The sequence below is a fragment of the Helianthus annuus genome, chromosome 11, assembly GCF_002127325.2.
Source record: "Helianthus annuus cultivar XRQ/B chromosome 11, HanXRQr2.0-SUNRISE, whole genome shotgun sequence".
Taxonomy (NCBI): Eukaryota; Viridiplantae; Streptophyta; class Magnoliopsida; order Asterales; family Asteraceae; genus Helianthus; species Helianthus annuus.
The window spans coordinates 166,920,713-167,064,891 of record NC_035443.2 but is presented as its reverse complement, the minus strand read 5'-3'; the positions used below and the strand labels follow the sequence as shown (position 1 = coordinate 167,064,891).

The following is a 144,179-nucleotide window of genomic DNA, read 5'->3' as shown; positions in this document are numbered from 1 at the left end:
TTCGTCGTATTTCCAGGAAAGTTGTTCCCCCATTTCCCTGATCCTATTCCCTGTACCCATCAGCTCTTCTCCGAACTGTCGAAGTTCGGCCAAGTTTTCATTGCTCATGGGAGGATTGGGGTTAGGTTCTGGGTCAAATTGAGGAAGGAAGGTATAAGGATTATTGATCATGTTTTGAAATTGCCAGTCATTTGTCCACCACTCTTCCATTTCGCCTAAAGGTCGAATGTGGATTAGAGGGTCTGGAATAGCTGGTTCTAAGTTTAAGGGAAATTGGACTGGGCCCGGTGGGGGAGTATCGTGACGTAGTTGATATCATCATTTGTCAGACAACACAAATTATAATGCACAGCGGAAGCAAATGAAAATAGATTTATTTCAACCATTAAGTGTAATATCAAGTATCACAATTTAGTCGAAATAGATCCACAGGCGGATCGAAAATAAAGAGAAAGAAATTGTTCAACAGATATATGCATCCCAAAGTTTGCGAGACTCTATGATGCTAAGGAGAAACCAGCCTATTGCGTATAGCACCTGCACTTAATCTTTTTGGGGAAAATACGTCAGTTTGCACTGGTAAATACAATTTAACTGACTCATTTTGAAAACATTTGAAAAATTGGTTTTAAATGCACAAGGCACAAAACATTTTATAACTTGGGAATAATTAATCAAAGTTAAACTTGTAAAAGATTTACATGTTTGTTGTGCATTCAGTCGCCCGAGTCGTGTCGGGTTTAAGGTTAAATGACACACCACTAGTATAACTCCGCGGCAGGAAGCCAACGTTTATACCTTAATAATATGGACATAATACCGGGTGTACGCCTACACCCGGGTGTCAAGGTCGTGGCCAAAAATGATGCCAAGGATATCCGGGACATGGTCATTAAGCTCACAAAGGCGTAAAAACAAACAACACCAAGTTTTCAAACGGGTCACATTGATAATACCCAACTACTAATGAGTTGGGGTCAATTGCCCGACCAAGCGGTATTTTATATACCGTACCCCCAAGCCCGTATAAGGGAAAATAAGTTAAAAGTATTTACCTGAGCAAGTATAACCACAATTTCAAAAATGCACGTGTCTTTTACTGGGCTCCTATTCTGGAACGAAGGTTATAATAACCTATTAGAATCCTAACGGGTCTTTAATATAGCGTAAGCCTAGATCGGTTAGTTTCGAATAATAAATATGGTTTAATCGCGAGGAATGCGAAAACCGGGGAGGAATGTGATTTAGACCCTACAAGCTTGGATACTTGTATAGTATGGGTAACCTAAACACATTCTGAATTTAGAGACTAAGATGATATGGTTTGACCCGTTTCGGCTAATATGCATGAACTAGTCACATAAGCCGATCTGAACGCGAAAGTGCGTAACGAGTAACCATATAAGTCATATGCAAGTTTCCTGAGATTATATGCACCAAATGTATTGTAATATCAGTACGGTATGTCCAAATATGCCCCAAATGTTTTTAAACGCCAATTACGCCTCATAAGGGCATTTTGGTAATTTTACATAGGCTAAAAGGGTAAAAATGGGAAAACTGAGTTTCTAACTTTGGTTTACTATTATAACATAAATTTTTATTAAATACATCAGTAGGTATTAGGCCTTTTATATAAAAACTAGTTTCGACATATACTATGTCGTAAAAATGCCTAAAAAGGCGATTTGGAGCCATTTCCGGGTTTTAAAAGAAAAGATGATGTTTTTATATTTCCAGAAGGCTCAAAATATCATTTTTAACATAATAAATTAGTAGAAAAAGGTTTGGGGTCAAAAGGTTTTGTAAAACTCATTTGATGGCCGAAAAGGGTAAAACCGGCATAAGCCGAATTAAACTTAGAACCTCAAGTTATGCTCAGCCTAAAAATAAATAAAAATCTTTAAAATTCCCAAAATATTATTATATAACAGTGGGTATAAAGTTTTGGTATAAAATTAGGGTTTAGATAGGTTATGCGTTAAATACGCTAATTATTTACTAAGAAAGCTTCTAATTACGCTAATGAGCATAACTCTTAATCTAGACCTCAAACTGATGTCAAATTTTGGGGACAAGTTTATGTTTCAGTAACTAAGGTGTCTACCCTTTTATATTTCCAAAATTCATGATTTTTGGACATTTGGGCATAATGGTCAATATATGGGCATTTAACGGAAACATGCATATGATCAAGATATCTAATGAACCGTGTTGTATAATCATAGGAGGATATACTAACATGCTATTAGGTCTAAAAGAAGCTCTAAGGCAATCTTGATCTTGACTAAAACGGGTCAGAACTGAAAGTCAAAGCGAAAGTCAAACTATGCGACTTTCGGTTCCGAACCGGGTCTAAACAGAAAATTGTCGAGTTGAACATGTTGGAACATGTTCTTATACTTATTACCAAGTTATATTAATGTTCAAACAGGTTACATGCAACCTAAATTGCTAATTATGCATTAGTTTGAAATTAAGCATCCTGATGACTTTTTATGATTAGCTTTGACTCGACAATTGACATGCTTAGAGTGGGAATCTGGAAACACCCTTTTAAGGGTTTGTTACCCACTTAATTACCTTCCTAAAGGTATCTTTAATTCGTGATTTGACAGAGCACATTATGCTTGATCACGAAGTCAAACCTTAATTACGACGGTTTGACTTTTACTTAATTAGCTAAGCTAGAAAGGATTAAAAAAGGTTAAGGACACTTACAAGAGTCCTAAGATGGATTAGAGAGCCTAAGAAAATGAGTTGGTGACCAGAGAAGTTCCAGAGAGCCTTGAGCCAAATGTTCCAAATGAGCAAGAACAAATGAACATACTTGACCCTTTATATAGTGAACTAGGAGCTCCAAGATCTTGACAAACAAGTCTAGGGTAGTAAAGGGATGATCCCAAGTGTCCCTAAGGAGCTATTTACTGCCTAGCAAGCCCATAGAATCGAAAATTTACGTTTTAAGTCGGTTAAACTTGTTGGACAGGCAGCTGTCCAAAACTCACTGCCAGCGACGGTCTTACGGACCGTAAGCTTGAGGCCTTACGGTCCGTAAGGACCTCTTGCGGACCGTATGCTACAGGGGTTACGGTCCGTAACCGACTTTACTGAAACATGGTTCAGGTGCCTTCCTTATGGACCGTAAGCCTAAGGCTTTGCGGTCCGTAACCAATCCTTGCGGAACATGCTCATGCACCCTGCTTACGGACCGTAAGCCAGGGACCTTGCGGTCCGTAAGCGATGGCCAGAAGACAAAAGTTTGAAAACTTTTAAGTCTTGACCATGCAACCATCAATTGTTCCGAATTCAGGCTTTGCTTTGCAGATGTGGGCCATCCTAGCCAGCCATTGCATGCCCTACTTCTTCTTACATGTTCCCCATTCATCTTAACTCATTAAGGGTCTTGTAATTGACGGAGATTTCATAAATTGAGTCTTGGACTTTCATAGGAGTTGGCCAAGTTTATAACAATTCTTATTTATCAGAATTTTATTTAAATTAGGAGTAGTAACAACCTATAATTCCATAGCCCTTGATAAAGATGAAACTTTATTTATTCGAGAGCAACCGGTTATCATGTGAGATGATCATCAATTGATTTAAGGATCTTGGGATTTATAAAAATTTCGGGTCGCTCAGAGGTGATTTAATAACGTGTCGCCCTTGGGTCGTTCAAAGGTGTTTTAAATAACATGACGCCCTAGAAATCGTACCACATATCTCTTTATTTAATCCGGTTTTTCTGACACGTCTATCACACATGACACGTGTCTTTATTCTAATGGACAGGAATTTTCGAGGTGTTACATCCTCACCCCCTTAAAAGAAATCTCGACCTCGAGATTTACTGAAATAACTGAGGGTATTTCTCCTTCATCGTGGATTCTAACTCCCACGTATAATCAGGACCTCTGCGGCCCTCCCATTTGACCTTGACAATGGGTACATGCTTCCTTCAAAGCTTCTTTACCTGCCGGTCCTCAATCGACACAGGTTTTTCTATGAACTTCAAGCTTTCGTCTATATGTACATCTGTATGCGGTATGACTAGCGATTCATCAGCTAGACATTTCTTCAGATTGCAGATGTGAAACACATTGTGAATACCACTAAGCTCTTCTGGTAAGTTCAACTTATAAGCCACTGATCCTACACATTCGATGATCTCGAATGGTCCAATGTATCTTGGGCTCAACTTACCTTTCTTGCCAAATCTCATTACCCCTTTCCAAGGTGATACCTTGAGCAAAACTTTATCGCCAACCTCGAACTTGAGGGGCTTTCGCCTATCATTGGCATAGCTCTTCTGCCTATCACGGGCAGCTTTTAGGTGCTCAGTAATTTGGGTAACTTTTTCAGTCGTCTCTAGGACTAATTCGGGTCCTGAAACTTGGACTTCTCCTACCTCTGCCCAACAAATGGGTGTTCTGCACTTCCTACCATATAGTGCCTCAAAAGGCGCAGCCTTAATGCTGGTGTGGTAGCTATTATTGTATGAGAACTCGATCAGAGGCAGGTGTCTATCCCAACTTCCTCCTAGGTCAATCACGCATGCACGAAGCATGTCCTCCAGGGTTTGAATAGTACGCTCGCTTTGCCCATCCGTCTGAGGATGATAAGCTGTACTAAAATTCAGCTGCGTACCCAGAGACTTTTGGAAACTTCTCCAGAAATGAGATGTATATCTGGTATCCCTATCAGAGATGATGGATACTGGTACGCCATGCAGGGATACTATCTTATCCACGTACAGTTGGGCTAGCATGTCAGAGCTGAAAGTCTCTCTAATGGGTAGGAAATGTGCTGACTTAGTCAGTCGATCAACTATCACCCAAATAGTGTCATTTCCTTTCGGCGTCTTAGGCAACTTGGTAATAAAATCCATCGTTATCATTTCCCATTTCCAGGTGGGAATCTCAGGCTGTTGTAGCAAACCTGACGGTTTCTGATGCTCAGCTTTAACTTGAGCGCACGTCAGACATTTAGCCACATGGGTGGCTATGGACTTTTTCAAGCCTATCCACCAGTAATTTGTCTTTACATCCTGGTACATCTTGTCCGCTCCAGGATGGACGGAATATTTGGAACTGTGGGCTTCCTTAAGGATGACGTCACGAAGACCTCCAAAAACAGGAACCCATATTCTTCCATTTAGCCTCAGGATTCCGTCTTTGCCATAGGATAACTGTTCTTCAGTCACTCCTAGCTTCTCATTAGGGTAGTTAGCTTCTAGCACTGCTTCCTTCTGCGCAGCTAACAACCTTTCATGCAGACTGTTCCTCACATCAATGCTTTTGGCATTGATTCTGATTGGCTTTATCCTTTCCTTCCTGCTCAGGGCATCTGCGACTACATTGGCCTTGCCTGGATGGTATCTTATTTCACAATCATAGTCATTTAGAGTTTCCATCCAACGTCACTGCCTCATGTTCAATTCTTTCTGATTGAACAGGTGTTGAAGGCTTTTATGATCAGAATAGATCACACATTTAGTGCCATACAAATAGTGCCTCCACAACTTTAGTGCAAATACAACGGCACCCAATTCTAAATCATGAGTGGTGTAATTCTTCTCATGCACCTTTAATTGTCGTGAAGCGTAAGCAATGACCTTGCCTTTCTGCATTAACACACAACCCATCCCGGTGTGTGATGCATCACAATAGACTACAAATTCATCAATTCCATCAGGTAACGTCAACACGGGAGCGTTACTTAATTTCTGCTTCAAAGTATCGAATGACTCTTGCTGCTTAGATCCCCAATTGAACTTGCTATTCTTGCGAGTCAGCAAAGTCAGGGGTGCTGCAATTCTTGAGAAATTTTCGATGAATCTTCTGTAGTATCCAGCTAAACCTAGGAAACTGCGGATTTCCGTAGGTGTCTTCGGCTCCTGCCAAATCATGACAGCTTCAACTTTAGCGGGATCCACTTGAATACCACGCTCACTGACCACATGTCCAAGAAATTGGACTTCTCTCAACCAAAACTCACATTTGGAAAACTTCGCATATAGCTTTTCTTGATGAAGCAGCTTCAGAATACAACGGAGGTGCTTCTCGTGATCAGCTTGACTCTTGGAATAAATGAGAATGTCATCGATGAAGACGATGACGAATTTATCCAAATAAGGCTTGCAAACGCGATTCATGAGATCCATGAATGCGGCAGGTGCGTTTGTGAGCCCGAAAGGCATCACTAGGAACTCATAGTGGCCATAACGAGTCCTAAACGCAGTCTTGTGCACATCTTCTTCCTTAACCTTCAACTGATGATATCCCGACCTCAGGTCAATCTTGGAGAAGTAGCTTGCCCCTTGAAGTTGATCGAAAAGGTCGTCGATCCTGGGTAGAGGATACCTATTCTTAATGGTAACCTTGTTAAGCTCTCGGTAATCGATACATAAACGCATCGAACCATCTTTCTTCTTGACAAATAAAATCGGTGCTCCCCAAGGAGACGAACTAGGTCTAATGAAACCTTTGGCTAGCAAATCGTCTAGCTGCGTTCTCAATTCCTTCATCTCCGTTGGCGCTAGCCTATAAGGCGCTCTAGCAATAGGTGCAGCTCCAGGAATGATATCGATTTTGAATTCCACTTGCCTGTCTGGTGGCAAACCAGGCAGTTCTTCTGGAAAGACTTCAGGGTATTCTGATATAACGGGAATGTCTTCAATTTTGGGCTTTTGCTCATCAATGGTTACCTGTGCCATATAGATGACACAACCATTCTTCAAACATTGGGACGCTTTGAGCATAGACATTTGCTTAGGCAATCCATGACGCGTATCTCCCTGAATGGTGAGAGATTCACCAGATGGAGTCTTGATTATTACTTGCCTTCTACTGCATACGATCTGGGCTTGGTTATGCGATAACCAATCCATGCCCAATACCACATCGAAACCAGCTAACTTAAAGGGTAGCAGGGATAGAGGAAAAGAGTGGTTCCTAATGGATATAGCACATCCATCTAATACAGTCGAGACTGTTTCTAAGGTACCATCTGCTAATTCTACCTCATACTTTGCACTAAGGGCTTTAACAGGCAATCCTAGCAGCTCACAGAATTTACTATCCACAAAAGATTTAACTGCTCCAGAATCAAATAATACTCTTGCGAAAACGTCATTAATGAGAAACGTACCAGTTATGACGTTATCGTTCTGGATGGCCTCTTGAACATTCATTTGAAAGACCCTGGCATTGGTCTTCTTCCCATCTTCAGTCTTTTTGGCATTCTTCGAGCAGTTGGTCTTGATGTGCCCCTTTTCGTTGCAACTGAAGCATGTTGCATCCTTCAACCTCTTGCACTCAAGAGTTCTGTGTTCAGAAGACTTACATATCCCACACATCTTAGACTGGGATTTATGTTCGAACCTGCACCTCCCAAAATGGTGCTTCCTACAGATCTTGCACTTGGGCCTATCGCCCGACTGGTGCTCGCTCTTCCTGGTCTCAAACCCTTTCTTGCCATCACGGTTTCCCCTATGTTTCTTGCTCGCTCGACGTGAACTATCATCTTCACGCTTTCTCTTGTCAGATTCCGCACTTCTCAAAACTCTCTGTCTCGCTGCATCCTGAGTGAGAGACAGAGATAAGTCAGTGACAGATCGGAATGTAACAGGTCGCGAGGCCTTTACACTGGCCTTGATTTATGGGGCCAAACCCCCAATAAAGCGCGCGATCCTTTTAGGTTCAGGGGTTACCAGGTAAGGAACCAATCTGGATAGGGTGTTAAAACTGGTGAGGTACGCCTGGCAGTCTAGGTTTTTCATAGTCAGAGATAGGAAATCGGACTCTATACGCTCAACCTCATGCTGAGGGCAGTAGTTTTCCTTGACAAGAGCAACAAACTGCTCCCAAGACATACTATACAGGGCAGCCTTTCCAGAAGCCTGGATCAATGCTCCCCACCAGGCTAGAGCCTCACCCTTGAAAGACTGGGATGCGAACTTAACCATATCCCTTTTAGTACATCCACTGATGTCTACCACTGTCTCAATCTCATCAAGCCATGTCATACAATCAACTGCCCCTTTCTCCCCAGTAAACTCTCGAGGTTTACATGACACGAAATACTTATACGTGCAACCCTTAGCACGTGGGGCTTCATCAACCACAAGTTTCTTGGGGTGAACACTGTTTTCATTTGAGGAATGACGATCCTCATCTTTCTTAGGTTTGGAAGGAGTAGGTGGCGGTTTGTTGCGAATCTCAGAATGATTCTTTGGTTTAGCATGCGGTGTAGACAGAGTTCTACTGCGGGTTTCACTGTACTCACTGTACTGCCGCTCTAAGGCTTTCGAAACCGCTTCATTCACAATTGCTTTCAACTCGGCACTAGTCACTAGGAACTTTGCATCATCACGGTTTTCAACCGGATGGCTATTGGCTTCTTCTGATCTGGTCATGTAGCTTCAACGCTACATATAATTGATAGACAAAGTTTTCACTTAAAGGCTCTTATAGTATTTTATGTTTTATTAACCAAGGTTTTAAATTGCCATTTTAGGTTAATTTATTAAAACATTAGGATGTTGTTATTATCCTATAATACTCTTATTATTAGTACATAAGGCCTAGTCACAAGGACAGTTAAGATATTTAGGGGCTGTTTGGCTAAGCTTATTTTAGTGACTTATTTACTTATTTATTTTTTGAAAAGTTAAAAGGTGTTTGGGTTAGCTTATTATGTGAGAGAAATAAGTAAATAAGTCATTCCAATAAGCTTAGCCAAACAGCCCCTTAATAACCAAGATTTTACAGTATCTAGGTGTTTTAGGTCGAATCATAGTTCTCTACAATTAATTAACAGGGAGTCATAAGCTACCACTGTCCTTAGTCATGGAGGACATTAAATTATTGCCCACAGGCACTTCACTTCAAAGAAATGGTTAAATAATTCAAGGGAATTTAAAATTAACCCTTTATGATATATAGCCTATGTGACTTTACTAATTCACAGTTTGCCAAAACCATTAACATACTAACAGATGTTAATAATTGAAATCTATTATGTGGGTTGTACCATCTTGGCCAGGTTGTAACAACACAAAGGCTAGGTTTTACCCCTAAGATTCTTTAATAATTAACGCAGAATAGTCCTAAATTGAGATGTTAATTATGGATCTTAACCTAATTATGGAACTACCATCTTGGCCTTGTTTTATAAACCATAAGGCTAGGTCTTGGTTCACTTTAGATTTTACCAATTATTATAATGGCAGATCCTTTTAAATATTTCATTTATCTTCATATTTTTATGCATGCAATAAAATGAAAACTTAATTAAAACATCCCACAAATAGTTTTAAGTCAGTACAATAACTACCCAAACGGGACTTCTACCAAAATAAATAAAAATGCCCACGCAGGGGCGGGAAACAAGAACAAACCCACGCAGGGGTTAACTAACCAAACTTGCTCACGCAGGAGCAGAATACAAACCACAAGCTCACGCAGGAGCTGAATACTGGAATAACAAGTCCACGCAGGGACTGAATGACAACATAATTAAAAAAATAACAAGGGTTTTCAATGACCCCTCCTCTTCGACTTCCCCTTAAGCAAATCTGATAGCCCTTTGAAGAAACCATGCCGCTCTCTGTGGTCTTCACGAACCTCTTGTTCGACTTGGTTCAGCCTTTCAAGAACTTCCTGCTGAATCTGTGGCTGCGGCGGCTGATACACCGGTGGAGGAGGTGGCTGATGCTGGTACCCATAAGTCGGGTAACCAGTAGTCCATGGCCCTCCATATGGTCCTTCAGGGTGAAGGGCATTGTAATCTCGAGCTACCTGATACGGATCTACCTCCGCATAACCGTAGTTGTAATTGTAGTTGTAGTGGGTGTGCGCCGGCTGCTCGAAGGGGTTGTATGCCGCTAACCCAGCATACGCAGGAATCGGGTTATCGAAACCCAAAGGTGGTACCACAGGTACTGAGTTGACATCTGTTATAGGGCTTGTTGGACCACCCATCTGCGGGTCCTCTTCCTCCTGAAGTGGCGGGTAATGGCTGCCACTCGATGGTTGGGGAGTACTGATCCGAACTCCACCTCGCACGGACATCCGTGCATTTGACCTTCTCCGCCTCGGTGGCTCCGGAGGCGGCTGCTGCTCCACTGGCGGTGGTGGCGGCGGCGTGACTGCCACAACTTGATGACCCACCGAAGGATCCTGTTGCTGCTCGTGATGCGAGTGCTCAGACGGGGTGAAATACCAATCATACTGGTTGAACTTCTCCATAAAACTGTCTGGTCCGCGGTATGGCGATCCGTGGAATGATGACCCATCTGAGATCTCAATGGGATGATTCGGCGTTCCTGATGCAGGCTCCACGGGGTCAGTATCCTCATCCATGTCGTTTTCCCCTGAAAAGTGGTCTTCCGGTCCAAGTGGGTTAAAACCCATGGGTTCTGGCAGAAGGTTAGCCGGGTTAAATCAGCTTTGGAAAACAGGTGTTGGGTCGCCAAAAGAATGATGAGAGTTGGATCTTTGTAGGGGTATGAAAGTTGGCGGCTGGTTGTTGGGCTCGTTTTCTGAATGGGGCCCAAAAGAGTGTTGGTACGAAGGTGAAGAGCTAAGGGATACAGATCGCCTTCCGGGTTCAACATAGAGCCTCCATGGCTCTTGCAGGCTTGTGCTCATAGTGATAGATGGAGTACGCCGGTGCGACGGCCCGGTTTCGTGATCATGGCCTGTCACGGGTCCTTTGCCTCTACCGCGAAGGAATCTGGGTGGCATGATGACCTGCATACAATATTTAGATAACAACAACAATATAATAAAAGACTCAAAATAAAACAAAGCAGAGTTTGTCCTATGTTCAATGTCTAGACTTGGAACTCGAAGAATGTGCAATTTGTGCACTGAGATTAAACACAAAAGGTTAGTGTTTAATTCACTCAGTGTTGGCTCTGATACCAAACTGTCACACCCCAAATTTCCATGTGTCACCGGTGGGCCCGGTGGGGGAGTATCGTGACGTAGTTGATATCATCATTTGTCAAACAACACAAATTATAATGCACAGCGGAAGCAAATGAAAATAGATTTATTTCAACCATTAAGTGTAATATCAAGTATCACAATTTAGTCGAAATAGATCCACAGGCGGATCGAAAATAAAGAGAAAGAAATTGTTCAACAGATATATGCATCCCAAAGTTTGCGAGACTCTATGATGCTAATGAGAAACCAGCCTATTGCGTATAGCACCTGCACTTAAATCTTTTTGGGGAAAATATGTCAGTTTGCACTGGTAAATACAATTTAACTGACTCATTTTGAAAACATTTGAAAATTTGGTTTTAAATGCACAAGGCACAAAACATTTTATAACTTGGGAATAATTAATCAAAGTTAAACTTGTAAAAGATTTACATGTTTGTTGTGCATTCAGTCGCCCGAGTCGTGTCGGGTTTAAGGTTAAATGACACACCACTAGTATAAGTCCGCGGCGGGAAGCCAACGTTTATACCTTAATAATATGGACATAATACCGGGTGTACGCCTACACCCGGGTGTCAAGGTCGTGACCAAAAATGATGCCAAGGATATCCGGGACATGGTCATTAAGCTCCCAAAGGCGTAAAAACAAACAACACCAAGTTTTCAAACGGGTCACATTGATAATACCCAACTACTAATGAGTTGGGGTCAATTGCCCGACCAAGCGGTATTTTATATACCGTACCCCCAAGCCCGTATAAGGGAAAATAAGTTAAAAGTATTTACCTGAGCAAGTATAACCACAATTTCAAAAATGCACGTGTCTTTTACTGGGCTCCTATTCTGGAACGAAGGTTATAATAACCTATTAGAATCCTAACGGGTCTTTAATATAGCCTAAGCCTAGACCGGTTAGTTTCGAATAATAAATATGGTTTAATCGCGAGGAATGCGAAAACCGGGGAGGAATGTGATTTAGACCCTACAAGCTTGGATACTTGTATAGTATGGGTAACCTAAACACATTCTGAATTTAGAGACTAAGATGATATGGTTTGACCCGTTTCGGCTAATATGCATGAACTAGTCACATAAGCCGATCCGAACGCGAAAGTGCGTAACGAGTAACCATATAAGTCATATGCAAGTTTCCTGAGATTATATGCACCAAATGTATTGTAATATCAGTACGGTATGTCCAAATATGCCCCAAATGTTTTTAAACGCCAATTACGCCTCATAAGGGCATTTTGGTAATTTTACATAGGCTAAAAGGGTAAAAATGGGAAAACTGAGTTTCTAACTTTGGTTTACTGTTATAACATAAATTTTTATTAAATACATCAGTAGGTATTAGGCCTTTTATATAAAAACTAGTTTCGACATATACTATGTCGTAAAAATGCCTAAAAAGGCGATTTGGAGCCATTTCCGGGTTTTAAAAGAAAAGCTGATGTTTTTATATTTCCAAAAGGCTCAAAATATCATTTTTAACATAATAAATCAGTAGAAAAAGGTTTGGGGTCAAAAGGTTTTGTAAAACTCATTTTATGGCCGAAAAGGGTAAAACCGACATAAGCCGAATTAAACTTAGAACCTCAAGTTATGCTCAGCCTAAAAATAAATAAAAATCTTTAAAATTCCCAAAATATTATTATATAACAGTGGGTATAAAGTTTTGGTATAAAATTCGGGTTTAGATAGGTCATGCGTTAAATACGCTAATTATTTACTAAGAAAGCTTCTAATTACGCTAATGAGCATAACTCTTAATCTAGACCTCAAACTGATGTCAAATTTTGGGGACAAGTTTATATTTTAGTAACTAAGGTGTCTACCCTTTTATATTTCCAAAATTCATGATTTTTGGACATTTGGGCATAATGGTCAATATATGGGCATTTAACGGAAACATGCATATGATCAAGATATCTAAGGAACCGTGTTGTATAATCACAGGAGGATATACTAACATGCTATTAGGTCTAAAAGAAGCTCTAAGGCAATCTTGATCTTTACTAAAACGGGCCAGAACTGAAAGTCAAAGCGAAAGTCAAACTATGCGACTTTCGGTTCCGAACCGGGTCTAAACAGAAAATTGTCGAGTTGAACATGTTGGAACATGTTCTTATACTTATTACCAAGTTATATTAATGTTCAAACAGGTTACATGCAACCTACATTGCTAATTATGCATTAGTTTGAAATTAAGCATCCTGATGACTTTTTATGATTAGCTTTGACTCGACAATTGACATGCTTAGAGTGGGAATCTGGAAACACCCTTTTAAGGGTTTGTTACCCACTTAATTACCTTCCTAAAGGTATCTTTAATTCGTGATTTGATAGAGCACATTATGCTTGATCACGAAGTCAAACCTTAATTACGACGGTTTGACTTTTACTTAATTAGCTAAGCTAGAAAGGATTAAAGAAGGTTAAGGACACTTACAAGAGTCCTAAGATGGATTAGAGAGCCTAAGAAAATGAGTTGGTGACCAGAGAAGTTCCAGAGAGCCTTGAGCCAAATGTTCCAAATGAGCAAGAACAAATGAACATACTTGACCCTTTATATAGTGAACTAGGAGCTCCAAGATCTTGACAAACAAGTCTAGGGTAGTAAAGGGATGATCCCAAGTGTCCCTAAGGAGCTATTTACTGCCTAGCAAGCCCATAGAATCGAAAATTTACGTTTTAAGTCGGTTAAACTTGTTGGACAGGCAGCTGTCCAAAACTCACTGCCAGCGACGGTCTTACGGACCGTAAGCTTGAGGCCTTACGGTCCGTAAGGACCTCTTGCGGACCGTATGCTACAGGGGTTACGGTCCGTAACCGACTTTACTGAAACATGGTTCACCTGCCTTCCTTACGGACCGTAAGCCTAAGGCTTTGCGGTCCGTAACCGATCCTTGCGGGACATGCTCATGCACCCTGCTTACGGACCGTAAGCCAGGGACCTTGCGGTCCGTAAGCGATGGCCAGAAGACAAAAGTTTGAAAACTTTTAAGTCTTGACCATGCAACCATCAATTGTTCCGAATTCAGGCTTTGCTTTGCAGATGTGGGCCATCCTAGCCAGCTATTGCATGCCCTACTTCTTCTTACATGTTCCCCATTCATCTTAACTCATTAAGGGTCTTGTAATTGACGGAGATTTCATAAATTGAGTCTTGGACTTTCATAGGAGTTGGCCAAGTTTATAACAATTCTTATTTATAAGAATTTTATTTAAATTAGGAGTAGTAACAACCTATAATTCCATAGCCCTTGATAAAGATGAAACTTTATTTATTCGAGAGCAACCGGTTATCATGTGAGATGATCATCAATTGATTTAAGGATCTTGGGATTTATAAAAATTTCGGGTCGCTCAGAGGTGATTTAATAACGTGTCGCCCTTGGGTCGTTCAGAGGTGTTTTAAATAACATGACGCCCTAGAAATCCTACCACATATCTCTTTATTTAATCCGGTTTTTCTGACACGTCTGTCACACATGACACGTGTCTTTATTCTAATGGACAGGAATTTTCGAGGTGTTACAGTTGGATAGTTATAATCGATCGGACGTTGAATCGTAATAGCGATCGAGTTATTACCCTGATTGCGGCAGCGTTTCGTGACCCGTGTGTGTTTTGATGATAAACAGAACGTAACTCAGTGCATGTAGCGATATTTTACGTCGTTTCAACTCCAGATTTCAAGTCCCAATGTCGGCTATTTATACTAATTTTTGGACCTGCTTACGGAACGTAAGCCTTATCCCTTACGGTCCGTAAGGGAAGCAGTCTATTTGTAGGGTGGCTAGGTTCGGGACTAGGCTTGCTGAGTTGACAAAATAGTTAAATTCAATTTTGACAACAAGTTATGTTGATAAGTGTTAGCTAGGTTTTACCCCCCCCCCCCCCCCCGAGTTTTAGGGGCCCTGATCCTGATTCCGATTGTTCCGGAAATTTTAGGGTTTATGCAAAATTACTTGGGTCTCTAAATTAGGGTTTCCTTGATAGACAATTACCATCCTAATTATTAATTTTAGTGAGAGTTGTTACAATATACAGTGAGACGGGTTGATTTGTGAACCAAGAACAAGTAACAACAATGAAAAGATAGATGGACAATAAGGAAAGTTTCATTGATAGTGATAAAGGATTACAAGATAATCATTCACCCCGCGTGAGCTCCCCCATGGTGGTGGCTCACAAATGCACCGCCTCCCAGTGAGGTGTAGTAATCTATATATAGTCCCTTGAGCCTTGTCCTCCAAGCAAGCCGCTTCTTGCTTGGAAAACATACTAAACCCACTAAAATATCCGACTATTACATATAAAACGCCATCCAATACAAAATAATAAATATGCTAAATAACATTGGCGTAATTGATAACATCATTCTCCATTTGACCCAGCAGAATGAGAACGCTGAGAATGAATGCCTTGTCTCTGGATTCTTCTCTTAGTTATACACACCAAACCCTAGACAACTACGAGCCATTTGTAATGAGCCCAACTTGAAGTAGCTACAAGCCCAGGACCAACTAAGAGATAAGCCCAGTCCATACCTCCCAAATATAACAGAACAAGGAAATAATTATAACAAATATAACACAGGAAATATAAATACAATTTATACTGGTATTTTAACATCCCCCTGAGTTTAAATGTGCAAAAAGGTTAATAAGCCCTAACGACTTACATATCTCAGAATGTGCCTTTGACAGCAAGCCTTTAGTGAATATGTCGGCTAGCTGATGCTCGGTTTTGACCCCATGAGTCATGATCAGGCCCGAAGCAATTTTCTCCCTTAAGAAAAACAAGCCAACTTCAAAATGTTTGGTTATGTCGTGAAAAACAGGATTGGCAGATAAGGCTGTTGTGTTATCACATTTCAACACAATAGGAATATCCACATCAACTTGTAGTTCCCTTAAAACGTTTATCAGCCACAACACTTCACATGTGGCACTTCACATAGACCTATACTCTGCCTCGGCAGATGATCTTGATACAACACTTTGTTTCTTGCTTTTCCAAGAAATCAAAGATTCACCAAGAAATATGCAAAAACCAGTGACCAACTTTCTGCTGTCAACACATTTTGCCCAGTCCGAATCTGGAAAAGCTATTAAATGAAATGTAAGGCCCTTTTTAAACAAAATCCCAGTGCCAGGAGCACCTTTTAAGTACCTCAACACCTTGAAGGCAATTTAAGTATGTGCCTCAGTTGGCTTATGCATGAACTGGGACAAGTAATGAACCGAATAAGCAATGTCCAGTCTGTTGTGTGATAGGTAAATTAGTTTACCTATCAGTTTTTGGTATTGAGTAACATCAGCGGTTTGCGAATCCTTCATTGTTAAACTTGTTAAAACATGATTTTGTTTAATGGGGCAACTAGAGGGTTTACTTCCACTCATCCCATATTCATTTAACAAATCCATACAATACTTTCTTTGAGATAGGCAAATACCATTATTAACTTTAGTCACTTCAATTCCAAGGAAGAACTTTAGTAAGGCAAGATCTTTAATTAAAAACTCATTTTTCAAAAGATTCTTAATCCTTTTTATCTCCCCTTCATTGTTCCTAGTCAACACACATCAACATAAACCAGAAGAACAATAAAGATAGATTTCTCAGAGTTAATAAACATGGAGTGATCACATTTTGACTCGACAAAACCAATTTTAACTAACACTTGAACAAGTCTTTCATTCTACATACGTGGAGCTTGTTTTAAGCCGTATAAAGACTTATTCAATTTACATACTTTATTTTGATTTTCAATATTCAAACCATCAGGTAATGTCATGTAAACTTCTTCCTTAAGATTAACATAAAGAAAAGCATTATCTACATCAAGTTGATATAGTGGCCAATTATTTTGAACATAAAGACTAATAACACACCTCACAGTTACAATTTTAACAACGGGGGAGAATGTTTCCACAAAATCAATGCCCTCGCGTTGATTAAACCCTTTTGCAACAAGCCTAGCCTTAAACCTATCAATTTCACCTGTAGATTTGTATTTTACTTTGAACACCCATTTGCACCCAATAGGTTTTTTTTCCACTAGGGAGATCAACAATATCCCAAGTATTGTTTTTATATAGAGCAGACAATTTATCATTCATAGCATCATTCATGGGCTTCAAAGGTCGATTTTTAACTGAATTGCTTTAGATTTGAGCTGAAATAAAGAAAGAGAGTAGGGAACCCATGGAAGGACGATTATGGAAGTACGGGTTGGGATCGATGAAAATTAGGAAACTCATGCGTTTTTTTAGTTTTGAGAAAACTTGTTGGAAAAATAAGTGAAAATAGCATTTTTCACAGATATAGGAAAATGATTTTTTCCTATTTTGGACTAGAAATAAACATAATAAAATGAGCGGGTTTTAAATATTAATTTGTGGGTTTGTGTTCTATGTTGGAAGAGCTTCGCAACGAACTAAACCACCTCCAAAACCGAGCTAAGATGAGATATCGATGCTCAAAGTTGGGTGTTTGAAACATTAAATGCTGAAACAAAAGGGAAAGTAGCACCTTGTCCCACATCGGAGGAGAGATGGAACTTAAATGGGTATTTAAGGTGGAACTCTCCATCCTTATTGTTTCATGGAAGCACACACTAGTGTCCTTGCGAAGGGTGCAGAGCACGCTAGCATCGCCGCGAGCAGCTTGAGAGCCGCCTTTGTATTTTTGACCGCGCGCGCGTGGTGGAGCACAAGGGTTGCAAGGACCAGGTGGTAGGTGATGCGGCGCATGACGTGGCAGTCATGTGCATGCGCGCGCGACTACACATGGCACGAAGGCGCGCGGTTGCGCATGGTGCTTGGGTCCTGCTGTGTCGTGCGCGGCGCACCAGAGTGAGCCAATACGGCGCGACTGTGTGGCGCGCTCGTATGGGTTCACAGGTGACGTGGCGCACGCGCGCACCGACTTGAGCCTGTGTGGTGCATGCACGCATGACAGTGAGCCAAGAGGACGCACCGCGCATGGGCGTGCAGACCTGGGCGTGCGCGCACCAGGGTAACTTGCGCGCGCACGCGCGCGCAGAAGCTTCTAGCATTGAATGACAGTGCAGTTTCAATCCAGCTTCGTAACTGACGAGTTAATAGGCTTTGACTGAGAATTAAATGACGTATTAAATTGCATTGAAGACGTTTAATGCAATTTAAACCTCTCATTTAATTCGTTTTTTGGTTGTTTCAAGCCGGGAGCTGTATAAATACAGCTCCATACCTTGCTGTAGAGTACACTACCAACACCAGCAATCACAATTTTCTCTCTAGAATTTCCTGATCCTTTTCTTGCAGTTTTCAAGGTAGACATCGGGTTGTAGGCGAACTCCGGCAGTACTACTGCTCCGGCTGTTGTACCCTGGGAAACAAAACGAGTACTTCTGGGAGACTCGGAATTTGTTTTAAGGGAAGCGTGTTAAACACGTGCCTCGGTCAATTCTGCTTCTACTCCTTTCTTGTATTTGTTTATTTCAGTCATAATAGTTGTTAGCTTTTCTAATTTCTGTATTGTAATCAGTTAATAAAATTTGTTTATTTTATTTAATTTACGCGAACGGTTCCTACAATCTTAAAACAAATTTTTAAAACCGTTCGTGTAATCAAAACCATTCTGTTTGTGATTCAAACTAGTTTTGTTTTCACTCAGTTTGTGTTTTAAAAAATAGATTTTTTTGTTTTCTTCTTCAGAGGAGCGACTTTGGCTGGAAACAATTGGTAACATCTCAGATTTTGTCCTAAATTTGCTAATAAACTTTCTGCGTTGTCTTCAAAGTTGGACTTAAAAGCTAGTCAGTAAGTTTTAAATATTAAGAATTTTCTATTTTTGGTCTTCAAAGTTGGACTTAGAAGCCTAAATAGTAAATTTATGGTAAAATTAAAATTTAATAGTTTACTTCTGGTTTTGCATAAATCAGATTTTTTACTAAACTTTAATTTTTTTATTTTTCAGCATGTCGAACGAAAACGTCAACGTTAACAACACGAATGTTGTGACGGGAACCCCCTTTAACGCCACCACTGTGGGAGCGTCCACAGTGGCCAATCACGCTGAACAACCCGAGAAGTTTGCGGGTCTACACTTCAAGCGATGGCAGCAGAAGATGTTCTTCTACCTGACCACCATGAACCTTGCGAGGTTCTTAACGGAAACCGCTCCCCAACCTGTTGAAGGGGAGACCGACGCACAAAGACAGTGCGCGGTAGATGCGTGGAAGCATTCGGATTTCATATGACGCGGCTATGTGTTAAACGGCATATCAGATGCGTTGTATAATGTGTACTACAACGTCAAGACTTCCAAAGAGCTTTGGGATGCCTTGGACAAGAAGTACAAAACGGTGGATGCTGGCATAAAGAAATTTGTGGTAGCCCGTTTTTTGGATTTCAAAATGGTTGATTCTAAAACAGTTATGAATGAAGTCCAAGAATTCCAAATTATACTTCATGACATCTCCGCGGAAGGCATGACACTTAGCGAGACATTCCAAGTGGCAGCAATGATTGAAAAGTTACCTCCTAGTTGGGTTGATTTTAAGAATTATCTTAAACACAAACGAAAGGAGATGACTATAGAGGACCTTATTGTTCGTCTTCGGACTGAAGAGGACAATATAATTGCCCTAAAAGGAAGCCTTGCGCAGACTAGTGCTAGCGCAAATTTGGTTGAGCATGGGCAATCCTCTAAGCACGCGAATGGCAAGGGGAAAAAGGAAAAAGGGAAAGCAAAGGCTAGAAACCTTGGACCGAAGAAAGGGGTTGTGAAAAAGTAACCTCAGACGTTCCAAGGGACTTGTTACAACTGTGACGAGCCGGGGCATCGGGCTAACCAATGCAAGAAACCAAAGCGTGAGCGTGCGCACATGGTGGATGAAGACGGAATGCCTTTGGTGGCAATGATTTCTGACAAAAGCGCAATGATGGATGAGGTCAATACTGTGACCAACACTCCAAAAGGATGGTGGGTTGATACGGGCGCGACCCGTCACGTGTGCACAGACAAAAGCCTCTTTACCACCTTCAAGGCGCTTTCTGGAGAAGAGAAGCTGTATATGGGAAATGCAGCCACCGCTGACATCATGGGTGAAGGAACGGTTATCTTGAAGTGGACTTCGGGGAAGGAGCTCACTCTAAGCAACGTGTTGTATGTCCCGGACTTGCGCAAGAATCTAGTCTCGGGATGGTTGCTTAACAAGTTTGGATTTCGTTTAGTTTTTTAGAGCGATCAATTTGTACTCACTAAACGAGGAATGTATGTAGGCAAGGGCTATGCCCAAAATGGTATGTTCAAATTGAATGTAATGGCTGTCAAGAACATGAATAAAATTGCTACTACTTCTACTTATATGCTTGAGTTTTCTGAATCAAATAAATGGCATGGTAGATTAGGTCACGTAAATTTTAATTCAATACGTCGTTTAATCAATTTAAATTGTATACCTACATTCCATATTGATTCACACTATAAATGTGAAACATGCGCTGAATCCAAACTTAAAAGATCATCATCGAAATCGGTTGAATGAATAACCGAACCCCTTGATTTAATTCACACTGATATTTGTGATTTAAAAGCGGTACCCACAAGAGGTGGAAATAAGTACGTCATCATGTTTATTGACGATAGTACTAAATATTGCTATGTATATTTACTAAAAAGTAAAGATGAAGCAATAAGTAAATTTATCTTGTACAAAAATGAAGTTGAGAATCAACTTCAATAGAAGATAAAAGCTTTGCGAAACGATCGAGGAGGCGAATATGTTGCACCTTTTGCCGATTTATGCGCAAAAAGTGACATTGTACATGAGTGTACACCTCCTTATTCTCCACAATCAAATGACGTGGCGAAACGAAAGAACCGCACATTGAAAGAAATGATGAACGCCATGTTGATAAGTTCAGGGGTGAGCCAGGAAATGTGGGGGGGAAGCCATTCTCTCGGCTAATTATCTTTTGAACAAGATACCACTCAAAAAGAGAGACGAAACTCCATATGAGTTATGGAAAATGAAGAAACCTTCTGATGACTGTCGTAAGGGTCAATCAAAAACCTAAATAAGCTACGTAGATAGCGTAAGTAGGGTATCGTATCCACGGGGAATTTGTGGTCAGTGTTAAAGAAATTAATTAAAACTAAACTATCTAAATCGGGGGTTTGTTTGTTTGATTATAAAGAAAACACGATTTGTCACTAAAAGTGTTATCAAGATGAGAAGAAGTAACCTCCACCCGGAATCCCGAATACCCGTTTTAATATAAAAATCCGTTTTCTGATTCAAAACACCACATAGACATGGCCTCGGAATTAATGAATTTGATTAGTTAATAGGGATAGTTTTTAAGATTCACTATGCAACCTAATAACCCGTTTGTTTGTATCAACTACCCACCAATTTACTAACCCGCTAACAACGCAAGGAACTTGCCAATACGCTTAATAAACGACAAGTAATTCAAACACAAGAAACGTTTACCAATAATCCAACACAAGTGGTCAAGCTGTACCAGTTTACAAGAATCAGAAAAACAAATAGTTATGTCAAACCGCGTAAATGTTCATCCGGGCGGAAGTCACTGAAAGATTTAGCCGCTCATGTTTGTCGTCACCGCATCAATTGTCATCTTGAATTGGTTAGACCGCATCAAAAGTACTACAACTCACGCGTCCGCGTTTGTACTTTCAGTCCAGGAGACTACGTCCTACGCGATAACGAAGCATCTAACGCTGAGCGCCCAGGAAAACTCGCCCCCAAGTGGGAAGGACCCTACCTCATCAAAGAGGTCTTGGGCAAAGGCGCGTATAAGTTACAAACGTTAGAAGGCGAAACTATCGCACGCACATGGAATGCACAACAGCTTAGACGCTGCTACATGTAAGCCATGTTTTTTACAGTTTCATGTAACCTGTCGGGCCGTAGGCCATTTGCAAATAAATAAACAAGCGATTCAATACAATATTGTTTGTTACTACTATTACAAATGCGTGTTCCACTTTGTGGTATCCGCAAAAACAGATTGGCAAAATCTTCATTCGCGATACCCACACAAAGTGCTAACCACACACAAATATTGTAATAGGCCAGCAAAAGGCAGAATATTAAGTGTCTACCCGGCCGGATAGACAAGTTTTTACAAAACTTACACAATTCCTGAACCCTAATAAGGCAAACAATGGAATTGACTCATACTCATACGACAAAGGTATCGAGTATACTCAACCCCATTCACAATGGGTAGAGTTCCGGACACAAGTTTTTACAAAACTTGCACAATTCTCAAACCCTAATAGGGCAAATAATGGAATTGACTCATACTCATACAAGGTATAGAATACTCAACCCCATTCACAATGGGTAGAATCCCGCATACACACGTTCAAACATGCAAGAAGTAAAAACACTTGTACAAATTGAGCAACAAACATTATATTCAAAAAATCCAGGCACCCACGCGGTGCACAATGGATTTACATAAAGTTTCGACATAGACAACGAGGAAAAAAGGGCACGCAGTCCAACCTAAGTCCTATTTTGTACCACTGGTACCCGCGCCATCTTGGCCGCCACCAGCAGCATTTTCCTCCTCCGCGTCGGCATATAGCATCCGCAACCGGTCTACATAATCCGCGGCCTCCAAGCATTCATCAAGCTTCTCCACACAAGAGAGAGACGTGTCATAAAAGGATGCAACGGCCGCCTCAAGAAGCGCTTTGGTGTCCACGTCATGAAACCCGGACCGTTCTTCAGTATAGCCGCCTTTAGACATGACGTTTATATGACCGATACAGCGGCTATAACCAGCTTTAAAACCAGTATCACGAGCACGCTGCTTGATCAACTCTATGCCAGTTGCGGTCTCATGCGCATCCATGATAGCTTGAACAATCTGCAACAAAAGAATGATAAGATTCACATGCTAATCCGGGTAAATACAAAGGCACGGGATACTTACATGTGCAATATCGTGACTCCGCATCCACTCACGGTCAGCCTAAAGCTGGTTAAACGAAGAGGTCAGGGCATCCCTGGCCTCGACAGCCTCATTAGCCCAGTCTTTAGCTACAGTCACGCGGGCAGTAATGTCTGCAAGCTTGGCCTCGCGAGTCTGCACCTCAACCATTCAAAAGCAAGAAGCAGTTTGCACAAAGTTAGTAAACAGTCTCGAAAGGCAGAAGGAAAGATAAAACAAGAAAAACAAACCATACCTGAACGCTGCCAACGACCTGATTCAAACTGGTGTGCTCAGCATTTTACCTCTTCAAGAGCCTTAGAAGCATGGCTCTCCCTCTCTTTGGCCTCTTCAAGGCCCTTTGCAGCACAGGCCCCCGCTTCTTTGGCCTCTTTAAGCGCCTTTATAGCCTGGGCCTCCGCCTGCTGGGCTTTAACCGCAATCACCTCAGCCGCAGCCTTCTCCTTGCCCAAAACAGCATTCGCTACCTTGGCATTCGTCAGCTCCTGACGAACACGAAACATTGTTTCATTCATCTTGGCCTAAGATTCTTTCCATGACTTACGCTCACTAGAAAGAGTTTCTTTCCAACTCTTGCGCTCCTCAGAAAGTAACTTGGCAAGAGTACAAACCTGTTTGACCTCAGCTCTCGCAGCCCACTCCTCAGTCTGTTTCTGCTTTTCAAAAGCAGCCTTATCCTTTTCAAGCTGCTCCGCACCCGCACGAGCAGCCCTCACCAACTTTTCCGCCTCGGCCCGTAAGCGTGTAGCTTCCTCCTCCCTGCGGCCTAACACCTTGTAATCTTCCAGAATGGCATTAGCCACTATGGAACTTCCCACAAGCATGGTGGAAAGTTGGTTGATTCGCAACTCACGGGGTGCAGAATGGGCACGTTCAGTTTCAAATGGGGTGCCCAGGCCACCCAGAATCTCCTTACCGGCAGAAGGATCATTGGAAATATCATCCCCCTGCATAACGCTCCAGGGGGTCGGTGATAGCTGGTGCTCCGATCCGGGGCGTAGGTGCGGTAGTAATACTCCAGCTCAGACTCTCCAGGCTGAATTGGAGGCCCTTCAAAACCCGCACCCCCAGATGCGGAACCAGAAACCTTTTCAGCAGCAGGGGACTTCTGCGATTCAGTCCCAGATTTTTGTTTTCCAGCATCAGAAAACCTGAAATCCAAATCATCAGCATCATTTGGAGTGATCAGGTTGTTGGAGGATTCAACAGTATCAAAAATCTGGGACGCAGTTTTCTCCACAGTCTTCTCCGCCTGCACGGTCGGATCAGGCACCACCTTGACAAAAGGTGCCGCAGAATCCTCCGGTACCCCCGCTTCCGCAGCCGTGGTATGCAGGGGGAGTCGAAGGAGCGTCAAAGATAGAAAAATCTTCATCTTGCGGTTCTACAAAACAAAGAAAACAACAACTATCAGAAAACAAGTGTGCATACAAAAACACTTGCAAAAGTTACACTTACCAGCAGTGACCGCAGGCTTCTTTTGTGTCGGACCAGCCCTCTTGGACTGCAACTTCCGACGTTTCAGTTCACCGGCACCAGCAGCCGTCTACTCCGGTTTTCTCTTCTCACCACCAAGGGTGACACCCGCAGCAGTTCCACCTACAGCCGCACCACCACCTAGAACACCCAAACCCTCAAGGGTGTCAGATACTACCACGTAATCGGTATATCTGCGATAACAAAAACGATAGGTACCTGCGGCCTGTGACACCAAAGGAGGAGCGGCAGAACCTTCAGTCTTCTCCTTACCGCGACCCCGCACGGTTTTTTTCACTTGCTTCTTCTCCACGTTTTTCTTGGGGATAGGTTTTTCAAATTTCCCTAGATCCCCAAGGGTACCTGCATTTAAGCAATCAAGCAAACAGATTACAAGGGTGAATTTTGAAAACAAGAGCAACTTAGAAAATACCTTTGCCTTCTGGCACAGGTGCATTCATCACATCACGTGTGGGAACACGGAAATTGCCAACAATCTCCAGGTTAAAACCTTCCCGTAACACACACACGGAATCAGCTCAACCTTGCCCTCAAAATCGGGCTCAAATATCCTCCACAGGCCGACCGCATCCTCTGATAAAACACATACACATTACTAAAAGGATAATGAAGCAAGGAAAACAATCAAGAATAACAGGCTTACCACCACTCTTTTCCCGCAGAACGGGCCTTGCCTTCCTATCTGGCCTACTGAGCATCATTCGCAACACCCACAGCTGATTGTTGTCTAAATTCTTAAGTTCAATAGGCCGCAGCCTAGAGAACCAATCCACAGTCTTCGCGGTGGCAACGGGAATATCTTCCCCGGTACAACCCACATTAACGTCCCGAAAAGTCATCTTAGCATACACCGCAAAGGCTTTAACGTAAAAGAATTTCCTCTTCCACTGGGTCACACCCATGGGAGGTGTCATCAACTTCAAACTCCCATGTCGTTGATTAAAAGAAAAAAATCCGGTGTTCACCATCAACTGGTAAAACCGCCGGAAATTCTCAACGGTGACGTCCAAACCATGAGCACGGAAAGTGTACTCGAAGTTCCTGATCCGGAACATCCCAAATGGACTCAGTTGGGAAATGTGAAGGTGATAGTATTCTAACACCTCGGCAACAAACACCGTCACCGGAAATCGGAGGTTGCCATCGTTAAAAAAGTCGGCCCACAGGGTGATATATCCGGCCGGAGCATCGGCACCGGTGTCCCCTTCTTGTGGGTAGATGGCACCCCAATCCGACGCCATGTGTACGGTGTTCATTGGGGTCTTAAAACCACCCTTCGACCACTTCAGTACCGGCAACCCACCACCGGGAGCACCACCGTCATCGTCTTCATCTTCATCAGTCGCTGCTACCGGCTGTTCAGGGTTTTCACCCTCCACATTGTGTGGATTTGATGGTTCAGCCATAAGAAATGTAGAAGAACAGGAAATAAGTACTAAAAACTCAAACCACCTCACCGGAATTTCAGAAAATCTTATCGGAGAAGACAGAGGAAACTTTTTCTCTCACCGGAATTTTTGAAATTTTGAACAAGTGAGGGGAAACCACGAACGGTTTCCCCTTATATACTGATCGCAATTAATGCAACATGGAAACTGAATCATCACGTTCAAAAAGAGCGAATTATGCGGCACCACGTGTCAAGCAACGCTTCCGCTAACGGTTATCACGCGCGCGTAGCCGCACACGCGCCTGACATAGGAGACGTTTACACTCCTGCTACAGTGCATTTAATGACCTCGGGCAGTGCAAATGTCCTTTCTTTTCGACACATGCCAGAAAATTTCACCAACTTCCACCAACTCACACGTGTGGTCAAGCCACATATGCAACAAAAAAGCGACTACATTATCCAATTATAAGCGGCATGCGGTTTCTCTGGTTTACCGCACCATAACCCATACCGCATGTCGTTTTTTTTACATACCACTCAAAAAAACAAAAATTATATATCTCTACATTATATTAGGGGGTATAAATATATCCGCACATACCCACGAGCACACGTGGAATATGCGGAAACAACACACACGAGCCCGTACAGGTGCATCAGACGCTCAGAACCAGCATTGTTCTTTGGACTGAACCGCATCTCAGGAACAGGTAAACTGCATTGCCTTCATTCTCTTCAAGCTTCAAATCCCTCCTGCCCGGTTCACAACCACAGAGGGTGCATAAGCAACCCTGACTCCTGATCCTTCAAGAGCCGCATCCGAGCAACATGCTCATTTCAAACAAGTATGAGGTTACAAAACCGCATACACTCATGAGTCGCTGCGGATACACCCATAGCTCCGCAAGTGGTTGCTACGGAAGAGCCACAACTAAGTCATCACATAGATGAACGAAACTACTTTAAGGAAAACTACTCGGTATTGGCGCGTGAAGGAAAGTGGCTAAATACGGACGAGATCCCTAATTATCACAAGAGATCTCGTCGAACAACAAGCGGCCGAACAGCGGTAAAAGTCTGCTTATGACTTTGCTGCCCCACTTGTGAGACGGATAGAATAAACAATGGTGGGCATAACCATACCTATGACCATGTTTATTTGACCATTATCCAGATTCACATTGTTCGACCAAACATGCCCAACAATGTCGCAAGTATCCAACATTGTTCACCCAACCGTGGCCAACAATGTCAAGCAACGAGGTAACCGCAAAGGACGTGCGGTTACTTGAGAGCTAATTGGAAGAACATGAACACCCCATGAAAGGGATCATCATTGGATGTCCAATTATTATAGAAGAACACTCTCTTCTTCATTCACCACCTCAAAGGTTGGTTCGAAGTTTGTGCACACCTTCAACCACCATCTCAGAGATTGGTTCGAAGTTTGTACACACCCCCGGCAAGGTCTCAAGGTTGGTTCGACACACCAACAGGTGGCACCCAACCCAAGGCTGAGAATTTCGCATCAAACGAAACACGCTCACCAGTACGGAAGAGGCATCACCTGACCCTTCCAGACCTCCAGCTTAATTTACAAAGAGCAAAGACCATCTACATGGCCTAGGATCTTCTCCAGACTCCAAACTACCTTCTAGACACCATAGTCCAGTACTCCTCCCACATGCAACTTGCATATGGCAGCAACACTAGACTGGGGGGACTTGAAGGGGTATGGTCCCAGATCTCGCGTCAGCATTGACCGCGAGTGACCATTACCCTTATCAAAACCCCCACTAGCTAACAACCTACCTGTGTCCATGCGAGGACGCGCCGAAACAATGGTTGAATCCAATCTGCCCAATGATGGAGGAGGACTTACCTGGAATGTGAGAACGATATAGCGATGCGGCTGGCACCGCATCTGGTGTATGAAAACGGAAGTATTCACAGTGATGCGGCCTAGCACCGCATCCAGTGAACACTTCTATCAATACAGAGAAGCTGGATAACAGCAACAGTCACCACAGACGACGATGCGGCCTGGCACCGCATCTCGCGTATTTCTTGATCAAAAAGTGAGACGCGGGAACATCTACAGTTACCGCAAACAGCGATGCGGCTTGCACCGCATCCTGTCTACTCATCAAGTGGGACTGACACCACAGAGCAAGTTGCACCAATGACAGCTGCCTGTCAGGCCTACATAAGCGACAGAATGACGTGGCGTCGCCTCCCCGGCCGACATGTTTGACACACCTGCAAAGGTGCAGCATGCCGTCAGTCTATCCATCCACCTCCTCCTTCACTCCTCGGCTATAAATACCAACCCCAAACCAGGTTTAAGGTATCTCTTCACAACTCTCTCACTACTACTACTATCATACTTTGCTTCCCAAGCAGACTACTGATTCTCACGCCGGAGAGTGGTAACAAGGAGCACCCCCAACCCCATCCTCCTTGTTACGAGTCACGGTTTGTTTCCTTGTGCAGGAGATCAACCCACCGGTGATCCAGCCAGCGATCCTCGAGAGGAAGGTATTAACCCTTCTTGACGAGACCAGTGAGTTAACCCTGCCCGGTTAACCGTTGTATCATCAACTATATTATACAAAAAGCAACTACAAGTTGCGTTTAAGAGAAATCGTAACCGTTCACATAAATGTGTGGGTGATTCATAAGCGTCGCAACAACACCGTCACATAACAAAAGTGAAACGAATAATGTCAAATCTCAACAATTGGGTATTTTTTTTACTAATTGATGTGTGTAAAATGCAACATATAATTACATCAAATGAGGCATAAAACTAACTCTTTTTAAGTACTAATGTTGGAAAAAGAGTGTTTTTGTCTTCCTTTTGTATTTTCAGGATGAAATGAGCTCAAATTCACAAAAGAAGCAAAAAGACAGCTAATTCTAACATAAACACAAGAAAAGGAACAAAAGTGGATTGCCCGAACCCTCAACGGCATCCTCCCAAGCAGAGAAGAGAAGTCAGAAGACTGAACACGCCCCGTGCTCAGCCAGCACGGGGTCGTGCCCAAGAAGCAGCAGAAAACACAAACCTATAGAAGCTTCCTTTGCCCACCACGGGGCCGTTTCCAGTGAGCACGGGGGCGTGGTGAAAGTACAGCAGGCTCATTAATTGTAATTGCGAATTACAATTAATGAAGAGAGAGTGTGTCAGACGGGCACGGGGGCGTGTCCAGCGGACACGGGGACGTGCCCAGCCTTCTGTTCAGCCTATAAATAGGAGTGCTTGGTTTCATTTCAACTCATCCCTTGCCACACCACCTCTCTCACACTTCATCCACCACCCACCACCACCATAACACCATCATCCACCATCATCATCCATTGTCCATCATAGAGTGTGTGAGTCGTCTCGGGATCCAAGATTGATCGTAAGAGTTCTTGACAATCAAGGCCATGTTTGCCTAAGTCTCTTACATCACTTGGTGAAGACAAGTGTTTAGTATAATACTTTTTATTTTTAATCTTTTGCACTTTTTATTTGATTTTGTATTAATGACTTTAATAACTAGTTGCTTATGTTGAAGGTGATCTTTCCTTATCGTTTGTCCGTGGTGTCTTGGCATTATTTTACTGTCTATATAAAATAAAAGATTTTCACCACTCATATCTCCACGGTCTATATGGAGGTATGTTGGCTACCTGGTCGGGGGTTAAGAGAACGGTTTGGTAAGGGTCTTGCCCTTGTTCAGCGTTTAGAGGTCCTGCAAGGGACCTGGGTCAAATTTAGTAGGATCTCCTTCAATGCCCATAGGTATTGGATGGCGGGGATCCAAACTCTTTGACCCCCTCATAAGTTAACTACTATTAATACTATAACCCGGCTATTTAGGACTGTATCCCTGCTGACTCAGACTACCTAGCCGAGGGTAACGTCACCGCCAAAAGCGGGGCCTACCACAATTTGCATTAATAACTTAATTCATTATCTCCCAATAATCCAACCCTTTAGGATTGTATCCTTGCTGGCTCTAACTACTGGGTTGAGGGTAACGTCGCCTTCAAAAGAGGGGCCTACTACAATAACTAAGATAATCTCTTAAACAAGTGCAAAAGTGCGAAAATAATCAAAGGTTATACTAATACACGAGTCGGATCATTCATCTTGTCTATATGTTTTTATTTTATTTTATTTTTCAGCATTTAGTTAGCTTTTATTTTCTTAGTTTAAAAACCTTTTCTAACTTTTTGATTTGATTAGACGTTGAGGATAAACCGGTACTAAAAGCTCTTGTGTCCTTGGACGACCTCGGTATCTTACCAACACTATACTACGTCCACGATGGGTGCACTTGCCCATATGTGTGTTTAGTGTTAGTAAATATCGTGTTTTATAAATTTAAAACTTGGCTAAAAGTGTAAAAAGGGCTTAAAATATATCTAAAAATATATAACACCTCACACACATCAAGTTTTTGGCGCCGTTGCCGGGGACACAAGGATTTTAAGAAAGTTAGGAATCAACGGCCTAATCATATTTTTATTTTTCTTTTTAATTTTTTAGGATTTTCTTAGTTTTTCAGCTTCTGCAGAGCTCATCACGGGCCGTGCCCGCTGAACACGCCCCCGTGCTCAATCATTGGAACTGGCAATCCTGTTTTAAGTCAGACAGTAAGCTGAACACGGCGCCGTGCTCACTCAACACGCCCCCGTGCCAAAAGATTCTCTTACTGAAAACAGAACTGTTAGATCCCGGCGGTTGGTAATTTCTGACATAAACATCAGTGATAGTAATTCTTTTTACTTCCGGCACTCTTGGTACGTGGTGTCAATTATGTGGAGGCGAACATGAAGAATTAAAAGGTTACTTTCTAAATTATAGGCTCCACTATATAGACCCACCAATTCCTTATAACCTTAAGAGGGGCGAAAGTAAAAATAAGCACTATCTCTCCCTCGAATGCGCCCAGCCAGATATTCTAGGGGAAATGCTCATTGACGAGTTATTTCAACTAGAAGAGCTAATTCTAAATTGGTCAAAAGAACTTAGGAAGGATTTTATTGATCCGCCCCAAGACGATGACCATGAAGAAATGTTGGAACCGCAATCCGACAACCTCGTTGCTCCCGAAAATACCTTCATACCTAGAAAAGACTTGGACGATAGTCGTCCCTTTGCCGATTGTGCCGTGAAGGACTCTCCATCGACTTCGTTCGGTGCATACATAGACCTGAGCGATTCAGCATACACCTTCTTTAACGAGAGCCCGGAAAAGGGTTGGACTTGTCCACCTAGAATGAAAATAGGAATTACCCTCACCGACAACCTCTTGCGTTCTCGCCTTAGTATAGGACAATTTAGGTATCTTAGGCACTTTGGGGTTGTTTCAACCAATCAAGAGCCGCCCGATATTGGTAGGTTCCTTAAAACTCGACAACTTCATAAAATAGTCCCTCGACACCGGGCCGTGTCCAGCCAACACGCCCCCGTGTCCACCAAAAAGATTCCCTTCTGATCGGTACGTCAGAATACGGACAAACTGTGTCAGAATTTCACCTGCACACGGGGCCGTGTCCAACGAACACGGGGCCGTGTCCAGGATGCTGTCGTTTTCTATAAATGCAGCCAAGAATTCTGCACATTTGGACCAACTTGGGACAGAGATTTGAAGGAGTCTTCTCTCAAACTATCCTAGGTAAGTCTAAAAGAAGGTTCCAACAACCCATCTTGTCCTTTCCTCTTCTAGCCATTTCCTTCTTCTCCATCTTTCTCCAAGAACTACCATTAAAAAGTTTGAATTCTTCAAACTTTGTGGTAGGGATTAATGAGTTTTGTTCAAGGAATCTTGGTAAAAATATGTTATGTAACATTGTTTTAAGCTATTAATGTTTAAAAAGACCCCACAAGTTCATAAAATAACTTAAAATTCCAAGTTTCCTTGCTTCAAAATTTGCAGAAAGATGAACACGTGGCCGTGCTCAATGAGCACGGGGCCGTGTCCAGATACTGTTTCCTCAAATAAACTATTTTTCAGTTTATTTTTCGTAGAATGTCGAGTGAAAACAGCGAAACATCATCCGTGCATTCATCAAACAACCGAAGAGGAAGGAGGCCCTCTGTTGAAGCTACGCTTGTGCACTATATGATAGCATTAAGGGAGGCTCTCGACGAAATGACGTCAGTAGAGGAGGTCCTAATCGACCGTATTAACGATCTTACGGTGGGACTCGAAAGCAGCTTCCAAGAAATTAACCTCTTGCACCAGAGGTTAAATATTCTTGTGGCACCCCCGATGGAACCAGTCCTTCCACAACAGGATTGGAACTTGGCACTCGAGATCAACAACCCTACTGGGTGGGAAGACTTTCCGGCAGAACCTCCAGTGGAACACCAACAAGAGATCCCGGTGGAAATCGAAACTCCTCAAACTAATGCCAATGAGCCTTCCTTTCTCCTTCCAAGGGAGGTGGAGGAGTGGCTCGCCGACATGTGAGGAAAGCCACACCCGGAAGAAGGAGTTCTAAAAGCCTTGTCTAACCAAGATTAGTAGCTTCTTGGAAATTTTGCTAATTAAAATAAAGTATAGGGCTAGAACTCCATGGATTAATATTTCCGTGTTTTCATATTTAGTTTAATGTAAGGTCTCTCTATGATTGCAATGAAATGATGGTTTTTAAAGTTTGATGGTTCATAATGAATAAAACACACTCATGGTGGTAAAGGATGAAAAAGGGAACGAGAAAAATGGCCCCATGCACAAGAACAAGGCAATCCGACACAAATTTCTCCATTACAGAAGGCTCAACACGGGCCGTGCCCAACCAACACGACCCCGTGTTGAACCCCCTGCAGAAAAATGCCCAGTTCAGGTAACTGGACACGGGCCGTGTTCACCAGACACGCCCCCGTGTCCAGGCTTCTGTCTCATTTTTTTAATTTTTGTTACTGGCACCTGAACACGGGGCCGAGTCCGGTCCCCACGGGGCCGTGTCCAGACTGCCAGTAACATAAATCTCTGCTTTTTAACACCACATTACACATCCAATCAACCTAAAAATTTATTTTTGGGACACATTGAGGACAATGTGTAATTTAAGTGTGGGGGGAAGCTAAAACCTTGAAATTTTGCAAGTCCTAACAACAAGCCTTACACAAAACTCTATTGGAACCGCTAAAGACCCCAATTTTTTTTTCATTTTTTTTACTTGTCTAAAGTTTAAGTTAGGAATCGTAAGATTAATAAGGTTATATTTTTACAATTTTACAACCGAGAGCGTCGTGATAACAAGAACCAACATAAGAAAATTATGAAACGGCATGACAAGCTTAGTTAAAATTTGATTATATATGCTCGATCACATAAAAACCCATTCCCACAAAAAGTGAGTTTTGAGCCTTTATTGAGCATACAAATTTACATCTTTAGACTAAATGCTTATTTTTCGTTTCTTGTGTGAATAGCCGCTTGGTTCTTACAACTCTAGAACTTGCCACGACGATTCATTCCTGGTCCTTACCAACTTAAACCCAAGTAAGTAAATGATGGAGGCATTAGGACTAACCATTTTTCTTTCTACACCATTATTTTTCAATTTTTTTTATCACCTACCCAAAATCCCCCTAGTTAACCCCTTTGAGCCTAAACCTTTCATTTCTTTACCCTAAAACCTTTTTACCCACCAAAAACCCTTTTTATTTTCACCCTTTATTTTAGTAACAAGCTCGGTTTTTCATGTGACTAAAAAAAATGATGAAGTTAGAAATAAACAAACAAAGCTATTATAAACAAAAGCTTGTTTGGAGAAATACTTCAAAATAAAAGTCACTAAAAACAAAGTGTTTTACGAAAACCGACGCTTTTTACGTTTTTTCGCCCTTTTACTAACCACTAACCCAACCACCCACCTTTAGCCCAAGCCTAACTCTTCACCCAAAAAGTCCTCTTGATATTTACAAAGGTATATAGTTAAAAAGGAGGAGGATTGATTGCTTGGCAAGCTTATGGTAGGAATAAGTTCCATGCCGCTCTTGAGTGATTCACTAAAAATACACTTTCGCTCGAGTGTTGAGTGATTTCTCCCGTGAGGTATGTGAACTTGTATATAAATGAAATTTACAAAAAGGCGTGCTATGCCCAAATAAGTAATTTCTCTTATGAAACGTTCTAGATAAATCATAACGAATAGGATTGTAAATAAATAAAAATAAAACCCAAAAAGATCTTGGATTCCCGACACTCTATGACAAACCAAAAACCTTCTCTTCTACTCATTCTATTTGGGAGTGTAAGCCACATATTTAAAGAGTTTTGCTTGAGGACAAGCAAAAGTTCAAGTGTGGGGGTATTTGATGTGTGTAAAATGCAACATATAAATTACATCAAATGAGGCATAAAACTAACCCTTTTTAAGTACTAATGTTGGAAAAAGAGTGTTTTTGTCTTCCTTTTGTATTTTCAGGATGAAATGAGCTCAAATTCACAAAAGAAGCAAAAAGACAGCTAATTCTAACATAAATACAAGAAAAGGAACAAAAGTGGATTGCCCGAACCCTCAACGGCATCCTCCCGAGCAGAGAAGAGAAGTCAGAAGACTGAATATGCCCAGTGCTCAGCCAGGACGGGGCCGTGCCCAAGAAGCAGCAGAAAAGACAAACCTATAGAAGCTTCCATTGCCCACCACGGGGCCGTGTCCAGTGAGCACGGGGGCGTGGCGAAAGTACAGCAGGCGCATTAATTGTAATTGTGAATTACAATTAATGAAGAGAGAGAGAGTGTCAGACGGGCACGGGGGTGTGTCCAGCGGACACGGGGCCGTGCCCAGCCTTCTGTTCAGCCTATAAATAGGAGTGCTTGGTTTCATTTCAACTCATCCCTTGGCACACCACCTCTCTCACACTTCATCCACCACCCACCACCAACATAACACCATCATCCACCACCATCATCCATTGTCCATCATAGAGTGTGTGAGTCGTCTCGGGATCCAAGATTGATCGTAAGAGTTCTTAACAATAAAGGCCATGTTTGCCTAAGTCTCCCATCACTTGGTGAAGACAAGTGTTTAGTATAATACTTTTTATTTTTAATCTTTTGCACTTTTTATTTGGTTTTGTATTAATGACTTTAATAACTAGTTGCTTATGTTGAAGGTGATCTTTCCTTATCGTTTGTCCGTGGTGTCTTGGCATTATTTTACTGTCTATATAAAATAAAAGATTTTCACCATTCATATCTCCACGGTCTATATGGAGGTATGTTGGCTACCTGGTCGGGGGTTAAGGGGACGGTTTGGTAAGGGTCTTGCCCTTGTTCAGCGTTTAGAGGTCCTGCAAGGGACCTGGGTCAAATTTAGTAGGATCTCCTTCAATGCCCATAGGTATTGGATGGCGGGGATCCAAACTCTTTGACCCCCTCATAAGTTAACTACTATTAATACTATAACCCGGCTATTTAGGACTGTATCCCTGCTGACTCAGACTACTTAGCCGAGGGTAACATCACCGCCAAAAGCGGGGCCTACCACAATTTGCATTAATAACTTAATTCATTATCTTCCAATAATCCAACCCTTTAGGATTGTATCCTTGCTGACTCAAACTACTGGGTTGAGGGTAACGTCGCCTTCAAAAGAGGGGCCTACTACAATAACTAAGATAATCTCTTAAACAAGTGCAAAAGTGCGAAAATAATCAAAGGTTATACTAATACACGAGTCGGATCTAAGTGATTTATCTTGTCTATCTGTTTTTATTTTATTTTATTTTTCAGCATTTAGTTAGCTTTTATTTTCTTAGTTTAACAACCTTTTCTAACTTTTTGATTTGATTAGACGTTGAGGATAAACCGATACTAAAAGCTCTTGTGTCCTTGGACGACCTCGGTATCTTACCAACACTATACTACGTCCACGATGGGTGCACTTGCCCATATGTGTGTTTAGTGTTAGTAAATATCGTGTTTTATAAATTTAAAACTTGGCTAAAAGTGTAAAAAGGGCTTAAAATATATCTAAAAATATATAACACCTCACACACATCACTGATGCACCGCTTCATCAAATGTCAAAAGTCACAACCCTTCGATAAATTCCAACAAGTATAATTACCGTATGAACCATTGTAACTGTTGAATTCATGAAGTTTTGGCTAACTTAAATAATTGTCATCATTGAAGCGATTGATGTGCGTGTAGTGTAATATATTTTTAATGTATATTTTAAACTCTTTTACACTTTTTAGTCAAGTTGTAAATTTATTAAACACGATATTTACTAACACTAAACACACATATGGGCAAGTGCACCCATCGTGAGCGTAGTATAGTGTTGGTAAGATACCGAGGTCGTCCAAGGACACAAGAGCTTTTAATACCGGTTTATCCTCAACATCTAATCAAATCAAAAAAGTTAGAAAAATGTTTTTTTAAACTAGAAAAATAAAACTAACTAAAATGTTGAAAAATAAAATAAAAGTAAAAACAGATAGACAAGATGAATCACTTGGATCCGACTCGGCTTTAGTGTAACCTTTGATTATTTCCGCACTTTTGCACTTTTTAAGAGATTATCTTAGTTATTGTAGTAGGCCCCTCTTTTGAAGGTGACGTTACCCTCAACCCAGTAGTTTGAGTCAGCAAGGATACAATCCTAAAGGGTCGGAATATTGAAAGATAATTAATTAAGTTATTAATGCATAATGTGGTAGGCCCCTCTTTTGAAGGTGACGTTACCCTCGGGTAAGTAGTCTGAGTCAGCAGGGATACAGTTCTAAATAGTCGGGTTAAAGTTTTAATAGTAGTTTATATATGAGGGGATCAAAGAGTTTGGACCCCCGCCATCCAATACCATTGGGTATTGAAGGAGGTCCTACTAAATTTGACCCAAATCCTTTGCAGGATCTATACACTGAACAATGACAAGACTCTTACCAAACCATTCCCTTAACCCCCACCAGGTAGCCTGTTAGTGCAGTGATGTCTATCGCCTGCGTCAATCAGAACCGTAGCTGAAACTGTAGTAAAATAGGCTTTATATTGTAATTAATAGAGAAATAGGCAAGGTGGCAAACTTGTAAATAAGAGGGAATCTCTTATTCCTTGTGCCTATAAATAGGAGCCTTAGGTTTAGAGTTGAGAACTTTTGCCACATTAGAGCTTGGAGAAGCTAGGTGCTTAGAGAGAGAAACTAGAGAGAGAAAGTGGCAAAACGTGATTCTCGGAGCTTGTACTTGTTAGATTATCAATAGAATCACGTCATTCGTACGATCTCGTGTGTTCGTTCACACACGTTCACGGATTCCGCACATTGAACGTGGCGTTACGCAATCGAATCGGAGCGAAACCGGACCTAACAAGTGGTATCAGAGCAGGTGCTCGATTGCGAAGATCAAACTCACAGATTCGTACAAGTTTTGAGCAGATTCAGAGCCAAAAACCTCCAGATTTGTCAAATTCTTCTTAACTTTCTTGTTCTTCACGTTTTTCTATGAATTTTACAAATTTGAACGGGTTTTTACGGTTCAAATTGGCTGAAATTTTGATATGTTGTGCGCATATATCTGATCTATAATCCTACAAATTTTCAGGTCAAAATTCCAAGCCGTTTGGGAGAAATCTGCGTTTTTGTGAACTTTTTGCTGAAACCGTTCGTCGAAGTGTTCATCAGTTCTTGTTCGATCGAACAGGCCACTCGTTCGAACAGGCCACTCGATCGAATAGGAAATTTTAATTCGTTCGAACAAGCCACTCGTTCGAACAAGCCGCTCGAACGACTAGCATTTGGATCGAATAGGATTTTGGTTCGAACAGGAACTTGAATCGAGTAGACCACTCGATCGGCCGGCTAAGTCGTTCGAACAGAAATTGGAAACAGCATATATTTGAATCGAACAGCATCAATCGATTGGCCTAGCCGAACGGCTAGGACCTCCAAACCGTTCGAACAGCAGCATTCATTAAAAGCCATTGACTTTTGACCCTGTTCGATCGAGTAGCAGCATAACATTCATTAAACACTTTGACTTTTTGACTCTGTTCGATCGAACGGCTAGCACCACCGCTACAATTAACCAATCGAACAGCATAAAAAGTTGAACCTTTGACCCTGACCGATCGAACAGAAGCCTCATCTGACATTCATTAAAAACGTTGACTTGTTGACCCTAGCCGAACGGCTAGGATCCACCGCCTTTTTCATCCAATCGATTAGCATAATCGTTCGGTTAAGCAAACCGAGTCACAACACATCACTTGTTCAGTCATTTAGTCAAACCTGGTCAGTATTTGTAAGTAAAGGATCATTAATTACAAACGGTGTATCACGTGAAAAATTAAAGTACTGTGAATACTGTGAGTCCATGTGATGATGATATTTTAGGTCCAATCACATTCATTTGAGGTGAAAATTGTCGGATCTTGCATGATATCTAATCAATAGTCACTAACAGTTTTTAAAACAAAAATTCTTAAATTTTGGACGGTCCAATCACTACTTTGCAGTTAAAGTTTTTGTCAGGCCATCAATTTCATTCATTAATAAACTTCTTGTGTGCATGTGATCTTGCCGCCCACCTTTTGTTTGGTTCAATCAAATTAGAGCTTTATATTGATTTGTCGGATATTTTTGATATCATTTCAGTCACCGCATGTGAGATATTGTTGGCCAAATAAAGCTTGTTCACCAATTTTTGAAGGTCCTATAGAAATAAAACTTAGTGAACTTTTGAGGTCCAATGGAAATGTGATTTAAATAACATTTGTCGGCCACTCTTGAAAAGATGCATGAGATTATTAATTGATGTCAAAAATCTCATAAGTGAGGTCTTATTTTTTATTTGCATTAAAAAATCATTCGACCACTTAGGGCATACGGGTGCCTTCGGGCAACCCCTTCGGTGACCAATTCTCCCGAGCGGTAAGACACCGCCAACAATTAGGTGACCAAGAGAGAGAGTGTGAGACCGGTGGCGGCTCACCGAGAGAGAGGGGGGAGAGAGAAGGCAGCGGTCCAATCACACCTTTTCTTTTTTTTTTTCTTTTTTTTTTTTTTTTAAAAAAAACCAATTAACCTAAGAGGGGAGTGGCGCCATCAAATTGGGGTGTTAGGGGAGTTTAAGAGGGGAGTTGACGTGGCACACGGGGATTGGTTTGGCGTAAGAGAGGGGACTCACCTATTAGGTGAGCACCCCCTTCACCCTTATAAAAGGATTGCATAAAATGAGTTGAGACTGTTTGCATGTGACATGATCATATGACCGGCCGGATATTCTCATTCTGATTCTGCCTATGACTGTTTACGGCCCAATAGAAATTAAAAAAAAAATCATCAATCAATATTGTCGGGATAGTGAATAGAGAGATCAAATAAGATGTTGATTGATTAGCGTGTTGTTGGCCGTGTATTTTGTTTGCTTTGATTAGAAAAGAAAGCCTTGTGTCAAGTATATCATGTGATTATGTTCAACACAATTTTTGTCGTGTAGTGTTTTGTTTGTGTAGTGTCCTCAATCGAGTAGCTCGCCCGATCGGCTGGAAAATCTCTTGATCGAGTAGCCTACTCGATCCGCTAGCAACAACTCTTGTTCGATCGGCCAGCAATTTATCTAGTTCAATCGGCTAGCAGGACATTTCACTCAATCGGATTAACATTATCTTGATTCGGCTAGCTCAATCGTTCGGCTAGTTTATCCGATTGGACAACGTTCAACCGTTCGGACAGTATCTCATCTCAACCGAACGGACAACATCTCATTCCATTCGTTCGATCAGTGCCCTATCCGTTCGATCAGCTCATTCGATCGAAGAGCATAAATACTTGTCATTTCACATTTTCATTAAGAGTTATCTCACAAGTTTAAACTGATCGATTGTTTGTGTGTTTGCAGGTGAATCAAGGGATTTTTACAATGTGGCAAACTCCAAGAAGTTGAAATTGTGTGAATTTTAAACGAAAAACTTTTTTTTTTTTTCACTAATATTCAAAACTTGACAAAAATGTTTGATGAACAAGAAAACACGAATCTTGAAAATCTAAATAACTGGAAAAAGGAAGCTTGGAATGAAACGAGATATGATAAAGAGGTATATATAAAACGATATGAAAATTTCTTGTGTATGAAAGATGAATCAATGGAGATGTTGAAAGAAAGATTTTGGGAATTAATCATCAAATTAGATAAACATAAGGTTTGGTATTCAAATGATGATAAAAAATTAAAATTTGTTGATGCGTTACCTTTGGAATGGAATAAATTTGTGAATAATGAACTAAAACGGGATTCTCGGTTATCACGCATTGATCTAAGAAGTCTGTTCAACACAATTACAAATCAGAGTGGTTATGATTATCGAAGAAAAAGAGAATTATTGGATGAAATAAAAGAAGAATCAAAAAATATTGATTTGAATGTAATCATCGAAATAAGAAAACGAATTGATGTGTGTCTTGCAGCAAAAAGGAATATGAGATACGATATTAAGAGGGGTTGTTATATTAATAAAGATTCGAATCCTCTTGATTTTGTTAAACTTTTTTGTGCAGATACATATGAAAAGATGATTGAAGATGGTTTGAAATGCGAAAAATCAGAAGCCGACAATATGAAACTCTTGAAGGATGTGGAGAGTTTGACATTGGAAAACAATACTCTGAAAAACGAAAAGAAAACTGATGACGAACAGATTCAGGGTTTGCGTTCAAGCTGTGAAAAATTGAGATCTGATAATAACAAACTCTTAAAGAGTCTTGAGAGTTTGTTATTGGAAAACAACAATTTTAAAAAATTGGAAAATGATTTCAAAAGTCAAATGAAGATTTTACAAGATGAGAGAGATATTTTTGGCAAGAATAATTTGGAAAAACAAAGCGAAATAAACTCTCATCTTGCTAAAATTATTCAACTTGAGCATGAAGCTGTAGATGCTCAAAAGAAAATTGCTGAGTTTGAAAAAGATTTTGAAAGCAAAAGAAAATCTTCAGAATCTGAAGATTTCTGGATTAAACTGGAAAATAAAAATCTGAAAGAAAATGAAACAAGATTTCAAGAACAGTTAAATGGTTTGGAAAATGAAAAATCTGTTCTTGAAAATCTTAAAATTGACAATGAAAAATCAATCAAGTCTTATCTTGAAAGAATATCTCAGCTTGAAAATGAAGCTGAAAATTCAAGGATCAAGATTGATGAACGTGAAACGAAATTGAAAGGTTTTGTGACTTCATCAGACAGGTTGAATTTTCCCTGTCCAAAACCGATCAATTCTGTTCCAATAAGTGACAATGTCACAAATTTTGACAAAGTCAAAATTGAAGATTGTGATGACAAATCTGATGATGAAAAAGAAAAGGAAGAAAAACGAAAAACATTTTTGAAATTAAATGAAATGTTTAAAAATACTGTTTTACATTCTACTGAGAAAGGTGAATGCTCAACGCAAAAACCTGTAAAGAAGAGTGTGGAACAGAAACAAAAAGATAAAAATTTAAAAAATCCTAAAAAAGAAAATAAAAGTTCATCAGATCAATCATCCAATCATTTTCAAAAATCACAAAAAGTTAAAAATGAAAACTCACAAAATGTTGTTAATAAGTGGTGCAGGTTTGACCACAGTTCTTCAAAGCCAAATCCAACATTGAGGAGGAGTACAGATTACTTCAAAGCCAGACAGTGTTATGATCTGAGCGTTTGGAGTGAAGATGATATATGGTATGATAACAGAGTGTGTTACTCTTGTGGAGTTAGAGGTCACATTGCTGTTAACTGCCAGAATTGGAGTTATGAAATGCGAAGATGCTTTAACTGCCAAATTCGAGGACACATTGCCAGAGATTGCCCAAGGAGATCAATGGGAAGATCGAGGGCTGAATCTCAAAGTAAGGCAAAGAAACCAGTCAAAGTCAAGCCAAAAGAACAGAAGGTTCAACAACCTAAAGTTCAGGAAACAAAAGTAAAACTTTCTCAGGGGCAGAAAGACAGACTGCGTAAGAAGAGGAAGAAGGCGAGAGAGTATCTCGAGAAGATTTTGTCCCCAGGTTCATCTGTTGGTAAGAATAAAAGTACTGATGAATCGCTTCAATCGACTGCAAAGTCAAACAAGCCGAGTTCATCAGTTACAAATTTGAGGACAATAGAGAAAAAGGAGAAAAAGAAACGCGTCGGCGATGAATCTGACAGGTCAAAGTCAGACAAGCCACACTCAGGCAATGATTCTGGTTCGTCAAAACCAGAAGAACCAAGTTTTGAGGTAAAATTGTCAAAACCACCCAAGGCTGGTCAGGCTTGGGTGAATCTGTTTAAATGAAAAACCCTGACTTGCCGGAGTTCCCAGGTTGGTAAGCGTGGAACATGAATCGGCACATTTCTTGAGAAATTTCACTATGGTGATTTTTCGTCTTTCAAAAGATAAATCAGGGACATTAAGTTGTACTTGATTCATCTTTCCTACAAGTGATAGTATGAAAAACAATGTGATGAAACCCCGAGTTTATGAAATGTCACATAAAACTAATTTTCCGGAAAAGCCATTTTGATTAAAACAAACTTAAGTGTTTTGAAATCACAATGGGAAAATAGTTTGTTGTGAGGGGGAGTTCTGATTGTTATGCCAAATGAATGGCGAATTGAAGTGATTCAATATCAGTTTGTCATTTTATTTGTACAGTTTTCAAATTTTCCTTGAAAATCAAAATTGAAACATATTTTGATTTTAGGGGGAGAAAAAAAAAATTTTTAAAAATTAGAAATTTGAAAATTCCAAAAACATTGAAAAAGCAAAAATGAGTATAAAAGAGGAAATGATAGTACATCAGTGGACTATCACAGCACGCTAAAGAAATGTATTGTTAAAAGTGATAAACGGTCTCACTAATGATGTGACGATAGGTTTTCGTACATTTAGTAGATTTATTCGGGATATAAACCTAAAATTTCAAAACTTGCGAAATTTGTGGGGAACACTACTTGGATATATAGGTAACCCCTGAAATCTCGTTTGAAAGGTCTCATATTCTGATATACTAGGTTTTTCTACTATTTGATGTCTGGGGTATTATTCCGGGACTTCTGCTGAACGGAAGTTCTGACCTAGTCCTTGGATAATGCTTTCACCAAAATGCTTGAAACATAGCATTATAGCCCTCAGATTGATTAGACAATAAAAATTGATAATCATCTGTTGTAGCTGAAAAGATTCTCTAAAGGGAACAAATTGCAAAAGTCGAAAACTGATATCTCTCTGCGTATACGGAAGTATCGACCTGAGATCCCTCAGTCTTCGCATACCCTAAATTATGTACAGACATCATTTTAGTACAATTACCTGTAGATCTTAATTCTGAGATTCTGGATACGGGAGTATATTCAAGAGGTGGGACACATGAATTGAGCTAAGTTCCTAAAACATCTAAATCGTATCCTGAATAGATTGAAAAGTGTGTGAAAATTTAAGAGGACAACTATATCGTCAATCGAGGTGAATCGTTTAGAACTTAAAATGATTAAAGCTTAACGGTGCTAGTGATTTGTCTCATGAACTGATATGATCCTCTTACACAAACTCACAAAAATATTATCTGTATATATTTGTTTACTGCATTTCTTTCAAAACAAAAATCCAAAAAGATTTTCGGAGTGTTTTAGCATAAATTTTTTTTAAAAGTCAAAAAGATTTTCGACAACTGATGTTGAAGAGCTGATATTCAAAATACGAGTGCTAAACATGATGAACAGGTTTGGGATAATATGTTGAAAAATTTTGAATGTCATATACAAATGTTTTGAAAGATTGTGTATATTGGTTAATCAAGGTCATTTATTTGAACTTGATGTAACTAACATGTTTGTTGTAAATGATATCTACCGATAAGTTTACGGGAATTAATTGGTTATAAATTTGTGAAACTTATTGTGAGGTAGAGGATATGCAGGTTAACCAGGTTTCAAGTCCTGAGCAGATGCAGATTAAAGCCAGGAATTGATCCTGAACTTGTTAAATGATGAAAGCCAGACTACGATCCCGACAGCCGAGTCTAAGGGGGAGTCTGAAGACGAGCTCAACGCAAACGAAAGCGTGGATTCAAAGAGCCAGGTATCGTTCCTGGAAGAGCTTGTAATCGGAAAGCAGGTGTCGATCCCAAAAGCACGGAAGCTTGACGAAAAGGGGGAGCCTGAAGAAAAAGAGTCTAAGCGAGAGGGGGAGCAACGGAAACTCAAAAACAAGATCCACGGGGATTTTGTTCGAGAAAGAGGGAGTCTATGGTTGCTGATACCGTCAAACCTTCAAGAAGACTCAGAGAGAGAGAGAAAGACTAGTCGCTACGAGTTTGACTACAGATTGACTGCGGCAATATCCATGGGGGAGTCTGTTAGTGCAGTGATGTCTATCGCCTGCGTCAATCAGAACCGTAGCTGAAACTGTAGTAAAATAGGCTTTTTATTGTAATTAATAGAGAAATAGGCAAGGTGGCAAACTTGTAAATAAGAGGGAATCTCTTATTCCTTGTGCCTATAAATAGGAGCCTTAGGTTTAGAGTTGAGAACTTTTGCCACATTAGAGCTTGGAGAAGCTAGGTGCTTAGAGAGAGAAACTAGAGAGAAAAAGTGGCAAAACGTGATTCTCGGAGCTTGTACTTGTTAGATTATCAATAGAATCACGTCATTCGTACGATCTCGTGTGTTCGTTCACACACGTTCACGGATTCCGCACATTGAACGTGGCGTTATGCAATCGAATCGGAGCGAAACCGGACCTAACATAGCCAACATATCTCCATATAGACCGTGGAGATATGAATGGTGAAAATCTTTTATTTTATATAGACAGTAAAATAATGCCAAGACACCACGGACAAATGATAATGAAGAATCACCTTCAACATATAAAACTAGTTATTAAAGTCATTAATACATAACCAAATAAAAAGTGCGAAAAGATTAAAAATAAAAAGTATTACACTAAATGCTTGTCTTCACCAAGTGATGTAAGAGACTTAGGCAAACATGGCCTTTGATTGTCAAGAACTCTTACAATCAATCTTGGATCCCGAGATGACTCACACACTCTATGATGGACAATGGATGATGGTGTTGTGATGGTGGTGGGTGGTGGGTGAAGTGTGAGAGAGGTGGTGTGCCAAGGGATGATTTGCAAGTGAGCCAAGCACCCCTATTTATAGCCTGAACAGAAGCTCGGGCACGGCCTCGTGTCCATTGGGCACGGCCCCCTGTCCATCCCTCTTCTCTTTCTTCATTAATTACAGTTTGTCTGCATTAGTTGACCACGCTCGCGTGTCCGCTGGGCACGACCCCGTGTGCAGAAGCGTATCTGTACTATCAAGATTTCCTCAGATTCTGCGAATCTTAGAGTTGACCGCGGCCCCGTGTCCGCTGGGCACGCCCCCGTGGTGGGTGATAGAAGCTTCTACAACTTTGTCTTTTCTGCTGACACTTGGGCACGCCCCCGTGCTCATTGAGCACGGGGAGTGTTCAGCCTTCTGTTCACTTGTTTTTGCTTGGGAAGATGTTATCGGGGGGTCGGGCATGCCACGTTTGTTCCTTTTCTTGAATTTATGTTAGATTTAGCTTTCTTTTGCTTCTTTTGTTCATTTGAGCTCATTTAATCCTGAAAATACAAAAGGAAGACAAAAACACAATTTTTCCAACGTTGGTACTAAAAAGGGTTAGTTTTATGCCACAATTGATATAATTTATATGTTGCATTTTGTACACATCAAATACCCCCATACTTGGATCTTTGTTTGTCCTCAAGCAAAACTCTTTATAATGTGGTTTTACACTCCCAAATGGAATGGGTAGAAGAGAAGGTTTTTGGGCTTGTCATAGAGTGTCGGGATTCCAAGATTTTTATTAGGTTTTATTTTTATTTTATTTACAATCCTGTTCGTCATGATTTATTTAAAACAATTCATAAGATAAATTACTTATTAGGGCATAACATGCTTTTTTTTTAAAAAAAATATTCTCGAAATCTTCCTTCAACTCGAGATTATCGGAAGACGACTCCACCGATTTTTTCCCGGTTCGCTTATCTTTTCTTCTATCGGCAGGTCGGGCCAACTCTTCAACTTCCTCGTCATCAACAACATTTAAATCGACGTTGTGAGCATCAGAAGTTGGTGTTTCAGGGCCAAGGGAGGATGACGTTTTCGACCGTTTAGCTTTACGGCTACTACTATACATCATGGTCGGTACACTAGCCCACTTTGAACTTTTTCTTAGAAGCTCCCAACATCTATAGTACATGAAAACGCCTTTCGTTTTCTCGTACTCATCCATAGCCCTCGTTAAAACACCGAGGTCACCTTCTCCGCTCGGCCGGTTATCGTAGTTTCGTTAATAAACTTCTTGGAAGGCGTGACACTTGTTGTTGATACCGGTCCATTTGCTAGAGATGGAGTCTTTGTCACGATGTTCACCTTTTTCCCATGTACTATAACAAAGCTGACGAATCATGTTCCAAAATTATGGATCCGTTTGAAAGTTGCTACAAAAAGTAAAAAAAAAAAATAAGCTGTACGTTAAAAGAAAAAAAATTGACGTGTAGAAAAAAATAAGTAAAAAAAATAACACTTACCCACATCAGACAAAACGTGTAAGGATTTTTCCTACAAAGGGCAAAAGCTGTCAACATTCGTTGAAAATGACACCACCTGTAAAAAGGGGATAAGATAAAGGACAAAACGTGTAATTTATCCTTCAAAAAAATAGGTACTGATGAATCAGACGATAGGGTGGAGATATGATAGGAGGTTTATTTGACTAAGAATGCTATGGAAGTGATCTTGACCATCCATTTAGTTAATTAAGAGCTAAGATTAAATCGGGAAAATTGAAGGGAAGAAAAGAGACACGTGAGTTTGTTTAGGAGTATTCTAGTCAATCCAAGGCAATAGTTTCTCTCTCCTCAAATTCCGCCCCATTTTTTAAACGTTAATAACTCTTTCATACGACATTAGTTTTTTATAAAAAGTTTCACCAAAAAACGAGTGTTTTTTTATCTTTAAAACGAGTATATTATTGCTATATTTTCGATTTTTTTTTCTAAAACCCAGTTGCGTAAAACGCAATGGAAAAAACCCAGTTGTGTAAAACGCAATGGAAAAAAAACCTAAAAAATGACATTTTTCTAAAATGCAATGCACCAAAAACACAAAGAAATGTCCTATTTGTAAAACGCAATGGCCAGAAAACACAAAGAAATGTCTTATTTCTAAAACGCAATAGCCTAAAAACTCAAAAGAAAGTGTACTTTCTAAAACACAATGGACTGAAAACACATAAAAATGTGTTTTACCTAAAACGTAATGCACCAAAAACACAAACAAATGTCTTATTTCTAAAACGCAAAGGCCAGAAAACACTTAAAATGTCTGTTTTCTAAACCACAATGGACTGGAAACACATAAAAAAGTGTTTTACCTAAAACGCAATTCACCAAAAATACAAAAAAATGTCTTATTTGTAAAACGCAATGGCCAGAAAACACTTAAAATGTCTCATTCTAAAACGCAATTGCCTAAAAAACAAAAGAACGTGTTCTCTGTAAAACGCAATGGACTGAAAACACCAAAAAATGTGTTGTACCTAAAACACAATGACTAAAAACACTTCAAGAATGTGTTTTTCTAAAACGCAATGGCCCGAAAACACATAAAAATGTTTTGGTTCTAAAACGCAATTGCCTAAAAACACCAAAGAAAGTGTTCTCTCTAAAACGCATTGAACCATGACAATAGTTTTGTCTGTGCTGTGAATTGTCTGAGCTGTGAATTGTCTGAACCAATGCAGTTTTCCAGATGCAATTTACAGAAAATTAAATTTTCTGATGTATTTTTATTAAAGTAATTTAATCGAAAAAAAGGCCAGGGGCTATCGCCCCTTTGACCCCGCAACCAGGGGCGCTGCCCCCCAGACCCCCGCCAAGATCGTAAAACGCAATGACTAAATCAAAAACCCAGATCGTAAAAATGAAATTAAAGAATTTCTTACATGGATCGAAAGTGATTTCTTCAACAACTGACGAATTTTGAATGATTGAAACACTTATCAGCGCTTGAATCGAACGGATCGAGTGATTATCTTCAAAATCATCGGAAAAAATGAGATTTTATATGAAATTAAACTAAGTTTTCTTCAAAAAAAGCTGAAGAACACGTTGATCGGGTGTTTAAATCATTGATTGGTGACGAAAATCGCACTATAATGTAGTGATTATTGAGATAGAAAGTGAAGAAATGGTTGAAGATGGTGGGTTTTAAAAATGGTGGGTTTTGAAGTTACCGGATTTTGAAAAGGAAGAAGAAATGATAAGATTGACTAAAATACCCTTCCACTTTATTTTAAATTTTGCCACATGTCCTAATCCTATTGCTTCCTATCCTTCCTAGCCAAAATAAACTTCCTATTTGATCCCCACCCTCAGACGATAATGATTTATAAACTCTCCGAGTTCGTATATAAAACTGAATTCGTAAATCTTTGTAAACAATAAAATTATATCACTAACCTAAAATAATTCACTGGAGGTTACAAAGATTATTTAGAGTAAATTACAAGTTTTGTCCTTTATGTATGTACCAAATTGCAGGCATTGTTCTTTACCTTTAAAATTGATGAATTTTATCCTTAACGTTTCAAAATCCTGCACGTTATGTCCTTTAGGGCAAACCCAATTAATTTTTTTTTTGTTAAATCTGATTACATAAGGGTATATTAGTCTTTTTACCCATTTACTTAAAAATATTTTAATAAAAAAAATTAATCACCTCCCTCTCTCTACACACCCCCATCTCTCATTAGTCCACCCCCATCGGCCACCTTCAACCCCCCACGGGCGACCGTCAATCACTGCTCGCACCGTCACCACCACCACCCCCAGCCGCCCCCACCAACCACTACCCCCATCTCTCATTAATTCACTATCCTCCACCGTTTTTACCCATATATATGAAAAAAAAATCAATAACCTAAATCACAATTATGGTGCCCTAAATTCCCACCTTTTTCACTACCTTTTTTACTGGTTTCGTCATCCCCATCATCATCCTCCAGAAGCATGCTTTTACAAACAAATCAAGAAAAGAAACAAGTTTATTCATCAGATTAGAACCAGATTCGTCATCTTCAATATGTTTATTTTCATAAGATTGGCATTATGTTCTTAATGCACACACTACTGTATGTTTTAGAGATAGAGTAGAGAGAAACAGCGATCGAGATGTCCTTCACCGCCACACCTTCACCCACCCTGTACCTAACCCACCACCACTGTCGTGCCTTCACCACCGCACCTAACCCACCACCACCGCCGTACCTAACCCGCCACAACTTCACCCACCCTGTACCTAACCCACCACCACTGCCGTACCTAATCCGCCGCACCTAACCCGCCGCCACTAACTCACCACCACCTGCAATCACAGCACAATAGCCACCTCCACCACGTCCATCCACCCTGTACCATCATGTGCCGCCACACACCACCTTCAATCGCCCGCAAAAGCCATCTCAACCACTTGCATCTCGCATCTGTTGTTTGAGAGTGATAGAAGAGATAGAAAGAGGGGTTTCAGATTAGAGATTAGAGAGAGAAGAGAGAGAGTGTGTGTTTATATAGTTTTTTGTTTTTAAGTTTTACAAAATGGCCCTTTAATAAAAGTTCTTTACAAACTAGCCCCTGGAAAGGTCAAATGACAAGAATGTGCCTTGCACATGATTAGATTTAACAAAAAAAATTAAATCGGTTTGCCCTAAAGGACATAACGTGCAGGATTTTGAAACGTTAAGGACAAAACTCATCAATTTTAAAGGTAAATGACAGCACCTGAAATTTGGGACAAACATAAAGGACAAACTTGTAATTTACTCGATTATTTATCAATTAATTAAACTTTGAAGTAAATTACATTATTGCCTTTTTAATTAATTAAATTGAAGGACACATGTCAACACCATATTATTTTCTACACGTCTTACACTATTAACCATTTTTACAGGATCCTTAATCATTCTATACATACAAACTGATACAAATTCAATCTATATAAAATTTTGGGTAAGTTATGGTTATTATCTTTTTTTGAATTGTTTAAAAACTTGAAGTAGATGCAATTTTAAGATATAAAAAAAATACAAAATAAAAAGTTTGATTGTATTTATTTGAAACTTTAAGGTGAGAGTGCGATCAGTAAAAATTAGAGAAAAGGGAGTGCATTTAACAATAATATTTAATTAAATTAATGAAATATTGGATTTTAATAATCCTAACTATTCGACGTTGGTCGCCAACAGTCCCAACTTAAAAAATAACCACTGATAGTCCCAACGTTTGACATATTAATTGTGGGCACACTTAGATTTCTTACCTAAACTAATATAATCCTCAACAAGAGAAATCACAACGACTAACGTCATTAATTTGTTTTCTCTATTGGAATTCGTTGGTCGTTAAATATTGACTCTAAGCATGCTGAGTTCCTAAAGATTTCTAAGGTCATTGGGAGCAGTCAAAGTCCTTATCATGACTTGTAAGGAATACAAGAGGTGGGGGGAAGAGTGTCATTAAATTTCAATCCGAATTTAACTCCGATTACACCTCTTGTACACCATACTGCACCAACTCTTACAAACTTAGAATCCTGAAAATGATAGCAACCTAACCAAGAGCTAATCCATATAATTGAAACTTCTAATGAACCCAATAATCAACTCAGGAGGTCATCTAGGTTTAAAAGCCTACTAACTTTGATGATTACATAACCTCCCTAACTGAAGTTGAAATGGATTTTGGAAATGTTTACTGATCCTATCTCTTCAAATTAAGTCATTAGTGTCAATCAATCTTCTAAATAGAATAAAACTGTTTTCTAGTAAAACTGATTTTATGTGTTCGTATAACGTTTGGGATTTGATTAAATTACCTAAGAGTGTTCATAACTGTTAGTGCATTCATCTGTCGTCTTCGTCTTATGTCGAGTCTTAGTCTTAGAATGTTAGATTAGGGCGAATTGTATGAGGTTTCACTTATGTGTACATGGTCGTTCAAGGGAAACCTTATGAGAGGTTCCACTTCAATGTACATGTCCGTTCAAGGGAAACCTTATGAGAGGTTTAGCTTCAACGTACATGTCCATTCAAGGGAAACCTCCAACACTATAAATACCCTTGAAGGGAAACCATTTGAAAGATTCTGATTTTCCATACCAAGGTGCTGCCGGTGTGAGAATTGATTGTAAACGCTGTCAAATCAATCAACAAAGAGATTTAAGAGAATATCTAGCTATTTCTACGTCAGGTACTTGTTTTCCACACCTGTATCTGATCAAAACTCCTCTGATTGACTCGTTCGGGTCAGAATCCGATCCTACAAGTGGTCTCAGAGCTTCAGGAGGAGGAGTTCTACATAGATTTGCTGGATTTCATCACATATTCTTACTTCTACACCTTCTTTCTTCATCAGAACGAGATTTTACGGTCGGAGTCCGCTCAAAATTTCACAGATTGTGTGTTACTGATCATAGTCAAACCCTTGAAAGTTTCATATCAAAATTCGACCTAAAAATGGACCAAATCACCTTCGGATGTGGTTTCGCTTATTCGTACAATGTGTAGTTTCGCATCAGTGTCACATATTTCTTGAGGTCTCGCTTCTAATTCACTAGTTTCGCTTCAAAAAATCATTAGTTTCGCTGGTTTCGCTTCTAATTCACTAGTTTCGCTTCAAAAAATCATTTGTTTCGCTTCAAGTACACCCAATACATAAGGTTTCGCTTCAAAATCATTGAGAGTTCCGCTTATTTGTCATCTAGTTCCGCTTGAAAGTCTTCTAGTGGTTTCGCTTTATCAATCATCACGTGAATAAAGGATGTCGGTTCTTGTATTTGCACTGCTCAAGGTTTACATGTGAAACAAATCAATGCACAAGTGCCGCCCATTCAATTTAGTGGTCCAATGAGAAATTGAGGGTTGTCTGTTTTTGCATGTGATACATATTAAAAGCCCATTTAATAGACAGCCAGTTAAGCGTGCCACACATTTAATGAAGGTCTAAGCATACTAAAGCAACAAAAATAACATTGTGAAGCCCAATCATTTCATTAAAATCAAAATTAGCAGCCCAATCATATGTTGGAAATTTAAACTATTGTCGGCCACAATTTTTAGTTGGATGTGAAAAAGTGAACGGCCCTATCATAGGAGCCCACTACACAGAAATATTTGCTAGAGTTCGACCCAATCAGCTTTGTGTAAAAAATATATGGTCCAATGTTTGTAAAGTGTTGTCATATTATGGATGGCCCAATGAGATGATTGTTGTAAAAGGCTTGTCGGCTATATAAAAATTTTGGCCCAATCCAAGAAACAGGTAAAGGTCATAAACCGCCCAATATAAAGAAGATTGGTCCAATCAAAGTTTCAAGTGTGTTTCATTTTAAAATTGTCAGACACTGGGTTTAAATACCAAGAGTGTTATCTCGACACATGTGTATTGACTAAAGAGTTTTGGGTCAGTTTTAGTACCATGTGTTTTGGGATTAAATGACCCATTGTCAGTTAGTGTATCAAAAGCCCAATTACGGCCCAAGTTCAAAGCATAACAAGTTTTTGGACTTTGAAACTGGTTTTTAGAATTTGTGAAGTACTGTAAAGGTGAATTATGTTTCACTCGGTTTGAATTCGATTCCAGTTCACAAGAAAGGTGGTTCATTCCTTTTGAATTCAAATTTGGTCAAGGTTGTGTGGTTTAGCCAGGTCAGGTTGTGTGATTTTGATCCGGGTTATAGCACTTGGTACAGTTTGACAACCTAAATCACAGTTCGCATCAAATTCAGTTCGCACAGAGTATCAGTTTGATTCAGTTGCTTTGATAAGAGTTTTTAACTGATTGTATTTTGTTTGTTTGTGTTACGTCAGGTAATTCAAGATCGTCGGGTGATACAAGTGTGAAACATGGATTCTGAGTTTTACAACGCGTTTGCTGCAACTCCTGCTAGTTCGTCTGACATTACAAAGACTATGAAAATGGAGAATGAAACCGCAACAATGCAAAAACCCCCGAAACTTATGGGAATTGAAGATTATCACGGATGGAAGAAACGGTTCGAGAATTGGGTTCAGGCGAATCATCTTAAATCTTGGGAAAGCATCGAAACTGAATATGAGAGGCCAAAGAATTCAGTGGGTGTCGATAAAATCATTTCAGAATTCACGGAACAAGAGAGGGAAAGTTACAAAGCAGAAAAAATGATGATTAATTTGCTACAACAAGCTATTAAGGAAGATATATTTGTATTGCTTCAACACGATGAAAATGCTTATTCTATCTGGGAAGCTCTTAAAAAGAAGTTTGAGGGAAGTACTGAAATGCTACAAAGTAAAGCAGCTTTGTTGAAAAAGGAGTTTGAGTTGTTTACGTGTATGCCTGGTGAGACGACCAAGACTCTTATTGAGAGATACTGTCATCTTGTTCGCACCATGTCACAGTTAAAAATTACAAAAACTCCGGCTGAATGGGTTGAAAAGCTTGCTAACGCATTACCACAAAAGGAATGGGGCACATATCTGATGATATTGAAGAATTCCGGACAGTTTAGCAGGCTATCTATTGCACAGTTTATCGAGAAGCTGGAGGCACAGGATTTGGAGCAGCGGAAAATTGCTAGAATGAACAGTTCTACTCATCAACAAGATATTAAATAGTACTATAAAGGAAATGTTCAAACTGCTGAAGCAAGTCCAAAGATACAAACTGCATTTAGTGCTGGAAATCAGTCTCCGCCTAGCAGTCAAGGATCAGTCAACACTAGTGGGTTCTCAACGGTGAATCCTCCAAGTGTTCAAAGTGCATCTACTGGAAATGGACATTCTATTCAGTGCAATGTAGCTCTACATCTTCAAAATGGTCAAAATTATTCTGAAGAAGTTGTAAAGCATCATATGGGATTATTGGTCACTGCATTGGAATCTTATGAAGGGTTGATTGCAGGAAGAATTGGCAATCCAATGCTGACAAAAGAAGATTATGACCAGATTGATGCAGAGGAGCTAGAATTGATGGACATCAAGTGGGCCTTAGCGAGCGTTTTGAGGAGAGTAGAAAAGTTTAGATTAATTATAGGGATTTCTTGGATGCAAATCTTTCTAATCTTGGATTTGACAAATCTAAAGTTGTCTATTTTCGTTGCAGGGAGAAAGGCCACTTTAAAAGAGAGTGCAAGAATCAGAAGCCGAGAGGAGCAAAGGAGTCTGCTGGGAAAGATGATTATTATAGGAAGACCATTTATCAGCAAATCACTCATCAACCGCATCAACAAAAAGAACCTCAAACGGCACATGGAAAAATGATCGAGTGCAAACAGGAAAGCTTATTATGGCATTGTTGATCAAGATGATGAGAAAATGGCTGGAGGATTTAGCTGGGACAAATACATTCCAGCTGATTCAAATGTTCATGCGTTCATTGCACATATTGTTCGAAAGCCAGAAATGCTAAAGGAATGGATGGAAGTGTTATCTGATGAAGAGAAGAGTGAAGATGAAGGATCTGTTTCTTCTGAAAACAGTTCATCAGAAACAAGTGATGATGAAGAAATGGAACAGATAAATTTGGGAAAATTCATTTATCTTTTGACACATTTGAATTTTATTTTGCAGAAAAATTGAAGAAGTTGAAAGAGAGGAAAGCTGCAAAGGAAATGAAAGAAGTCAAAGTGATTGAGAAGATTGTGGAAGTTGAAAAGAGAGTTGAAGTTGAGAAGATCGTTGAAGTCACAAAACCCTGTCTTACATGTTTAGAGGCTTGTAAACAATGTATAGAAAAAGATGAGAGGTTTAGTGAGTTAGAAAAGTTGAAAGAACAATTGTTGTTTGATGTAAAGAACTTGAAAAAGTCATATGATGTATTGAACAGGCATGTGAATAGTCTGGAGAAGACTAACTCTGAATGAGAGAAAGCTTTGAAGATGATAAATGCTACAATGATGACAAAGAAGAAAGAGATCAATTTGTACATAGAAGAATGTGCAAAGTGGAAGAAAGAGTTGGATAATGAAGCAGCTGAGAATGAAAGAATCAGAAGATTGCTGCAAAGTTACAAAGGTTGTGATTACATAATCGATAGAATTTATCCAACAATTGAAGGTTTCGAAGCGTTTAAAGATGAAGAAACAAAGCCAAAGAAGAAGAAGGATACTGGTAAGAAACAGGGTGTCTGTTATAATAAGTGTCCGCCTCCGATTTGGGAAGGGTACTCGCCTAGAAAACCTAATGAGGAAGAACTAAAACAGGCGATCAATATTAAGCTAGAATCCGAGATAACCGATGTTTTACCAGAAAATATTGACGTCACGTTCACAACGTCCGACACAGATCATGAGTCCGATTTGATAAAACGAGTGGTCGATCAGGTGTTGGAAAAGGATGAGGAGTCTGAGTCAAAGTCCGAGTCCGAAAGTTCATGTCAGTCAGTCAGGAGTTTGAGTTCGTCCGAAAAGAGTTCAAAATCGTCGGGAAAACGGGTTTATAGTAACGAATTTTTGCTATCAAAATCTAATTTGAATGATGGAACATTTGAAGTTGTGTATACTTTGAATGATTCTGACAAATTATATTTTGATAAGGAGTTTCCAATAAGAAGTGTTCGCTTTGACATGATCAAAAAGGTTTTCAAAATGACAGAAATCAATATTTCTGAAATAAAAGATTTAAATCTTACTGAAAAACCTAAAAAGTACACTTCAAGAGTTCAACAACGTTTAAACAAGAAAAAAGGTTACAATTCTGGTTCTGGTTTTCAAAAGAAACCAAACCAAAATCGTAGCTACAAAAAGAAAGGACTTGGTTTTACTCCACCAGAAAACTATAAAAGTGAAAAAATTTCTAAAACAAATACAAAATTTGTTTCAGGAACAAGTTCGGAAGAGGAAGCAAAAAGCTCATTCTGGACATAATCTAACCAAGAATTTCTTGCTGAGAAAAGAAAGAATGGAGCTTATGTGAAGAAAGAAACCAGAACCTGTTTTCGATGCAATGAAACCGGTCACATTGCATGGAACTGTCCGAAAGAGACAAACACAAAACAGTGAGTTTCTAGAAAACTGAAAGAAGTTATTGTTAATAAAACCGAACCACCAACTGAACAATTTAAAGTTTTCAAAAATTCAACATTTGAAGTTGGTGAGTGTTCGAAGAGATTTTACAGGCGAAGTGTAAAACTTAACAACCAAAAATGGGTTGTTATGAAATCTGAGGTAAAATCTGGTGATGAATCTGATTCCACAAAATCAGAGGAGCCACAGTTTGATGAGAGTGTTGAAAACTCAGTTCCTTCAATGGATGACGACAACTTTCCACCATTGAAGACTGAGAATTTTAAAAGGAAAACTGGAAAGTCTGAAATTTCAAATCAAAGTTTTTTCTGAAAAAGATAACTTTGATGTTGAGAAAGCATTTAATGGGAAAGTTAGAAGATTTTCGGAAAAATGATTGATGGAAAGGTGAAAGGGGTAAAAGACTTGTACGCTAAAAAGAAAGCAACTTACACCCCAACTAAATCCGAATTGAAATCACCCAAGGCTGGTCAGGCTTGGGTGGACATTTTCTTTGTTTGATAAACCTGACTTGCCGAAGATCCCAAGTTTGTAATCATGGATCAGGAATCGACATCATTCATGTATTATGAGTTTGTATGAAAAATTCTTAAAATTGTTAAAACTTTACAGGTTGAATGACTACGCCGGAGCTTCCAGGTTGGTAAGTGCGAAGCAGGAACCGGCATTTTGAATATACATACAAGTGGTATTGTATGGTTATTTTACAAGTAGTACAGGTTGCTTAATGGTAAAATAGTAAATCAGGGACATTAAGTTGTACTTGATTTACTAACTCATGATAACACAAAGAACAAGATAATGAACCATATCCCCGATTTTAACAAAGTGATAAACCTACAAGTGGTTTTTATCTTAACAAATTCATTTTCCGAAAAAATCATTTCGATTGAAACAAACTTAAGTGTTTTGAAATCCAAATGAGAAAATGGTTTGTGAAAGAGGGGGTTCAGATTGTTTATGCCTAGTGAATGGCGAATTGAGGTGATTTGATATCGGTTGTCATGATTCTGTACAGTTTGTTTTGAATTTTCTTTAAGTAGGTCAATGAGTCTAGAAGTTTTCAAATTTTCTTTGAAATTTGTTTGCATTTTAGGGGGAGTGGAGAAATTTCAGAAAATCCAAAAACATTAGAAAATTTGAAAAATACAAAAACATGATAAAATTCAAAAATGTGTTCTGTTGTGAAAAGAGGAAATGATAGTACATCAGTGGACTGTCACAACATGCTAAAGATTTGAAGCGTTAAAATGTGATAAACAATTTTATTCTATATGTGTCAGTAGATTTTTCACAAAATTGTTACACATTTAGTAAGTTGTGACGAGATATAAACATAAATTTTAAACTTGCTTATTCTGTGGGTTAACACAAACTTGGATATATAGGTAACCCCTGAAATCTCGTTTAAAAGGTTCCGTATTCTGATATACTAGGTCTTTATACTCTATGATATCTGGGGTATTATCCCAGGACTTCTGCTGAATGGAAGTTCTGACCTAGTCCTCGGATAATACTTGCTGCATTTGCTTGAAACATAGCAAAAAGCCCTCAGCTGATTAGACAATAAAATTGATAATCTGCTGTTGAATGCTAAAAAGATCCTCTAAAGGGGACACACCGAAAAGTCGAAGCTGATATCTCTCTGCGCATACGGAAGTATCGACCTGAGATCCCTCGGCCCTCGCATACCCCCTTAAATTATATACAGATATCATTTGTAGTATACTCACCTGTAAGACTGAATATTGGGATCTGGATACGGGAGTATATTCAAGTAGTGAGACACACGAAAAAGTCAGTATCTAAGACATTAACATCGTATCTCAGATCAATTGAACTTTGTGTGAGAATTTCAGTGGACCGATATACTGATAATCTAGGTAAATTGTTTTGAACTGAAAATGTAATCAAGCTTAACGGTGTTAGTGACATGTCTCATAATCTGATATGATTCTCTTACACGAACTCACAAAAATATTGTTTGTAAATATTTCTTTACTGCATTACATGTTTCTTTATTCCAAAATCCAAAAAGATTTTCAGTGTGTTTTAGCATAAAGTTTTAGAAAACTCAAAAAGATTTTCGACAACTGATATTGAAAAGCAGATTTTCAAAATTCCGAATGCTAAACATGATGAGCAATATTTGAGGGGGAGTGTATGTTTGGAATTAAATGTTTTCATAATCTAACCTTAAAGTGGTTCATCAGATTGGAAAATCATTTTGTTTTCATGAGAAGTAAGTCTGAGTTAGTACATGTGTTTATGTGAGAGAAATTTACTTTGAGGTAGAGCTTTTGCAGGATAAGATGAGAAGCTGTTAGACGGAAAATCAGACAACGATCCTAAAGCTGATGATGCTGATGAACAGAAGAAATGCCAGCATATCGCAAGGGGGAGTCTGAAGACCTGCGAGAAAAGACTGAGAGTGAAGCCCAGAGACAGATCAAGACTGAAGATGCGAAGACTCGACACTTAAAGACTCGTCAACATCTGAGGGGGAGTCTGTTAGTGCATTCATCTGTCGTCTTCGTCTTATGTCGAGTCTTAGTCTTAGAATGTTAGATTAGGGCGAATTGTACGAAGTTTCACTTATGTGTACATGGTCGTTCAAGGGAAACCTTATGAGAGGTCCCACTTCAATGTACATGTCCGTTCAAGGGAAACCTTATGAGAGGTTTAGCTTCAACGTACATGTCCATTCAAGGGAAACCTCCAACACTATAAATACCCTTGAAGGGAAACCATTTGAAAGATTCTGGTTTTCCATACCGAGGTGTTGCCGGTGTGAGAATTGATTGTAAACGCTGTCAAATCAATCAACAAAGAGATTTAAGAGAATATCTAGCTATTTCTACGTCAGGTACTTGTTTTCCGCACCTGTATCTGATCAAAACTCCTTTGATTGACTCGTTCGGGTCAGAATCCGATCCTACAATAACTAAACCAAATCCTAATATAAGCGTTAAGACACGAAATGTTGGAACCCGAAGGTTTATTCATGTAGGTTAGCAAAGTTTAGGGGTTGATCTTGTAATTATTTAGTTCTTTATGTTTTGGGTTAATTAATGTGGTTTGGGCTAGTTATTAGAGATGTCGCATGGGCCTAGTTGGTTTCGGCCCTGTATGTTTTGTATTTAATCAACTTTAACCTCATTGTGTGAGGTGGTTGATTGAGTTAAGAGTGGGGCGACATCAAGCATAGGAACCGAGTTCCTCGTGAAGTCTTGTATCAGTCTTTGGCAATCATTGAATGCAAGATTTCGGTTTGTTCTTTGTTCATTGCTTATAGTTTGATCTTTATATTTATTCTTGAATCATCTATTGATTGGTTTCCGCACAATCAATAGTTTGTTTGATATCATTGGAGATCCTCAAGGGTTTTACAATTGGTATCAGAGCCATTGAAGCCATTCAAGGGCTCGGTTTTGATATCATTCGGATTCAAGAATTTTTATATGCTACTGATCTGTTTTTGTTGAGTGTTTTGCAGCAATATATTTCATCTGTTCTTGACAGAATCATCGAAAAAACACTGATTTTGGTTTGTTAATTTCAGTCTTTGGTGTTTGCTGAATTTTCGGGAAATCGGTGGTCAACAGATTCAAAGATTACAATATCTTTGAATTTTGGAATTGCTGAAAAGTCGGGATTGCGAGTAAACAGATCTTATCATTTATTGTTTTGCAGGTTACGACTCGCAACCAACTAGTTGCGGCCCATCACGTTCCAGTTACGACTCGCAACCATCTCTGGTTTCGATTCATCTTGCTTCAATTGCGACTCGCAACCATCAGCTCAGTCTCCACTCGCAATCAAAGACATTACGACTCGCAACCTTGGTTTCGGCTCATTCTGTTTTTGTTACGACTCGCAACCAGCAGTAGACTTGACTCGTAACCTTTGCTATTACGACTCGCAACCTCATCAGTTTCGACTCGCAACCTCAGGAGATTGACTCGCAACCCCAGTTGTTACGACTCGCAACGACATTGTTTTACGGACTTTTGGACTGTTGACTTTGGACTTAATAAAATTAATTAATTAATTAACTGATTAATTAACCATGTCATCGAACAACAGTGAACTGTCTGCCCTAAATCAACAACAAGAATTGGACTCAAAGCTTGGAACTACAACACGCATTCCTAGGTTAACTGATGCTAATGACTTTCCCGAGTGGAAGTGGCGCTTTGAACAGCACCTGAAGGTTAAGGATTACAAGCTATGGCGAAGCATTTTGAGAGGACCTAGGGAAATTATGATGGAAAGCCCCACAGAACCTGATGTCAAAATAAAGAAGCCTCGAGATAAGTACACTGAAGACGATTTGCTCATTGTTGAAGAAGATGATCGAGCTCTTTCCTACTTAACCATGGGTTTGGGTCCTGATATTGCGATTGGCTTTCGCACCTGCAAATCTGCCAAAGAATTGTGGGATTCTCTGATTGAAGTGTATGAAGGAAACGAAGACATGAAAGAAAGCCGAAGAAATTTGCTGCAACAAAACTTCAACAATTTCAACCATATTTATGGTGAAACGATTGATAATCAGATTCAGAGGTTCGTGAAGCTAGTCACTCAAATGCAAATGGAAGATATTCATACAACAAATGCTTCCTCTAATCGACAACTACTCAATGCACTGCCAAAAAGTTGGGATCATCATGTTGCTATGATTAAGAAGACAAAAGATCTAGCCAGATGCACTCTGTCTGAGATGATCTCTCACATTAAGGCATGCGAACTGGATGACAAGCAAAGAGAGACAAATTACAAGAACAGTATGCTAGCTGCTGGTTTTTCCATTGCTCCTGCTTCCTCCAACAACAGCAACACAGCCTTATTGTCACAAGGAGGTTTTCATATGTTTCGCAATACTTCCTCCGTCTCTCCAACTTCAGGAAAGGTGCACTCATCTGGATCCTCAAATCAAGTCGTCTCTCCAGCTTCTCCTGCTTCAGTTCAAAATGCTGGAAATGTCTCTACTGTTGCTCCTGCTTCCGCCCACACTACAAACAATGAAATGATGGCTTTCTTCGCAAGTCAATCAAAGGAAAAACTAGACATAGCAGCTTCAGTGATCAACTGTTTGAATGCTTTTATTGCAGGGAAGCTTGATCCACCAAAGTGGTGTCCTGATGATCTGAAACAGGTTCATCCAGACGATGTTGAAGAAATGGACATTACCTGGCAGATGGCAATGGCGGCATTCAGAGCCCAAAAGTTTGTAAAAAGAACAGGTAAAAACATGTGGGGAAATGCATGGAATGGAGCTGCTAAAGTGCCTTTCAATCTTCGCTGTTTCAACTGTCATGAGGAAGGACACTATGCTCGAAACTGCCCGAAGCCACTTGTAAACAGAGATCAAACTCCTGCAACTCCTGCTCAACCTGCCACTCCTAATCGAGAAAGGGCTCTTGTGACCACTACAAGTATAGCAGATGCTGCCGCCTCTGGAAGTCCACAGCCGCAAGGATTAGCACAAGCACTGGTGGTGCAGCCCAACATCAATTTTGATTGGTCTTCAGAAATTGAGCGTTTGAACATATCAGCTCCAGAGAATCAAACTGCTACTTCTAACATTGCTTTCATGACCTCAAGCGAGCATGGCCCTAAGCCAGAGGAAGAGACTGCAGCTGATGATTTTGCTTTCATGACTCAAATCCTGTCAGCACCTGTTAAAGGTCTCACCAAAGAAGAGGTAATTTCTGTTTTCTGCACTCCTGAATGTAGGGAACGAGTTGAGGCTTATAGAATTCACAACGCTGAGCTAATCGAAGACTATAATGAAATTAAACGGAAAAATTTCACTTTAACCAAAAACGAAAAACTTTTCAAAGAGAAAATCGAAGCTCAGCGTAAGGACATTGTTCAACTCAAGGACGATGTCAGTGTAGCTACGGCCCAACTCATGATAGTCAAAGAAAAATTGTGTGAGGTGACTAAAGAACTGGAGAATGTGAGGGATAAATACGAAATAAATCAATTAAACATTAAGAAATTCGATTCCTCCAGTAAATTAGTCAAAAATCTATGTGATCAGCAATTGGCATATTCTAAAAGGAAAGGGTCAGGATTGGGTTATAATCAGACTCCTCCTCCGTACAATGATAATTACACTTATTTACCAATGACTGAGGAGGAGATATTGAACGAAAGCAAAATGACTTATGGTTCACCTAGCAAATCGTCTGTTCATAACAGACATGTTGAGCCACAAAAGTCCTCACCTTTGAATTTTGTTCCTAAAGGCACAATTGATCCTAACGTTTCATTGTCATGTGCAGATGATAGCTCTGAAGTAAAGTGTGGTGATGTTCATGGGAGTGAACCAGTTGTTATTTCAAACGTTTCTGAACCTTATTTTGAACATTATTCTGAACCAACTGAGTCTGACATTGCTTTTACTAGTTCTTTGTTTGCGTCGTTTTCTGCTTATGTTTCGTCTTGTGAGCCTGTTGTTTTGGGCAAAACTGATAATGTTTGTGTGGATGATTTGAACAATAAGTGTGGTGATGATTGTTTTTCAGCTAATGCTTGTGATACTAACATATCAAATGTTTCAGCTTGTGAAAATGTTACAGGTGAGGTCCCTCAGGATGCATTCAGTGAAACCACTGAAACGACTTCTCAAGAAAATCAAGTGTATCCTGATTCTTCTTCTGAATCTGTCTCAGTGGGTGTCCCTAATGTTGAATCTAGTGGGACCCCATTGGAAACTGTGTTAAACAATGAATCAGAATCCGTGTCACAAGATAAATGCTCTGAGGAAATGCATGTTGATGAAACTTCTTCAGGATCAGAAAAGGAACCTGAATCAGTTTCACACGATAAATGCATTGAGGAAGAGCATATTGTTGAAACGTCAAACATGTTTTAACTGTGGCATTGCCGGTCACATTGCCAGAAATTGTGGTAAACTCCCAAGGACACCGAACAAGAAAACATCAGGGCGAAATCAGAAGGTCACGTCTAATCGATATCACTGTTCGGAGTCCATGAATTCTGCAAGGACTAAGACGATGAAGAACAACTATCATCATAGGACTAGACCTTCTGATCAGGATTGGAATGCAGCCAAACGCCATAATCAATATCAGAATAGACAAACAAATTTTCAGCGTAATCGAAGTAATTCTTTTGATAACGCTTTTGAAAGTTTAAATTCTAACTGGTCAAGACAGTTTTGGAAACCTAAAGCCAATGGCATGCAATCCAATCCAATGAAATCATATCATCAAAAAGTCGCCAACAGAAATGCTTCAAAATTTCTGAATAAAGACAATTTAGTTTGGCAGAGGGTAACGTATTTCGATGCTCAAAGAAAACCCAGATCCACTATGGGCTGGGTTCCTAAATCTAACTAATCCCGCTACTCGTGCAGGAACAGCTGTGGAGGACTACCGTGCGCCTCTGGTACATGGATAGTGGCTGTTCCAGGCACATGACAGGAGACTTATCCCAACTTGTGAACGTCAAAAAATTTAATGGAGGATATGTCTCATTTGCGGGAGGTGAATCTGGCAGAATCACATTGAAAGGAACTGTTCAAAACGGTGTTCTCAGCTTTGAAAATGTTAATTATGTTCCAGAACTGAAACACAATCTGTTAAGTATTTCGCAGATTTGTGATCGAGGGAATTCAGTTCATTTCACTAAGAAGGGATGTCATGTTCTTAAGCCTGGGATTGTTATCCCAGAAGACTGGTTCTTGATGACAGCTGAAAGAAAGGGAAATGCTTACGTCATTGATATGAACAAGAAACCGTGTGAAGAGATCACTTGTCTATTTTCAAAGATTTCAGAGCATGATGGTCTGTTGTGGCATCGTCGACTTGGGCATGTGAAACATGAAAAATCTGAACCGTCTGGCTAAAGGTCAACTGGTACGTGATCTTCCAATTAAGGATTTCATGTTGGTGGAAAAATGTGTTGCTTGCGCGAAAGGGAAAGCTCATCGAAAACCTCATAAGACTAAACCAGTACCCTCGACGAAAGCTGTGCTTGAATTACTTCACATGGATCTTTTTGGTCCAGTAAATGTGCTGAGTATTGGGAAGAAAGCTTACTGTTTAGTAATCGTCGATGATTACTCTCGCTTCACTTGGGTGTATTTTCTCAGCCACAAAAATGAAACTGCTGTCTTGGTAAAACAATTCATTACTTTGGCTGAAAATCAAGCGAGTACTAAGGTGAAGGTTATTCGATCAGACAATGGGACAGAATTCAAGAATGTTACTTTGGATACTTTCTGCATGGATAAGGGAATCGATCGTCAGTTCAGTGCGCCTCGAACTCCACAACAAAATGGAGTGGCTGAAAGAAGAAATCGTACTCTCATTGAGGCTGCGCGTACTATGCTGGCTGATTCAAAGCTTCCTAGCTTCTTTTGGGCCGAGGCTGTTAGCACGGCTTGTTATATCCAGAATCATGCTTTAGTAAACAAACGTCACATGAAAACCCCTTATGAGATTCTGGAAGGACGTAAACCTTCGGTTTCACATTTTCGTATTTTTGGTTGTCCATGTGTATTATTACTAATGGATTCCAATGGAAAGTTTGAAGTCAAAGGTGACGAATGTTACTTTGTTGGATATGCTAAAGGCTCTGCTTATAGGGTATACAACAAAGTAACTAAAAAGGTTGTTGAGTCGTGCAACATCGAATGGCTTGAAGAGAATGCTACGGACGCTAGAGTTGGTCCAGATTGGTTATACAATTATTCTGCTCTGTTTAAATCATTTAACATTTTGTCAAGTGATGTTTCAGTTGCAGGTGTGTCTATTCCCAAACAACCATTGTCGTTTGAAGATACGGAAGACGAAGCACAGATGCAAGACAACGTGAGGCATCATACTGTTGATCCACCAGGAATGGTGTTTACGCAACATCCTACACCGACTCCGATGGTCAATCGATCCCCTGAGGGTGCATCAACTAGTGACTCTGCATTGTTTCCTGAACCAATTCCTGAGGATTGTACTGTCACTTCTCCTGTAGTTCACACTACAACCGCACCTAATGAGGGGGAGTCTAGCAACACCACCACTGAAGAGGAGATTGTACCTGATTTGGCCATACCTACGGGCGTTCAACGAAACCATCCAATCGAGAATGTGATTGGTCCTGTAAATGCAGGAATTTTGACAAGGAGTCAATCGGGAACCATTAACACTTGCTTATATTCTTGTTATCTTTCTCAAATCGAACCTAAAACCATTGATATAGCTTTGCAGGAACCTGGCTGGGTAGATGCTATGCACGAAGAGCTGAACCAGTTTGAAAAACTTGGAGTATGGAAGCTTGTCAAGTTGCCAGCAGGAAAACGTAAGCTAGGAACTAGATGGGTATTTCGAAACAAGCAGGATTCTGCGGGTGTCATCGTTCGAAACAAAGCAAGGCTGGTGGTTCAGGGATTTAGACAAATCGAAGGACTGGATTATGATGAAGTATATGCTCCGGTTGCACGACTTGAAGCCATCCGGATTTTTTTGGCTTACGCGTCATACATGGGATTCACTGTTTATCAGATGGATGTCAAGACCGCGTTTCTCTATGGAGATGTGAAGGAGGAAATTTTTGTCGAGCAACCGCCAGGGTTTGTGCATCCAGATCATCCTGAGTATGCCTACAAGTTAGACAAGGCGTTATACGGGTTACACCAGGCTCCTCGAGCTTGGTATGCCACACTAACAGAGAATCTGTTGGCTCATGGATATACGCGTGGCACCATAGACCAGACTCTGTTTATCAAGAGGGTAGGACGTGATCAAATTTTGGTTCAAATCTACGTTGATGATATCATTTTCGGATCTACAAGCGAGGATCTTTGCAAGGAGTTCGAGAGAGTTATGAAGAAGAAGTTTGAAATGAGTGCTCTGGGGGAGATGACACTGTTTTTGGGTCTACAAGTCAAGCAGAGTTCACAAGGAATTCTTATTCATCAAGGGAAGTATGTGGATGATGTGCTGGCAAAGTTCAAATTCACGGACGCAAAGCCTGCTGAAACACCTATGGCAGAGAGACCATTATTGACTGAAGATGAAGAAGGAGAGTCTGTCAATCAACGTCAATATAGGTCCATGATCGGGTCATTGATGTATCTCACAGCTAGCCGTCCGGACATCATGTTCGCTGTTTGCAACTGTGCACGCTATCAGGCTAATCCTAAAACTTCTCATCTTATTGTTGTTAAACGGATCTTTCGGTATCTTAAAGGCCGACCTCGGTTTGGCCTGTGGTATCCGAGGGATTCAAATTTTGACTTGTTTGCTTTCTCTGACAGCAATTTTGGAGGTACTGACAGTGACAGGAAATCTACATCTGCGGGATGTCAATTTTTGGGTGATCGGCTCATTTCTTGGCAGTGCAAGAAACAACAAACAGTGGCGATATCCACAGCTGAAGCTGAGTATGTTGCTGCTTCTGCTTCTTGCTCTCAAGTGGTGTGGATGCAACATCAATTGCAGGATTATGGTTTGACTTATCTTAACACTACTATTTACTGCGATAATGATGCTGCAATACAAATTGTTCGAAATCCTGTTTTTCACTCCAAAACCAAGCACATTGATATTAAAGTTCATTTCATTCGAGACTGTTTTGACAGAGGCCTGATTACTCTTGAACAAATCGACACAGATGCAAATGCTGCCGATTTGTTCACCAAACCTGTCAGCAGCTCGAAATTCAGAGTGCTTGTGGATTTTCTAAAAATGATCCGTTTTACTGATTGAGCATGTTTTTGTTTTTCGTAGGTAAATTTGTTCATAAAGTTTTCTATTCTTAGGTAGTTTTTTATTTATGCACAAATTTAGGGGGAGAAAAATCGAAAAATACAAAAACATTAAAAAAATCGAAAAATACAAAAAGAGGTTCAAAAGGAAGTGTGGCTGGACTGGGAAATGAAATGAATTTTCACATTATGGTCGAGGGCTGACTCATGTAAGACCAGTATCGAAATAGTTTGACTCTAGTATGATGTGTTGGTAGGCTCTATCCTTAAGATTGGAAACATTAGTTGCTTCTGTCCAGAACTAAACTAGTACATGACCTCAGAAAAGAAAATCACTTGGAATTAGCTCATGTCTATTTGAATGTCTGTATGATGTCCCGATACACACAATTTTGATCTGATTCTGAAATCTTATCTGAAAAAAGTCGTGTACCTCCTCTGCTGCATCCAGATACATGCTGACCTGGAGGTGCTAGGCAACGACAGCTTCTGCTGCATCCAGATACATGCTGACCTAGTTGTCTGTTGTCGCGCTGTAGATCTAAACACCCGAAAGAGGCCCTCTAGTGCCCAAAAGAAACCCAAATAAACCTATATCAAATTGAGAAAAACTCGTTTGATCTGTATATTATATCACCTCTGCAAAAGATCTATTCTGTTCTCTTCTCAATCCACTCCCAGTTAAGATTTCAGAAATCTGGATTGGACTTGTGAAATATGTGGTAGGGAAGATACTTGCATGATAGAGTGTGCTGTTTATATTTCCGGGATTTGATTAGTATTTGTTTGGGTGTTCATGGTTAAAATATCAAAACATGATAAAATGAAGTACAGGCAGTTATATGGAAAAGGTCTAGGGAGATGAGTTTAAGAGGACAAATATACTGCCAGTTGTCTAGATCATCCTATAATGGATCAGTGTTGATAAGTGAAGTCATGCCCGAAACCTTGTGATTTGATCCCTGAGTATCTATGCAAATTTCCTGATTTATTTTTGTAAATAATATTTTATTATTTAATTTTGTTTTAGGTTTTATTTTGCAAACAAATGCTCAAAAGGTTTAATGGAAATTTTTATTAAATCAGATTTTTGAATTGGGTTTTTAAAAAAAAAAATATCTATTGAAAATCAGTTTTGAGCCCAAGTCCATAAGGCCCAAACCCATAAGACATGGGCCCATGAAACAGTTGAGTATAAAAGGTGATTACGAGTCACATTCTTTATTCACTCGCAATCTGATCTCAATTCTCTCTCAATATTCCGGCAATAATCAACGGTTCCGACTGGTTTCCGATTGCGACTCGCAATCTGATTTGATATTCATCAGGTACAATGACGTCATTAATCAAGTTTTGCAGGAATTATGAATTTTTTGTTGAAGATTCCGGCGAATGTTTGAAGATTCCGATGAGGATTTGATGATTCCGATGATGTTTCCGATGATGTTTTGAAGTTTCCGATGAAGTTTTGACTCGCAATCAAGAACAATTAGGACTCGAAACCAGTGGTTACGAGTCGCAACCTCAAGATTGCGACTCATGGTTGCGACTCAATTTGGTTTGTTGCGACTCATGATTGCGACTCGCAATCTGCTGGTTGCGACTCAGTTTTGCTGGTTGCGACTCATGGTTTCGACTCGAGACCTTGGGTTGCGACTTATGGTTTCGAGTGAACAGTGACAGTGTTTGTTTTGATTTTTAATTTTTATCACTGTTATATCTGTAATTGGAAACTCATACGATTTGTGTTGTGTGCAGAAAAATGGATTTAAAGTTTATAGCGTCTCATAATCAAGTTGCATATTTGGCACCTCCACCAGTGAAGCACAAGCAGCTGTTTACGTCATTGATAAAAGGCCTAAATACATGCCGTATTGTTCATGCTCTTCGTGAGAATCCGGTCGTTTATGAAAGCCTTATTCGAGACTTTTGGAAGACTGCAAAAGTTGAAATCATTGAAGGAAAGGGAGCTATAGTTGCTGAGATTGACGAGACGAAGGTTATAGTGACTGAGCAGATTATCAGAGATGTGTTGAAGTTTAATGATCAGGAAACAGATCCAATCGAACTTGCTGCTGGAACCATTGAAGCAATTTTGCCACGTTTGAGTTATGAAGGAAAGTTTCCTCCCTTGGTTAAGAAGTTTGTTCATCCGTACTGGCGTCTATTACTGCACATGTTCCTTTTGTGCATGACAGAAAATAGAGGGGGAATTGATCAGTTAAACACCACACAGACTGCTGCATTGATTTGCGTGATTACAAACGAGCCGTTCAATTATTCTAGATACATCTTGGAAGCAATGAAGAGGAATGCAATTGGGCTTCGAAAGGATAAGTTTCTTATGTATCCAAGATTTGTGCAGATGATTCTGAATGAGCGTTATCCTGAATTGAAGAGATCTGGTAATACTTTGGAGTTAAAGCCTATGGGTCCTTCATGTTTTGGTGCTCTCACTACGAAGAAGGGAACAGAGAAAAAGTTTGAAGGTTTGATCGAGTTGGAGAAGTTTGGTCAGTTTGCAGAGACCGAAGATGTTGGTGAGAATCCAGTGATGGAACAAGCTGTACCTGCACGTGCTATTGTTGCTGAAGAACATGATATTTCAAGGAGAGCTGAAGATGAGCCTGAGCCAGAGCGCATTACAATTAACTCTGACGATGAAGGTGTTGAGATAATGTGTAATTCTGATGATGATGACATAGAACTTCCTCCTGAAGTTAATGCTGATGCTGTTTCTACGGTTAATCCAGTGATTTCTGCTGAAAGTTTGGCTATGCTGATAAAGAAAGTAACTGACAAGATGGGAAATCCGCCTTCCAATCTGTCAGTATCAACTGAAGAGCCTGTTGAAAGCCCAAGGGATTCTGATTCTATTCCGTTGAAAAGGAAAAGGAGGGATCCTAGACCTGGAATGTTTATTGAACAAGGAAAAGATCAATCCGTGAGTGTTGCTGATGATAGCGAAGGTTTGTATGACTTCGATTTTGAAAAGAATGTTGACAATGCTACTACCACTGCGGAGAACATCTTTGAGTTTGATGTTAGAACTCAAGGAGATGATATAGCTACAACGAATGTTGAAGTTCAAAATGAAGCTGTGTCCAATGTTGAAGTTCACAATGAAGCTGGGCCCTCTGGAATTGTTAGTGCAGGACCTTCTGGTATTGCTCATGAAGAACCGGGCAGTTCAAGTGGTAAAAGGCCTGTAGAACCACTTAGAATGCCATTTGACAGTGATTCTAGTGATGAAGATGAGTTTATAAGCATGAGGGAGATGAAGAAACTATTGGTTGTGCTTGAGCAAGATTCGATTCATAAAGATGCAAAGATCATTCAGCTTGAAGACACGATTGTGAAGAAAGATCAACAAATTGAGCAACTTCAAGGAGATGTTAGCTTGTTGTTCAACATTGTTTATGATCTACGAGGAAAGCTTGAAAAGAAGTTTGGGCAGGAATTTTCTGATCCAACAGATGTTGAAAACAGAAAGAAGGCCTTTGAAAGAGATAATGCTGAAAAGAATGCTGCAATGGAGAAATACTTTGAAAGAGTTACTGATCCAGAAGCAGATAGAGCATAGGCAGAGAGGTTGAAAAAGAAAAGAGAGTTAGTGATCTTGAAGAACAAGAATGTGAATCCAGACGATGAAGATGCTCATGCGACTCATCATTTAATGGATGTTGGTGAAACTCTCTACGATAAAGTTGGAAATCGTTCTGGTGTGGTTAGCTGGGGATATGATCACAATCGCAAGAGATGGTGGATCAAAAGGAAAGTTGGACCTGTCGAGTGGTATAAACGTTCAGGACAATTTCAGTCGTTCACTAAGGTAGATTTGACAGACTTGTCTAATAAACCTTATGTGGATGATAAGCCTAATGGTCCTGGATATGCATTCTTTGAGAGGTTGAAAAGGGAGGTTGCTAACGGTTTTCCCTCGATGCGTACGGCGGATTCTATTGTTAAACCAGCGAAAGGGATTAGAGATCCGTATACAAACAAACGCATGAAGATTGTGCACTGGCCAGCTACTGATAAAGAGAAGACGATTCCGTTGGTGAGAAAGATTCCCAAAGGGGCACTGAAGACATTGCACTTTTGGGCATATGATGAACGTCTTGGACAAGCGGTGATTGTTTGTGATGGAGATGCTAGTTACTGTTTGGTAGATCAGATCGACTTGTTGAATCTTGCGGTTGAAGATCTAGAAGTATTAGCAAGCAACCAAATCAGAGCTACTGAAAAATATGAAGAAATTGCTAAGGGTTGGACGTCTGCGGTAGCATCTGTCATGCATATTCATAAGAAGGGTTTCGGTGGTTATAAAGACAGTGCGAGTGGTGGTAATCAAGGCAACTGAAGTCAGAAGAACCTTCATGCATAAACCTAGGGGGAGATTGTTGGAACCCGAAGGTTTATTTATGTAGGTTAGCAAAGTTTAGGGGTTGATCTTGTAATTATTTAGTTCTTTATGTTTTGGGTTAATTAATGTGGTTTGGGCTAGTTATTAGAGATGTCGCATGGGCCTAGTTGGTTTCGGCCCTGTATGTTTTGTATTTAATCAACTTTAACCTCATTGTGTGAGGTGGTTGATTGAGTTAAGAGTGGGGCGACATCAAGCATAGGAACCGAGTTCCTCGTGAAGTCTTGTATCAGTCTTTGGCAATCATTGAATGCAAGATTTCGGTTTGTTCTTTGTTCATTGTTTATAGTTTGATCTTTATATTTATTCTTGAATCATCTATTGATTGGTTTCCGCACAATCAATAGTTTGTTTGATATCATTGGAGATCCTCAAGGGTTTTACAAGAAAAGGCATGATTGATTATCAAAGGTTATACTTAGGAAGAGATAAATTATCAAAGTTTTCTTTGAGGATCATCACTGTTCTAGTAGCTTATAATAGTTTAAAGCTACATTAGATGAACATTAAAAACAATTTTCCCTAACAAATGGTTGACATATTTACATGTTCATAAAACAACCTGAAAGTTCCAAACTGAAGGTTAAAGAACATTTTATTTCTAAGCCAATAAAATCCATGTATGAGTTAATGCAAACATCATAATGTGATGAAATCTTAACGTAATTATTTTCATCAACAACCAAGTGGATTAATGTACCTACCTCAAAATGAGTGGGAGCAACTAAGATAAACTTGTCTATATAGATGATATTCTTTTGACAAGTATATGTTACATAAGTCAAAGCATTGTTAACACAAACTTTGATAGATCTCTGAGATGTCTCTTATGTAATAGATATCGTACCGAGATAGACCCAGTGGGACAATAGTATCGTTCCATAAGTTTAACATTAAATGGGTCCTTACATATGTAACAAACAATACTGCTCTCCTTTAGAGGGTAATAGGATAAATGAGATTATTTATTTACGCTTCATTAATTGGAAGCCTTGTGTAAGTTTAAGTCTATACTCGTTTAGATATTACTCACATTGCAACACACTAGATATGTCTAGATAAATGTGAAGCATCTAATGGAGTATTACAATATCTTTAAAAGAAAAGAGAGACTACAATTAAAGAAGAAGTGAGAATTAAAACCGGTTTATTACTCTAACTTTGTGATATTCAAAGATGACAAAATGTGATTTTGGGTATATCCTTATGTCAGCAAACAAAACCTATCTCATGGAGGAGTCATAATGCATTGATATCAACAACCTAAGTTATAACAACATAATATAGTCACTAAATGTTGTTGGAAATTTATCGGTGAACTCATAAGTTTATTAACTCCATATAATTAATGTTTTGAAGACTTAGTGTGATAAAGTCAGCTACCATGACTCCTTGAACGGTAACAGTTCAAGAGGTGTTGCATTAAATTTGATACACAATTAATTATTCGTTTATGAACGAATTGAGGAAACTAAGTTTTGTATCGAATACATTCATGATATGCTTAAGGATCCTATAACTGAAGGGCTATTACCCATAAGTCTTATTAAGAGAGCTCATAGACGGGTATTATTTAACGACCATGCGCAATTGCATATCGTACTATGAATGACTAAGTATTAGTTAATTTTCCTCATCAGATTGATTTTGTATGTCTCTAAGAATATGTCAAGTCGACATAATGGCATATAGACAAATAAAGTTACAAATCAAACAAAGGGCTTATGCGTATTTTGATCATGACGATTAGGTTTTTAATTAAGGCTATAGTATGACTAATGGGGGTCCTGGGTCGCATAATGATTCAACGGCTGTATTTCTCTGCTATAGTACTTGTTTAAGGCTAAAATAAGTGTTAACTCCTAATCAGGCTTATCTAATACTCATAGTAAATGATTACTCGGCTAAGTGGGAGAATGTAAGATTAAATATATTTATTTTATATTTAATCTAGTAGCCATTATAATCATTTACATTATATGGATCAAAGTATATAACAATCCTATTAAATAATTAGTTGGTAATTGTTGATGGGCCTAATTACCCTTATTAACTAATTAGGGTTTCCTCTTGGGTGCATATATAAGGAGACTTATGTAGAGGTTCTAAGGTTAGACACATAACCTAATTACTCATAACATCAAAACGCCTCCTCTCCATAGCCGATTACCCTTTATCGGTTTTCTTCATCACCATCATTAGATTGCACCTTAAGGAGGAACCAAATCAAGCTGACAATCATGTCAAACACTATGGCTTCTTCTCTCACTGGATTCTCTGTTGGCCTGTACTAGTGCAATCAAAGGTATGTTTTCATGTTTTCAATTATGTCTAAACAGAACTGATCAACAGAATAATGCCCCCACCCTTAGGCGTTTTCTGCCATGTGGCAGTCCAGTCAGCAAGGGGGCATTATTGGGTGTTTTTACAAAAGGGGCGTAGTGGAATAATGCCCTATAACGCCCCATCCAATCATAACAAAATTATTAATTTTTAAATTAAAAAGGTAAAATACTTCATTAAATTAAAAAAAATACAATACTAGAAATAAAAAAAATAAAAACCGACTAAACTTAAATAAAAAAAAGAAATAAAAAAACAAATAAACTTAAAAAAAAAGATGATGATCTAAAGGCCGTATTTTTCCCGAAGTTTTTGGCGGTGCATTCGCGCAATGATCAACGCGTTGCCTTGGAGGTGATCGCTTGGTTTGGACAAAAACTCTATGTCCTTTTCCGTTTGCTTTGCCGCTTGCATCTCGTTAAACATTTTGTTTTCAACGACTCGTTCTTTCATAGTCTCCCAACGCTTGTGGCCGAGGTCTCTAATGTCTTGGAGATGACGGTTCATCTCCTCGAAATCTTCCTTCAACTCGAGATTATCGGAAGACGACTCCACCAGTTTTCCCGGTTCGCTTATCTTTTCTTCTACCGGCCAGTCGGGCCAACTCTTCAACTTCCTCGTCATCGTCCACAACAACATCTAAATCGACGTTGCGGGCATCAGAAGTTGGTGTTTCAGGGTCAACGGAGGATCACGTTTTCGACCGTTTAGCTTTACGGCTACTACTAGACATCATGGTCGGTACGCTAGCCCACTTTGAACTTTTTCTTAGAAGCTCCCAACATCTATAGTACATGAAAACGCCTTTCATTTTCTCGTACTCATCCATAGCCCTTGTTAAAACACCGACGTCACCTTCTCCGCTCGGCCGATTATCGTAGTTTCGTTGATAAACTTCTTGGAAGGCGTGACCCTTGTTGTTGATATCGGTCAATTTGCTAGAGATGGAGTCTTTGTCACGATGTTCACCTTTTCCCCACGTACTATAAAAAAGCTGACGAATCATGTTCCAAAATTATGGACCCGTTTGAAAGTTTGCTACAAAAAGTAAAAAAAAAGTTGTACCTTAAAAGAAATAAAATCGACGTGTATGAAAAAATAAGTAAAAAAAAATAACACTTACCCACATCGGACAAAACGTGTAAGGATTTTTCCTATAAAGGGCAAAAGCTGTCAAAATTCGTTGAAAATGACACCGCCTGTAAAAAGGGTATTAGATAAAGGACAAAACGTGTAATTTATTCTTTAAAAAAATAGGAACTGATGAATCAGAGGATAATGATTTATAAAATCTCCGAGTTCGTATACAAAACTGAATTCGTAAATCTTTGTAAAAAAAAATTATATCACTAACCTAAAATAATTCACTGGAGGTTACAAAGATTATTTATCAATTAATTAAACTTTGAAGTAAATTACAGTATTGCCTTTTTTAATTAATTAAATTGAAGGACACATGTCAATACCATATTATTTTCGACACTTCTCACACTATTAACCATTTTTACAGGATCCTTAATCATTCTATACATACAAACTGATACAAATTCAATCTGTATAAAATTTTGGGTAAGTTATGGTTATTATCTTTTTTTGAATTGTTTAAAAACTTAAAGTATATGCAATTTTAAATAAAAAAATACAAAATAAAAAGTTTGATTGTATTTATTTGAAACTTTAAGGTGAGAGTGCGGTCAGCAAAAATTAGAGAAAAGGGAGTGCATTTAACAATAATATTTAATTAAATTAATGAAATATTAGATTTTAATAATCCTAACTATTCGAAGTTGGCCACCAACAGTCCGAACTTAAAAAATAACCACTAATAGTCCCAACTTTTGACATATTGACTATCAATAGACCACCAGAACCCTAAAGTTGTTAGTCTCTAGTCGCTGGAAAACAGTTTTTGGCCGGAAAACTCAACATTTTCGTCCCAAACCTCTCTGTAACCTTATTACGGACTTTTAGAAACCATTTTCTAGCAAAAGCCCTAATTATTTAAGTCACCGGAAAACTCAACATTTTCATCCAAAACCTCTTTGTATCCTTAGATCAGATCTTTAGAAACCTTTTTCTGGCAAAAACTGTTTTCCGGCACCGGAAACTAACAGCGTTAGGGTTCCGTTAGTCAGGATCCAATGGTGGCCAATATGTCAATAATAGTTGGGACTGCTAGTGGTTATTTTTTAAGTTGAATCCAATATTCCTATATTAAATTTGTTAAAAAAAAAAAAGAAATAATTAATGTAGAAACCAGAAAGCTTTCAACGATAAAGCAAAAGATATAATTAAAAGCCGTTGATATTTATTACTCCGTTATTACTAGCACCCTGGTCCCAATGTTCATTTTTACATTTTGGTCCTTACAATTATATAATATTTACAACTTCATGTAATATAAATCGAGGTGAGTATCTCTGTTTATCTTCTGTGTGTGTGTGTGAGTAAAGAAGAAACCCCTTATGATGTCTCACAATATTCAACGTCGTCGTTTAGGTGATGATTATAAGTTAAATTGTGGTTCGATTTATACAATTTCATGTACATTACCTCCCACACGCGCAATATGGCGGTTATGATGAAATCTCAAATTCATGGATTGTAAGTACGAATTTGTGTTTGTTCTATGCAATTTCATCTCATATTCAACTGTTTGGTACATTGATCAGTGTTTTCAGGTTCAAATTTTAGGTTTAATCTATTAATGCGTTTCTGTTTGTATGTAGTTTGAGCCTGAGATCTGCATCATCGTCACTTAGCCTCAGGAGGTATGAATACTTGCTGCTGTATTGTTCGTTTACATGTTGTTTTGATCTGATCTGATTGAGTGTTAGTCAATGTATACTCATTGATTCGAGTTCCTTAATTCATTTTGAACGTGTTTGATTTTGTTAGGTTTTGGATATAAATAGTTGCTCTATTATGTGTTGTTTTGGTGCATCTCATGGATTGTAAGTACGAATAGGTGGTTATTTTGTATGACTTAAAACTGTGGAACTATATACATATATGTGTGTTATAGAGAGAGAGAGAGAGAGAGAGAGAGAGAGGTGTTAAGACTAATCTATAACTAGGTTGAAACTGCTGAATATGTTTTCGTGCTAGTTTTACATATGTTCCACTAGGATATTTGCACGTTTTCTCATATGATTCCATTGACGCTGTTGCTTTAAGAGTACAATTGCCGCTCTAACTTTGGTTGTTAGTGTCGCGCTCTTGCAAATTAGCCTGTTCCTTGTTTGAATGAGATTGATAGTAGTTCGTTGTGAATGCACCGGCATGATATGCGTGCATGTATATTAAAAGTATTACCTTATTATGTATATTAAAAAGATATATAAAAAACAGATTTGGATTCAATGAAATTTAAAGATAGATTTAAGTGAAGGCAAGCTGTAAAAAACAATGGTTTGAACCAGAACAAGAACGAAAACAGAATACAACACAGCCGTAGCGACAAAATAGTGACGGAAAATTTTATTGTTTAACCCAAACCAAAAAACACCCCCCAAACCCTAGATCTTACATATGTAAGATCTTATACAAAAATACAGAAATACAAACGATGATCATCCTCTGATGATCACCATACTCAGAATCTCAATCTCTCTTTAACAGATGAGAGATTAAACAACACATGGATGAACAACTGGATAATCATCCACTGATGATTATCACAATCAGAAGATGATCTCTCACAACATACAACCGAGAGACTACTTTCAATCTTCTACAACAACAAATAAATAACCCTAAAATTCTCTCAAGATACAGAAGAATCAAAATGTATACCATATTCATACCCTACATGTAGGGTTGGGCTTGATTAAAGGTATAAAATACCCGGTACCAAATAACCGATTCCAAGTTTTTTCTTCGTCCGGTTTCAAGTATAGGGTTTTTGTGCACCTCTAGTACCGAGTACCCGACTATACTACTATACTAGTTACGAGGCCCATCATGCTCCCTATAGCCTACCAGCCCAATACAATCCACATCACGATTCTTTTATTTTGGCCTAAGAATCTTAGTTAAATTGCTTTTTATTAAGATTAGGTAAGTAGTTTTATTAATCAGATAATTATTCAAATAAATTAAGTTCATTTTTAATTAATTTAAAATTTTAAAAAATAAACAAAGCCATTGTGTCCGATCGCAAGTAAATAGGGGTTACAATTCAATAAAACTACTCCGATTTACAGGGGGGTATGGAGGGTCCCTGACTGTTCGGTCGCCTGAACTTGGTGTATAGTGTAGTACTCGGGTGATATTTTTTACAGATTTCCCTTTGATTATTTTTGACAAGGCATTATTTTTTTATTTGATATTAATTGGTTTTGTCAATACTTGTCACACAGGTGCAACATGTTGCAATTCATAGAGCAAAGTCATGCTTATTGGGAAGTTGTGTTTGGCCTACATTTACTATGTACGTCAATGATTTTGATAGTTTCTTGTATAAACAAGCCTTCTACATTTTCATTTCACTTTTTTCACACTCTAAACTCACTCAAAACACTCTCAAACTATTGAAAATACAAGCTTGAGGCAGATTGCATGCAAGATTATAAGTGAGCTTCAAACTCAATTTCCTTTCTCTTCATAAATTCTTTTTTTTTGAACGGCAAATTTGGATCACTGACGGACCACTGCAGTATCATCGTGTCACCAGCAGAACCACCCGATCATATCCATCTCCACTAGGCAATGATGCCTATACACCAATTCAGGAGGAAACCCAATAAATCTGGAAAAACCCCCTTTGTGAGAATCGAACCCATGACCTAATGGTCATAAGCCTTATCCCACCACCAAGATACCACTAGGCTATAATGCCATGGGTTCTTCATAAATTCTTGCTTCAACTTCTTTGTGTCCGGAAAACTCAACATTTTCATCCAAAACCTCTTTGTATCCTTAGATCAGATCTTTAGAAACCTTTTTCTGGCAAAAACTGTTTTCCGGCACCGGAAACTAACAGCGTTAGGGTTCCGTTAGTCAGGATCCAATGGTGGCCAATATGTCAATAATAGTTGGGACTGCTAGTGGTTATTTTTTAAGTTGAATCCAATATTCCTATATTAAATTTGTTAAAAAAAAAAAGAAATAATTAATGTAGAAACCAGAAAGCTTTCAACGATAAAGCAAAAGATATAATTAAAAGCCGTTGATATTTATTACTCCGTTATTACTAGCACCCTGGTCCCAATGTTCATTTTTACATTTTGGTCCTTACAATTATATAATATTTACAACTTCATGTAATATAAATCGAGGTGAGTATCTCTGTTTATCTTCTGTGTGTGTGTGTGTGAGTAAAGAAGAAACCCCTTATGATGTCTCACAATATTCAACGTCGTCGTTTAGGTGATGATTATAAGTTAAATTGTGGTTCGATTTATACAATTTCATGTACATTACCTCCCACACGCGCAATATGGCGGTTATGATGAAATCTCAAATTCATGGATTGTAAGTACGAATTTGTGTTTGTTCTATGCAATTTCATCTCATATTCAACTGTTTGGTACATTGATCAGTGTTTTCAGGTTCAAATTTTAGGTTTAATCTATTAATGCGTTTCTGTTTGTATGTAGTTTGAGCCTGAGATCTGCATCATCGTCACTTAGCCTCAGGAGGTATGAATACTTGCTGCTGTATTGTTCGTTTACATGTTGTTTTGATCTGATCTGATTGAGTGTTAGTCAATGTATACTCATTGATTCGAGTTCCTTAATTCATTTTGAACGTGTTTGATTTTGTTAGGTTTTGGATATAAATAGTTGCTCTATTATGTGTTGTTTTGGTGCATCTCATGGATTGTAAGTACGAATAGGTGGTTATTTTGTATGACTTAAAACTGTGGAACTATATACATATATGTGTGTTATAGAGAGAGAGAGAGAGAGAGAGAGAGAGAGAGAGAGGTGTTAAGACTAATCTATAACTAGGTTGAAACTGCTGAATATGTTTTCGTGCTAGTTTTACATATGTTCCACTAGGATATTTGCACGTTTTCTCATATGATTCCATTGACGCTGTTGCTTTAAGAGTACAATTGCCGCTCTAACTTTGGTTGTTAGTGTCGCGCTCTTGCAAATTAGCCTGTTCCTTGTTTGAATGAGATTGATAGTAGTTCGTTGTGAATGCACCGGCATGATATGCGTGCATGTATATTAAAAGTATTACCTTATTATGTATATTAAAAAGATATATAAAAAACAGATTTGGATTCAATGAAATTTAAAGATAGATTTAAGTGAAGGCAAGCTTTGTGTAATTTGAAAGATTGTATACAAAATGATGAAGAATATAAAAAATGAGCGGAAATATTATTGTGTACCAGAGGTTACATAGGAGACATAACACATCTAGTTATAGAGGCGTTGCGTCAAACTAAAACATGCAGATCAACTAAGGTAACGAAACAATAAAAAAACATGCTCTAAACCGTAAATATACCTGTTAGCTTATGTTTTGCATATGACAGAGGGAGATTTTAACTAATTTGTAGCTGACACATATTTTTCTTAACAGAGAGAATGATTGTGATGTATACAGGGGAGTAAAACTAATTATCTCAATAATAAATAATAGTAATTAGTAATTATTCAGAGACTGGTTACTTAGCTTATATGATCTTATGTTTTTTAGTTTCTCCAACAAAATAGATACACGGGTTAACTCAATTGTTGGGTTGGGGCTGGGATTTCGTATGTATTGATCATTCGTAAACAAGCAACATTGCTTCTTATGCTCACTTGCTATAGTCAAAGTTGTGTTGTACAGGTGGTGTATTTATCAGTTCTAAATCTCTTTTTGTAGTACTTTCATTTCAAGTTTCTATTATTAATTGTTCATAAATCAGGCTAACGGGTTGGATTTCACAAAGAGTAGTTTGATCAGGATGGTTGCCAGGCAAATAGATCATTACGGGTCAATTTAGAGACATTACACACTTTGACTTTCAAAAGTCAAACACCAGATTTGGTTCAAATTTAAAACAAAATTATTTCATGTGTTTATAGATATCATAGTTCGAAGGGATTGATTTCTACATGGTGAAAGTGACCGTGATAGGAGACCGATAATTGTTTAGCTAACATCATATATCAATAATTAATGTTTTGTTACTTCTTGTATTGGCTTTCTAAAACGTCTGTTTTTAAATATTGCAGAACTGCTTTGCCTCCTCGCCCTCTTATTTTGAGGGCGTGTGCATCTAATCCCGACCATGATCGGTTAGTGATTATTTTAGTATTTTTTCCTGATATTTTTGTGATTAATTTTTCAAACTTCTATCTTTCACAGATTTTTTATCTTGAAAAAAGGGGCAGTAGTAAAACTGAGAATCAAGGAGGTTTTGGAGGCTGCTTCTCAGGAGGCTGAAGCTGACATTGAAGCTGATCTTTATGCTGCTGAAGATTCCGAGATTCATGAAGTGGTGGTAAGTTTTCATGAGTTTTTATTGAAAATGATAAAAAAAAAAAAAAAAAAAAAAAACTTTAGCATAATGAGTTCTTTAATGATTTTATTCAGGAGAAGAGGCCAAAGAGTCTTTGGGGATTTGTGTCTCGTGAGGTCATAAATGCAATTTTGGGCGTCGAGATGTTTGCAATGTTGGGCATGTGCATCGGTTTCAAAAATTGGGTGAAACAATACCCAATAGTACCGATTTTGTTGTTTGTTTCGGTGATCGCTTTGAAGTATGCATTGTATAAAACAGGTATGACACCTGACAAATAGAGACTAGATTTGATTTAGTTGATAAACAGAAATTGTTAATGATAGATAGTATGGAAAGATATCTTGGAATACGAATTTGGTTGTTAATAATCAGTAGTAGATTGATAAATGATGGACTGTTTCTTAGTATGCTGTCATCCTCATCTTTCTTTTGGTTGAAAGATCCAAAGGGTTCATGTTTCTTAGAAAGCTCCTCTGTTTGAAATGAAATATATATATATATATATATATATTTTGGGAAATAAGGTTTTATATTAATTGGATAATGTTTAAATAAGTTACACTGTTTCAGAAAACACTTGCCAAATAAATTGTATAATAATGACCCAAACCCCTTAAATACAAATGACTTGGAATAAATTACCATTGCATATCAGACCAATAAAAAAGGTTGTATACCTGCCTAAATCATGCCCGGTATCTTTTTTTTGCGCATAGTTATAATATTTAAAGTAAATGTGTTTTCTTTCTCAATTAATCATCTACCATTTATATATGCTGGCCGTCTAAGTTGCTATTATCCTTGAAGCTGATGTAATATGTATGTTGGCAAAGATATAGTTTTTGAAAATTTAGGCTTGAAATAGAACTATCTATCCGGATTCGTAAAGTGAATGAATGATCAATGCATATAATTTAAACTCAAAAGTTACATTTACTAAAAATACGCTTCTGATGGATTTGATCCGGTTGGCTATTACCAAAAAAAACATTTTATACGTATATGGGTTGAATCGCCACACATACAAACATACCATTGTTTTGTCTGATCATCTATCTTGTGCTAGATTGCAATTGTTGGTCACGTGGGTGACACTTTATGTTACGCTTGTCGGAGCTTACCCTTTTGAGGATCCCATAGACCCTCTAAACCATGAAATTGTTTTTGTTTACAATGGCACTTTAATTTCATGTTGCTGCTTTTCTTTATAGGTGAATGAAACTTATGATTGTTTGTATGTATGTATGCCCTTGGCATTTCGATACCAAACTTATACCATGGTAAGTATTTTAACTGCCATGCTTAACACCCATCAACCACGGAGATGCTTAAGCGCCAACTTATCATGTGAGTTTAATCAACTACTTGAATTGCCATTTGAATAACCCGTCATCATTTTCTTATGTTCTAGAGATCGTTTATTGCTGTTTATTATATTAAACATGTGTTAATTTTACGTTTTTCAATTTTGTTGATAGAGCATTTCCTCATATTTGATTATGTGAAATTGTTAGGTGGTTGGGGAGTTTGTATTGTTCACCCATGATGATGTTGTCTTTGTACAAGAAGCAGATGTCAAACCAGTAAGTAATTTGTTTAATTAATAGTAGTAATCTATTCAAAATTATAAGATAATGTTGCATATGGAACTAATGAAAGTAGTATTATAACTAAACATAGCAGTGGTGGGAGATTATCTATATTGAAGATTTGATGGTAGCAAACCTAATGTCAAAGCATGTCACTCTTCTGCAAATGAAAAAGAAACAGAGTTAATTAACAATGACCGATCCTTGAGTTAGCGCACATCAATAATGTTTATCACAAGAAACATTTTCCGGTGTTAAGTTGCTGAATGTTGCTCATTTCCTGTACCCTCAATTTCTTTATACAATACACAATAGATAGCTTGAATTTTATGGATTTTCACACCACACAAATCATTTAAATAGTTGAGCGATGGCAGTTTGATACCCCTTCTCTTTCTCCGGTTTTCACTATAAATAGTTTTGCATTTAGATATTTGGTTGGTTTAATAAGTTTTTCATTTGACAAGTACTCGTGTAAATCAAATCTTGTATTGGAACAAATCACTGCTGGAGTGAAAGATGATGAAGAAATTAGGCATTGGCGATGAGCAAGAAAAATAATCAGCTTTCCCCTAATAATATAAACTAGTTATTTTCCTCTCTCGCGTTGCGGCGGGACCCAATGACTACAAAAGACGTGTCAGCAACGACAAACATATACCGAATATTAAAACATAAATAAAATTACGTGGTAAGGATAATCACTCCGTCATAAAAAAACGATTTTAAATAACCTACTATATAATAATAGGACCCACACGTCCTACACGTTGGAAATTCGGTTGTTTTCAGTTCAGTTATTATGGTGCTAACACGTTAAAATATAGATGAGCTCGGTACCGGTAACGGAAGCGAAAGTACCGATCTAGAAAATCATCGAAATTAGGTACCGGCACCGAAAATTCTACGTACAATACGGTATGGTATTTGAAGGTAAAAATCAACAAATACAGGTATGGTGCTAGACCGGTGTCGAACCTAAAGTAACGATTCTGAAAACGCCAAAAGGTGGGTACCAAATTGGTACCGATGGTATATTAAATTTGGTACCGATACGATACCGGTTCGTTTACAGGATTTGATACAATTTGCTCATCAATATTCCAAATATTCAAGTTAATTTTACATGCTACAATTCATTCATTACAGAAAAAAAAAAAGTAAGCAAAATAAGTTATTGTGTATATAAAACCTCATTCAAACGAAATACACTTTACTTACTGTGTGTATGAAAAGTAATCTAAACGGTGCAATTACTTGCATTGCTGCGTTGCTACAGGATTTGATGAGCTCGGTACCAACCGGTACCGAAAATACCGTGACCAAAATCCCCAAAAGTGGGTACCGGTACCGAATATACCTAGTATGGTACGGTTCGGTACCGGTCGGTACCGGTACGGCACCGGTATTTGAGGGTAAAAACCGGTGACTACTTGTGCAGAACCGGTACCGAAAATACACCGGTTTGGTAAATTTGAGACCGGTACCTATACCCGATACCATTTGCTCATCTGTTAATTCTAATTTTAATTTAATAATAAATCACTACTGTTCATTATGGTACGGTTCGGTACCGGTCGGTACTGGTACGATACCGGTATTTGAGGGTAAAAACCGGTGAATACCTGTGCAGAACCGGTACTGAAAATATACCGGTTTGGTAAATTTGAGATCGGTACCTACATCCGATACCATTTACTCATCTCTTAATTCTAATTTTAAATTATTATATTACAATTGTTCATTCTGTTTCATTATTATCATATATGAATATGAATTGAACCACTCAATTTATCATATATTAAAAACAATAAATACAAACGGTTTATACGGTTATGAGTTACTACTAGACTTCGTTTTTATAAATTAAGTTAAATGAAACATTAACAGAAAATAGGCAAAAAAACGAGAATCGATATGGAGTGTTTGGACACAAAAATATAGGTGGAATAAAGTTTAGGTGTAACACTGTAAGTTCAATTAAGAAATAAAAAGGAAAAAATTAATTAAACTACAACGGAGTTAAATAGGGCTACAAACGAATGGAATGAACACGAAGGAAACGATGTGTTCATGAACAGTTCATAAATATTTACCGAACGAGATTTCTGTTCGTGTTCATTTTTTTAAGGAAAGGAACGTGTTCGTTTATGTTAGTATTTTAATTTTAGGCCTCGAACACAGTTCATGAATAAACACAAACGAAGACAATTAATCGTTCGTGAATGGAAATGGACACATACGAATGTTCATAAAAACAAACAAGTGTTCATGAACACAAAAAAACATAACAAGTGTCAATGAACAACATATATAAAATTTTGAATAAAGTAGGCGTCTTTCATTATAAACATTAAGAAGGTCCACAAAAATATACTAATGAACTTGTGCATCTCAGATACAGTGGGAGAGTGAGGATGTACACAAGTCGGTGTTGTTTGGGGTGGGTATGAAGAGTGAGGATGTTGGTGCACAGGCTAAATTATTGGGATGCAGATCAGGAAGCATTCCTTTCGTGTATCTCGGTATAAAGGTGGGGGCGAATTTGAATAGGATCTCAAATTGGGACCCGGGGGTGGAGGTGTTTAGAGTCCGTCTTTCCAAATGGAAAGCGAATACTCTATCTATCGGTGGAAAAGTTAAGCTTATTAAGTTTGTTTTGGAGAGTCTCCCTACTTATTATTTTTCTTTATATAAAGTGCCGGTTAAAGTGGTGGAGAGATTGGAGGCCTTAATTTATGGGGTGGTAGAGAGGAGGTGAAAAAAAAATGCATTGGGTGAATTGGGATAGGGTTGCGAGGACGAAAAAAGTGGGAGGTTTGGGTTTAATAAAGTTGGGTGTTAGTAATAAAGCTCTTTTGCTGAAATGGATGTGGAGGTATAAAACGGAGCATGACGCCTTATGGAGGATTATTATTGATAATATACATGGGTCTAATAGAGGATGGGGATAGTTACCGATAAACAAAGATTTGTAGGAACCTGGAATAATATAGTTCAATTTGGGAATAAGTTTAATGTAAATGGCAGAGGTGTTGATAGTATGCTGAAGGGTAGAATTGGAAATGGAAGGGGTGTTCATTTTTGGCTTGATGTGTGGATTTCGGATGAAGCGTTGAAGGTTAAGTTTCCTAGTCTTTTCAGCAGAGAAAGGTATAAATGTTGCAGTGTAGCTGACATGTGCTCGAGGCTGGAAGATGATGGGTCGTTTGTTTGGGATTGGACTGCGGAATTGCAGTCGGCAGGCAAGCTGCAAAAAAATGGATTATACCTCATTGTGCGATTGAAGGCCGTTATGTGTATGAATGGTGTAAGTGGATACCAATCAAGTGCAATATTTTCGCTTGGCGAGCGGAACACGATCGGCTTCCTACTAAAGTGGCGTTGCGGAGGCGAAACATAAGAATCGAAGACGTGAAGTGTGTGCTTTGCGAGGATGGGGAAGAATCTATAGAACATATATTGACCGCATGTGGGTTTTGTGCAGGAGTGTGGCAATTGGTTTCTACATGGTGTGGGATTCCTAATATATATGCTTTTTCGGTAACGAATTTGCTTGAAGCACATAAATACAAAATGGGTCACGGGTGAAGAAGAAGGTGTTTAAAGGGATAATTATTATTTCGACATGGTGTCTATGGAAGGCAAGAAACGAGAAGCAATTTTCAAAGGTTCAAAAGAAGGTGGTTGAAGTCGTTTTCAAAAGTCAAAGCGATAGGGTATTTATGGTATAAAAATAGATTTAGATAAGGTATAGTTGATTGGGAAAAATGATGTAAGTTCGAATTTGAGCCGCGTTTGTTTTGGGTCGGCTCTATCTCCGCATTGGAGATGTAGGAACTGTTCGCGTAATTTAAATAAAATAAAACAATTTTTTTATTAAACAATTACAATACAAAAATAAGGAAAGCTGGAACAATACTTTTACAACTGAAATAAAATGAAATACAAGAAATTAGACGAAGAAGAAAGGCTGAGTCACGTGTACACACGCTTCCCTTAAAACAAATTCCGAGTCTCCCAGTAGTACTCATTTTGTTTCCAGGGTACAACAGCCGAAGCAGCGTACTGCCGGGGATGGCCTACAACCCGAAGGCTACCTTGAAGAATGCTCGAAGAAGATCAGAAAGAAGAAGTGGGAAAATTTGCAAGTTGCTGTTGTGTTGCAGGTGTCTTCTGCTACTGGGTATGGAGCTGTATTTATACAGCTCCTAAGTCGAAACAGTCAAAAGGAATTAAGGAGAGGTATAAATTGCATTAAACGTCTTCAATGCAATTTAATACGTCATTTAATTCGTTGTTAAAATCTGTTTGACTCGTCAGTTTTGAATGCAGAACTGAAACTGCTTCGTCATTAAATGCTGGAAGCTTCTACGCGCGCGCGCAAGACACACTGGTGCGCGCGCAGGTCTGAACGCTCATGCGCGTTGCGTCCTTTTGGCTCACTGCCATACACACGTGCGACATACTGACTCAGGTCCATGCACGCCTCCGCGCGTGTGCCACGTCTCCTGTGAGCCTATACGAGCACGCCACACAGTCGCGACGTTTTGGCTCACTTTGGTGCACCGCGCACGTCACATCAGGGCCATGCACCATGCGCGCATCCGCGCGCCTTCAAGCCACATGTACGTGCGCGCGGCGGACTGCCACGTCACGCGCCTCGAACCTGCACGACACTTGGTCCTTGCAGCCCCTGTGATCCACCACACGCACATGGTCAAAAATACCAAGGCGGCTCTCAAGCGGCGATGCGAAGTGCAAAGTGCGCCATCAAAGCGGCACATTGCCCACGCGCGCGTGTGCGAGTGCGAGTACGAGTTAGGGTGCTCCGCACCCTTCGCGAGTACACTTAGTGTGTGCTTCCATGAAACAATAAGTATGGAGAGTTCCCACTTAAATACCCATTTAAGTTTCATCTCTCCTCCTATGTGGGACAAGGTGCAACTTTCCCTTTTGTTTCAGCATTCAATGGTTCAAACACCCAACTTTGAGCATCGATATCTCTTTCATCTTAATTCCGTTTTGGACGTGGTTTAGTTCGTTGCGAAGCCCTTCCAACATAGAACACAAAACCAGAAATAAATATATAAAACCCGCTCATTTTCTTATATTTATTTCTAGTCCAAAATAGGAAAAAAAATCATTTTCTTATGTTTGTGAAAAATGTTATTTTCACCAATTTTTCCAACAATCCCCCACATGAAACATGTTATTTTCATCAAATTTCCAACAATCCCCCACATGTATGGAAATCGATATTTTCCTTACACTTTTCAACGATAAACTTTGACAGTTGAATATTGCAAGATAGGTAGGTTGTTGCCTTTGAACTTTCTTTTGTGAAGCATATTTAGCTTACTAGCGGTTTGTAGACGCGATGTCTTTGAACATACTTCCATTTGTGTAAACGACAATACATTTCACACAATACTCTCCTTGGTTTGGCCAACCCCTTATTGCCGTGTCCTATTTTGGTCCTGGAACACTTGTCTAGTTCTGCGAGAGCTCTAGGCTTGCGCACCCCACAAAGCCATTTGAAGCGATCCTACTTCTCTCTCACATAGGTGATTCCCATGAATCATTAAAAGCATCATGGTTATTTGATTTCCCGAAATCGTTAACCTTAATATGCTTATACGAAGCTAATAGAAGCCAGCTGGAGAGCACTTAAGGCTTAGAAAAGTGGCTATAAAAGTTACCAAATAAAAAGGAGATTTTAGTTTCAATACTTAGGGTTTATCCCTATAAATGTATTGTAAAGAAAACTTGGGTTTTATCCCATTTATCTATTTTAAACATTTTAGTGTTTAACTCTGATAAAAATATTTCCTAACTACGGTCCTGATGAAAAATTTTCGCTGCCAAATTAATAAACACGATACTATCTGACTGGTTCGCGGCTCCCGCTCCCAGGATGGGGTCAGGGGTCGTGACAACGGGATTGTGAGAAAACCCTCTTTTCACATTCTCTCTCCCCCTGCTGCTCTCTGCCTTCTCTGGTTATTGATGTGCGTGTAGTGTAATATAATTTTGATGTATATTTAAGCCCCTTTTTACACTTTTAGCCAAGTTTTAAATTTATAAAACACGATATTCACTAACACTAAACACACATATGGGCAAGTGCACCCATCGTGGACGTAGTATAGTGTTGGTAAGATACCGAGGTCGTCCAAGGACACAAGAGCTTTTAATACCGGTTTATCCTCAACGTCTAATCAAATCAAAAAGTGAGAAAAATGTTTTAAACTAAGAAAAATAAAAACTAACTAAATGCTGAAAAATAAAATAAAATAAAAACAGATAGACAAGATGAATCACTTGGATCCGACATGTGTATTAGTATAACCTTTGATTATTTTCGCACTTTTGCACTTGTTTAAGAGATTATCTTAGTTATTGTAGTAGGCCCCTCTTTTGAAGGCGACGTTACCCTCAACCCAGTAGTTTGAGTCAGCAAGGATACAATCCTAAAGGGTCGAATTATTGAAAGATAATGAATTAAGTTATTAATGCAAATTGTGGTAGGCCCCGCTTTTGGCGGCGACGTTACCCTCGGCTAAGTAGTCTGAGTCAGCAGGGATACAGTCCTAAATAGCCGGGTTATAGTATTAATAGTAGTTAACTTATGAGGGGGTCAAAGAGTTTGGATCCCCGCCATCCAATACCTATGGGCATTGAAGGAGATCCTACTAAATTTGACCCAGGTCCCAAGCAGGACCTCTAAACGCTGAACAAGGGCAAGACCCTTACCAAACCGTTCCCTTAACCCCCGACCAGGTAGCCAACATACCTCCATATAGACCGTGGAGATATGAATGGTGAAAATCTTTTATTTTATATAGACAGTAAAATAACGCCAAGACACCACGGACAAACGATAAGGAAAGATCACCTTCAACATAAGTAACTAGTTATTAAAGTCATTAATACAAAACCAAATAAAAAGTGCAAAAGATTAAAAATAAAAAGTATTATACTAAACACTTGTCTTCACCAAGTGATGTAAGAGACTTAGGCAAACATGGCCTTGATTGTCAAGAACTCTTACTATCAATCTTGGATCCCGAGACGACTCACACACTCTACGATGGACAATGGATGATGGTGGTGGATGATGGTGTTATGGTGGTGGTGGGTGGTGGATGAAGTGTGAGAGAGGTGGTGTGCCAAGGGATGAGTTGAAATGAAGCTAAGCACTCCTATTTATAGGCTGAACAGAAGCCTGGGCACGGCCCCGTGTCCGCTGGACACGCCCCCGTGCCCGTCTGACACTCTCTCTCTTCATTAATTGTAATTCAGAATTACAATAAATGCACCTGCAGCACTCTGACCACGCCCCCGTATCCGCTGGGCACGGCCCCGTGGTGGGCAATAGAAGCTTCTACCACTTTGTCTTTTGTGCCAGGGCTGACCATTCTGGACACTGCCCCGTGCTCGCTGAGCACGGCCCCGTGTTGAGCTGGACACGCCCCGTGTCCGCTGGACACAGCCCCGTGTTCAGCTGGGCACAGCCCCATGCTCAGCTGGGCACAGCCCCATGCTCAGCTTTCTTCTTGTTTTTGCTTTGGGAGATGCTGTCGAGGAGTCGGGTGATGTGTGTAAAATGCAACATATAAAACACATCGATTAAGGCATAAAACTAACCCTTTTTAAGTACTAATGTTGGAAAAAGAGTGTTTTTGTCTTCCTTTTGTATTTTCAGGATGAAATGAGCTCAAAATCACAAAAGAAGCAAAAAGACCACTTATTCTACCATAAATACAAGAAAAGGAACAAAAGTGGACTGCCCGGACCCTCAACGGCACCTCCCAAGACAAAGAGAAGAAAACAGAGTCTGAACACGCCCCGTGTCCAGCGAACACGGGGGCGTGCCCAGGAAGCAGCAGAAAAGACAAACCAGTAGAAGCTTCCATTGCTCACCACGGGGCCGTGCCCAGCGAGCACGGGGGCGTGGTGAAAGTACAGCAGGCGCATTAATTGTAATTCGCAATTACAATTAATGAAGAGAGAGAGTGTCAGACGGGCACGGGGCCATGTCCAGCCTTCTATTCAGCCTATAAATAGAGGAGCTTGGTTTCATTCTCTCTCATCCCTTGGCACACCACCTCTCTCACACTTCATCCACCACCCACCACCACCATAACACCATCATCCACCACCATCATCCATTGTCCATCATAGAGTGTGTGAGTCGTCTCGGGATCCAAGATTGATCGTAAGAGTTCTTGACAATCAAGGCCATGTTTGCCTAAGTCTCTTACATCACTTGGTGAAGACAAGTGTTTAGTATAATACTTTTTATTTTTAATCTTTTGCACTTTTTATTTGGTTTTGTATTAATGACTTTAATAACTAGTTACTTATGTTGAAGGTGATCTTTCCTTATCGTTTGTCCGTGGTGTCTTGGCATTATTTTACTGTCTATATAAAATAAAAGATTTTCACCATTCATATCTCCACGGTCTATATGGAGGTATGTTGGCTACCTGGTCGGGGGTTAAGGGAACGGTTTGGTAAGGGTCTTGCCCTTGTTCAGCGTTTAGAGGTCCTGCTTGGGACCTGGGTCAAATTTAGTAGGATCTCCTTCAATGCCCATAGGTATTGGATGGCGGGGATCCAAACTCTTTGACCCCCTCATAAGTTAACTACTATTAATACTATAACCCAGCTATTTAGGACTGTATCCCTGCTGACTCAGACTACTTAGCCGAGGGTAACGTCACCGCCAAAAGCGGGGCCTACCATAATTTGCATTAATAACTTAATTCATTATCTTTCAATAATCCGACCCTTTAGGATTGTATCCTTGCTGACGCAAACTACTGGGTTGAGGGTAACGTCGCCTTCAAAAGAGGGGCCTACTACAATAACTAAGATAATCTCTTAAACAAGTGCAAAAGTGCGAAAATAATCAAAGGTTATACTAATACACGTGTCGGATCCAAGTGATTCATCTTGTCTATCTGTTTTTATTTTATTTTTCAGCATTTAGTTAGTTTTTATTTTTCTTAGTTTAAATCATTTTTCTAACTTTTTGATTTGGTTAGACGTTGAGGATAAACCGGTATTAAAAGCTCTTGTGTCCTTGGACGACCTCGGTATCTTACCAACACTATACTACGTCCACGATGGGTGCACTTGCCCATATGTGTGTTTAGTGTTAGTGAATATCGTGTTTTATAAATTTAAACCTTGGCTAAAAGTGTAAAAAGGGCTTAAATACTCATCTAAATTATATACACACCGACACGCATCAAGTTTTTGGCGCCGTTGCCGGGGACACAAGGATTTTAAGAAAGTTAGGAATCAACGGCCTAATCATCTTTTTATTTTTCTTTAATTTTTAGGATTTTTTTTTAGGTTTTTCAGCCTCTGCAGAGCTCAACACGGGGCCGTGCCCGCTGAACACGCCCCGTGCTCAATCATTGGAACTGGCAATCCTGTTTTATATCAGACAGTAGGCTGAACACGGGGCCGTGTCCACTCAACACGCCCCCGTGCCCAAGATTCAGTTGCTGAAAACAGAACCGTTAGATCCCGGCGGTTGGTAATTTCTGATACAAACATGAGTGATAGTGATTCTTTTTACTTTCGGCACTCTTATGGTTTGTGGTGTCGAATTTGTGGAGGCGAACATGAGGAATTAAAATGTTTTTTCCTCACTTATAGGCCCCACTATATAGACCCACCGATTCCTTGTAACCTTAAGAGGGGCGAAAGTAAAAATAAGCACTACTTCTCCCTCGAATGCGCCCAACCAGATATTCTAGGAGAAATGCTCCTTGACGAGTTATTTCAACTAGAAGAACTACTTCTAAATTGGTCAAAAGAACTTAGGAAGGATTTCTTAGATCCATCCCAAGATGATGACCATGAGGAAATGTTGGAACCGCATTCCGACAACCTCGTTGCTCCCGAAAATACCTTTTTACCTAAAAAAGACGTGGACGATAGTCGTCCCTGTGCCGATTGTGCCGTGAAGGACTCCCCATCGACTTCGTTCGGTGCATACATAGACCTGAGCGATTCGGCATACACCTTCTTTAACGAGAGCCCGGAAAAGGGTTGGACTTGTCCACCTAGAATGAAAATAGGAATTACCCTCACCGATAACCTCTTGCGTTCTCGCCTTAGTATAGGACAATTAAGGTATCTTAGGCACTTTGGGGTTGTTCCAACAAGTCAAGAGCCACCCAATACGAATTAGCTCCTTAATAAAGACAAAACTTCATAAGTCAGCTTTCCGACACGGGGCCGTGCTCGGCCAACACGCCCCCGTGTCCACCAAAAGATTCCCCTCTGATCAGAACGTCAGAATACGGACAAACTGTGTCAGAATTTCATCTGCACACGGGGCCGTGTCCAGCGGACACGGGGCCGTGTCCAGCAGGCTGTCATTTTCTATAAATGCAGCCAAAAATCCTGCACATTTGGACCAACTTGGGGACAGAGATTTGAAGGAATCTTCTCTCAAACAATCCTAGGGAAGTCTAAAAGAAGTTTCCAACAACCCATCTTGTCCTTTCCTCTTCTAGACATTTCCTTCTTCTTCATCTTTCTTCAAGAACTACCATGAAAAGTTTGAATTTTCAATCTTTGTGGTAGGGAATAATGAGTTTTGATCATAGAATCTTGGTAAAAACATGTTATGTAACATTGTTTAAAGTTATTTACTGTCAAAAAGCTTGCATAAACTCAGAAAATAACTTAAAAACCCAAGATTCCTTGCTCCAAAATTCTGCAGAAAGATGAACACGGGGCCGTGCTCACTGAGCACGGGGCCGTGTCCAGAAACTGTTTCGTCCTATAAACTATTTTTGGTTTATTTTTCGTAGAATGGCGAGTGAAAACAGCGAAACATCATCCGTTCATTCCTCAAACAGCCGAAGGGGAAGGAGGCCCTCCGTTGAAGCTACACTTGTGCACTACGTGATAGCGCTAAGGGAAGCTCTCGATGAGATGACGTCTGTAGAGGAGGTCCTCATTGACCGTATTAACGATCTTACAATGGGACTGGAAAGCAGCTTCCAAGAGATTAACCTTTTGCACCAAAGGTTAAACATTTTGGTAACACCCCCCATGGAACCAGTTCTTCCACAACAAGACTGGAACTTGGCACTCGGTATTAACAACCCTACCGGGTGGGGAGACTTCCCCGCAGAACCTCCTATGGAAAACCCACAAGAAGTTCCGGCGGAAGTTGAAACTCCTCAAACAAATGCAAACGAGCCCTCTTTCCTCCTTCCAAGGGAGGTAGAGGAGTGGCTTGCCGACATATGAGGAGAACCGCACCCGAAAGGTGGAGCTCTACAAAGCCTTATCTAACCAAGATTAGTAGATTCTTGGAAATTTTGCTAAATTAAAATAAAACATAGGGCTAGAACTCCATATCTATGTAATTTTTATCTTTATGTAATGTCTCTCTATTAGCAATGTTATGATGGTTTTTATGATTTATGGATTCATGGTGGCAATAGATGAAAAAGGGAACGAGAAAAATGGAACCATGCACGAAGAACAGAGCAAACCGACAAAAATCTCCATAACAGAAGGCACAACACGGGCCGTGCTCAACCAACACGGCCCCGTGCTGAGCCCCCTGCAGAAAATCACCCAGTTCAGGTAACTGGACACGGGCCGTGTTCAGCGGACACGCCCCCGTGTCCAGGCTTCTGTTTCAATTCTATAATTTTTGTTACTGGCACTTGACCACGGGGCCGTGCCCGGTCAACACGGGGCCGTGTCCAGAGTGCCAGTAACACAAATCTTTGTTTCTAAACACACTTTTACACATTCTAATCAACCAAAAACTTTATTTTTGGACACATTGAGGACAATGTGTAATTTAAGTGTGGGGGGGATGCTAGAACCTTGAAATTTTGCAAAATCCTAAACACAAGCCTTACACAAAACTCTATTGGAACCGCTAAACACCCCAAATTTAAAAAAAAAAAAAAAAAACTTTTCATTTTTTTTATTTTTCTTGTCTTAGTTTAAGTTGGGAATAACAAGTTATAAAAGGGTTATATTTTTACAAGTTTACAACCGATAGCGTCGTGATAAAAAGAACTAACATAAGAAAATTATGAAACGGCATAACAAGTCTAGTTAAAAAATTCGATTATATATGCTTGGTCACATTAAAAACCCATTCCCACAAAAGTGAGTTTTGAGCCTTTATTGAGCATAAAAATACACATATTTAGATTAAATGCTCATTTTTCGTTTCTTGTGTGAATAGCCGCTCGGTCTTTACAAATCTAGAACTTGCCACGACGATACATTCCCGGTCCTTACCAACTTAAACCCAAGTAAGTAAATGATGGAGGCATTAGGACTAACTATTTTTCTTTCAAAACCATTATTTTTCATTTTTTTTTTACCTACCCAAAATCCCCCTAGAAAACCCCTTTGAGCCTAAACCTTTCATTTCATTACCCCCAAAACATTTTTTTTTTACCCACCAAAAACCTTTTTCATTTTTCACCTTTATTTTAGTAACAAGCTCGGTTTTTCATAAACGTACCCTTTCATGTGACAAAAATATATATATATATATATATATATATGAAGTCAAAAACAAACAAAAGCTACAAAAAGCTTGTTTGAGAAATACTTCAAAGAAATAATAAGTCACTAAAAACAAGGTATTTTACGAAAACCGACACTTGTTACGATTTTCGCCCTTTTTACTAACCACTAACCAACCACCCACCTTTAAACCCAAGCCTTCACCCCAAAAGTCCTCTTGATATTTACAAAGGTAAAAAGTTAAAAAGGAGGAGGATTGATTGCTTGGCAAGCCTATGGAAGACGTAAGTTCCGTGCCGCTCTCGAGTGATTCACTTAAATATACACCTTCGGCCGAGTGTTGAGTGATCTCCCGTGAGGTATGTGAACTTGTATATAAATGGAATTTTAATAAGGCATGTTATGCCCAAATAAGTAGTTTATCTTATGAAAAGTTCAAAATAAATCATAACGAATAGGATTGTAAATAAAATAAAAATAAAACCTATAAAAACCTTGGATTCCCGACACTCTAGGACAAGCTAAAAAAAAAAACTTCTCTTCTACCTATTCCATTTGGGAGTGTAAGCCACATATAAAGAGTTTTGCTTGAGGACAAGCAAAAGTTCAAGTGTGGGGGTATTTGATGTGTGTAAAATGCAACATATAAAACACATCGATTAAGGCATAAAACTAACCCTTTTTAAGTACTAATGTTGGAAAAAGAGTGTTTTTGTCTTCCTTTTGTATTTTCAGGATGAAATGAGCTCAAAATCACAAAAGAAGCAAAAAGACCACTAATTCTACCATAAATACAAGAAAAGGAACAAAAGTGGACTGCCCGGACCCTCAACGGCACCTCCCAAGACAAAGAGAAGAAAACAGAGTCTGAACACGCCCCGTGTCCAGCGAACACGGGGGCGTGCCCAGGAAGCAGCAGAAAAGACAAACCAGTAGAAGCTTCCATTGCTCACCACGGGGCCGTGCCCAGCGAGCACGGGGGCGTGGTGAAAGTACAGCAGGCGCATTAATTGTAATTCGCAATTACAATTAATGAAGAGAGAGAGTGTCAGACGGGCACGGGGCCGTGTCCAGCCTTCTGTTCAGCCTATAAATAGAGGAGCTTGGTTTCATTCTCTCTCATCCCTTGGCACACCACCTCTCTCACACTTCATCCACCACCCACCACCACCATAACACCATCATCCACCACCATCATCCATTGTCCATCATAGAGTGTGTGAGTCGTCTCGGGATCCAAGATTGATCGTAAGAGTTCTTGACAATCAAGGCCATGTTTGCCTAAGTCTCTTACATCACTTGGTGAAGACAAGTGTTTAGTACAATACTTTTTATTTTTAATCTTTTGCACTTTTTATTTGGTTTTGTATTAATGACTTTAATAACTAGTTACTTATGTTGAAGGTGATCTTTCCTTATCGTTTGTCCGTGGTGTCTTGGCATTATTTTACTGTCTATATAAAATAAAAGATTTTCACCATTCATATCTCCACGGTCTATATGGAGGTATGTTGGCTACCTGGTCGGGGGTTAAGGGAACGGTTTGGTAAGGGTCTTGCCCTTGTTCAACGTTTAGAGGTCCTGCTTGGGACCTGGGTCAAATTTAGTAGGATCTCCTTCAATGCCCATAGGTATTGGATGGCGGGGATCCAAACTCTTTGACCCCCTCATAAGTTAACTACTATTAATACTATAACCCGGCTATTTAGGACTGTATCCCTGCTGACTCAGACTACTTAGCCGAGGGTAACGTCACCGCCAAAAGCGGGGCCTACCATAATTTGCATTAATAACTTAATTCATTATCTTTCAATAATCCGACCCTTTAGGATTGTATCCTTGCTGACTCAAACTACTGGGTTGAGGGTAACGTCGCCTTCAAAAGAGGGGCCTACTACAATAACTAAGATAATCTCTTAAACAAGTGCAAAAGTGCGAAAATAATCAAAGGTTATACTAATACACGTGTCGGATCCAAGTGATTCATCTTGTCTATCTGTTTTTATTTTATTTTTCAGCATTTAGTTAGTTTTTATTTTTCTTAGTTTAAATCATTTTTCTAACTTTTTGATTTGGTTAGACGTTGAGGATAAACCGGTATTAAAAGCTCTTGTGTCCTTGGACGACCTCGGTATCTTACCAACACTATACTACGTCCACGATGGGTGCACTTGCCCATATGTGTGTTTAGTGTTAGTGAATATCGTGTTTTATAAATTTAAAACTTGGCTAAAAGTGTAAAAAGGGCTTAAATACTCATCTAAATTATATACACACCGACACGCATCATCGGGCATGTCACGTTTCTTCCTTTTCTTTGTATTTATGTTGGATTTAGCTGCATTTTTGCTTCTTTTGTTCATTTAAGCTCTTTTAACCCTGAAAATACAAAAGGAAGACAAAAGCACACTTTTTCCAACATTAGTACTTAAACAGGGTTAGTTTTATGCCTCATTTGATGTAATTTATATGTTGCATTTTACACACATCAGTTATCTTCCCCTATATGCAATTGAACATGAATTAAAGTAAGATTGAAGGGATTGAATCGATCTCTAACTGAAGCATTCATTCATCCATATACTAAAATCCCCCAATTACCCCTTTAGTGTCTTAAAACTTTGGGTGAAATACATATTTAACCCCTGTAAAATGGCTTACACATCCTTGTACATGGTGCTTCATAACTTGTAACATGATAGAATTACAATCTTATCCATCACATTTGCTTTATATAATATTATAGATAGATAGTTGAATAATATTTAATTTAATTAAATGTGTTAAAAAATAATTTAGAGTAAATTACAAGTTTTGTCCTTTATGTTTACACTATATTACAGGTGTTGTCTTTAAGGCCGTATTTTTCCCGAAGTTTTTGGTGGTGCATTCGTGCAACGATCAACGCGTCGCCTTGGAGGTGATCGATCGGTTTGGATAAAAACTGTATGTCCTTTTCCGTTTGCTTTGTCGCTTGCATCTCGTTAAACTTTTTGTTTTCGACGACTCGTTTATTATCTTGTCCCGGATTTTCATCACGTTTCGTCTCTGCTTGTTGGTTGTATCTACCTCTGCCATGGTTCGAGCCTCGGCCACGACCACGACCTCGACCGCGATTATTATAAGTGGAGTCTTGTCCTCTACCTTGCCCCTTCCGATAATTGTTACCATGGTTTCTTTTATGATTTTCTATTTTGGAAAATAAAAGCTTGCTTTGTGAGCCACCATCATTCCCGGCGTACAATCTTACCCGATCCTCAAAGGCTTTTAATCTGTCGATTGCCTCTTCAAAAGGCATGGTCTCAAGATCTTCCGATTGTTCGATTGACGCCATAATCGACAAGAATTTTATCGGCAATGAATTAAACAGCTTTCGTACCTGTACCTCCGGTTCAAGTGTGGTTCCAAGATTGTTGAACTTCCCTTCAATAGCACTAATCTTGGCTGCAAACTCATCTATCGTCTCGGTTTCTTTCATCTTCAGCATCTCCAACTCGGACCGTCACACATGGATCCTAGCCTTTTGTACTCTATCTGCTCCCAAGAAACGAACCCGAATGGCCTCCCATACTTCATGAGCTCTTGCATACTTTGCGACTTGCAAAAGTATATCCTCCGGAAGTGATTGAAAAAGGATCGCCATCGCCGTTTGATTTTTCCGATTATCAACGGCTCCTCCGGTTACCGGGTCGATTGCATCTGCTAACCCGTAAGCGCCTAGAATGGTTCATGCCACTACGGACCATGACGAGTAGTTTGTAGAGGTTAACTTTGGGCATTGAAGGTTAACATTCTGGTGATCACGCACGTTCGCTAATGCGTTGTTGGGTTGCTCTCCGTCGGCCATAGTCTTCGCTTCTTGATTTCTTCCTGATCAAAATTTCGTACCAAAAATTCAGCCCTGTTTACTATGGCTGATAGGTTTTGGTATAGTTAGTTTAGACACCCCGAACAATTCTCCTTTGATCTCTGAATCAAGAACGACAAACTCTACTCCGGAATTTAATCGGTTATACGCCCCGATTGAATCGCTTCAGGAAGCACCTACGAACCGTGCTCTGATACCAATTGTTGGAGGAACTGATATCAACGAACACACTTTTATTCAGGGGACACCTGAGACTCTTTTATTAATGAAATTCAAAAAAACTAACTATTACAAATAAAGTGTTGCTATTTATAAGCTACTAACTTGGAGATTACTCTAACCTATTTGAAATATAATAGGACTCCTCAATAAACTAAAACTATATCTATCTACTGAATTAATTAGATTGCCTTGCACTCCAAGTTGAGATAAGGATTAATTTTTCAAACAAAAACTCCCCGCCCCCTTCTACGTTTGGCAAACATGATAACTTTTTTATTAGTAAGATATTACTTTTTTCATATGACTATAATTTTTTTACAAGATGTTGAAAATATATACATGCTTCTTATAATCATAATCACTTTTATTCCTTTTATATACATTTGTTTTAATATGTTTTAATATATTTGTGTGACATGTACTGGGCTTTACATATGACGAACATATGACGACTGGCTGGGCTTTACATATGGACTACTGGACTGCTCTTGCTTTACATATGGACTATTGGGCTGCTGGACTACTGGGCTTTACATATCTGACCGACTTAACAAACAAGTTGATGACTGATCCATATAAGTGAACTGGCTACAAGTCTGTGTACATTGAAATAATCATTGTTCTAGATATTTCTCTGTAACACGTCGTTCTCTCTCCTAGGGTTTGTCTTGATTTCCTTCGTTTGTAAAGATCTAGTGTTTAGATCTTGTATCGTGAGTCAAGTTGTATATCAGATCATCAAGTTGATGATCTGTATGTGTTAGGAGTGTAAGAGTGTGTGAGTTTGTTATGTTCGTGATTGTTTCAGTGTTCAAGTGTTTTAATAAGAGTTTTGGTTGCTGATTTCATGTCTTTTGACATGGTATCAGAGCTCTGATACGTTCTTTGAGTTGTTCGCTTCCGTTATTAGTCTCTGATTCTTGATTCGCTGGTTAGGGTTTCATAGAGTTTTGGGGTTTTTTCATCTTCTTGTTGTAAGATCGGTGGTTTTATGGGTTATTCTGAACAGATCTGAAGAGTTGCTGGTTCTGGATCTGGTCATCTTGAGTTTGATTTGTGAAGATTTCGGTTGATTATTGTTAAGATTCTTGGAATCTTGGTAACTTCAAATCTGTTAGTTCTAGATCTATTGTTCAAGATAAGACTGCTCAGACCTGTGAAGACTTCAACTGCTCTGATTGACTGAAGAAGGTGTTATTGGTCTTGGTGAACTGTTTTTGCCGACTTTGGTTTTGCAGTGTAGGGTGTCTTTTTTGGTTGTTGATCTTTAACTGATATCTGTTTGTCTATTGTGTGTGACTGAATTAATAATGGCAGATCTTATGAACTTGTTTGGTGAAACTTTAATAAGTAAACTAGAACCAGATAATCCTTTGTATTTGCATGCTAGTGATTCTACAAGTTTAACTGTGGTGAATATAAAGCTTAAAGGAACTGAAAATTATACTGTATGGGCTAATGCAATGAGTTTGGCTTTGAGGGTTAAAAATAAAACTGGTTTTATTGATGGAACTTTTTTAAAACCTGGTGATAATGAAATTCTTGGTTCACAATGGGAAAGATGCAATTCGGTTGTTTTAGCTTGGATTTTAAATTCAGTTTCTGAAGAGCTTTATTTGGGTCATGTGTATTCGAAATCTGCTGCTGAGGTTTGGAAAGAGTTGAGAGATACTTACGATAAAGTAGATGGGTCTGTAGTATTTGATTTATATCAAAAGATTAATTCATTTTCTCAAAATGGCTCGTCGGTTGCTGAGTATTATCATAAGTTGAACATTATGTGGAAACAATTAGACCAGATTTTGCAAATACCTACTTGTACTTGTAATGCATCCAATCAGTATAATAACTTTAATCACCTTGTTAAACTAATGCAATTTTTAATGGGGTTGGATAGTGTGTATCAGCCTGTTAGGTCTAGTTTGCTGATTAGAGAGCCTTTACCTACTATAAAAGAGGCTTTCTCGATTATATCCAGGGAAGAATCTCACAGGAACTCTAATGGTTTTGTGTCTAAAGAGCAGAATGTTGGTTTTATATCTAAAATTAATTCTGTTACTGATAATAAAAAGAAGTTTTCTAAGAACATAAATCAGAATGTCAAGTGTACTCATTGTAATAAACTGGGTCATTCAATTGAGAAATGTTTTGAACTCATTGGATATCCTCCCTGGATGAAATCAAAGTCTAGTCAAGGGTTTAAAAAACAGGCTGTTAGCAATAATGTTGTTAATAGTGGTGTTTCTGATGTTAGTAAGTCTGATGCTGCTAGTTTAACTCCTGATCAGGTGTCGAAGTTGTTAGGTCTGTTAAATCTGAAATCTGGTGAGAATACTGTTAGCAGTAATATGTCAGGTAGATCTAAAAGTTTATTCTGTTCTGTAAGTTTTATGAATTTATTGTTTTGCAAATTTAACCAAGTCCTTAAAGGATATGGGTTGGGTTTGTGATTCTGGTGCAAACCAGCACATGGTCATGAGTGATAAAAATGTGATAAATCAAATTGATGTTTTTGATTATAAAATTAAAGTGAACCATCCTAATGGTACAAGTGCATTGGTTACTAAGATCGGTGATGTAAAACTTAATGACGAAGTCACTCTACATGATGTGTTTGTCGTACCAGATTATTGTGTAAATCTAATTTCTGTTCACAAACTTGCTAAGGACAGTAAAATAACTGTGTCATTTGATGAAAATATGTGTTATCTTCAGGATTCGTTAACAAAGAAAATCCTGGTGACTGGTAGTCAACATGAGGGGTTATATTTCTGTGGTGAGTCTTCTGTTGTGTCATGTTTTAGTTCAGATAGTGTAGATTTGATTAACTTGTGGCATGCTAGACTGGGTTACCCCTCTGAAATTGTGTTAAAAGTCTTGAAAACTTATTTGAATCTTAAAGGGTTAGATAAAAGTTTACCATGTGAAATATGTCATAAATCTAAACAACATAGAGATCTGTTCCCTCTTAGTGATCATAAAACCAAACACCTAGGAGAAGTTGTACATTTAGATGTATGGGGTCCTTATAAGGTAAAAAGTAAAGAAGGTTTTAGGTTTTTTCTAACTGTTGTAGATGATTACACGAGATCTGTTTGGGTTTATCTTATGAGGCATAAAGATGAAGTGTTAGAAAATATTAAACATTTTGTGAGTCTCATTAAAACTCAGTTTGAGAAAAGGTCTACTAGGACTTCTGTTTTACCTAAACGGTTAGATGATTATATTGTTGAAGGTAAAGTTAAATATGGTTTAGAAAAAGTTGTAAACTACTCTAAACTTTCATGTGATAACTTCTATTTTGTTTCTGGGTTGAATAAGTTGACTGAACCTAGAAATTATGTTGAAGCTTGTGTTGATCCTAATTGGGTTAATGCCATGAATGACGAAATAGAGGCACTAAATAGAAATAATACTTGGAGCCTTGTAGATTTACCTGCTGATAGGAAAGCTATTGGGTGTAAATGGTTTTTAAGATAAAATATAAGTCGACTGGTGAAATTGATAGGTATAAAGCCAGGTTAGTGGCTAAAGGGTTTAGTCAAAGAGAAGGTATTGATTTTGATGAAACCTTCTCTCCCGTTGTTAAAATGGTCACTGTTCGTTTTCTTTTTAAGAGAAAAAAAATACAAATCGGAAGCAATAAAACTGTTGGGATTAGTTCTGAAAAAACAAGTAGCCGATGTTTTTACAAAGGGGCTGTTAGTACATCAACATGTTGAGGCGTGTAAGTGGTTAAATCTGTTTGATGTATTTAGTAATAAAAGTGAGGGGGGGGGGTGTTGAAAATATATACATGCTTCTTATAATCATAATCACTTTTATTCCTTTTATATACATTTGTTTTAATATGTTTTAATATATTTGTGTGACATGTACTGATCTTGGACTGGGCTTTACATATGACGAACATATGACGACTGGCTGGGCTTTACATATGGACTACTGGACTGCTCTTGCTTTACATATGGACTATTGGGCTACTGGACTACTGGGCTTTACATATCTGACCGACTTAACAAACAAGTTGATGACTGATCCATATAAGTGAACTGGTTACAAGTCTGTGTACATTGAAATAATCATTGTTCTAGATATTTCTCTGTAACACGTCGTTCTCTCTCCTAGGGTTTGTCTTGATTTCCTTCGTTTGTAAAGATCTAGTGTTTAGATCTTGTATCGTGAGTCAAGTTGTATATCAGATCATCAACTTGATGATCTGTATGTGTTAGGAGTGTAAGAGTGTGTGAGTTTGTTATGTTCGTGATTGTTTCAGTGTTCAAGTGTTTTAATAAGAGTTTTGGTTGCTGATTTCATGTCTTTTGACACAAGAGCGTATCTTCTTTGTTTACACGCAAGATGATAGTTATCTAATATGAAGAGATGATTACTACCTTGTTAAAGGTAATTTGGTGATGAAACACACCCTTGTTGGAAGATTGAGGAGTAAACATAAGCTGAATGCGTACATTCATCCAAACCACTATTTATTATTTTAAGAAATTTTAACAAAGGGTTTTTTTAGTAGATTTTTACTAATTCTTACTATTTTTTTCCAAAATCATATAAGGTTTCTATTAATTTTTTCTATTTTTTTTCCAAACCAAGAGGGTTTTTATGAACCCTAAAAAACCTTCTGAATCCACCCCTACGTGTCATGATACTTCTATCTTAACTCATAAAATATTGAGAAGTTAAGCAAAACCTGACTACAAGTTGTCTCAAAGTCTAAGGGAAAGTGTTACAAAATTAAATTAACCTACTTATCTCCTTTTAGGTTCCTATACTTGCCAAGAATTTGATGTTTTCACGAGCTTAAACCACTTTTAGAAAATGTTTCTAAGATATGAGAACTCTTGATATTTCATACAATCTTTGAATTCGAAAGTAAAAATTTAATTTTAAATCATTCCTACAAGGCTGAGTTTTGAGTAAAGAAAACCATGACATGCAACTTAAACAATATGCTCATGAAAACACGTACCAAGTAGAGGTACATTAATTGGTTTTCTTTAATACCTGGTTCCGAGTATGATCGGGTATTAGAAACTCAGGTATTGAGAGAAATCGGGTAGGGTTCGGCATTGGCGAAGCCCCCCCCCCCCCAATTTCCCCTAAACCGAGGGGGGGCAACGTATATACCTATACGAAAGTACTATTCATAACACTACGCATCGAAAAGTTCGGGGGGGGGGGACATACACTATCCTGCGCCCCTGGGGTTCGGGCATGGACATGGATGAGAAAAACCATACACTATGTACCCGGGTAGGGTATGATCAGGTTTGGGTATAAACAGGTGTTGGAACCGGGTTTAAGAACTAAACTTTTTTATTATTTTACAAAAAGGTAAATTCGTTTAAAAATTTAAATTTGGTTTGTAATTTGTAAAACTAATTAAAGTAATTACAATAACATAAATTCACTCAATTATTTGCTTTATAATATGCACTAGATTTGAACCCCGTGTATTACACGGGCTGCATAAATGTAATTTTATATAATAAATAATAAAAATGATACATCTTTAAAAATAACTCGTGTATCGCACGTGTTGAATAAAATATAATGTCATGTGTTAACACTTACAGTCGTCAAGATTTATTGTTTAAAAATGAACTTTGGTGTACTATTCACTTATTATGACATTTCAGTTTCAAATGGGAACCTTTGATTCCTAGTTTACCATAATTTCAATCACCGAACTCCAAAGTATATTGTGGACTCAGGTTACTCTCGGAGTACTCCATTTGGTCCAGTGGGTGCCCCGAGAGTATTCATGATTGATTCTGTTGATCGTTCAAAAAAAAAAAAAAAACTCAGGATGTAACTTTATAATTATATAAAAATTAATTGTTTTATTATTATTATTATTATTATTATTATTATTATTATTATTATTATTGTTATTATTTAATATAATAGATAAGTAGAAAATACCGGAAAGTAACATAGAAATTTTTTTCATTGTATGGGATGCTTTATTTATTTCATTCGATCACTTGAGATTTTTTTAATTATTACTTTTTATTTGTTAAGTTTATTAATCATTTTTCTACATAATTATTTCAATTTGAATTTCTTATTTTCAAACTTGTGATCACATATCGGTGGGTTATTGGATTTTATCACCCTCAACTATCGGTCTTTGGTCCTTGCCACCCGCAACTGACACTTTGACACCCGGCACCCCCCAACTTGACTTTTTGTTTGTGCTGGCACCACCCAGTTAAATCTGCACTAACTTGGTTAGTTTTTTGTCCGACGTGGCACAAGTTTGTTGAGTTGGAGCTGCTTACGTGGCGATGATGTGTCTTTAAAGTTCATCTCCTTCTTTATAACACCAGATGTGTTTTTAAACTTTATCTCCTTCTTTGCCAACAACAATTCCCCCAAAAATTCTGGTATTAACAAAACCACAAATCAACCAAAAACCAGAGACGGAGTATTGTGGGTGCCAGGGGGTGCACCCGCCCACCCCAATATTTCGGTTAGAAGTGTACATGTTCCGATTTTTCCGTCGAAAATTTTAAAATTATATAGGATCGCCCCCCCGATTATTTTTCCTAAATTGTATATCCTAAATATTTATAAACTTTGTATATAAATAATGGGTAGTTTGGTAAATATACACTTTGTTTTATTTGGAACTATTATTATTTGACCCGATTTGAATCGAATAGCCAACCCGACCCGACTCGAAACATAACGATAGGAAAAAAAATTTGGGTCCCATTACTTTATGCCCCCACGAAACTTTTTGTTAAGCTCCGCCACTGCCAAAAACCACAATTCAACCAATTCCCCCAAAGATTCTGGTATCAACAAATGTATGCAAAAACTCACTTGTCAAGAATACAAACTGTGGTTGAAGATGAAGATGATGAGTACATACCAAAATATCAAGCTGCAACTGCGGCCATACGAGCTCTTCCTGATGAAGATCCACACAGCTGGAAACAACAAGGTAAGATCCACTCCGCGTACTGCAATGGGGGGCGCAATATGGAAATGAATGGTCTTCCGGATGTAAAACTCCAGATCCACAACTCCTCGCTCTTCAATCCTTTCCACTAGGAATGATACTTCCTGCCATGCTAGAAGCCCCGGTGTTTGACGATAGAAATAGACCAAATCAGTTATTGAACCCCTTGTTTGATCCTTTCCGGGAGGTGAAGCACCTCCCTCCCGCCATCGTTGATCTCCAGTACCATGGCACAAAGAGTGGGCTTGGCTGTGTAGACAAGATAAATACTAATCTGTCCACAGTGTACAGTCAGATGATCAACCAAACTTCCGATACCTCTTCGGGACTAATCCCGGTGATGATGGTAAAGGTACTCCTGTGCGACTCGTCGGTGATGAAGATGATGATGATGCTTTGATAAGGGGTTGAAGATGAAGATGATGATGATTTGATTTTATTATTGAATTTGGGGATATTTATTGTCTGTACATGTACATACACATATTAGTTATATATATAATTGGCCACCTCATTATGACACCTCATCAAAAACAAGCCACGTCATCAAAAAATGGCCATGTCAGCGAAAAAACTAACCAAGTTAGTGCAAAGTTAACTGGGTGGTGCCAGCACAAACAAAAAGTCAAGTTGGGGGTGCCGGGTGTCAAAGTGTTACTTGCGGGTGTCAACGGCCAAAGGCCGATAGTTAGGGGTGATAAAATCCAATAACCCCATATCGGTTGAATGGTATTCTCAAATAGTAAAACATTTTTATTTAATTATTATTTGTGTAGATATAAATAATAATTATCTATAATTAGGTAGAAGAGTTTAAATTAAATAATATTTCGTAGGAGATTATCTTTAACTAATTAGAAAATATTAAATTAAATGATAACTAGTTGATTTTTCGTCCGCGCGTTGCGGCGGGGACCCAACGACTATAAAAGGCGTGTCAACAAGGGCAAGCAGATACCGAATATCAAAACATAAATAAAAATGACGTGGTAAGGATAGTCACTCCGTCCTAAAAAAACGATTTTAAATAACCTAATATATAATAATAGGGACGTTGGAAATTTAGTTGTTTTCAGTTCAGTTAAGTTATTACGGTGCTAACACGTTAAAATATGGATGAGCTCGGTACCGGTAACGCCACCGAAAGTATCGATCTCGAAAATCATCGAAATTAGGTACCGGCACCAAAAATGCTCGGTACAATACGGTAAGGTATTTGAAGGTAAAAATCAATAAATACAGGTATGGTACTAGACCGGTGTCGAAGCGAAAGTAACGATTCTGAAAACGCCAAAAGGTGGGTACCAAATTGGTACCGAAAATGATTTGGTATAGCAAATTTGGTAACGATACGATACCGGTTTGATTACAGGATTTGATACGATTTGCTCAACAATATTCTAAATATCCAAGTTAATTTTGCATGCTACAATTCATTCATTACAGAAAAAGACAAAAAAGAAAGCAAAATAAGTTGTCATGTATATAAAACCTCATTTAAACGAAATACAGTTTACTTACTCTGTGTATGAAAAGTAATCCAAACGGTGCAATTACTTGCATTGCTGCGTTGCTACAGGATTTGATGAGCTCGGTACCAACCGGTACCAAAGATACAGTTACCGAAATCCCCAAAAGTGGGTACCGGTACCGAATATACCTGGTACGGTACTGTTCGGTACCGGTTGGTGTTGGTACGACACCTGTATTTGAGGGTAAAAACCGGTGAATACCGGTGCCGAACCGGTACCAAAAACACACCGGTTTGATAAATTTGGTACCGGTACGAGTACCCAATACCATTTAGGGGCTGTTTGGTAGCCTCTTAATGACCATTCAGATGCTACCTCTTAATGGTTCAAAACCTCTGAATGAATAAGAGGTAACCTCAAGTCTGAATGGTTAAGAGGTAACATTTGAATGGTAAATCATCACATGTCACATTCTTCTAACTTCTCATTAGTAAAATTTTTAAACACACCGGTTTGATAAATTTGGTACCGGTACGAGTACCCAATACCATTTAGGGGCTGTTTGGTAGCCTCTTAATGACCATTCAGATGCTACCTCTTAATGGTTCAAAACCTCTGAATGAATAAGAGGTAACCTCAAGTCTGAATGGTTAAGAGGTAACATTTGAATGGTAAATCATCACATGTCATATTCTTCTAACTTCTCATTAGTAAAATTTTTAATGATTCCATTAAGAGGTAGCCTCTTAATGACCATTCATAGGCTACCAAACAACCCCTTACTCATCTGTTAGTTTCCATTTCTAATTTTAATATATATGTTACTATTCATTACATTCAAAATTTAATATATAGGTAATAGGTAATAGGTAATTATTCATAGAGTATATGGCCTAATATGATGACAAGTGTCCCAAACATGGTTTTTTTATTATATGGTATAGATTTTTTTTGAACTTAAATATAAAAGTTGTGAAGCAAACATAAAAATATAGTTTAAAAGTTGGGTGTTCTATCAGTATTAAAAACCAGTATTAGGTATAGGTAGAACTGGGTTTGGGTATAAGGTATAATTGGTTCCGAGTATTTTTCGGATACAATTATTGAGCTCAAAATGTATACCATATTCATACCCTACATGTAGGGTTGGGCTTGATTAAAGGTATAAAATACCCGGTACCAAATAACCGATTCCAAGTTTTTTCTTCGTCCGGTTTCAAGTATAGGGTTTTTGTGCACCTCTAGTACCGAGTACCCGACTATACTACTATACTAGTTACGAGGCCCATCATGCTCCCTATAGCCTACCAGCCCAATACAATCCACATCACGATTCTTTTATTTTGGCCTAAGAATCTAAGTTAAATTGCTTTTTATTAAGATTAGGTAAGTAGTTTTATTAATCAGATAATTATTCAAATAAATTAAGTTCATTTTTAATTAATTTAAAATTTTAAAAAATAAACAAAGCCATTGTCTCCGATCGCAGGTAAATAGGGGTTACAATTCAATAAAACTACTCCGATTTACAGGGGGGTATGGAGGGTCCCTGACTGTTCGGTCGCCTGAACTTGGTGTATAGTGTAGTACTCGGGTGATATTTTTTACAGATTTCCCTTTGATTATTTTTGACAAGGCATTATATATTTATTTGATATTAATTGGTTTTGTCAATACTTGTCACACAGGTGCAACATGTTGCAATTCATAGAGCAAAGTCATGCTTATTGGGAAGTTGTGTTTGGCCTACATTTACTATGTACGTCAATGATTTTGATAGTTTCTTGTATAAACAAGCCTTCTACATTTTCATTTCACTTTTTTCACACTCTAAACTCACTCAAAACACGCTCAAACTATTGAAAATACAAGCTTGAGGCAGATTGCATGCAAGATTATAAGTGAGCTTCAAACTCAATTTCCTTTCTCTTCATAAATTCTTTTTTTTTTTGAACGGCAAATTTGGATCACTGACGGACCGCTGCAGTATCATCGTGTCACCAGCAGAACCACCCGATCATATCCATCTCCACTAGGCAATGATGCCTATACACCAATTCAGGAGGAAACCCAATAAATCTGGAAAAACCCCCTTTGTGAGAATCGAACCCATGACCTAATGGTCATAAGCCTTATCCCACCACCAAGATACCACTAGGCTATAATGCCATGGGTTCTTCATAAATTCTTGCTTCAACTTCTTTGTGTCCGGAAAACTCAACATTTTCATCCAAAACCTCTTTGTATCCTTAGATCAGATCTTTAGAAACCTTTTTCTGGCAAAAACTGTTTTCCGGCACCGGAAACTAACAGCGTTAGGGTTCCGTTAGTCAGGATCCAATGGTGGCCAATATGTCAATAATAGTTGGGACTGCTAGTGGTTATTTTTTAAGTTGAATCCAATATTCCTATATTAAATTTGTTAAAAAAAAAAAGAAATAATTAATGTAGAAACCAGAAAGCTTTCAACGATAAAGCAAAAGATATAATTAAAAGCCGTTGATATTTATTACTCCGTTATTACTAGCACCCTGGTCCCAATGTTCATTTTTACATTTTGGTCCTTACAATTATATAATATTTACAACTTCATGTAATATAAATCGAGGTGAGTATCTCTGTTTATCTTCTGTGTGTGTGTGTGTGAGTAAAGAAGAAACCCCTTATGATGTCTCACAATATTCAACGTCGTCGTTTAGGTGATGATTATAAGTTAAATTGTGGTTCGATTTATACAATTTCATGTACATTACCTCCCACACGCGCAATATGGCGGTTATGATGAAATCTCAAATTCATGGATTGTAAGTACGAATTTGTGTTTGTTCTATGCAATTTCATCTCATATTCAACTGTTTGGTACATTGATCAGTGTTTTCAGGTTCAAATTTTAGGTTTAATCTATTAATGCGTTTCTGTTTGTATGTAGTTTGAGCCTGAGATCTGCATCATCGTCACTTAGCCTCAGGAGGTATGAATACTTGCTGCTGTATTGTTCGTTTACATGTTGTTTTGATCTGATCTGATTGAGTGTTAGTCAATGTATACTCATTGATTCGAGTTCCTTAATTCATTTTGAACGTGTTTGATTTTGTTAGGTTTTGGATATAAATAGTTGCTCTATTATGTGTTGTTTTGGTGCATCTCATGGATTGTAAGTACGAATAGGTGGTTATTTTGTATGACTTAAAACTGTGGAACTATATACATATATGTGTGTTATAGAGAGAGAGAGAGAGAGAGAGAGAGAGAGAGAGGTGTTAAGACTAATCTATAACTAGGTTGAAACTGCTGAATATGTTTTCGTGCTAGTTTTACATATGTTCCACTAGGATATTTGCACGTTTTCTCATATGATTCCATTGACGCTGTTGCTTTAAGAGTACAATTGCCGCTCTAACTTTGGTTGTTAGTGTCGCGCTCTTGCAAATTAGCCTGTTCCTTGTTTGAATGAGATTGATAGTAGTTCGTTGTGAATGCACCGGCATGATATGCGTGCATGTATATTAAAAGTATTACCTTATTATGTATATTAAAAAGATATATAAAAAACAGATTTGGATTCAATGAAATTTAAAGATAGATTTAAGTGAAGGCAAGCTGTAAAAAACAATGGTTTGAACCAGAACAAGAACGAAAACAGAATACAACACAGCCGTAGCGACAAAATAGTGACGGAAAATTTTATTGTTTAACCCAAACCAAAAAACACCCCCCAAACCCTAGATCTTACATATGTAAGATCTTATACAAAAATACAGAAATACAAACGATGATCATCCTCTGATGATCACCATACTCAGAATCTCAATCTCTCTTTAACAGATGAGAGATTAAACAACACATGGATGAACAACTGGATAATCATCCACTGATGATTATCACAATCAGAAGATGATCTCTCACAACATACAACCGAGAGACTACTTTCAATCTTCTACAACAACAAATAAATAACCCTAAAATTCTCTCAAGATACAGAAGAATCAAAGTCAAAGAACCAGAGAAATAATCGTGACAATAAGAACCGAGGTCACCACGATCTGATCAACACTTGTACAAGATTCATACTGAATCTCCTTCATATCATCACTATCTGTAGCCTTGAACGAACAGAGAGGGTAATGAACGAAACTTTGGGGGTGAAATTATTGAAGTGACTAACTAACCCTAGCAGCTTGTACTTCTCTTTATAACCTGCTGAAAAACAATTTACACACTAGTCCACCAGATTATTACATGATGATCGAAGTCCCTTGATATTTCCATCTAGCACCCTTGGGCTTTAATCAACCTGCCACATACTAAACAACCCATTAAACGAACAGAAACAATAACACTAGAACCCCTAAGACAGGCCCAATATATCACCAAGCAAACCAACCAGGGCCCATTCTCATTTAAAAGACCAACAATAACATGAGCCCAAAGAATTAAAGATATAGTATATGAATGATCCTTTCATTATTTTCAACATGCCCCCATCATTCATATACTATACCTGTTAACCATAACTATACTCGTTTAGCACTTACATATGCATTTCACATACAGACAATTTTGACTCTAGTCTCTCAAATGTTAACAACTTACAACAATTTTGTCAACCCAAGATTGATATAATAATATAATCTTGCATTCTCAACATCCCCACTCAATCTTGGTGCTGAACAAACGAAAAACAACATTTCCTCAAAAAATTGATGTTCCCCTTTTTTAACACTTGAAGCAAGCATGTTTATCATCAAGATTGAAGAGAACAAAGATATATAACTATCAATTTTATTTGCCTTTATTACAAACCTGAGAGCAAGTAGATAACAAGATTAAAATCTCAAGAAACACAGACACAGACAAAAGAGAATGAAATTACAATTTCCTACTATAATAAAGCTAGACGAAACACGCAGAATTACACACAAGTCACCATGGTTTAATCCATATTTCACCCTGTATCAATCAGACAAAAAAAACGACTCTTAGACACTACAATCACAGTCCTAAACATGAACATACGAATACAACTCTCAATTAACACATAAAAAACCACACTGGAGAGCACTCATATTTTGATCAAATAAAAAACTCAAAATTAATCAGTAGAGCAGACATACAAGAACTAACGAAACAATAATAACCACATGATTCTTAGATAATATCACAACCACATATGCCTAAAAAGCAACCAAAGTAAACAAACTGATATCTGTAATACACAATGAGCAGATTCAACTGATTAACACAATCTGTTGAATGATCAACAACACGATACAGTAATACCAGCATCGAGATCACAAGATCTCTGAAACAACAAGATCTCAACACTGAGATCAACAAGATGAACGAATACAGGGAGAATGACAATGAAACTCTAAGTAAAACCTAGAGCTATATAGGTCTAAACAACATAGAACCATATGATTGCAGAAAAACCAGACACACATCTGATAACATATAAGGTCTCACAACCTTAAGAATTTAGAACCAAGTCTAAAAGACAATACATGTGAAGAACTTGAATAAAGATTTATATGTCATGATCAAAAACTTTTACAACTTTACAAGTACATATCAAAAGAAAGTTTGTACAGAACATAAAGACTCATTTGAACCAAGCAAAACCTTTAAACCTTCACAACAAAGAACGAATCAAAAGATTCAAGACACGAGTCTGATAGAAATGAGAATACCATAACCAATCATACCAGACAACAATAATGGCCAACACAGATTCTGGCAAAATATACAACCTGAAACACAGCTCTTACGCAAGAGACAACATACAAGGCTAACATCACAACAGGCACAAATCACAAGATTCATACAACACTGATATATGAGAAGCACATACTTCTACACTTCTATATCAGACAACAATTCCAGCCTAAACAAAAAACACAAAATCACATGATTTAATGTCCACACACAAGGCTAAGAATAAAGAGACATACGCAAGACACTAAGATGCAGCCACACAAATTCTGATTAAACACAAAATACACGATTTGCAATCAGAAACAACACATCTCATCTAACCATACAAACAAGATGAAAGACAGGCAGACATAAAGACTGCAAACAAACAGCAACATAGCAGTATTTGAGACAAACAACAACATAACCTGCAACAAGGCTGAACAACATATCCAAGAACACTCTTGACAACACAGATGGTTAGAAACACTCAAACCACACAATAAGAGGCAACAAGACATACAGTCAAGACAAAATCACATGATCCATGATTCTAAGCAAGGAACACTATCTTTTACACAAGAGAAAACACATAACCCTGAACCAACATTCAAGATTGCAGCCTTAAACAATTACAACAAACCACAAGTCAGAAACAACCTCCAATCAAAAACAGTTTTGACTAAAAACAACGCATGGAAAAATGATCAAACACAATTATAGCCAAAACAAACACCTACTAAACCAAACAGCAAAAACATTCCTTCAACCACTCACACGAGTACCAAGAACAATATTAAAATCTCATAAACTCAAAGAATGTTTTCCGGTTTAACCAAATTTGGAGAATTTTAAAACACACCGAACAAGACAAATCCAAGTTATTGTTACCACAAAAAACATAATACAAAACAACAAGGGAAACTTATATTTTTTCAATCAACTTGTCCCTTTGAACAAAAAATCTTGACCAAACATACCAAAGTATCAACACTTTTAGAGCTATATAGACAATTAGTACATATATCTTCTTTCAAACGAGTGAAAACCAACGACCAAATAAAAAAAACCCCTTTTTAAGGAACTCTACTCAAAATATAACCTAGCAATAGACTCGAGACTTAAGAACATGCATGTAATGAATCACTAAGTTGATCAACTTTCAAACACTATTGCAACTAGCAACAACAGACTAACATAAAAACAATGACAAATTTATTATGTAATGCAACCAAGACCAACAAGCACTGGACTAACACACATCATCAACAGAATAACATGATCAGTGCAAAGAACAAAACTAACCCTTTTACCATAAACCACAAAACATTTTAAAAAACAAATACAACTCATATGACAAATAGACATTCGATTATTCTCATCAAGAGACTTTGAGCAGTCAAATCATAAGAACTTTCTCATAACAAATAACAATCGCACAAACACCAATAAAAAAAACAGAATACCCTAACGTGGAGTTTAGAAACATAAGATCTCTACTAATGCTTTTATGGACCCTTTTTTTTAAAAAAAAAAAAAACAATTTAGCATTTAGAAAACAAAGCAAAAAAAAAAAACAAATAAAAAAAACACAATATAATCAAGAGACCACAAGTTATCAGACAAATAACTAATTACCGAAGCAACAGACAAAAAACAGCTCTAAGGCGAAGCTGAGTCAGGGACAAGATTCCAGGTTCATCACTCTATGGTGCCTGGACATGCCTTTACTCAGGAGCCACAATCTAACAAATGACAATAACAGCAAACACTAGAAGCAACAAGAGCACAAACAAACAACACACAAGTAACCACATAACAGACAAGAATTAACTATAACAAACAATCAAAAGTGCCGGTCCTCACTACCCCGACTTCAACTAACCAACAACAAAGTAATAAAAATAAGAGCAGACTGGAAAGATCTTACAGAGGGTGCAATATGCTTCAAGAAGATTAGAACTATAGTTTTCAAGAACTATAGGAACTGATCAAGCCATAACCAAACAACACCTGGTTTTCAGAACCAGCAGACAACAGACCTCCTTCTTGAACTCCAAGAAACCCTAATTAGGATTTATGTAACACCAGAAAGAACAACAGGCAATAGATCTCACCAACTTGTTCCTGCACACACTCCAAGAAACAGTCAAACATAAAAACACACAAACAATCAAAGAAACAGATCTAAAAAAACTTATTTCACAGCGGAAACTCCCAAAGAACAACATGAAACACTCCCAGACCATCAATACAAAAATCTGTAACACCACACTAACCAAATATATATGACAAAGGGTTTTACAACACAGAGTAATCACGATTAAAACAGATTTAGCAAACAAAAGAATGAGTGAAAAAATATCAAACAAAAAATGTTTAGAAACTCTAACAAAAGAAACCGTGGAATCATTTGAGAATAACATAAAGAGAGACCAAGAACTAACAGGTTCGAACAGGACTCCACCAGATTTTAACAAGTACACACACAATCTTGATTTAATCACCAGAACATTTATCAATACCCAAATCATTTAGAGATAAAACCTCTAACACTAAATCCGAGTCAACAAAACCACAGCAGAAAAAACCATAAATCGGAGCATTATAGCTCTGATACCATGTAAAAAACAATGGTTTGAACCAGAACAAGAACGAAAACAGAATACAACACAGCCGTAGCGACAAAATAGTGACGGAAAATTTTATTGTTTAACCCAAACCAAAAAACACCCCCCAAACCCTAGATCTTACATATGTAAGATCTTATACAAAAATACAGAAATACAAACGATGATCATCCTCTGATGATCACCATACTCAGAATCTCAATCTCTCTTTAACAGATGAGAGATTAAACAACACATGGATGAACAACTGGATAATCATCCACTGATGATTATCACAATCAGAAGATGATCTCTCACAACATACAACCGAGAGACTACTTTCAATCTTCTACAACAACAAATAAATAACCCTAAAATTCTCTCAAGATACAGAAGAATCAAAGTCAAAGAACCAGAGAAATAATCGTGACAATAAGAACCGAGGTCACCACGATCTGATCAACACTTGTACAAGATTCATACTGAATCTCCTTCATATCATCACTATCTGTAGCCTTGAACGAACAGAGAGGGTAATGAACGAAACTTTGGGGGTGAAATTATTGAAGTGACTAACTAACCCTAGCAGCTTGTACTTCTCTTTATAACCTGCTGAAAAACAATTTACACACTAGTCCACCAGATTATTACATGATGATCGAAGTCCCTTGATATTTCCATCTAGCACCCTTGGGCTTTAATCAACCTGCCACATACTAAACAACCCATTAAACGAACAGAAACAATAACACTAGAACCCCTAAGACAGGCCCAATATATCACCAAGCAAACCAACCAGGGCCCATTCTCATTTAAAAGACCAACAATAACATGAGCCCAAAGAATTAAAGATATAGTATATGAATGATCCTTTCATTATTTTCAACACAAGCTTTGTGTAATTTGAAAGATTGTATACAAAATGATGAAGAATATAAAAAATGAGCGGAAATATTATTGTGTACCAGAGGTTACATAGGAGACATAACACATCTAGTTATAGAGGCGTTGCGTCAAACTAAAACATGCAGATCAACTAAGGTAACGAAACAATAAAAAAACATGCTCTAAACCGTAAATATACCTGTTAGCTTATGTTTTGCATATGACAGAGGGAGATTTTAACTAATTTGTAGCTGACACATATTTTTCTTAACAGAGAGAATGATTGTGATGTATACAGGGGAGTAAAACTAATTATCTCAATAATAAATAATAGTAATTAGTAATTATTCAGAGACTGGTTACTGAGCTTATATGATCTTATGTTTTTTAGTTTCTCCAACAAAATAGATACACGGGTTAACTCAATTGTTGGGTTGGGGCTGGGATTTCGTATGTATTGATCATTCGTAAACAAGCAACATTGCTTCTTATGCTCACTTGCTATAGTCAAAGTTGTGTTGTACAGGTGGTGTATTTATCAGTTCTAAATCTCTTTTTGTAGTACTTTCATTTCAAGTTTCTATTATTAATTGTTCATAAATCAGGCTAACGGGTTGGATTTCACAAAGAGTAGTTTGATCAGGATGGTTGCCAGGCAAATAGATCATTACGGGTCAATTTAGAGACATTACACACTTTGACTTTCAAAAGTCAAACACCAGATTTGGTTCAAATTTAAAACAAAATTATTTCATGTGTTTATAGATATCATAGTTCGAAGGGATTGATTTCTACATGGTGAAAGTGACCGTGATAGGAGACCGATAATTGTTTAGCTAACATCATATATCAATAATTAATGTTTTGTTACTTCTTGTATTGGCTTTCTAAAACGTCTGTTTTTAAATATTGCAGAACTGCTTTGCCTCCTCGCCCTCTTATTTTGAGGGCGTGTGCATCTAATCCCGACCATGATCGGTTAGTGATTATTTTAGTATTTTTTCCTGATATTTTTGTGATTAATTTTTCAAACTTCTATCTTTCACAGATTTTTTATCTTGAAAAAAGGGGCAGTAGTAAAACTGAGAATCAAGGAGGTTTTGGAGGCTGCTTCTCAGGAGGCTGAAGCTGACATTGAAGCTGATCTTTATGCTGCTGAAGATTCCGAGATTCATGAAGTGGTGGTAAGTTTTCATGAGTTTTTATTGAAAATGATAAAAAAAAAAAAAAAAAAAAAAAAACTTTAGCATAATGAGTTCTTTAATGATTTTATTCAGGAGAAGAGGCCAAAGAGTCTTTGGGGATTTGTGTCTCGTGAGGTCATAAATGCAATTTTGGGCGTCGAGATGTTTGCAATGTTGGGCATGTGCATCGGTTTCAAAAATTGGGTGAAACAATACCCAATAGTACCGATTTTGTTGTTTGTTTCGGTGATCGCTTTGAAGTATGCATTGTATAAAACAGGTATGACACCTGACAAATAGAGACTAGATTTGATTTAGTTGATAAACAGAAATTGTTAATGATAGATAGTATGGAAAGATATCTTGGAATACGAATTTGGTTGTTAATAATCAGTAGTAGATTGATAAATGATGGACTGTTTCTTAGTATGCTGTCATCCTCATCTTTCTTTTGGTTGAAAGATCCAAAGGGTTCATGTTTCTTAGAAAGCTCCTCTGTTTGAAATGAAATATATATATATATATATATATTTTGGGAAATAAGGTTTTATATTAATTGGATAATGTTTAAATAAGTTACACTGTTTCAGAAAACACTTGCCAAATAAATTGTATAATAATGACCCAAACCCCTTAAATACAAATGACTTGGAATAAATTACCATTGCATATCAGACCAATAAAAAAGGTTGTATACCTGCCTAAATCATGCCCGGTATCTTTTTTTTGCGCATAGTTATAATATTTAAAGTAAATGTGTTTTCTTTCTCAATTAATCATCTACCATTTATATATGCTGGCCGTCTAAGTTGCTATTATCCTTGAAGCTGATGTAATATGTATGTTGGCAAAGATATAGTTTTTGAAAATTTAGGCTTGAAATAGAACTATCTATCCGGATTCGTAAAGTGAATGAATGATCAATGCATATAATTTAAACTCAAAAGTTACATTTACTAAAAATACGCTTCTGATGGATTTGATCCGGTTGGCTATTACCAAAAAAAACATTTTATACGTATATGGGTTGAATCGCCACACATACAAACATACCATTGTTTTGTCTGATCATCTATCTTGTGCTAGATTGCAATTGTTGGTCACGTGGGTGACACTTTATGTTACGCTTGTCGGAGCTTACCCTTTTGAGGATCCCATAGACCCTCTAAACCATGAAATTGTTTTTGTTTACAATGGCACTTTAATTTCATGTTGCTGCTTTTCTTTATAGGTGAATGAAACTTATGATTGTTTGTATGTATGTATGCCCTTGGCATTTCGATACCAAACTTATACCATGGTAAGTATTTTAACTGCCATGCTTAACACCCATCAACCACGGAGATGCTTAAGCGCCAACTTATCATGTGAGTTTAATCAACTACTTGAATTGCCATTTGAATAACCCGTCATCATTTTCTTATGTTCTAGAGATCGTTTATTGCTGTTTATTATATTAAACATGTGTTAATTTTACGTTTTTCAATTTTGTTGATAGAGCATTTCCTCATATTTGATTATGTGAAATTGTTAGGTGGTTGGGGAGTTTGTATTGTTCACCCATGATGATGTTGTCTTTGTACAAGAAGCAGATGTCAAACCAGTAAGTAATTTGTTTAATTAATAGTAGTAATCTATTCAAAATTATAAGATAATGTTGCATATGGAACTAATGAAAGTAGTATTATAACTAAACATAGCAGTGGTGGGAGATTATCTATATTGAAGATTTGATGGTAGCAAACCTAATGTCAAAGCATGTCACTCTTCTGCAAATGAAAAAGAAACAGAGTTAATTAACAATGACCGATCCTTGAGTTAGCGCACATCAATAATGTTTATCACAAGAAACATTTTCCGGTGTTAAGTTGCTGAATGTTGCTCATTTCCTGTACCCTCAATTTCTTTATACAATACACAATAGATAGCTTGAATTTTATGGATTTTCACACCACACAAATCATTTAAATAGTTGAGCGATGGCAGTTTGATACCCCTTCTCTTTCTCCGGTTTTCACTATAAATAGTTTTGCATTTAGATATTTGGTTGGTTTAATAAGTTTTTCATTTGACAAGTACTCGTGTAAATCAAATCTTGTATTGGAACAAATCACTGCTGGAGTGAAAGATGATGAAGAAATTAGGCATTGGCGATGAGCAAGAAAAATAATCAGCTTTCCCCTAATAATATAAACTAGTTATTTTCCTCTCTCGCGTTGCGGCGGGACCCAATGACTACAAAAGACGTGTCAGCAACGACAAACATATACCGAATATTAAAACATAAATAAAATTACGTGGTAAGGATAATCACTCCGTCATAAAAAAACGATTTTAAATAACCTACTATATAATAATAGGACCCACACGTCCTACACGTTGGAAATTCGGTTGTTTTCAGTTCAGTTATTATGGTGCTAACACGTTAAAATATAGATGAGCTCGGTACCGGTAACGGAAGCGAAAGTACCGATCTAGAAAATCATCGAAATTAGGTACCGGCACCGAAAATTCTACGTACAATACGGTATGGTATTTGAAGGTAAAAATCAACAAATACAGGTATGGTGCTAGACCGGTGTCGAACCTAAAGTAACGATTCTGAAAACGCCAAAAGGTGGGTACCAAATTGGTACCGATGGTATATTAAATTTGGTACCGATACGATACCGGTTCGTTTACAGGATTTGATACAATTTGCTCATCAATATTCCAAATATTCAAGTTAATTTTACATGCTACAATTCATTCATTACAGAAAAAAAAAAAAGTAAGCAAAATAAGTTATTGTGTATATAAAACCTCATTCAAACGAAATACACTTTACTTACTGTGTGTATGAAAAGTAATCTAAACGGTGCAATTACTTGCATTGCTGCGTTGCTACAGGATTTGATGAGCTCGGTACCAACCGGTACCGAAAATACCGTGACCAAAATCCCCAAAAGTGGGTACCGGTACCGAATATACCTAGTATGGTACGGTTCGGTACCGGTCGGTACCGGTACGGCACCGGTATTTGAGGGTAAAAACCGGTGACTACTTGTGCAGAACCGGTACCGAAAATACACCGGTTTGGTAAATTTGAGACCGGTACCTATACCCGATACCATTTGCTCATCTGTTAATTCTAATTTTAATTTAATAATAAATCACTACTGTTCATTATGGTACGGTTCGGTACCGGTCGGTACTGGTACGATACCGGTATTTGAGGGTAAAAACCGGTGAATACCTGTGCAGAACCGGTACTGAAAATATACCGGTTTGGTAAATTTGAGATCGGTACCTACATCCGATACCATTTACTCATCTCTTAATTCTAATTTTAAATTATTATATTACAATTGTTCATTCTGTTTCATTATTATCATATATGAATATGAATTGAACCACTCAATTTATCATATATTAAAAACAATAAATACAAACGGTTTATACGGTTATGAGTTACTACTAGACTTCGTTTTTATAAATTAAGTTAAATGAAACATTAACAGAAAATAGGCAAAAAAAACGAGAATCGATATGGAGTGTTTGGACACAAAAATATAGGTGGAATAAAGTTTAGGTGTAACACTGTAAGTTCAATTAAGAAATAAAAAGGAAAAAATTAATTAAACTACAACGGAGTTAAATAGGGCTACAAACGAATGGAATGAACACGAAGGAAACGATGTGTTCATGAACAGTTCATAAATATTTATCGAACGAGATTTCTGTTCGTGTTCATTTTTTTAAGGAAAGGAACGTGTTCGTTTATGTTAGTATTTTAATTTTAGGCCTCGAACACAGTTCATGAATAAACACAAACGAAGACAATTAATCGTTCGTGAATGGAAATGGACACATACGAATGTTCATAAAAACAAACAAGTGTTCATGAACACAAAAAAACACAACAAGTGTCCATGAACAACATATATAAAATTTTGAATAAAGTAGGCGTCTTTCATTATAAACATTAAGAAGGTCCACAAAAATATACTTATGAACTTGTGCATCTCAGATACAGTGGGAGAGTGAGGATGTACACAAGTCGGTGTTGTTTGGGGTGGGTATGAAGAGTGAGGATGTTGGTGCACAGGCTAAATTATTGGGATGCAGATCAGGAAGCATTCCTTTCGTGTATCTCGGTATAAAGGTGGGGGCGAATTTGAATAGGATCTCAAATTGGGACCCGGGGGTGGAGGTGTTTAGAGTCCGTCTTTCCAAATGGAAAGCGAATACTCTATCTATCGGTGGAAAAGTTAAGCTTATTAAGTTTGTTTTGGAGAGTCTCCCTACTTATTATTTTTCTTTATATAAAGTGCCGGTTAAAGTGGTGGAGAGATTGGAGGCCTTAATTTATGGGGTGGTAGAGAGGAGGTGAAAAAAAAATGCATTGGGTGAATTGGGATAGGGTTGCGAGGACGAAAAAAGTGGGAGGTTTGGGTTTAATAAAGTTGGGTGTTAGTAATAAAGCTCTTTTGCTGAAATGGATGTGGAGGTATAAAACGGAGCATGACGCCTTATGGAGGATTATTATTGATAATATACATGGGTCTAATAGAGGATGGGGATAGTTACCGATAAACAAAGATTTGTAGGAACCTGGAATAATATAGTTCAATTTGGGAATAAGTTTAATGTAAATGGCAGAGGTGTTGATAGTATGCTGAAGGGTAGAATTGGAAATGGAAGGGGTGTTCATTTTTGGCTTGATGTGTGGATTTCGGATGAAGCGTTGAAGGTTAAGTTTCCTAGTCTTTTCAGCAGAGAAAGGTATAAATGTTGCAGTGTAGCTGACATGTGCTCGAGGCTGGAAGATGATGGGTCGTTTGTTTGGGATTGGACTGCGGAATTGCAGTCGGCAGGCAAGCTGCAAAAAAATGGATTATACCTCATTGTGCGATTGAAGGCCGTTATGTGTATGAATGGTGTAAGTGGATACCAATCAAGTGCAATATTTTCGCTTGGCGAGCGGAACACGATCGGCTTCCTACTAAAGTGGCGTTGCGGAGGCGAAACATAAGAATCGAAGACGTGAAGTGTGTGCTTTGCGAGGATGGGGAAGAATCTATAGAACATATATTGACCGCATGTGGGTTTTGTGCAGGAGTGTGGCAATTGGTTTCTACATGGTGTGGGATTCCTAATATATATGCTTTTTCGGTAACGGATTTGCTTGAAGCACATAAATACAAAATGGGTCACGGGTGAAGAAGAAGGTGTTTAAAGGGATAATTATTATTTCGACATGGTGTCTATGGAAGGCAAGAAACAAGAAGCAATTTTCAAAGGTTCAAAAGAAGGTGGTTGAAGTCGTTTTCGAAAGTCAAAGCGATAGGGTATTTATGGTATAAAAATAGATTTAGATCCGGTATAGTTGATTGGGAAAAATGATGTAAGTTCGAATTTGAGTCGCGTTTGTTTTGGGTCGGTTCTATCTCCGCATTGGAGATGTAGGAACTGTTCGCGTAATTTAAATAAAATAAAACAATTTTTTTATTAAACAATTACAATACAAAAATAAGGAAAGCTGGAACAATACTTTTACAACTGAAATAAAATGAAATACAAGAAATTAGACGAAGAAGAAAGGCTGAGTCACGTGTACACACGCTTCCCTTAAAACAAATTCCGAGTCTCCCAGTAGTACTCATTTTGTTTCCAGGGTACAACAGCCGAAGCAGCGTACTGCCGGGGATGGCCTACAACCCGAAGGCTACCTTGAAGAATGCTCGAAGAAGATCAGAAAGAAGAAGTGGGAAAATTTGCAAGTTGCTGTTGTGTTGCAGGTGTCTACTGCTGCTGGGTATGGAGCTGTATTTATACAGCTCCTAAGTCGAAACAGTCAAAAGGAATTAAGGAGAGGTATAAATTGCATTAAACGTCTTCAATGCAATTTAATACGTCATTTAATTCGTTGTTAAAATCTGTTTGACTCGTCAGTTTTGAATGCAGAACTGAAACTGCTTCGTCATTAAATGCTGGAAGCTTCTACGCGCGCGCGCAAGACACACTGGTGCGCGCGCAGGTCTGAACGCTCATGCGCGTTGCGTCCTTTTGGCTCACTGCCATACACACGTGCGACATACTGACTCAGGTCCATGCACGCCTCCGCGCGTGTGCCACGTCTCCTGTGAGCCTATACGAGCACGCCACACAGTCGCGACGTTTTGGCTCACTTTGGTGCACCGCGCACGTCACATCAGGGCCATGCACCATGCGCGCATCCGCGCGCCTTCAAGCCACATGTACGTGCGCGCGGCGGACTGCCACGTCACGCGCCTCGAACCTGCACGACACTTGGTCCTTGCAGCCCCTGTGATCCACCACACGCACATGGTCAAAAATACCAAGGCGGCTCTCAAGCGGCGATGCGAAGTGCAAAGTGCGCCATCAAAGCGGCACATTGCCCACGCGCGCGTGTGCGAGTGCGAGTTAGGGTGCTCCGCACCCTTCGCGAGTACACTTAGTGTGTGCTTCCATGAAACAATAAGTATGGAGAGTTCCCACTTAAATACCCATTTAAGTTTCATCTCTCCTCCTATGTGGGACAAGGTGCAACTTTCCCTTTTGTTTCAGCATTCAATGGTTCAAACACCCAACTTTGAGCATCGATATCTCTTTCATCTTAATTCCGTTTTGGACGTGGTTTAGTTCGTTGCGAAGCCCTTCCAACATAGAACACAAAACCAGAAATAAATATATAAAACCCGCTCATTTTCTTATATTTATTTCTAGTCCAAAATAGGAAAAAAAAATCATTTTCTTATGTTTGTGAAAAATGTTATTTTCACCAATTTTTCCAACAATCCCCCACATGAAAAATGTTATTTTCATCAAATTTCCAACAATCCCCCACATGTATGGAAATCGATCTTTTCCTTACACTTTTCAACGATAAACTTTGACAGTTGAATATTGCAAGATAGGTAGGTTGTTGCCTTTGAACTTTCTTTTGTGAAGCATACTTAGCTTACTAGCGGTTTGTAGACGCGATGTCTTTGAACATACTTCCATTTGTGTAAACGACAATACATTTCACACAATACTCTCCTTGGTTTGGCCAACCCCTTATTGCCGTGTCCTATTTTGGTCCTGGAACACTTGCCTGGTTCTGCGAGAGCTCTAGGCTTGCGCACCCCACAAAGCCATTTGAAGCGATCCTACTTCTCTCTCACATAGGTGATTCCCATGAATCATTAAAAGCATCATGGTTATTTGATTTCCCGAAATCGTTAACCTTAATATGCTTATACGAAGCTAATAGAAGCCAGCTGGAGAGCACTTAAGGCTTAGAAAAGTGGCTATAAAAGTTACCAAATAAAAAGGAGATTTTAGTTTCAATACTTAGGGTTTATCCCTATAAATGTATTGTAAAGAAAACTTGGGTTTTATCCCATTTATCTATTTTAAACATTTTAGTGTTTAACTCTGATAAAAATATTTCCTAACTACGGTCCTGATGAAAAATTTTCGCTGCCAAATTAATAAACACGATACTATCTGACTGGTTCGCGGCTCCCGCTCCCAGGATGGGGTCAGGGGTCGTGACAACGGGATTGTGAGAAAACCCTCTTTTCACATTCTCTCACCCCCTGCTGCTCTCTGCCTTCTCTGGTTATTGATGTGCGTGTAGTGTAATATAATTTTGATGTATATTTAAGCCCCTTTTTACACTTTTAGCCAAGTTTTAAATTTATAAAACACGATATTCACTAACACTAAACACACATATGGGCAAGTGCACCCATCGTGGACGTAGTATAGTGTTGGTAAGATACCGAGGTCGTCCAAGGACACAAGAGCTTTTAATACCGGTTTATCCTCAACGTCTAATCAAATCAAAAAGTGAGAAAAATGTCTTAAAAGAAGAAAAATAAAAACTAACTAAATGCTGAAAAATAAAATAAAATAAAAACAGATAGACAAGATGAATCACTTGGATCCGACATGTGTATTAGTATAACCTTTGATTATTTTCGCACTTTTGCACTTGTTTAAGAGATTATCTTAGTTATTGTAGTAGGCCCCTCTTTTGAAGGCGACGTTACCCTCAACCCAGTAGTTTGAGTCAGCAAGGATACAATCCTAAAGGGTCGGATTATTGAAAGATAATGAATTAAGTTATTAATGCAAATTGTGGTAGGCCCCGCTTTTGGCGGCGACGTTACCCTCGGCTAAGTAGTCTGAGTCAGCAGGGATACAGTCCTAAATAGCCGGGTTATAGTATTAATAGTAGTTAACTTATGAGGGGGTCAAAGAGTTTGGATCCCCGCCATCCAATACCTATGGGCATTGAAGGAGATCCTACTAAATTTGACCCAGGTCCCAAGCAGGATCTCTAAACGCTGAACAAGGGCAAGACCCTTACCAAACCGTTCCCTTAACCCCCGACCAGGTAGCCAACATACCTCCATATAGACCGTGGAGATATGAATGGTGAAAATCTTTTATTTTATATAGACAGTAAAATAACGCCAAGACACCACGGACAAACGATAAGGAAAGATCACCTTCAACATAAGTAACTAGTTATTAAAGTCATTAATACAAAACCAAATAAAAAGTGCAAAAGATTAAAAATAAAAAGTATTATACTAAACACTTGTCTTCACCAAGTGATGTAAGAGACTTAGGCAAACATGGCCTTGATTGTCAAGAACTCTTACTATCAATCTTGGATCCCGAGACGACTCACACACTCTACGATGGACAATGGATGATGGTGGTGGATGATGGTGTTATGGTGGTGGTGGGTGGTGGATGAAGTGTGAGAGAGGTGGTGTGCCAAGGGATGAGTTGAAATGAAGCCAAGCACTCCTATTTATAGGCTGAACAGAAGCCTGGGCACGGCCCCGTGTCCGCTGGACACGCCCCCGTGCCCGTCTGACACTCTCTCTCTTCATTAATTGTAATTCAGAATTACAATAAATGCACCTGCAGCACTCTGACCACGCCCCCGTATCCGCTGGGCACGGCCCCGTGGTGGGCAATAGAAGCTTCTACCACTTTGTCTTTTGTGCCAGGGCTGACCATTTTGGACACTGCCCCGTGCTCGCTGAGCACGGCCCCGTGTTGAGCTGGACACGCCCCGTGTCCGCTGGACACAGCCCCGTGTTCAGCTGGGCACAGCCCCATGCTCAGCTGGGCACAGCCCCATGCTCAGCTTTCTTCTTGTTTTTGCTTTGGGAGATGCTGTCGAGGAGTCGGGCATGTCACGTTTCTTCCTTTTCTTTGTATTTATGTTGGATTTAGCTGCATTTTTGCTTCTTTTGTTCATTTAAGCTCTTTTAACCCTGAAAATACAAAAGGAAGACAAAAGCACACTTTTTCCAACATTAGTACTTAAACAGGGTTAGTTTTATGCCTCATTTGATGTAATTTATATGTTGCATTTTACACACATCACCCGACTCCTCGACAGCATCTTCCCCTATATGCAATTGAACATGAATTAAAGTAAGATTGAAGGGATTGAATCGATCTCTAACTGAAGCATTCATTCATCCATATACTAAAATCCCCCAATTACCCCTTTAGTGTCTTAAAACTTTGGGTGAAATACATATATAACCCCTGTAAAATGGCTTACACATCCTTGTACATGGTGCTTCATAACTTGTAACATGATAGAATTACAATCTTATCCATCATATTTGCTTTATATAATATTATAGATAGATAGTTGAATAATATTTAATTTAATTAAATGTGTTAAAAAATAATTTAGAGTAAATTACAAGTTTTGTCCTTTATGTTTACACTATATTACAGGTGTTGTCTTTAAGGCCGTATTTTTCCCGAAGTTTTTGGTGGTGCATTCGCGCAACGATCAACGCGTCGCCTTGGAGGTGATCGATCGGTTTGGATAAAAACTATATGTCCTTTTCCGTTTGCTTTGTCGCTTGCATCTCGTTAAACTTTTTGTTTTCGACGACTCGTTTTTTATCTTGTCCCGGATTTTCATCACGTTTCGTCTCTGCTTGTTGGTTGTATCTGCCTCTGCCACGGTTCGAGCCTCGGCCACGACCACGACCTCGACCGCGATTATTATAAGTGGAGTCTTGTCCTCTACCTTGCCCCTTCCGATAATTGTTACCATGGTTTCTTTTATGATTTTCTATTTTGGAAAATAAAAGCTTGCTTTGTGAGCCACCATCATTCCCGGCGTACAATCTTACCCGATCCTCAAAGGCTTTTAATCTGCCGATTGCCTCTTCAAAAGGCATGGTCTCAAGATCTTCCGATTGTTCGATTGACGCCATAATCGACAAGAATTTTATCGGCAACGAATTAAACAGCTTTCGTACCTGTACCTCCGGTTCAAGTGTGGTTCCAAGATTGTTGAACTTCCCTTCAATAGCACTAATCTTGGCTGCAAACTCATCTATCGTCTCGGTTTCTTTCATCTTCAGCATCTCCAACTCGTGTGAGAACTCGTAATTCGAACCTACTTTTGTGTAACGTTATGTGCTTGCGTGAGCTATGTTAATTAAATGAATGTTATGTTTTGCTATATGTAAATGTGTATGTGAACAAACGTGTATGCGAATCCGAATCGCACAACCATAAGGCCTTTGGGCCGCATTACTTGTATTCGGACTATAGGGCGGCCCAAATGTGGGTTCGGCCCAACCCTTCTTGATTGATTAGCACCTAGAGTTGGCAACCTCCTCATTTGTTACAAAACATCCTACACGCACAAAACCCTAGCTCTCCTTTCTCTCTCTTGAACTCGAAGGCAGCCAAACATCCATCTCTTCGAAGCTTTCTTGATTCGGATTATTATTGTTCGAAGCTTGTTAACTGGTTAGTGCCTTATGATTATGTGTTTCGGTTTCATGATTGTTGTTTAATGATAATACCCTTGTTAACATGGTGAACTATGATGCTAGTTGTTAGTGTTCTTGATAATCGGTCAAAATCGTATGATGATATAAAAATCCATGTGAATCGGTTTTGATATGGATGTTAACCTGTATATGTGTTCATGACCGAATGATGTTATTATTGTTAGGATCTTGAACCATGTTGCTGAATATGCTTGATGTTCTTGTTGAATGTATTAGGGTTCATATGTAGCGAATGTTGAAAACTCTTGTTTGATCGGCTAAGGGAATGGTGGTAACCTAAATTGTGTTAATTGATTTCAAAATTGGAAACTGATAAAGAATTGTAACCGGTTGCTTAAATCATGGAAATAACACAACTAATCGCACAAAGGGGACCTGATCGTACAAAGCGGTTCCCGGTCGCACAAGGCTTGCCTAATCGGGCCAGTGTTCATAGCCCATGTTGAACTGCTGTTATTGGGCCGGAATGCCCAAAATCCCACTCGCACAAGGCCTCCTGTCGTACAAGAGGTCCTGGTCGCACAACTCAATTCAGTCGCACAAAGGCCACTGTTGGGCCGAGCTTACTGTTGTGTCGCACAAGCTGAATTATTATTCAACCGATTGGGCTTTCAAGCCCAAACCTGTTCGCGTAAGTCCATCCGATCGCACAAGATGAACTGGACCGCACAAGTTAAATCATGTCTATTTTATTGGGCCGATAAGCTTATTGGACTAATTACTTATATGTTGGGCTTACTTATTGTTTGGGCCGAGACTTATGTGGGCTTCATCTGTATGATAAACTTATAACATTCGAAACATGCTATGTGTGTACTATGTTGCCATGGTTGATACGTGTGGGCAGTATGTCAAACTGTGTGTAATCGTATGTGCATTGCTTAAGACAAAACCTGACTTGTATGATAAACGTGTTAGGACGTGATTGACCATTTTAATTCAAGTAACTTTGGTATAACCTGCCGAGCAAACCAAGGTGAGTTCATTTCATTTTCTCAAGCATGCGTCCCGGTGGTTTGGGACAACTGGTAAACATTTGGAAGGGAAACTTGGGGTAAACAACTGGAACATAGAAACAATCATCTTCCGGAGTGCCTGTAAGGCAATGGGGTAATTAGTTGATAGCGCTATTAGGTTTGGCACCCTCACACCGGGCCGTAAGGACGGGCGTGAACTAATTACTGGGACAACTTGTAACGCGGATATAAGACCTCCTACAGCTTATCAAGGTTGTTTGATACCTTGACTTTGACCGATGCCTGTAAGGCATTGGGGTTAGGCATTCCCATCATTGACGCTGCATACGGTACAACAAGCGAATTAACAACGATATCAGAAACAAACAACGAGTTGATTTAACTAATATCTGGTAACTTCACACGTAAGCAACACCTTGAACTCACCAGCGTAGTCTGACACACTTGTTTGCATGCTTGTAGGTCGTTAACTTTGGAACCTGGACTTGCTATCTGGGCGTGCTGGAGTGGTCATGGATCGAGGCTACGGGATTATTTATAATTAATACATTGGTTTTAAGTTTACTTTGAAACAATTACTAAACGATTTATCATGTGCTTCCGCTACATAACTCTTGGAAATTTATTATCGTGTTTGACATTAAATCTTGGCGATCAATGACATATTTTATTTAAGTGATTTCTATTGGTTCAATGTGATTGGTGGCTCAGACTCTGATGTGTAACACGCCTCGCGGGTTTTCCGCAGGTGGTATTTTGGGGGTGTTACAGTTTGGTATCAGAGCCACTGGTTATAGTGAACTAGGTTTTAAAACGTTTTGTAAAACCAGACTATAACCGAACAACTTCGAAAATCGATCATGACACTCAGCACCAGATTGCAAGGTTCGTTTCTCCCTCACTTTATGCAGTACTTGCTTAGCAGTCACACACCCACAACGTATATGAACTGAAACGTTTAACACCATAGTGACTTGATAGTGTGACACTACTCTTTGACTCATGTAAACCATAGAACTGTGATACCATCTGTTGTGTTGTTTGAACGGGGGAAACTTCGAGCGTAAGCTAAGAGGCACTGAGATAAGCATGCAAATTGCCTTATTATTATGGGTGCACACTTAATAATAACGCGGGGTGCATGCAAGTCCCAGTGAGGCTTATCGAGCGTGAGAAGGGTTCTGCCTTACTATGTGTGAACTTAGTAGTACGTGAATATCAGTATGATGCTTGACTCCTATCTCGTTTCGATCTCTAAATCGGTTTATTCCCCACTATAGAAACATGAGTGGACGAGGACACGGACGTGGCAACATCAACATGACTCAGGCTGAGTTGAATGACCTAATCAATACCCGCGTGGCTGAGGCCCTAGCAGCCTATCAAGCTGGTACGGAATGTACCAAGTACTCTCTACTCTTATACCACGTACACGTCTTTTCATTCCTATAATGTGTTTCCTTCCGTTATTTAGGTCAACAAGTGCAACCTCAACCTAACCAGCCTGCGTGTACGTTCAAAATGTTTATGGACTGCAAGCCACAGACCTTCACCGGGACTGAAGGGGCTGTGGGACTTCTGAGATGGTTCGAGAAAGCAGAGTCCGTGTTTGCTATCTGTAACTGTCCTGCTGGGGACAGGGTGAAATATGCTGCGGGTACCTTGGCTGATGGTGCCCTAACATGGTGGAACGCCCAAGTGCAGTTGTTGGGCATTGAGGCCGCGAATGCCACAACTTGGGAAGACTTTAAAGAGCTGATCAGGGAAGAGTACTGTCCTCGGGACGAGGACCAGAAGTTGGAAAACGAATACTACAACTTGAAGATGGTTGGATCTGAAGTCGAAGCGTATGTGAAACGATCGTATGAACTGGCCGACATGTGCCCGAACTTGTCTCGGCCTATGTCTCGGAGGATTGAGTTATTTATCAAAGGGTTGCCTCCGCATGTGAAGAGCTTGGTCACTGCAGCCCATCTCAATGATTTGACACAGATCGTTCGTCTGACTCACAAGATTGTGGATCAAGAGGTGGAAAGCGATTCGTTACCCCCGCGTATCTCGGCCACTAAAGCTGCTACACCCACTGCCACTGCGTCCGCTAATGACAACAAGCGGAAGTGGAGTGATTACGATAAAGCATCCAGTGCTGGTCAGACTCAGAAAAGGCCAGATAACCACAACAACCGCAACTTTAGCCAGTCGTCTTCTGTCAATCAAGGCCAGGGAAGTGGTCAAAGTCAGGGCTCGTATGCAGGGAAGAAACCACAGTGTAATAAGTGTGGCTACCATCATTTCGGGCCGTGTAGTCGCACATGTCGCAGGTGTGGTAAAGTGGGCCATGAGGCCAAGGATTGTAGGGCTTCACAGCCCAAGCACCAGCAGCAACAGAACCAGCAGAATCAGAGACAACAGGGACAACCTCCCCAGCAGAACCAGGGTTTTAGGAGGGGGTGCTATCAATGTGGGGATGAGGGTCACTTTAAGCGGGATTGCCCTCAGTTAAACCAGAACGCTAACGACAACAACCGCCCGAATAATAACAACGCTGGAAACAACAACAACAACGGCAACAACGGGGGTAATGGTGCTCGGGGCAGAGTGTTTCAGCTTGGAGCAGGGGATGCCAGGAATGACGGCAACGTTGTAACTGGTACGTTTCCTGTTAATGATCGTATTGCTTCTGTATTATTTGATTCGGGTGCCGATTGGAGTTACGTGTCCCTAGAGTTTAGTCAACGATTAGGGATAACCCCAACACCTTTAGAGGTTAGACAAGTAGTGGAACTAGCAGATGGTAAGACGATAGAAGCCTCAAATGTCCTTTTTGGATGCAAACTAGATCTCGTGGGTCAGGTGTTTGACATTGACCTCCTTCCCGTTACGCTCGGTAGTTTTGACATAGTGGTAGGCATGGATTGGTTGTCCAAGCACCAAGCAGAAATTCTATGTAAGGAGAAGATTGTGCGTATTCTTCTCCCTGATGGAGAGTCACTGTTGGTTCAAGGGCATCGTAGTGGGACGATGGTTGGGATTATCACGGCCATGCGCGCACAGCAGTATCTACAAAAGGGGTATCCTGCACTATTAGCGTTAGTTACCAACGCTCAGTCTGAAGAAGGTAAGATCGAGGATCTACCAGTGGTGCGGGAATTCGCTGACGTATTCCCAGAAGAATTACCAGGGTTACCTCCTCACCGTCAGGTAGAATTTCAGATTTATCTTGCGCCAGGAGCGGCTCCAATTGCTCGAGCTCCTTACCGGTTAGCACCTGGAGAGTTACAGGAACTGTCCAATCAATTGCAGGAGTTGTTGGATAGGGGTTTCATTTGACCCAGTTCTTCGCCTTGGGGAGCCCCAGTTCTGTTCGTGAAGAAGAAAGACGGGTCATTCCGTATGTGTATCGACTACCGAGAACTCAACAAGGTGACCATTAAGAACCGCTATCCGTTACCACGCATCGACGACTTGTTCGACCAGTTGCAAGGGTCAAGCTTCTATTCAAAGATCGACTTAAGGTCGGGTTATCACCAGGTAAGGGTTAGGGAAGAGGATGTTCCCAAGACAGCCTTTCAAACACGCTATGGACACTATGAGTTTTTGGTCATGCCGTTTGGATTGACCAATGCACCAGCGGTTTTCATGGATCTCATGAACCGCGTATGCAAGCCATATCTCGACGAGTTTGTTATAGTGTTTATTGACGACATCTTAGTCTACTCCAAGAACAAGGAAGATCACGAGCGTCACCTACGTCTCATCTTGGAACTCTTGCGAAGGGAGCAGTTGTATGCGAAGTTTTCTAAGTGCGACTTTTGGATTCGGGAAGTGCATTTCCTTGGGCACGTTGTTAACGAGAAAGGGATACATGTGGACCCTGCGAAGGTGGATGCAGTTAAGAATTGGGCGGCACCAAAGACTCCGTCCGAGGTGCGTCAGTTTCTTGGCCTCGCTGGATACTATCGAAGGTTTATTAAAGACTTCTCGAAAATCGCACAACCTCTCACCTCACTGACACAGAAGAACACGGCATACTCTTGGGGAACGAAACAAGAGGAGGCCTTCCAGTTGTTAAAACAGAAACTTTGCAGTGCACCGATCTTGTCTTTACCAGAGGGCACCGAAGATTTTGTGGTATATTGTGACGCGTCAATTCAGGGTCTCGGTTGCGTGTTGAAGCAACGCGAGAAGGTAATCGCTTATGCTTCTCGTCAGCTGAAGGTGCACGAGAAGAACTACACGACACACGACTTGGAGCCTGGAGCGGTGGTATTTGCGTTGAAGATTTGGAGGCACTATCTGTACGGTACCAAATGCACCATCTACACCGACCATAGGAGTCTCCAGCACATCTTCGACCAGAAAGAGTTGAATATGCGACAACGGCGATGGGTGGAGTTATTGAACGATTATGAATGTGCCATCAAGTATCATCCGGGCAAGGCGAACGTTGTAGCTGACGCCCTCAGCAGAAAGGATAACGCACCTAGGCGTGTGCGAGCATTGCAACTCACGATTCAGTCCAACCTCCCTTCCCAGATACGAGACGCTCAGTTGGAAGCGTTGAAACCAGAGAACGTTCGAGCCGAAGCTTTACGTGGCTCGAGACAACGACTAGAACAGAAGGGAGACGGGGCTTACTACGTGACCGGACGCATCTGGGTCCCACTCTTTGGCAACTTACGAGAACTTGTAATGGAGGAGGCACACAAATCACGCTACTCTGTACATCCTGGATCAGATAAGATGTACCATGACTTGAAGACTACCTACTGGTGGCCTAGCATGAAGGCTCATATAGCAACCTACGTCAGCAAATGTTTGACTTGTGCTAAAGTCAAAGCAGAGCATCAAAAGCCCTCAGGTCTACTGCAGCAACCAGAAATACCCACCTGGAAGTGGGAGCAGATCACTATGGATTTCGTGACAGGACTACCAAGAACTCAGGCTGGGAACGACACTATTTGGGTGATTGTTGATCGCCTCACGAAATCAGCACACTTCCTAGCAATCAAGGAAACAGACAAGTTTTCTCAGCTGGCAGCAGTGTATCTTAAGGAAGTGGTTTCTAGGCATGGAGTGCCAACTTCTATCATTTCGGACCGTGATCCGCGTTTCACTTCAGAGTTATGGCAGTCAATGCATAAATCGTTTGGTTCCCAACTCGACATGAGCACCGCTTATCACCCACAGACGGATGGTCAAAGCGAGCGCACCATCCAAACACTCGAAGATATGCTTCGGGCATGTGTACTCGACTTTGGAAAAGGATGGGAGAAGCACCTACCGTTGATAGAATTCTCCAACAACAACAGCTACCATTCAAGTATTAAGGCAGCTCCGTTCGAAGCACTGTACGGACGGAAATGTCGTTCACCTCTCTGTTGGCATGAAGTGGGGGATAGTCAGATCACAGGACCTGAGTTTGTTCTTGAAGCATCAGAAAGCATCGTGCAGATCAGAAACCGTATGGCCGCAGCTCGCGATCGTCAGAAAAGCTACGCTGACAAGCGTAGTAAACCGCTGGAATTCGAAGTTAATGACCGCGTTATGTTAAAGGTTTCACCCTGGAAGGGTGTGGTACGATTTGGGAAACGCGGCAAACTAAACCCTCGTTATGTAGGACCATTCAAAATTTTAGAACGGATTGGAAAGGTGGCCTACAGGTTGGAATTACCTGCTGAGTTGGGTAATGTCCATGATGTATTTCACGTGTCGTAGCTCAAGAAGTGTTTGGTTGATGAAACACTAGTAGTACCATTTCAAGAGCTGAAGATAGACGACAAATTGCAGTTTGTCGAAGAACCTATTGAAATTATGGATCGGGAAGTTAAAGTTCGTAAGCACAGCCGCATACCGATTGTGAGAGTTCGTTGGAACTCAAGGCGGGGTCCAGAGTTCACGTGGGAACGCGAGGACCAGATGAAACTTAAGTATCCACATCTGTTCCCCAATGACCAGACAAAACTTAGCGAACCTACTGTTGATGCAACTGGTGAATTTCGGGACGAAATTCCCATTCAAGTGGGGGATGATGTGACACCTCAGGAAAACTAGTGAACAGTATAGCTTACGTTAGTGAGTGCATACCAAATTTCGGGACGAAATTTCTTTTTAGTTGGGGATACTGTGACAACTCGTAATTCGAACCTACTTTTGTGTAACGTTATGTGCTTGCGTGAGCTATGTTAATTAAATGAATGTTATGTTTTGCTATATGTAAATGTGTATGTGAACAAACGTGTATGCGAATCCGAATCGCACAACCATAAGGCCTTTGGGCCGCATTACTTGTATTCGTACTATAGGGCGGCCCAAATGTGGGTTCGGCCCAACCCTTCTTGATTGATTAGCACCTAGAGTTGGCAACCTCCTCATTTGTTACAAAACATCCTACACGCACAAAACCCTAGCTCTCCTTTCTCTCTCTTGAACTCGAAGGCAGCCAAACATCCATCTCTTCGAAGCTTTCTTGATTCGGATTATTCTTGTTCGAAGCTTGTTAACTGGTTAGTGCCTTATGATTATGTGTTTCGGTTTCATGATTGTTGTTTAATGATAATACCCTTGTTAACATGGTGAACTATGATGCTAGTTGTTAGTGTTCTTGATAATCGGTCAAAATCGTATGATGATATAAAAATCCATGTGAATCGGTTTTGATATGGATGTTAACCTGTATATGTGTTCATGACCGAATGATGTTATTATTGTTAGGATCTTGAACCATGTTGCTGAATATGCTTGATGTTCTTGTTGAATGTATTAGGGTTCATATGTAGCGAATGTTGAAAACTCTTGTTTGATCGGCTAAGGGAATGGTGGTAACCTAAATTGTGTTAATTGATTTCAAAATTGGAAACTGATAAAGAATTGTAACCGGTTGCTTAAATCATGGAAATAACACAACTAATCGCACAAAGGGGACCTGATCGTACAAAGCGGTTCCCGGTCGCACAAGGCTTGCCTAATCGGGCGAGTGTTCATAGCCCATGTTGAACTGCTGTTATTGGGCCGGACTGCCCAAAATCCCACTCGCACAAGGCCTCCTGTCGTACAAGAGGTCCTGGTCGCACAACTCAATTCAGTCGCACAAAGGCCACTGTTGGGCCGAGCTTACTGTTGTGTCGCACAAGCTGAATTATTATTCAACCGATTGGGCTTTCAAGCCCAAACCTGTTCGCGTAAGTCCATCCGATCGCACAAGATGAACTGGACCGCACAAGTTAAATCATGTCTATTTTATTGGGCCGATAAGCTTATTGGACTAATTACTTATATGTTGGGCTTACTTATTGTTTGGGCCGAGACTTATGTGGGCTTCATCTGTATGATAAACTTATAACATTCGAAACATGCTATGTGTGTACTATGTTGCCATGGTTGATACGTGTGGGCAGTATGTCAAACTGTGTGTAATCGTATGTGCATTGCTTAAGACAAAACCTGACTTGTATGATAAACGTGTTAGGACGTGATTGACCATTTTAATTCAAGTAACTTTGGTATAACCTGCCGAGCAAACCAAGGTGAGTTCATTTCATTTTCTCAAGCATGCGTCCCGGTGGTTTGGGACAACTGGTAAACATTTGGAAGGGAAACTTGGGGTAAACAACTGGAACATAGAAACAATCATCTTCCGGAGTGCCTGTAAGGCAATGGGGTAATTAGTTGATAGCGCTATTAGGTTTGGCACCCTCACACCGGGCCGTAAGGACGGGCGTGAACTAATTACTGGGACAACTTGTAACGCGGATATAAGACCTCCTACAGCTTATCAAGGTTGTTTGATACCTTGACTTTGACCGATGCCTGTAAGGCATTGGGGTTAGGCATTCCCATCATTGACGCTGCATACGGTACAACAAGCGAATTAACAACGATATCAGAAACAAACAACGAGTTGATTTAACTAATATCTGGTAACTTCACACGTAAGCAACACCTTGAACTCACCAGCGTAGTCTGACACACTTGTTTGCATGCTTGTAGGTCGTTAACTTTGGAACCTGGACTTGCTATCTGGGCGTGCTGGAGTGGTCATGGATCGAGGCTACGGGATTATTTATAATTAATACATTGGTTTTAAGTTTACTTTGAAACAATTACTAAACGATTTATCATGTGCTTCCGCTACATAACTCTTGGAAATTTATTATCGTGTTTGACATTAAATCTTGGCGATCAATGACATATTTTATTTAAGTGATTTCTATTGGTTCAATGTGATTGGTGGCTCAGACTCTGATGTGTAACACGCCTCGCGGGTTTTCCGCAGGTGGTATTTTGGGGGTGTTACAACTCGGACCGTCACACATGGATCCTAGCCTTTTGTACTCTATCTGCTCCCAAGAAATGAACCCGAATGGCCTCCCATACTTCATGAGCTCTTGCATACTTTGCGACTTGCAAAAGTATATCCTCCGGAAGTGATTGAAAAAGGATCGCCATCGCCGTTTGATTTTTCCGATTATCAACGGCTCCTCCGGTTACCGGGTCGATTGCATCTGCTAACCCGTAAGCGCCTAGAATGGTTCATGCCACTACGGACCATGACGAGTAGTTTGTAGAGGTTAACTTTGGGCATTGAAGGTTAACATTCTGGTGATCACGCACGTTCGCTAATGCGTTGTTGGGTTGCTCTCCGTCGGCCATAGTCTTCGCTTCTTGATTTCTTCCTGATCAAAATTTCGTACCAAAAATTCAGCCCTGTTTACTATGGCTGATAGGTTTTGGTATAGTTCGTTTAGACACCCCGAACAATTCTCCTTTGATCTCTGAATCAAGAACGACAAACTCTACTCCGGAATTTAATCGGTTATACGCCCCGATTGAATCGCTTCAGGAAGCACCTACGAACCGTGCTCTGATACCAATTGTTGGAGGAACTGATATCAACGAACACACTTTTATTCAGGGGACACCTGAGACTCTTTTATTAATGAACTTCAAAAAAACTAACTATTACAAATAAAGTGTTGCTATTTATAAGCTACTAACTTGGAGATTACTCTAACCTATTTGAAATATAATAGGACTCCTCAATAAACTAAAACTATATCTATCTACTGAATTAATTAGATTGCCTTGCACTCCAAGTTGAGATAAGGATTAATTTTTCAAACAAAAACTCCCCGCCCCCTTCTACGTTTGGCAAACATGATAACTTTTTTATTAGTAAGATATTACTTTTTTCATATGACTATAATTTTTTTACAAGATGTTGAAAATATATACATGCTTCTTATAATCATAATCACTTTTATTCCTTTTATATACATTTGTTTTAATATGTTTTAATATATTTGTGTGACATGTACTGATCTTGGACTGGGCTTTACATATGACGAACATATGACGACTGGCTGGGCTTTACATATGGACTACTGGACTGCTCTTGCTTTACATATGGACTATTGGGCTGCTGGACTACTGGGCTTTACATATCTGACCGACTTAACAAACAAGTTGATGACTGATCCATATAAGTGAACTGGTTACAAGTCTGTGTACATTGAAATAATCATTGTTCTAGATATTTCTCTGTAACACGTCGTTCTCTCTCCTAGGGTTTGTCTTGATTTCCTTCGTTTGTAAAGATCTGGTGTTTAGATCTTGTATCGTGAGTCAAGTTGTATATCAGATCATCAAGTTGATGATCTGTATGTGTTAGGAGTGTAAGAGTGTGTGAGTTTGTTATGTTCGTGATTGTTTCAGTGTTCAAGTGTTTTAATAAGAGTTTTGGTTGCTGATTTCATGTCTTTTGACATGGTATCAGAGCTCTGATACGTTCTTTGAGTTGTTCGCTTCCGTTATTAGTCTCTGATTCTTGATTCGCTGGTTAGGGTTTCATAGAGTTTTGGGGTTTTTTCATCTTCTTGTTGTAAGATCGGTGGTTTTATGGGTTATTCTGAACAGATCTGAAGAGTTGCTGGTTCTGGATCTGGTCATCTTGAGTTTGATTTGTGAAGATTTCGGTTGATTATTGTTAAGATTCTTGGAATCTTGGTAACTTCAGATCTGTTAGTTCTAGATCTATTGTTCAAGATAAGACTGCTCAGACCTGTGAAGACTTCAACTGCTCTGATTGACTGAAGAAGGTGTTATTGGTCTTGGTGAACTGTTTTTGCCGACTTTGGTTTTGCAGTGTAGGGTGTCTTTTTTGGTTGTTGATCTTTAACTGATATCTGTTTGTCTATTGTGTGTGACTGAATTAATAATGGCAGATCTTATGAACTTGTTTGGTGAAACTTTAATAAGTAAACTAGAACCAGATAATCCTTTGTATTTGCATGCTAGTGATTCTACAAGTTTAACTGTGGTGAATATAAAGCTTAAAGGAACTGAAAATTATACTGTATGGGCTAATGCAATGAGTTTGGCTTTGAGGGTTAAAAATAAAACTGGTTTTATTGATGGAACTTTTTTAAAACCTGGTGATAATGAAATTCTTGGTTCACAATGGGAAAGATGCAATTCGGTTGTTTTAGCTTGGATTTTAAATTCAGTTTCTGAAGAGCTTTATTTGGGTCATGTGTATTCGAAATCTGCTGCTGAGGTTTGGAAAGAGTTGAGAGATACTTACGATAAAGTAGATGGGTCTGTAGTATTTGATTTATATCAAAAGATTAATTCATTTTCTCAAAATGGCTCGTCAGTTGCTGAGTATTATCATAAGTTGAACATTATGTGGAAACAATTAGACCAGATTTTGCAAATACCTACTTGTACTTGTAATGCATCCAATCAGTATAATAACTTTAATCACCTTGTTAAACTAATGCAATTTTTAACGGGGTTGGATAGTGTGTATCAGCCTGTTAGGTCTAGTTTGCTGATTAGAGAGCCTTTACCTACTATAAAAGAGGCTTTCTCGATTATATCCAGGGAAGAATCTCACAGGAACTCTAATGGTTTTGTGTCTAAAGAGCAGAATGTTGGTTTTATATCTAAAATTAATTCTGTTACTGATAATAAAAAGAAGTTTTCTAAGAACATAAATCAGAATGTCAAGTGTACTCATTGTAATAAACTGGGTCATTCAATTGAGAAATGTTTTGAACTCATTGGATATCCTCCCTGGATGAAATCAAAGTCTAGTCAAGGGTTTAAAAAACAGGCTGTTAGCAATAATGTTGTTAATAGTGGTGTTTCTGATGTTAGTAAGTCTGATGCTGCTAGTTTAACTCCTGATCAGGTGTCGAAGTTGTTAGGTCTGTTAAATCTGAAATCTGGTGAGAATACTGTTAGCAGTAATATGTCAGGTAGATCTAAAAGTTTTTTCTGTTCTGTAAGTTTTATGAATTTATTGTTTTGCAAATTTAACCAAGTCCTTAAAGGATATGGGTTGGGTTTGTGATTCTGGTGCAAACCAGCACATGGTCATGAGTGATAAAAATGTGATAAATCAAATTGATGTTTTTGATTATAAAATTAAAGTGAACCATCCTAATGGTACAAGTGCATTGGTTACTAAGATCGGTGATGTAAAACTTAATGACGAAGTCACTCTACATGATGTGTTTGTCGTACCAGATTATTGTGTAAATCTAATTTCTGTTCACAAACTTGCTAAGGACAGTAAAATAACTGTGTCATTTGATGAAAATATGTGTTATCTTCAGGATTCGTTAACAAAGAAAATCCTGGTGACTGGTAGTCAACATGAGGGGTTATATTTCTGTGGTGAGTCTTCTGTTGTGTCATGTTTTAGTTCAGATAGTGTAGATTTGATTAACTTGTGGCATGCTAGACTGGGTTACCCCTCTGAAATTGTGTTAAAAGTCTTAAAAACTGATTTGAATCTTAAAGGGTTATATAAAAGTTTACCATGTGAAATATGTCATAAATCTAAACAACATAGAGATCCGTTCCCTCTTAGTGATCATAAAACCAAACACCTAGGAGAAGTTGTACATTTAGATGTATGGGGTCCTTATAAGGTAAAAAGTAAAGAAGGTTTTAGGTTTTTTCTAACTGTTGTAGATGATTACACGAGATCTGTTTGGGTTTATCTTATGAGGCATAAAGATGAAGTGTTAGAAAATATTAAACATTTTGTGAGTCTCATTAAAACTCAGTTTGAGAAAAGTGTCAAGATTTTTAGAAGTGATAATGGAACTGAATTTGTTAATATTGCTTTTAAAGATTTCACGAATAAAAATGGAATTTTACACCAAACTACTTGTGTTTATACTCCACAACAGAACGGAATTGTAGAAAGGAAACATAGGCATTTGTTAAATGTAGCTAAGGCTTTATTGTTTCAAAGCAATTTACCTTTACGTTTTTGGTCAGAATGTGTTTTGACTGCTGTGTATTTGATTAACAGGACTCCGTCTTCTGTATTGGGTGGTAGGTCTCCTTATGAGTTAATTCATGGTTTTAAACCCTCTTTGTTTCACCTTAGAGTGTATGGTTGTCTTTGTTTCAGTACTGTTTTAAATAATAAAGATAAGCTGAGTAGTCATGCTGATAAGTGTGTGCTTATTGGTTATTCAAATGAAAAAAAAGGATACAAACTTTGGAATTTAGAAAATAAGACGGTTTTATTTTCTAGAGATGTACGGTTTTATGAATCTGTTTTTCCTTTTAAGTTAGTGTCAAGTGAAAATGCTTCTGAAACATTCAAAGATATAAACTCTCTTAATTTTTTCGACTTATTTGAACAAAATGATTTTATACACTCTAGGGGGTTGGATGATCCCGATGATGAAAAAGGGGTTAATCATTGTAGTAATCCGAAGTCTTGTGAACCTCAGCAACCAAACATGGTATCTGAGGTCACTATAGATAGGGCTGAACGAGGTTGTTCTAGTCAACAGGAATCTAGTGAGAGTCCTGAGAAAACCAATGATCAGCAATCTAGTGAATTAAGTCCCTGTTTAGGAAGGGTTGAGCATGAGACTGTAGGATGTGATCGTGATAATCTGTCTGAGGGAATGTCATCATCACAAGCTCCGAGTGTTTCTGTTAGAAGGTCTACTAGGACTTCTGTTTTACCTAAACGGTTAGATGATTATATTGTTGAAGGTAAAGTTAAATATGGTTTAGAAAAAGTTGTAAACTACTCTAAACTTTCATGTGATAACTTCTATTTTGTTTCTGGGTTGAATAAGTTAACTGAACCTAGAAATTATGTTGAAGCTTGTGTTGATCCTAATTGGGTTAATGCCATGAATGACGAAATAGAGGCACTAAATAGAAATAATACTTGGAGCCTTGTAGATTTACCTGCTGATAGGAAAGCTATTGGGTGTAAATGGGTTTTTAAGATAAAATATAAGTCGACTGGTGAAATTGATAGGTATAAAGCCAGGTTAGTGGCTAAAGGGTTTAGTCAAAGAGAAGGTATTGATTTTGATGAAACCTTCTCTCCCGTTGTTAAAATGGTCACTGTTCGTTTTCTTTTTAAGAGAAAAAAATACAAATCGGAAGCATTAAAACTGTTGGGATTAGTTCTGAAAAAACAAGTAGCCGATGTTTTTACAAAGGGGCTGTTAGTACATCAACATGTTGAGGCGTGTAAGTGGTTAAATCTGTTTGATGTATTTAGTAATAAAAGTGAGGGGGGGGGTGTTGAAAATATATACATGCTTCTTATAATCATAATCACTTTTATTCCTTTTATATACATTTGTTTTAATATGTTTTAATATATTTGTGTGACATGTACTGATCTTGGACTGGGCTTTACATATGACGAACATATGACGACTGGCTGGGCTTTACATATGGACTACTGGACTGCTCTTGCTTTACATATGGACTATTGGGCTGCTGGACTACTGGGCTTTACATATCTGACCGACTTCACAAACAAGTTGATGACTGATCCATATAAGTGAACTGGTTACAAGTCTGTGTACATTGAAATAATCATTGTTCTAGATATTTCTCTGTAACACGTCGTTCTCTCTCCTAGGGTTTGTCTTGATTTCCTTCGTTTGTAAAGATCTAGTGTTTAGATCTTGTATCGTGAGTCAAGTTGTATATCAGATCATCAACTTGATGATCTGTATGTGTTAGGAGTGTAAGAGTGTGTGAGTTTGTTATGTTCGTGATTGTTTCAGTGTTCAAGTGTTTTAATAAGAGTTTTGGTTGCTGATTTCATGTCTTTTGACACAAGAGCGTATCTTCTTTGTTTACACGCAAGATGATAGTTATCTAATATGAAGAGATGATTACTACCTTGTTAAAGGTAATTTGGTGATGAAACACACCCTTGTTGGAAGATTGAGGAGTAAACATAAGCTGAATGCGTACATTCATCCAAACCACTATTTATTATTTTAAGAAATTTTAACAAAGGGTTTTTTTAGTAGATTTTTACTAATTCTTACTATTTTTTTCCAAAATCATATAAGGTTTCTATTAATTTTTTCTATTTTTTTTCCAAACCAAGAGG

General features: G+C 38.9%; 4 protein-coding genes across 12 annotated transcripts; all 4 read left to right on the top strand.

Annotated features, from left to right (window-relative positions):
* The first annotated feature begins 75,866 nt into the window (after positions 1-75,866).
* On the top strand, positions 75,867-82,885 carry LOC110890967. 6 transcript variants are annotated; one of them, XM_022138621.2, is made up of 8 exons: positions 78,720-78,913; positions 79,039-79,080; positions 80,620-80,682; positions 80,753-80,888; positions 80,981-81,167; positions 82,121-82,256; positions 82,424-82,492; positions 82,593-82,885. In XM_022138621.2, exons 1-6 carry the CDS (start codon positions 78,852-78,854, stop codon positions 82,126-82,128), a joined length of 498 nt encoding a protein of 165 aa, XP_021994313.1. In that variant the 5' UTR covers positions 78,720-78,851; the 3' UTR covers positions 82,129-82,256; positions 82,424-82,492; positions 82,593-82,885. The 6 variants fall into 6 exon arrangements, with proteins under 6 accessions (XP_021994310.1, XP_021994311.1, XP_021994313.1 ...); XM_035980046.1 differs by having other exon boundaries at positions 82,590-82,885; XM_022138618.2 differs by lacking the exons at positions 78,720-78,913; positions 82,121-82,256 and adding an exon at positions 75,867-76,042.
* Positions 82,886-99,738: 16,853 nt separating this feature from the next.
* On the top strand, positions 99,739-103,447 carry LOC118484126. Its single transcript, XM_035980045.1, has 2 exons — positions 99,739-101,480; positions 101,841-103,447. The coding sequence occupies exons 1-2, from the start codon at positions 100,436-100,438 to the stop codon at positions 101,873-101,875; spliced, it is 1,080 nt and encodes a 359-aa protein (XP_035835938.1). The 5' UTR covers positions 99,739-100,435; the 3' UTR covers positions 101,876-103,447.
* Positions 103,448-110,192: 6,745 nt separating this feature from the next.
* Positions 110,193-119,950, top strand: LOC110890966. Of its 4 annotated transcripts, none has more exons than XM_022138615.2 (8): positions 110,193-110,386; positions 110,512-110,553; positions 117,686-117,748; positions 117,819-117,954; positions 118,048-118,234; positions 119,186-119,321; positions 119,489-119,557; positions 119,658-119,950. In XM_022138615.2, the coding sequence occupies exons 1-6, from the start codon at positions 110,325-110,327 to the stop codon at positions 119,191-119,193; spliced, it is 498 nt and encodes a 165-aa protein (XP_021994307.1). In that variant the 5' UTR covers positions 110,193-110,324; the 3' UTR covers positions 119,194-119,321; positions 119,489-119,557; positions 119,658-119,950. The 4 variants fall into 4 exon arrangements, with proteins under 4 accessions (XP_021994307.1, XP_035835937.1, XP_021994305.1 ...); XM_035980044.1 differs by having other exon boundaries at positions 110,200-110,386; positions 119,655-119,950; XM_022138613.2 differs by lacking the exon at positions 119,186-119,321 and having other exon boundaries at positions 110,200-110,386.
* Positions 119,951-139,243: 19,293 nt separating this feature from the next.
* LOC110890965 lies at positions 139,244-141,499 on the top strand. Its single transcript, XM_022138612.2, has 2 exons — positions 139,244-141,036; positions 141,397-141,499. The coding sequence occupies exons 1-2, from the start codon at positions 139,992-139,994 to the stop codon at positions 141,429-141,431; spliced, it is 1,080 nt and encodes a 359-aa protein (XP_021994304.1). The 5' UTR covers positions 139,244-139,991; the 3' UTR covers positions 141,432-141,499.
* Positions 141,500-144,179: the final 2,680 nt, after the last annotated feature.

Coding starts and splice junctions, on each gene's coding strand:
- LOC118484126 (XM_035980045.1), top strand. CDS start 100,436: ATGGCAGATCTTATGAACTTGTTTGGTGAAACTTTAATAAGTAAACTA. Junction 101,481..101,840: donor TGTTAGCAGTAATATGTCAG/GTAGATCTAAAA, acceptor TGTTATCTTCAG/GATTCGTTAACAAAGAAAAT.
- LOC110890966 (XM_022138613.2), top strand. CDS start 110,325: ATGTACATTACCTCCCACACGCGCAATATGGCGGTTATGATGAAATCT. Junction 117,749..117,818: donor TCTAATCCCGACCATGATCG/GTTAGTGATTAT, acceptor TATCTTTCACAG/ATTTTTTATCTTGAAAAAAG. Junction 118,235..119,488: donor GTATGCATTGTATAAAACAG/GTATGACACCTG, acceptor TGAAATTGTTAG/GTGGTTGGGGAGTTTGTATT.
- LOC110890965 (XM_022138612.2), top strand. CDS start 139,992: ATGGCAGATCTTATGAACTTGTTTGGTGAAACTTTAATAAGTAAACTA. Junction 141,037..141,396: donor TGTTAGCAGTAATATGTCAG/GTAGATCTAAAA, acceptor TGTTATCTTCAG/GATTCGTTAACAAAGAAAAT.
- LOC110890967 (XM_022138618.2), top strand. CDS start 75,981: ATGTACATTACCTCCCACACGCGCAATATGGCGGTTATGATGAAATCT. Junction 79,081..80,619: donor TCGTCACTTAGCCTCAGGAG/GTATGAATACTT, acceptor TAAATATTGCAG/AACTGCTTTGCCTCCTCGCC. Junction 80,683..80,752: donor TCTAATCCCGACCATGATCG/GTTAGTGATTAT, acceptor TATCTTTCACAG/ATTTTTTATCTTGAAAAAAG.